Source organism: Magallana gigas, chromosome 2, assembly GCF_963853765.1.
Source record: "Magallana gigas chromosome 2, xbMagGiga1.1, whole genome shotgun sequence".
Lineage (NCBI taxonomy): Eukaryota > Metazoa > Mollusca > Bivalvia > Ostreida > Ostreidae > Magallana > Magallana gigas.
Genome location: NC_088854.1, coordinates 48,383,259 through 48,527,437, shown reverse-complemented (window position 1 = coordinate 48,527,437; position 144,179 = coordinate 48,383,259). Strand labels below are relative to the sequence as shown.

General features: G+C 31.5%; 5 protein-coding genes and 3 long non-coding RNA genes across 20 annotated transcripts in view; all 8 read right to left on the bottom strand.

The window, feature by feature from the left end:
• Positions 1 to 4,548, bottom strand: part of LOC136273092 (uncharacterized) — an 11,696-nt gene extending 7,148 nt beyond the window's left edge. The window contains exons 1-2 of the long non-coding RNA XR_010711268.1: positions 4,482 to 4,548; positions 3,514 to 3,823 (exon numbers count right to left, since the gene is read on the bottom strand). This is a non-coding gene — a long non-coding RNA (uncharacterized lncRNA). The remainder of the gene's footprint in view (positions 1 to 3,513; positions 3,824 to 4,481) is intronic.
• The window catches only part of LOC105331780 (B-cell receptor CD22), a 162,137-nt gene extending 135,523 nt beyond the window's left edge, over positions 1 to 26,614 (bottom strand). The window contains exon 1 of the mRNA XM_066076972.1: positions 26,473 to 26,614. Coding sequence (XP_065933044.1) covers positions 26,473 to 26,536 — 64 coding nt within the window. The 5' untranslated portion in view covers positions 26,537 to 26,614. The remainder of the gene's footprint in view (positions 1 to 26,472) is intronic.
• Positions 12,209 to 22,735, bottom strand: LOC136272584 (B-cell receptor CD22-like). The gene is made up of 7 exons (XM_066074330.1): positions 22,666 to 22,735; positions 22,084 to 22,362; positions 21,274 to 21,543; positions 19,848 to 20,117; positions 16,332 to 16,601; positions 12,568 to 12,828; positions 12,209 to 12,243 (listed from the first exon to the last, which is right to left on the bottom strand). The coding sequence occupies exons 1-7, from the start codon at positions 22,733 to 22,735 to the stop codon at positions 12,209 to 12,211; spliced, it is 1,455 nt and encodes a 484-aa protein (XP_065930402.1).
• Positions 26,615 to 36,935: 10,321 nt separating the features above from the next.
• LOC117681813 (uncharacterized) lies at positions 36,936 to 40,348 on the bottom strand. Of its 2 annotated transcripts, XR_010711267.1 has the most exons (7): positions 39,220 to 40,348; positions 39,056 to 39,100; positions 38,592 to 38,813; positions 38,095 to 38,460; positions 37,494 to 38,008; positions 37,149 to 37,203; positions 36,936 to 37,068 (listed from the first exon to the last, which is right to left on the bottom strand). It is a non-coding gene; the product is annotated as an uncharacterized lncRNA (long non-coding RNA). The 2 variants fall into 2 exon arrangements; XR_010711266.1 differs by lacking the exon at positions 39,220 to 40,348 and having other exon boundaries at positions 39,056 to 39,207.
• Positions 40,349 to 51,629: 11,281 nt separating this feature from the next.
• On the bottom strand, positions 51,630 to 111,233 carry LOC117681776 (carcinoembryonic antigen-related cell adhesion molecule 5-like). Of its 10 annotated transcripts, none has more exons than XM_066076963.1 (16): positions 111,095 to 111,233; positions 71,669 to 71,980; positions 67,770 to 68,105; positions 66,048 to 66,317; positions 65,426 to 65,695; positions 63,379 to 63,639; positions 60,174 to 60,461; positions 59,681 to 59,971; positions 58,566 to 58,688; positions 55,572 to 55,590; positions 54,607 to 54,659; positions 54,230 to 54,263; positions 53,836 to 53,900; positions 53,525 to 53,543; positions 53,173 to 53,258; positions 51,630 to 52,360 (listed from the first exon to the last, which is right to left on the bottom strand). In XM_066076963.1, exons 1-16 carry the CDS (start codon positions 111,171 to 111,173, stop codon positions 52,293 to 52,295), a joined length of 2,574 nt encoding a protein of 857 aa, XP_065933035.1. In that variant the 5' UTR covers positions 111,174 to 111,233; the 3' UTR covers positions 51,630 to 52,292. The 10 variants fall into 10 exon arrangements, 8 of the variants coding, with proteins under 8 accessions (XP_065933035.1, XP_065933036.1, XP_065933034.1 ...); XM_066076964.1 differs by lacking the exon at positions 111,095 to 111,233 and adding an exon at positions 72,213 to 72,378 and having other exon boundaries at positions 53,179 to 53,258; XM_066076962.1 differs by lacking the exon at positions 111,095 to 111,233 and adding an exon at positions 72,213 to 72,377.
• LOC117681814 (uncharacterized) lies at positions 76,707 to 79,049 on the bottom strand. The gene is made up of 7 exons (XM_066076970.1): positions 78,913 to 79,049; positions 78,749 to 78,793; positions 78,299 to 78,520; positions 77,802 to 78,167; positions 77,189 to 77,712; positions 76,947 to 77,001; positions 76,707 to 76,866 (listed from the first exon to the last, which is right to left on the bottom strand). Exons 1-5 carry the CDS (start codon positions 78,950 to 78,952, stop codon positions 77,465 to 77,467), a joined length of 921 nt encoding a protein of 306 aa, XP_065933042.1. The 5' UTR covers positions 78,953 to 79,049; the 3' UTR covers positions 76,707 to 76,866; positions 76,947 to 77,001; positions 77,189 to 77,464.
• On the bottom strand, positions 89,887 to 110,850 carry LOC117681777 (neural cell adhesion molecule 1-like). 3 transcript variants are annotated; one of them, XR_010711265.1, is made up of 16 exons: positions 110,695 to 110,850; positions 107,906 to 108,241; positions 106,916 to 107,185; positions 106,300 to 106,569; positions 102,476 to 102,736; positions 100,013 to 100,300; positions 99,436 to 99,726; positions 98,336 to 98,458; positions 95,849 to 95,867; positions 94,866 to 94,918; positions 94,500 to 94,521; positions 94,103 to 94,146; positions 93,762 to 93,780; positions 93,505 to 93,587; positions 92,540 to 92,657; positions 89,887 to 90,105 (listed from the first exon to the last, which is right to left on the bottom strand). XR_010711265.1 is itself a non-coding variant. In XM_034447712.2 (15 exons), exons 1-15 carry the CDS (start codon positions 110,804 to 110,806, stop codon positions 92,590 to 92,592), a joined length of 2,253 nt encoding a protein of 750 aa, XP_034303603.2. In that variant the 5' UTR covers positions 110,807 to 110,850; the 3' UTR covers positions 91,634 to 92,589. The 3 variants fall into 3 exon arrangements, 2 of the variants coding, with proteins under 2 accessions (XP_034303603.2, XP_034303602.2); XM_034447712.2 differs by lacking the exon at positions 89,887 to 90,105 and having other exon boundaries at positions 91,634 to 92,657; positions 93,511 to 93,587; XM_034447711.2 differs by lacking the exon at positions 89,887 to 90,105 and having other exon boundaries at positions 91,635 to 92,657; positions 110,695 to 110,849.
• Positions 111,234 to 117,484: 6,251 nt separating the features above from the next.
• On the bottom strand, positions 117,485 to 124,701 carry LOC109620342 (uncharacterized). The gene is made up of 5 exons (XR_010710458.1): positions 124,608 to 124,701; positions 124,444 to 124,488; positions 123,976 to 124,197; positions 123,480 to 123,845; positions 117,485 to 118,491 (listed from the first exon to the last, which is right to left on the bottom strand). It is a non-coding gene; the product is annotated as an uncharacterized lncRNA (long non-coding RNA).
• Positions 124,702 to 144,179: the final 19,478 nt, after the last annotated feature.

Sequence of the window (144,179 nt, the reverse complement as noted above, 5' to 3'; positions counted from 1 at the left end):
ATGTGCCTTTAAACAATTATAAAATTTGCAATTTACGGCAAAACTTATTTAGCTGTGATTAACCTTTATTTTTTACCCACTCAGCTTTAAGAAACATTAATGTAACTAAAAATGTATCAGAAAATATTAACTATTGATGTTGACGCTTTACACGCCGCAGACTTTCTCTCAAATACGCTAACCAACTTCGGAGTGTTAAATCCATGTACAGATTGAGTTGCCATTTCATGGTATTACATGTAAACAAACCACACTTCTTTATTTTACAGAGCTAGCTGCTGACAATGTTTGAAAGATTTATTGGAAGTTAGTAAATGAACACAAATACTGTAACACGTCAAATGGATTTCACGGCGTGTCAACCCGAATTTTCCTGTGGATCTATCTTTTGCAGCACGTTTTTCTGAGGAAAAAATTGTACTTTAACCAGATTACACTTTTCTTTTTTAAATTCATGCGACATTCTGCATATGGAACATTGCAAACGATAACGTAAAATATATTTATTCATTTAACAGTTTCTGACATATTTTTTTACAATAAACTGAAGATCAATTTGTGTGACTTTAAACTATACACTCCCGTCCCTGCTCTTAGAAAACCCTCTATATGTTTTTTGCCACTAACAATGTTTTCACATATATGTTACATATATAACATTGCCCTGTTTGTTTACATTATTATACATTTCCTTTCTCCGACGTTTATTTGTGTCCACGTGTTAGGTATTTGACAAATGGGCAGGTCTATAAAAATGCTCCAATCAGATATTCTTTGTTGCAAATCGCAAGTGTAATACACACCAATTAGAAAAGCCGTTACTCAACGCAATGCTGTACCGGTCGTTATGTATCGATAAAGCCATTGAGATAGGGATAACGCGACTCAACAAGACACCGATTACGTTACTTTTTGTTGATTACATGAGTTATTATAGAATGTATAGTAATAGAACGTCAGGTTATTTTAGTCGTTTATATAACCCATTGATATATCAAAACACATCTGAAATTTCATTTACGTCCCAATGTTTTTGTTAAATAAACTTTAAATTATTGTGTATGTCTTGTCACATTCTGTTTAGATTAGAAAAAAACAAAACATAAGGCCCAGGGGCTACATTGCTCACCTGAGCAACAATTGCCTTATTTCTGATCAAATTAGCATTACGGTATCAAAATCAAAATATCTTGACAACTAAATTGTACAGTACATCTTGCTAAAATTATTTTTAAAAATTTGGCGAGATTTTTATCCACATGTTTTATGGTAAATATCAAGCTCCTTTTGTTGTTGTACCTATAAGAAGATTATTCTCTATTCGTTTATACCACCTCCACTTTATGACCCCACTTTTCTCTAGGGAATCATGGTTTGATCAAATTTGAATCTGCACATTCCATGCTTTCACACAAGTTACTGCTTTCTAGACAAAAACTTTCTCAGCAATTTTTTAAAAGATTTTCTCTTTTTTTTTCTATGTAAAGATTCATCCCCCATTGTGGCTGCACCCTACCCCCAGGGACCAGCATTTAAACAAAATTGAATCTACATTATCTGAGAAAGCTTCCACTCCAATTTGAGCTTTTTCTGGCCTAATTGTTTATTAGAAAAGATTTTTAAAGATTTTCTTTATATATCTATACTACTATATTAAAATAATAGACTCGAATTTTTAGGCTTTAAAACCAATAAATCGGAAAAGTACTGTCTTTTGTTTTATATATTCTAAACATCATTGGTACTTGAAGATTACCAATTTGTTTTTTTTTTCTCAAGCAAGCTTCGTTAATTAATAATCAACGAAAATTCCTCAAAAAATTCCGGAAATCACCTGAATTTATCTTTATTTTACAATCTTGTGCATGCGCATTAAATTCACGCTAAATCACGGGAGGCTCTTTATTATATGTTTCTACAATATCACATTTGCATGAATAAACTCAGAGACGATAAAACAAATGCGTGTAAATTTTCATTGGATTTTTTTTTCTGTTCATCAAAGAAAATATGGGAGGTATCTGTAACTCGGTGCATATACTTTAGAGAGTTTCAAATGTCAACATGGTGTGTAAAAAACATTTTTGAAGAAATGTTGTATTCTGCAATTATACAATTAAACTTTTCGATGAAAGGTATTTACAGCTTCAAAATGGTTTGTTATGAACAAAATGACTGTTATTTCTCCAAAATCGTTTTGGAGCGATTCTTCAATTGTCTGCTACATTACGGGTGTATGAGGGGCATTTTAGCTGTGGTGAAGGCCTTTCCCCAGACACAGTTACATTTTTCCAACTCAGCAGAGTAGTGAAATTAAAAGCATTATTGTAGGCTTTAAGCTTGGTTATGCATAGGTCAACAATATCCAGTGTGTCGATGTATCTATTTCGTAAATGTCCGATATCATATGCTATGTCACCCGTGCGCGCACGGGTCAAAATCTAGTTCCTATGTAAAAAGCCATCCTCCCATTGTGGCCCCGCTCTACTCCTGGGGACCATGATTTGAACAATTTGAATCTTAACTGTCTGAGGATGCTTTAACATAAGTTGCAGCTTTTCTGGCCAAATAGTTTTTGAGAAGAGGATTTTTAAAGATTTTCTTTATGCATTCCCATGTAAAACTTGATCCCCCTCATTGTGGCCCAACCCTACCCCCGGGGACCATGATTTGAACAAACTTGAATCTAAACTACCTGAGGATGCTTCCATACAAGTTACAGCTTTTCTGGTCTAATAGTTTTTGAGAAGAAGATTTATGAAAAATACATACAAATATTCAATAATTCTATTTTATCTCCTCTTTAAAGAGGTGTGGCCCTCCATTGAACAAACTTAAATCCCCTTCACCAAGTGATGCTTTGTGCCAAGTTTAGTTGAAATCTGTCCTGTGGTTTTGTAGAAGAAAATGAAAGTGTGAAAAGTCTACAACAACGACAACGCCGCCAACGACGACATACAACGGACAAATTTTGATCAGAAAAGCTCACTTAAGCTTTCAGGTCAGGTAAGCTAAAAATCAAAAAGTCTTTATCAATTTTTCCATAAAATTAAAACATAATTTTGTTGAAATCCCAATAGCATAATTGATGTTTAAGTTTACATGAACTTGTATTCTAAAAGAGATTAAAAAAAATTGCAAATAAGTTCAATTATTTTAAAACACTAAAATTATCATAATAGTTTAACATATCAGAGAAGAGGGAGTAATTCATATCTCTTCTGCAAGGCCATATAATTATAGTTGTTGTAGAAAGTTTTTGAATGTTGATGCATTAACGAAAAAAAAAAATTCGACTGACAACCAAGGATCACCACGAGTTCTTGGCGATCAATGAGGATAAATACCGTTATATTTTACATTGGTCTTAAATCTTCTTTCATAAATTCGATAAAATTGATACTACATTTAAACCGTTAGTAATTAGAATGGTAGATAAGTTATTGATTTTGACAACGTGCATTATAACTGCTGAAATACATAATACAATCGTTAGAAGATATTTAGATGTACCTTTACTTTTCAGTGGTATCATCTTGTTGGGGGATTTTCCTTCATTATCATTATCAATACTTTTTTGCAATTTTTCATATAATTTTCTACAATGAAATTATCAAATGTTAAAAGCTCTCAATGACATTATTGAATTTAACGAAGATAGATAGATAGATAGATAGATAGATAGATAGATAGATAGATAGATAGATAGATAGATAGATAGATAGATAGATAGATAGATAGATAGATAGATAGATAGATAGATAATTAGTTTAACCGATTAACAGATACAATGTATATAGATACTCTTTATTTCCATGATTATCTGTAATAGAAAAAATAATTCTAAAATAGTTTTGATGTACATTTTTACAAGGACATAATTATATTAAATAAAGAAATCATAATTTTGAACAATGAAGAAATTTTCGCAGGATTATTAGCAATGAAACCTTTTTAAACTTTACTTTAAAAAAATTCACATGGGATTTAGTTACAAAACTATAATTAAGTACGATATTTTGTAAGAATCGTTGATATTTTAAGAGCCTTATATATGTGGAACACATGGCTTGATAGTCATTTCGTTAGTAATTGCGATCAGATAGAAAAATAGAATAAGCTAAAATCTACAATAAATTACATGACATAAAGATATAAACATATAAGAATATTTAACTTGAAGACGTATTCCTAGGGTTATTATGGAAATATTTTCTCCACCTATATATTTATATACGACTTTAATCATATATTTCTTAGTAGAATGTTTCTTAGTAATAATGGTTTCCTCCCCCTATTCAATGCAATGCATAGTGCATAAAAGTGTATAGAAGTTATTCAATATCTTTTCATCTAGGATCAAATGAATTATAACGAAAAAACATACTTTTTACGCCATATTACCGTTTAACGACAAGTATTATTTAGAATTGAGTTTGATTTAAATAAATTATTGACTCTTATCAAAGTAGTTGTACTACCTTTCTTCAAAATATCTTCATATTGGCTAGCGTTTTCGTTTTGTGTTAATTCGTCATACATATCCCTGAAATAAACACAGTCAAAAATTACATTGTAGAATTGATAATTAAATTATTAAAAAAAAAACCTTTCAATTTTGCTTCGAATAATACATATTGATACCTATTTTTCAACAGAATACTTACTGATACGCATGTTTTACAGATCAAATGTAACTAAGAGATGGATCATTTAAATTTACAAATTACAATGTGACATAATTTGTTATAATAACTAGTCATACAATAACAGCATTTATACGAATTCACAGACCTTTCTGTATGTACTTGTTGTTCTGAAATGTAACAATTAGAATTTTGAACAACATGTTTAAAATGTAATTTTACATTCATCATTTCATTCATCTATACATATTTAAGAAAAATAAGGCTTAATACGTAATTTTTTTAATGAAATAATGTTTTTATAAAGTCATCTTAAATTTTCTTTTTATTATTAATAGTCAGACAACCAATTAAGTTCTTTGAAAGATAGTTTTATTAATATATTTCACGTATCCGTATGTAGTTTATAGTCCAGAGGGTTGCAGTAAAATAGTTTCATATAAGAAAAATAAATAACTTAAGTTGTATTTTCAATTCGAGTTTTTACCTTTTATTGTTGCATAGTTAGATGATTCTTCGTTTGTGTCCACTTTCATATTCCTGATTTAAATGTATAACACGTAATAACAGATACACGTACAAACAAATTGATAATTACAAATGTGTCGTTATTTAGCATAATTTTTTATAATACATGTACTTTGATTGTGTGTTACGATATTGATAAGCATTTTTATATGAAAATGTATCATGGCCAGGTTTGTTTTTATTGTTTCATTGTTTTAGTTAAGGGTTATCTACACCATTACTTTTGGGCGGTGCCTGGCTAAATATAGACTGTGGGCGAATTTATTGATCAAAAACTAGTTACGTATCCGTATGTAGTTTATAGTCCAGAGGGTTGCAGTAAAATAGTTTCATATAAGAAAAATAAATAACTTAAGTTGTATTTTCAATTCGAGTTTTTACCTTTTATTGTTGCATAGTTAGATGATTCTTTGTTTGTGTCCACTTTCATATTCCTGATTTAAATGTATAACACGTAATAACAGATACACGTACAAACAAATTGATAATTACAAATGTGTCGTTATTTAGCATAATTTTTTATAATATATGTACTTTGATTGTGTGTTACGATATTGATAAGCATTTTTATATGAAAATGTATCATGGCCAGGTTTGTTTTTATTGTTTCATTGTTTTAGTTAAGGGTTATCTACACCATTACTTTTGGGCGGTGCCTGGCTAAATATAGACTGTGGGCGAATTTATTGATCAAAAACTAGTTACGTATCCGTATGTAGTTTATAGTCCAGAGGGTTGCAGTAAAATAGTTTCATATAAGAAAAATAAATAACTTAAGTTGTATTTTCAATTCGAGTTTTTACCTTTTATTGTTGCATAGTTAGATGATTCTTTGTTTGTGTCCACTTTCATATTCCTGATTTAAATGTATAACACGTAATAACAGATACACGTACAAACAAATTGATAATTACAAATGTGTCGTTATTTAGCATAATTTTTTATAATATATGTACTTTGATTGTGTGTTACGATATTGATAAGCATTTTTATATGAAAATGTATCATGGCCAGGTTTGTTTTTATTGTTTCATTGTTTTAGTTAAGGGTTATCTACACCATTACTTTTGGGCGGTGCCTGGCTAAATATAGACTGTGGGCGAATTTATTGATCAAAAACTAATTTAGGTTTTAATTTGGTTTTGCAAACTTTTTATTTATTTGCAAAACATAAAAAATGAGGTGGAAAGACCTCTAATTGTTCGAGAACAATTAGTCTACTAGTTCTTATTTGGGACAGTAATAAAAAATTATAGAGAAATTTGACCTTGGAACAAATTGTATATATCATCCATTTCAGTGTGGATTTTTTAAAACCCTGCCAGCTCCTCTAAATACTTAGCCATGGTTTGGATTTTTTATTTTAATTTTAAAGAATAGTTTGCGCGAAAGATCTTTTAACTATGCACACATTTAGTTTTATTGGGATATTAATATTTCAAAGTTCATTAGGGTATTATTGGGGTTCATTGGGATATCGTTTGGTATCATAGGGGTATCATTGGGGTAACATTGGGGTATCATTGGGGTTCATTGGGGTATCATTGGGGTATCATTGTGGTTCATTGGGGTATCATTGGGGTTCATTGGGGTTCATTCGGGTAAAAAGACGCACCGGTTTGGAACTAAAACTAGTTTTTGTATTTATTGGCTATAAACTGAAACAAGTTTCCAGGAAACCTAAAACCACCTCCGAGTGCGGTTTCAGGGGTTTTAATCCTTTCAAGATGGCGGAAAGAGAGGTGTTCGAAAGAGAGTTGTTGATACTCAAGTGTGGCACATGTGTCAAAGTTTGAACTCAGCAAAGGATATTGGTATCATCCTAACGTTAAACATATGTGTCTCAAAGGATCTATGATAGTACATATAGTACTGACCAAAATAATAATGTGGAAGAGATGTAGCGATTCCATTAATACTAACACTGAGAAATACCCTTTGCAATTTACAACAGTCAAAGGAAAAATTTTCAAAGTGGTTGATAAAAAAAGAATTCATTGAAAAATCTGCTCGTAACATTTTATTTTAGTGCACATTGTAATGCATGTAATAAGATCGCCTGTCTATTTCATTGCTGGCCACTCAACCACGGCTCTTTGAAATCAATAAGATTTGTCTTTTGAACTAAGACCACGTAATTGGTGCATATTTCAATTGAAACCAGGATCATTTTTAACTTGTTTCAAACGCATTGAGTGAACCAAATGATCTCTAATGATATACGTGTAGAAAAATGAATATTAATAGTTTTTCATAGCAGCAATATGTATGTGGTTTTAAAAGCCAATTTTGCCATGAGTTCGCAGAATACCTTAATATGTGAGATTTGCCCGAAAAAAATTGTCTGCACTGTTTACAACAGAATAAAGACTTTCATGCAAATGCAGATGAGTCCAAAGATTATCTTCTTCGAATTCCAAGAACAAATTCAGTAGGTATGCGAGTGCAATGATAGCCATTTTTCAAAACTAACTTTCCATTTAGTGCTAAACGTTCAAACCAACGAACTGGTTTCAAACAGATATGAAACTATTATCAAACCATAAACCTAAACTCGAACTAGTTTTTAATTAATAAATTCGCCCTGTTAAAATATTGAATCAGACAAAATAACCAACATTTCTTTAACTTTCAGAGTACGACTAACCATCGTTTCTGCGGGTTTCGACAACATCTTGTTCATAACACTTAATTTGGTAAATTCTTCTCAAGCTCGAAAATTTCACAACCTGTACTAAAAGTACGAACAGATCATCATTCCTAAACAATATTACACTCCAGGTTGTATTTATTCGTGTATTTTTACCCTTGGTACATTTTACAAGGATTTCAATGTAGCGGTTTTCAATGTCGTTGACAAAACAAAACTTTCTTAAATGATCGTTTAATGTTAACTAGTAAGAACATTCTTGGCGGTACAAGCTTATGGTTAAATTAAGATCATTACGTTCTGCAGTTTGAGACAATAATAAAACACATAGCATTTAACGCTTCAGAATGGTCTTCTAGCATCTGGCCTAACTTTGACAAGGCATGTTTTTCAATAGAAGTGTCCAATTAAGTATTTTCAAGCTTTAAAAAATCTACGTCCATGATACACGTAGGATGCACTTTGACTTGAAGTGCCCATTTAAATCTGCATGTGTCACGTGAAAAACACAAGGAAACGTTTTGCTGTTTCATCATTTAGCCATTCTGACCACTCCCGATAACTTCCGACATAAACGGGCGAAGTGATCCGATTATCTAGCTTGACAAATTTGAAAATCTAAGGTAGAGACTATGGTACATATGACTTGCCGTATAAAGTATTATTAGTTTTTCTTAGATACCATATAGAGATCTTAAAAGGTCACAAAAAGCTGCGCCCTCTATCGATCATTTAACCTTTCTTTAGAGTATCTATGGAAAATCAATGAAAACTTACAAGGCAACTACTACATAGTATGCTTAGAACTTTTAGAACTTTTAGAAATTAAAATCAGATATTTACAAAATGATCTACTGCTAGTGTATAGTTCCTACATCTAATATGCAACATTTTTTTGGAAACAGAACTTTTTTATAATTTAGCTGCAATTTAAATCTTAAATCTTGCAAATTTTAGAATCAAAGAAAAGTAATGATATTACTACATCTACATCTTTCACACAAAAGCATATTCAAAGATTATGCAAAAATAAAAACTTACGTATTTCTTTTTACAAATGCTGCAATAAATTAATATAAACATTTTATTAAGATTATAAAACATTTTTACCGAAAATCTCATTAAATTTATTTGTCTTTTGTACCTTTATCTGATATATGTACATCAAAATGACATTGATAATAATGAGAGCATAAAATTATCTTAAAAAGGTGACCTAGCTTGTAACGCAACAACAGAACAATTTCTTAAGATAATGAATACAACTGAGAAACACATCCAGAAACTCTAGAAACAAAAACATTTCTGGGGCACACACCGCATGCATGCATGGTTTTATTGTTGCGAATAATTAAGTAAGGGGTGATTTTTAGAGCAACCTTTTAGAACTGATTTTAATGAAACGAAAGTTTCAGATTCTAGCATACCTTATAATACAAAATTTATTAAGCTGATGTATTTATATTCAATTTAACAACTCATATCAAATTAACCAAACGTAAATATTGAAACAAATTCAATAAATGTATGAAACTGTATTTTACGTTTTGTTTTAATCATTTTCTTTCGTCCAATTGCAAACAATATTTTGTTTAAAAAATGAATACAATATTGTTAAAGCTTTTTTTTACGTTTACAAATTTTTTACGAGTTTTTATAACCCACTTCAACTAATTATCCGATTAAACTGATCTTTACTATTATTTTTTTTACAACAAATCAAGCACCGATTCAATAGTCTTTTGACAGGGAATCGCTTAATTGGTTTTAGAGTAAGGTATTTTCATAATGTATATAATTCTTTAAATATGCGTTGTTGGAGAATTATGTAAAAAAAAAAAACTGTGGATGTGAAAACATTAACAGTGACAATTCATCCAGTAAAATTGACCATGGACACCATGATTTGTGGTAAAATATACATTACCTATTTTAAATGTAAAGATACATGTGTATCGTCTGTGAACAAAAAACACAAGAATCAGTATAATCGTAACCAACACCAGCGCCCCTACAACGCCTCCAGCAAATACCCCTGTCAGAGAGCTTGTTGTCTCTGTAAAAGTGAAAACAAATAATGATTTCATTAATAACTTTTCATAGTGAAAAAGAGAGTGGTTTTTTCATAAAAGAAACGCATTGCATACAGTTTTGAAAACTTAACAAACAAAACGATATTAAACATGCATGCAACGTTGTTTCAACGACAATTTTAAAAATAGCTGTCGTGTGGGCATAATTATTCTTGTTGAGACCACACGAATGAATTTTAATATTCAAATGTTTTATCTGAAAAAGTTGAAATTCTCATATTTCTCGAGAGATATTAAAATATGACATATCTATGCGTTGTTTCAGAGCTATAATTAACTTGTACACCAAGTCGCTTTAACAATTCGAAGCTTTGCTCTTACAGAAAACGCCTGGTTTATGAATTCTAACTATAATCATGTTAATAATAATAAAAATGAAAAAACAATGAATTTTTGATTAAAATACATTTCATAAATAGTTTTTGTGCATTTGACACACATTTCCAAAAACAAACAGAAGTTAACAGAAAAGAAAAAAAAACATTTTTATTTGCATTGTGTGCTGAGTAGGGGGCTTATTTACGTTAGGATTTATATAAAGCAAATAATGTTCTAACACGTTATGTTATATTTGGTTAATTTAAAATGTCCATATACCTCATTCTTTTTATGGTTGTCTTTCAACGTCGAAACAACGTTTTTGTTTAAAGTTTTGACAAATGAATGAATTTTACTTAAAAGATTTTTTTCAAAATTCACCCAAGCTATTTAAAATTAAAATTCATATATTTAAAACTTCACACTACACAGATAGTGTTAACAAATGTTTTTAAAAAAAACCTTTTACTGTCGTGCAACTGATGGCCTTTGATAAACTAGATCCATGACTGTTCTTTGCTGATACAAAAAACCAGTATGTTACAGACGGTTTAAGGTTGCCTTGGTAAGTAACATGAATTTCATTTTCACCCTTGTCGTTCAGACCAAGGTAGATACTAGTTCCATCTTGGCCACTCAAAGTAATCACAGTAAAATTCTGAGTGGATCCACCATTGAAGGAAGATATCCATTGAACTATGGCCCCTGTTACTTTACATGTAACTGTTATGTTTCTGGGAATGTCTGGTTTTCCTTTATGTACACAAGAAACTAATAATAATATTATGGTAGTATGGTTTGAAATACATCCATATATGTTTAATAGGTGTAATTTGCAAATGAATGCCAAATGAATAATTAATGTCAATTTTTAGGCGACCAATTACCAGACTGAACTTTTAACACATTCAAAACAATTTCAATAAATACCCATCCGGCAATTTATTCACAGTAGAATAAAATGTCTAAAACACGATATGTTCCGTTTTAAAAATCGAAGAAATTATGTACTTACTTTGTTTAATTACATTCACGATTACAGTTGTTTCTCCAAAATTGTTGCTAGCTCTTAAATGATAAACTCCAAAGTTATTTTCTTCAAAACCATCTTGTCTGATTCTAATGGTAAAATTATTGACTTTATTCTCTGTGATATTGATTTTCATCTGATCGTTCTTTGTTCCGTTTTCATACTGTAATTCGAGAAAAGGTTCTGGATATGCCATAAGTGTGGTTGAAAATTCAATTCTTGTGGTGCACGTCACTCCCAGTATTATAAACATGGTATCAGGCATTGGCTTACCTATGAATAAAACAGAATATGTAAAAATACTCTCAGCTCTAAATTGTATGTCAATTTTTGGTCATAAAATTTCTACATATGTTAGTGAGATATTGGGGGATACCATTTTTTATTAATCGAAAGAACAATAACTCTAATTTCTGTTTTTGACTGTTGAGATTATGGAGCTCTTCTGTGCCAGAAGTTCGAATCTAGTACCCTTCTGAAAATGATAAATTGACTTTGCTCTTTTCTCCCTAAAATTAATTTTTGTAATAAGAATTGCATTGTAGTAACGTTACAATAGGTATTATCCGAGAACTATTTTAGATGTTTTAGTGATTTCATATTATATTATTTCATACCATGATAATCAATGTATTATAAAAGTTATTTGATTAGGAAAAGTGCATGTGGGGCAAATGTTACCGCATTTGTATTTCATTTATATTTCACAGTTTTAGATTAGAATCAGGGTTTACACTATTCATAATTAAGGTGCTTAATATTGTTATATATCAAACTGCAAATGTTTTAAGGAACGACATGTACCTCGATTTTAGATGACTTTTTGGTATTTTTTTTTTTTGATTTACTACTACTTTGACAATCTTTCTTGCACAAAATTACTTTCAAATTTAAAAAAAACGAGTACTCGACTATGGCTTGACTTAAGACTGAGATTAATCAATTAGGTCAACCAAGAAGAATTCACAATCCTAATAACTATTTACACAAAGATGCAGGGATTATTTTTTGGTAAAAAAAACTATTATTTATTATTGATAACCTTTATGGCGAAGGCAACGTGCAATATAATATATACTAGATCTTTTTTAAATTCGATTTATCAAAGTATCATTATTTTAAATATATATCAAATATATATTTAATGACAATAAAGATTTTGAATACCTTGAGTACATAGGAATGTACGATATACACTTTTAAAAAGTGGTGAGAAATCAATGAACTTACTGATTTTCTTAACTACTATGATAACAATAATACATGTAGATTTAAGTAGGTGTAAACTAAGAAAGATCTTGCAGTTGACAATTAGATCCACCATTGCTGTCACTGTATTCCCAATTCCATTACTGGCCACAAGGGTATAGTTCTTGGTATCAGTACACATTGTACTTTCTATGGTTAATGTAGCGGTTTTCACTGAGATCTCAGTTTTCAACATTTGTTTTCCATCATACCAAGACGCATTTGACAAAGGATTGCTTACTATATCTCTGATTAGTGTGATTTCCTCACTCTCATTTACTATTTGTAGTGATCTCTTCTCTATCGTTGGCTGGTCTAAAATTACAATCAACAATTATAAAAAGCAATATTTCAGTTTGATAAAAAAAAATATACAGTCATTGATCTCCGTGCGTACAAAATATAAAATTTTGAAGAATTGTATTAGATATGTTGACATTTAGAGAAACAAAAATGATTTTAACAAAAGTGTTATAAACAATTTTCCAATATACATGTACATGTTGTATTACATTTATACATTGTGATCAATCTTATTTTGAGATAAAATGGTAAAATCATGCTTTTGATTGGCAATAAAAAGATGATAACATAATAACATCCGTATTTCTTTTAAAAAGCATTTCTCTGAATTTAAAAACATGTTTATCACGGTTGTACGGTGGCTGCCATAGGACATATGCTTGAGATATTTTTTTTAACTCGTGGCCACAAAATAAAAGTCGTGGCTACGCAAAAAAAGTCGTGGCCACAAGATAAGTGTCGTGGTCACGAAATAAAAGTCGTGGCCACAAAATAAATGTCGTGGCCACGAAATAAAAGTCGTGGCCACTAAATAAAATTAGTTCCCACGAATTTTATTTATTGTAACTAAATGAGAATTAATGGGTTTAACAAGTACTATAAGTACTACGTGAAATATACTACATGGACTTTAATGTATTTTATCTTTTTACAGATGGTCAATGTACAAGTAAGCTGTTTCCATAAACCAATTTATCATTTGTTCATTATGAATTGTATTAATTACTGTTAGAACTTCAGATAAGAAAAAAAAATTGTTGAAAAATATATTGAAAAAAAATCTCACGTGTTACCCATTGGCAAATCCATATTTGATATGACCCGTAAAACAAACCAAAAATCAATTAATTCTTGCTAATTGTTAGGCCAATTGACTTTATCAAATTAATATACATCCCACTGAAATAAGAAAAAAAGTGCTATATCGAATGTACGGTATAGACAAGGCTGTAAAATGTTACAGTAACTGAAATCATGAGCACTGTTTCATGTTTATTTGGCTACTATCTACTACTGTTCATTCTTTGCAATTAGATAATGAAAAATAAAGGTTCTGTTTTTGTTACAAAAATCTGTTACCTCTATAGATACAATGTTTATTTTGAAGACATTATAAAATATTGAAGATGAATTTTTTTACTTTTATTACGTGGCCACAAATCATGTAAACCATTGAAGACACAAAATAAGATTAAAAACCGGCTGATCACGATTGATGCACTGTCTTATTTATTGACAATTTGCTTCTTAATTGCATAATAGAAATAGGCCATCATTTAATTCGTAATTGTCACCATTGATTTTATATTTAAAGGGAGGGGGTCTTGGGGTCCATCAAATGAAATACACTAAGCAAATAATAATGAAACTGACTCATTCTTAAGAATGTACATATATTACCGGTCATTTATTATTTAAATTTCAACCTAAAACAAGAGAAGAAGTTCATTTTATAAACTACATCAAACTTTGGATGTAAAAAAAATTCCATTTAAAAAAAGTGAATAACTATATTCAAATATATATGATATAAAATGTATTAATTGATCAGTTTTCTTTCTTTAAGATAGAAAAGAGTATATTAATGTCCTTTTCCACCTTTTTAAATGAAAGAAAATACTGTAGTACTAACGGTAGTTGATTTTATTGACTTTTATTTATTTTGAAATCAACCATTTGTAACTCCGCATGGCAAGTAGGTTCTTACATGTAGCTGTTCATGTATTTCAATGATTACACACATTTTTTTCTAATATGATACGTTTGCTTTTCCGGCAAAATTTTAGGCTTTAAACGAAAAACCCAATGTGAATCCTTTTGTGTAAAGTTTAAAGATAGAATTAACGCTATCAAACTCTATGATGCATTATGTATCAGTAATCGAAATATTTCTTGAAATTTGTATTTAAGCTACCTTTTAACAAACGACAAATGATATTATATAATTTAAATTATGGCCAGAATAATTTGCCCTCAGTTAATTTAATATAGAGTTCCTGTTTTTAAACACATCTTAATATGTTGTTATCTTCAAAGTTCCGAAAAATTATTTTTAGCGGTTTAAAGGTAGTTGCGATCATAAGAGAACAAGACTGACCGACTTATTCACTGATTGCAAGTCACAAAACATGTAAGCCTACAAACACACACACACACACACACACACACACACACACACACACACACACACACACACACACACACACACACACACACACACACACACACACACACACACACACACACACACACACACACACACACACACACACACACACACACACACACACACACACACACACACACTACGCGAGTGGTTCCATGCAGCACACCTAACTGCATGTTTACTTTGTGAAATGCATCTGAGGCACAATTTATCATTCATATTCTATTTATGTGTTACGTATTATATGCTAAATATTTACTCCTTAAGGTATCTCACTCCTCATGTTTTGATTTCATTGCGCAGATGATCATTATATTTAAAATGAATATGATTTTATTTATTTAATCATCACAGATAGATTATTATTTCATAATTACACAACATTCATAAAGAAAATCCATTTGAATTCAAGAAACAAACAAGTTTTTGGGGGAACTATTTTTTCGTGCGGAAGGTTTTTTAGACGAAAATGACAGAAACAAGCAATTTTATGAATTTTCAATATACTTTTCTTTTTATTATACTTTATTCGTTATTCACATTTTTAACATTTGATAGGTTTGTAACATATTTTATAGGTTCTGTGTGACATGTACAATATCAAATCTTGAGAATGTGATAGCCATTTAGCATAAAATCATGCATATATATAGAACATGTCGGAATTTTTTTAAGCCTAATTTTGTGAGAATTTTACCTTTGAAGCCCTATATCTAAAATTTGACATCACTGGCCCCCATGTTATATTATGTCAAAATGATACTGAATACATATTTAGGCAAACTGGATTAATCTTATAACATTCTTGATATTCAAGAAGTTTTCATTTCAAATCAAATTGTAACTATTATAGAAATTGTCTATTTTAAGTGCAAAAAGGTCACACAAAAATTTATGCAGCTTTGTACAAATTTTTTTCGTAATCCCTCTATTCAGTGTGACCATTGTGCATAATTAAAAACAATATTTGAAGAAATAAGTTTGCTTAATCAAAAATACTGACAACAAATCCTAATCAGGATGAAATTGCATTTTAGGTGCAAAAAGGTCAAATTAAATGGGCCATAACTCAGAGGGATGGATACTGAACCCCCATTATCTTTGTATTTTTTAAGTTTGTTTTGTCTACAGATTTCAATGATATACTTCTCAAGAAAATCTTGATACAACAACATTGAGGAGTGGGATACCTTAACACTCCTAAAACATGAAATGGTGGCTATTTTACATTCTGAACTGGCTCTTTATTTGTAAAACACACAAAGTATCATGGCAGCCTCGGTGTTCAAAAATGCTACAATAACATACAAAACAATGTGGGGATAAATTAATATGAAAGAATTCTTACAAAGAACATTGACGACCATTGGCTGACTGACTGTTCCCTTCTCTCCATTACTGTAGTTATTCTCTGCTGTACATCTGTAGGTACCAGAACTATTTCTTTGTATGTTATATAACTCTAAAGTGGCTCCATTTTGTCTGAATCCTGAGTTGTCTACCTTGGTCCAGTAGACTGTCGTAGAACTAGGATTCCCAGGGATGGCTTTACAAGTGAATGATAAGTGGCTTCTTTCTTCTATGTTTTGTTGAGATAGTGTCTTTATTGTTGGTGGGTCTGTATATACAACAAATAGTGAGCTCAGTGGATATTACAGAAATATATTTTTTTTAAATACAGTACAGGCAACGCGGATCCCGTGTTTCCCGCGCCCCGTCACGGTATAAACACATCGAGGTGATCGGCCAGGTGAGACAGGTATACCGCGTTCCCATCACGGTAAACTCATCATCTACCTGTCCCCGCCACGGTAAAATTATCGATGGAAAAGTATCGTATACAAGCGGGAGTTATCTCCCCGAATGACAAATAAATTGAATGTTTCTTTATATTTAATGACGATATTTAACCCGATTTTGACAGTGATTATAATCGAAATACTTGGAGTCTTTTTTTAATATTTTTCTTATTTCATAGCTATTAAATAAATTATAAAAGTATTTAATTTAATACTTGTGCAGCAATTGCAAATAAAATATTTTCGAATCCATTATCATATTTTAAGAAGGTCGTTAAATTAAAAATTATCATGAAATGATTTTAATTGCCAATAAAATTATAAATGTGTACGCACTGTGATTGTGTTTTCTTAACAATTAATTGGTCCGCCTACATTTGTATTGTTTGTTTTGAAGTCCATGCGTGTCAACTAATGATGAGCAAATGTTTAAAAATTAGGGCTTCCTATAAAATTACCAACCCGGTATTTTTAGCATGTTCCGTTCATTTCTTACAAGGTCTTTTACGTGTAAAGAACATTTTTTGTGAATTCACGTTTTATTGAATTTGTGTTGCGTTTCTTTAGGTACATGTATGGCTCGTCGTTTGTCACTGCGCGAGGATTCCCACTTTCAAGTGCGTTACGTTTGCGACGACAATCTTTAAGTGCGAAGCCGTGTGTTCTTATAGAGTCAGTCTGACTGAGAGAGTAAGGAGCCTTAGAGATACCCAGAGTTGCATAAAATTATGTAATCGAAAGATATTGTGGGTATCCCATGTCATGGTGTCGTGATGGTGTACCAGCTACCCGCCGTGACGGAAGTTAGCGTTCGCTCGCGACCGAGCCCCCCCCCTCTCTCTCTCTCTTAACAGAATAACTAGATAAAAAAATTTGAGAAGGAAATGTTGTTAAACTGTTCTTATGTTCTTACACATTTCAAAGAAATTAAGAACATGTTTTGAAAGTTTTGCATTTCATGCCGATAAAAAAACATTTAAACATTTCAGTAAATGTATTGATATCATTTTATGTGGGCATGTACATGTAATCTTATTGAACTGTTGAATATAAAGCTACTACAAATATGTAAATCCGTATCCCGTTATCGTAACCTTATCCTCCCCCCCCCCCCCAACCGCTTTAAGACTGTCGAAGTTAACATTATTTGACTTCAGTCCCAATTGTTTTACACAAAGGTGTGAAACCGTCGCACTGACAGGAAATCACTCTACGCTTGAACGCACAGAATACACAGGAATGAGGCAGGTAGATAATCAGTGTAACGATTGACCAAGAAGAATTCTACATGCATATCAAACAATTTTACTAATAGTTATATCAATTAATTGATTTATTTTACTGCGTTCTTTAACCGCTAAACGTGTTGAAGATGTTCCTTCCCGCAAAAAACCTCCATTATAAATTAAACGAGAGATAGAGAAAAAACACAACGAATTAAACTTTCCAAACACAGTATATCATGCATCACGAACATTGTAAAAAAAAACTTAACTGTTAAACATACTTCTTTTTTTTTTCTTTATTAAAAATAAAACTAATAGAACGAAACTTTATCATGGAGGAAACACGTGGTAGAGCTAGCGGGTTGATTTGATTGACAGGTGCAGCACGTGGACTCAAATCTGAAACTGCATGATGGATTCAATCACAGTGTACCATATTCTTTTATGAATACTAATTTTATGAATATTTAGTATTGGATATTAGTATATTTCACATAAGTGTACGTTAAATTACGCCTAAACGTCTCTCTCTCTCTCTCTCTCTCTCTCTCTCTCTCTCTCTCTCTCTCTCTCTCTCTCTCTTGTAAGGTGTTGTGCGATTAGACGAAGCCGTACGCGATATAGACTTTTTCTTTTGTCGTGAATAGGTGTGAAAACCCTCAAGGGCATGTCGTTTTCTACCCTGAGTTTGTTAATCACTACATGTATACACAGAAAATGATCGTGACTTAAACTTTATATGTATACACAGGAAACGTATACTGATACACGTTATGATTCAATGTGCTTTAACGCAGCACCAACTTTATATATGAATGATAATTTTATTATTGAATGGAAAAATAGATCTCTTAGTTGATTCCCAAAATTTGTTCATTTCTCAATTTAAAACATACACAAGTCATGTACTGACAGTTTACGGCACTATGCGTGTAAACTAATAAAATGAGAAGATGAAATTGCTCTGCATTGATACGAGTTCATCTTATGAAAATATTTAATTTTAAGATTGTTATAAAAACAGGATTATCAACTAATAGAAATAATAACTGAAATAAGCACGTCAAATACAAAGATATGTGTTCTTATTTACACATCACAAAATTAAACAGCATAATAATCATTTTATGTTGTAATTCGAATGTAGTTTCCGATGTCATGAAATTCTATTTCATAAATATAATTTATTAATTTTATAATAATATGGACCACAATTTATTTACAATGCAGCTGTTATGCTTCAATCTGAAGTCGCATATTTGACGTGGATTTACGCGACCTGCATTGCCTGTAATGTACAGTACAGGTAAAGTAACAACAACAAGCAGCAGCAGGAATAACGGTAAATCACACCGTCGCGGTGTCATCACGGTCGCAATCCATACCGCGATCAAAAACCGCGATGGTGTATCGCGGGAACGATAAAAATACCGTGACGGTAACGCGGGCCAATACGGGATCCGCGTTGCCTGTACTGTAGTATAAATAGTATCATATTTCAATTTCATGAATATTAGTTTATTTCAAAGACAACGCACTTTTTATGATTGGTCTTTAAGATGTATTTTTTGTTCAATTAATTGTCAATGATAATATTCATTAGTCAATCGTTAATATGGATATGTACCACAAGGTTGTTGTTTCTAGACACTAAACAAAACATATGATTTATCATGGATCAGTTGCACTTAAATGTTTCCTGTGTAATTATTGAAGAACACAAACCAGACTGATACACACAAATAAATCTAAATATCATAAGAAAAAATCTCTTTAAATTTGTGAAAAAAAACATGCAAAAATATATGTATGATTGTGTATTAGACATCAGTGACCTACACTGAACATTGACGACCGTTAACTGACTGTCTGTTCCCTTCTTTCCATTACTGTAGTTGTTTTCCGCTGTACATCTGTATGTACCCGAATTGTTCCTCTGTATGTTCGATAACTGTATGGTAGCTCCATTCTCTATGAATCCTGGGTTGTCTACCTTGGTCCACCAAAATGTCGTAAAGCTAGGATATCCAGGGGTTGCTGTGCAAGTGATTGATATGTTTCTTTCTTCTATAACGTCTCGCTGAGACAGCGTATCAACAGTTGGGGGATCTATGAACAAAGAATTTTATGGGTTAAATGATATCACGTAAGTTTAGATTTTTGCAATCATGTTAATGTGTATTGATTGAATTTTATCTGTTGTAAATGGTAAAAGCATAATCAATTGTTATTCTTTTCTGCTTTTGTGTATTGTATTTTACATGATTTATGATACTAAAACAGTAATAAAAGAAACTGACACAAAACGTTGAAGACCACTGATTGACTGGCTGTTCCCTTCTCTCCATTGCTGTAGTTGTTTTCTGCTGTACATCTGTAGGTACCAGAACTGTTCCTCTGTATGTTAAGTAACCGTACAGTGGCTCCATTTTGTCTGAATCCTGAGTTGTCTACCTTGGTCCAGTAGACTGTCGTATAACTAGGATTCCCAGGGGTTACATGACAGGTGACTGATAAGGCTCCTCCCTCTATGATGTCTTGTTTAGACAGCGTATTTATTGTCGATGGGTCTGTTAAATTGTGAATTAAAAAGAAAATTTGTCCATACCATATTACAAATATCCCTTTGGTCTTTACTTCATTTATAACAGGGTATAAACAAAGAATCCGGTTTTAAATTGAACTATGTATTGTGAATAAATGTAAGCGGGGGTTTTTTTTGTTCAAAATGAGTGTTTAGACGTAACTATTATTTACTTTTATCATATTTGCATACTTTCACTTAATGTTCACAGATAATACATTTGTACAAACAAGATAATAGTTGTCTTAAATTGTGTTTGAGTAAAAATAATCTTTTTATCCACACACATTTTAGGATAAAATGATAATTACTGAATTAACGTTACATTATGATCAATGTTTGTTAATCAATATTTTCTTATGTTTTTTTTTTACTTTAGTACTCTACTTTCATCGATTTACAACGAATTTCAAATTTGCTGTGCAAGTGATTGATATGTTTCTTTCTTCTATAACTTCTCGCTGAGACAGCGTATCAACAGTTGGGGGATCTATGAACAAAGAATTTTATGGGTTAAATGATATCACGTAAGTTTAGATTTTTGCAATCATGTTAATGTGTATTGATTGAATTTTATCTGTTGTAAATGGTAAATGCATAATCAATTGTTATTTTTTTCTGCTTTTGTGTATTGTATTTTACATGATTTATGATACTAAAACAGTAATAAAAGAAACTGACACAAAACGTTGACGACCACTGATTGACTGGCTGTTCCCTTCTCTCCATTGCTGTAGTTGTTTTCTGCTGTACATCTGTAGGTACCAGATCTGTTCCTCTGTATGTTAAGTAACCGTAGAGTGGCTCCATTCTGTCTGAATCCTGAGTTGTCTACCTTGGTCCAGTAGACTGTCGTATAACTAGGATTCCCAGGGGTTACATGACAGGTGACTGATAAGGCTCCTCCCTCTATGATGTCTTGTTTAGACAGCGTATTTATTGTCGATGGGTCTGTTAAATTGTGAATTAAAAAGAAAATTTGTCCATACCATATTACAGATATCCCTTTGGTCTTTACTTCATTTATAACAGGGTATAAACAAAGAATCCGGTTTTAAATTGAACTATTTATTGTGAATAAATGTAAGCTGGGTTTTTTTTGTTCAAAATGAGTGTTTAGACGTAACTATTATTTACTTTTAACATATCTGCATACTTTCACTTAATGTTCACAGATTATACATTTGTACAAACAAGATAATAGTTGTCTTAAATTGTGTTTGAGTAAAAATAATCTTTTTATCCACACACATTTTAGGATAAAATGATAATTACTGAATTAACGTTACATTATGATCAATGTTTGTTAATCAATATTTTCTTATGTTTTTTTTTACTTTAGTACTCTACTTTCATCGATTTAGAACGAATTTCAAATTTGATATATAATTTCATATTTCTCCTAAATCATTTATCTTTAATTGAACGTATTTAGTACGTTCTTCTTAGTTCTATTGCAACGTTATTCATAAAGAGCATCATTATTCTTACATTCCACATTGAGTGTTAAGCTGGCTGTCATTGGTGGTTTGTTGTTGTTTGTAGCTCTACACTCTAGTGTCTTTGTGTTGTCTGTTCTGTTTCCTGTTAAAGTGATGGAGGTTGTATCTGTTCCCACTCTGCTAGTAATGTCTCTTGATCCAAGGTACCAGGTGATGGTCGGAGCAGGGACTGCATTACTGTTTACTACACACCTTACTTTTTCCCGGTTGCCTTCCTTTATTGTAAGTGGATTGTCACTCGGAATCAAGGAAACATTATGGACGGCAACTATAATATAAGAAAACAAGAACTAAAAATAATTAAATTATATCAAGAGTTCTTGTTTAAAATAACAAAATTCAAATTGCAAGATCAATTTGGAAAATCATGCAAATAAAATGAAAATATATCATGTGTCAAAGCATGTACATTGTATCAAGGCAACTCAATATCAATCTAAATATAAATACTAAAACTGCCTAATGGGACTAATACCCTCGTTAGGCTAATTTCAAATGGGACAAAAAATGAATTTAAGTAACTTTAATATATAATTAAATTATTTTGGTTTGTTGCTGTTTGTAGCTCTACACTCTAGTGTATTTGTGTTGTCTGTTCTGTTTCCTGATACAGTTATCGAGGTTGTGTATTTTTTGGCCATGTTAGTAATGTTTGAAGATTCCATATACCATGTTATGGTCGAAGCAGGGACCGCACCACTATTGACTACACACAGGACTTCTTTCTGAGTACCTTCTTTTATTGTTAATAAACTGACATTCGAAATCAATAAAACTTTATGAACATCAACTGTAAATCAATTCAACATTGAAATTATTGTATATGGTATTATTTGAAGGAATTTTGAAATGATATCATCGGAAAAGTTAGTAAGTATATTATGGAAAAATTTTCAAAGTACCACAAGATTTAGTGTTGGGCAAAACAGCTGGGGAACCAAATATTTGTGTTCGTGATTATTAGTTTAATTTAAAAAAACTTGAGTGTTCTCCACATATCATTCTAGTAATGGTGTTATTTCGGTAAATTTACATGTATATCATTAAGCTGTTGATTGAATTAAGTATTTTCAAATCCCAAGTAGAATGCTTTTAAATGACTATTCAATACTGATATGTCTTTTGGGACAAAGGATACGAAAATTAAAGAATCGTTTCTATTTCTCCATAATGGTTGACAATAGTATGGGGAAAACCTTCTATATCTTTTTTTCTACATACGTTGCTTTGGTGAAGATTCAAACATTGGGATAATTTGGTCTTCTTTTGAAGAGAATTTCATTTTCTGTATGTCATACCAGTTCACATCATACAAAAATTGTGTAAACTTTTATATTTGAAAATCATGAGATAATATAATGTGAAATTTCGTAAACGACATGTCCTTTCAACAGTAATAGTCTTAAACAAATAGCGCTTAAAATGTGCGCCAGAATGATCATTGAGAAGAAAAACCCAGAGTCGTTGGAATAATAATGCCTGATTGCTTCTACAACAGGTTGTACTCACTTTAAACATACGGTTTATGTCGCCCTCGAGATTGTTTTAAATATCTGGCGGTCCCTTTACAAGTTATTTAAACATGATTATGTCAGATATTAAAACAATCTGGATGATGACATAAACCGTGTTGTTTAAGTGTGTTATCTTCTCAATTTTAAGCGCTAATCTTTCACGACTTTTACTAAATACTAATTTCAATCACAAACAGTTGCCATTGCTAGTAATTTGAAGCACGTGCTGAACAACGCCAATATGTGTTTTAAAGTTTTTCCAGGAGTAATTGATTTCAAACAGTACTGTTTATTTTATATCTGTGGTTTTGTAGAAAAGACATATCAGTTACGAAATTTCACAATATCTTATCTCACGATTTTCAAATATAAAAGTAGTTATATGTTTTGTTTTAAAAGTGTATTTCGATTGATGGATGAACCTTGGTATACTTTACAAAAACGAGGGATATTATTTATTCTCCAATTATATGATTTTTTAAAAATATCTAAATTAGTATCTAGCCAGAACTGATTTTCATGTATCTTCAATATTTTGAATTTTATGCTTAAACTATGCTGTACAAAGAAATGATTTAATTTTTTTTCTGTTACATATTCGGCAATATTCAGTTAATTGGCTCGTATATACATAATAATATGCATGTGTTTTTAAAACTGATATTCAAAGATGTTAAAATAAATGACAAAAGTTATCTTGTTCTGCAATTTCGTAAATGTGTATAATGTATATCTTACTTGCTATTTTAAGGATGACATCAGTACTTCTGAAACTGTAATTGACCACATATTGACATCTCCAAGTCGATCCTTGCTCGTAAACTGTCATGTTTTTTGCTGGAATAGTCAGAGTGTACATATTATCTTATAGACATCTATAGATGTATTTAGGGTGTGCACTCTGAGTAAGACATTCATTATTCAGATGTCCAATAGCAACACAAAGAATTTGGTTTCTGTAAAATTTTACAGCATTTACAGATTGTCCAGGCGGTACAAACATATCACATGTCCAGGTAAAGGCCTCTCCCAGCATTGCAAATTCAGATGACCCTGTCAGGTTGATTGTTGACCTAAGAAGATATATATGTAATATTTTTAAAACAATTTCATTTGAAACACCGTGTAACTTTCAAACACCACACAGAACTGAGTTCATAAAATGTAGAATACTTTAAGTATTCGAATTAGTGTAAACATAACATACAATTTTACCATGAGATAAAATAGTCTACCAGCGTATCTCAGAGCATAATTTGTTATTTTTTGTAAATAGTTTGAACCCTTGAACGTGTTTTGACAATTAAGTGATATTAAAAAAGTTTACAATTGTCCTCGCACGGAGCAAAAAAATTTGTAATATTTATCATTCATAAACCAAACTTATTTTGATTTCGTCTTTTCTCAAAACTAACACTGAATTAAGGATACTCATGACTTATTTTGTGCGGTTAAATAAGTTTCTTTGTTACTTTCTTATAGAAAATATAAATCAAAACTGTAACAGATGAAAACACAACAATGTTTGATCAAGATTTCCAATACTTCCTTATATTTTGTCAAAATGAGTTATAATAATAAGATTGAACTGTACAGTAGATTTTAGTTTAATGATAATGAGGGTTCGTGAACATACTAGTATGTATATGACCTGTATTTAAGGATTAAAAAATCATTCTTTAAGTATTATAAGATGATCAGTATCGGGGCAAGATCAAATCCATTAAGCATATGATACAGTATTATATCAAACCACACATTACTATATTATAACATGTGATGTTGTTTCATACTTAACAATATGGTAAGGTATATATTATACCATATTATACAATATGCGAAATACGATAATGTTGAATTATATAATAAAATATCATATGATTCTAGTATTTCTAAAAACATCAATCTATTATAACATAAACTTTGATGCAATGACTTAGGAATAGGGATCATATGATGCATCATACATGAACAATTACGTCCATCAGTTAAGTTTGAGAAAGATAGGAACATAGTATCTTAGCACCCTTGATAACTGTTATAAGACTCTGTACGTATTTAATGCTATCCTTATGTTTGATAGCCATAGTTTAGAATAACATGCATTGTTTGCCCTAAAATCCTGATAATCAAATTCAATGTCAGTATCTGAAGATACATCAATGCTACACATAAATAGTTATATATCATATGTGCACGTCTGAATTGGTAACGATGGATATTTACTTCAATATGTGTCCAGTTTCAAGATTCTAACACGCCAAGAGTTGCTTAAAACAATTTGAAACCTTTCTAGGCATCTGGATAATCAAGATCATACTCTTCGTTTATCAACCATTTAAGTCTGAATAAGTTAAAACTATTATTTTCCTAGATATGCGACCTGCTACAAACATTTAAACTTGTTCCAAAAACGTTAATCTCCTCCAGCATTCAAGCCGGTCAAGTGCAAAGATATCATAAGCATCAACTACGCAATTTTGGTGAAAATAGGTCCAAAAATAGCTTAGATGAACAATACAACATCTGAATTCCCTCCAGCGTCCGAAATCCCCAAATCTGTTAAGTACTTCAGTTTGCTTAGGTTCACTGCTCATGCCAATGTTTTGAAGTCAGGACCCGTAACAACTTTTAAAAAGTATGGGACATGCTCTAAAAGACTTTTACCGGATACCGACGTGAAGAGTATAACATAAGCTCCCCTGACTCCGTCTTAGTGAGCTAAGAAAATAAAACAGTTTATGCCTTTTACTTATATATTATGTATTTTTAAGTCATCTGACCTACTTTTGGAAGTACTTGATTATAGAAGGAAGACACTCTAAATGTTTCCTAGCAGTAATGAAAAATAATGTCTTACTTACCGTTTGATATCAAAACAAGAAAAGAAAGTTGCAACAAAGAATACAAATTTGTGTTCCTTTCCATGTTAAGATAAACCGTGATTCAGTTCTTAATAACTGTAGAATATCAAGCTTCTTTTTCGACTGGTTTATCTGCTTTCTACTAAAAACAAACAAGGAAGTTTTTAGTGGTTTTTAATTAGATCTTACCGACACGACTTTATTTATCTCGTTTACTTTTGAATGTAACATAAATATATTTACTTCCCTTATTAGATAAAAAGCGTTATGAAAAGAAAATTAAGGACATAGTATTACAAAAACAGTTACGTCTTACGAATTAATTAAAATAAGATTATTGATTATACAATGATTAATGTTTCATTTTAATGTTGGTAAAATATGAATACAGAACTCGAAATTGTTTAGAATAAATGATTTTAGATTTTTTAAAAATTAAGTTCAATGAGATTAAAAGTATTTGCTTTCCTCACAAATATTGGCTAATGACAATAGAATTACTTAATATTATTCAAATTTTTCTCAAATGAATTCCATATCACAATTCGATCCCCGAAACCTTTTTGGTGCAAACTATTTAGATATACTCTTTAAATAATTTAAATCTTTAAATTATATCAATACATTAAACCTCGTTTATTCTACAAAATTTGTAAAGTTATGTTAATCCAAATTAAATATTTATATGTAAAATAAGACAAAATATATCAGATTTTGTAATAGGGAGTTTAAGCAAACCAATGTGTACATGTATGCGTTCGTGAATGTTTGAATCAAATGCGTCGCACCAGAAGTCAAAAAACAGGTTACAAACTAAATCAAAGACATCAAACCGTACACCTGGCATATGCCTAAAGACATATTTCTGATTAACTAGAGCAAACTGGGAAAACGCCCTTTTGGTTGAAATTTAAAAAACTACAAAGTGCTGATGGTAGAAAAAGAATGTTAAAACTAGACACGATCTCGTTGCAAGCAACGAGTGGGTCTTCCGTCCGATTTTTGAATTGATTCGATTAAACTTATCACTTCAAAAATAAAACCGTAGATCTAAGCGAAAAATAGTAAAAAAAAAAATAAAAAACAATTGCGGTAATCGGGGCTTGAACCCTGGTCACCTGGGCCATGTCCCCGACTCTATCGACTGAGCTACTCAGACTCTCGCTTCAGAACATTGACGCTTAATTTCTGGAGAACGCCTTGATCCATTTTAAAACAAATTACATATTCTGAATCAGTAAGGGGGTCACTATAAGGTGAATAAATTTCAAAAAAAAATATTAATATATAAAAAAGTCGAATAATTAAATTATTTGAAATTTCTTTCCGGTGACGACCGGAAGTGACGGCAGACATTCTCTGGACCGAGTTGCACCAGAAAAACGGTAGATCTATCATCTCTGAAAATTTCAGCCCTATATCTTTACTCCTTTTTGAGAAACCTGACAGACAAAATTGACTTTTAAAAATCGTTTATTGACGATCACTTCCGACCGGAAGTGAATTTTGAAAAAATGTATTCAGTACAAAAATGTCAACAAAACACAATTCCAAAAATCGAAATATTAGAATCACTTCCGGTGACGACCGGAAGTGACGAACGACCTGCTCAAATTAAAATTTGATAAGTTTAAAACATATTCTGATGGAAAAAAATTGTAGATTATTTGATTTAAAAAATTTTTAAAACACAATTTTCCAAAAATGCTGTTTGAGCGGACCGGAAGTGACGGACGATCGTATTTTTACCTGATCGGCCCTAGAAATTCAAAAATCTATCATTCCAGAATCTTTCAATTTTCTATCTTTAATCGTTTTTGAGAAAAAGGGAGGACAAGATCACTTTTTACAAAAAGAAAAACGAATATAACGGCCGACCAGAATTGACGTCATCAACAAAAATGTACACGATAAAAGACCTTGATATTTTGTATTATTCGTGAAATTTTCATAAAAATCCATTGTAGCATATTTGAGATATTTGAGTTTTAAGAAAAATGTTAAGAAAAAAAAGAATAATAATAGTGAAAAATAGAGAAAAAGAAACATAACAAAAACAATAGGGTCTTCCGTTGGAAACGGAAGACCCTAATTAAGAATGATTTGTACAACATGTGTTGCAGAGCAACAACAATGCGGGGTAGATTGTTTCCATGAGGCAACGTGCAAGATAAGTACTGGAGATGTCCTTTAGTCTTTTCTTATTTTCAAGTGTGTTTATTTCTTTTTGAGGGTGTGTTATAACATGGGTAATTGGATTAAAGTTCAATGAAATGACGGATTCTTACATAATAATGGAAATATGCATCATTACTTATTAATAAAAATATATGTATCGATTGAATTTCTTTCTCTTAGAAACTAGCATTGGGTGAAAACTTAGAACTTTTGTTCAGTGTGATCATTAGATTAAAGAAGTTAACGTACAACACGCATCATGAAATGTGGTGATAACGAACAGTGTTCAAAACCGTCAAAATGACCTAGATCGTCTCTCTATAGGAGAAACGATCTGTAGAAATCTGGGCTGTTAGTAGAATAGAAATAAAATTCTTGTTATCGTGAATGTTGCAGAATAACCTCCTCGGTCTCGAAATGTTGTTTGAAATATAAAGGCCTCGGCTAACGCCTCGGCTTTTATAGTTCAAAACAATCTAATTAAAATTAGAACTTCCATCCGCTCCCCGGTTTTCGATATGTCCCGTACGCGACATATCGAAACCCGGGGAGCGGATGGAAGTTCTAATTTTAATTAGATTGATATCAAGCAAAAAGTGGTGGAATAAAAACTCGGGACAGAGTATAGAAGTGTCTTGATGACATTCCGCAGAGCTGCTCGAAATCACTGTTTGCCCCACGATCCTCTCTCTAAACCGCGCCCGATCTCCGATGGTTTGAAGACCAAGGGTTTTTATTTCACTGTCTGTCAGAGCTTTGCATGTTTCAAAATTATCAATTTTTTGTTTGCTAAACTGTTCGTACAAAGAAATCATACCAATGTCACAAACAAGACTATGCATTTTGGATACATACAATAAGCATGCATTTTCATGAACTACTTTGCTGCGCGTTGAAGAAATGGGGATTGAATATATAAAGCTTGTTGCAAAATTCGAGGCAGCAACTGTTGAACTAGACAGACATATTTTTGTTTATAGCCGATTACAAAATTTGGTCGCTCTCTGACGCTTTGCCGATATTAAAAGCATATGAGAGAGAGAGAGAGAGAGAGAGAGATTTTCAGTCTTTACCACACAATATGCATAAAGACAAACTAAAATAGCCCGGCTTTCAGTACTTCAGTACTTTGATTACTTTTTACAGGGAACGCGGGTCACCGGAAGTACGTAATAAATAAAACTTTTATTTAAAGTTCCTCTTGAAGTCAAATTTAGAGTTTAATTTCAAACTACTTTTTATTTATCATTCTTTAAAAATAATATGTAGATTTCATAATTCGTATTTATATTGATCACTTTTAGCATACAAGTACGTAAAAGCCCGAGGACATCCGTGTTCACATAACGTAATAAAGATTTGACATAATGTAAAGGGGCACATCTACATAATGAAAAGTGTGTATTGACAGAATGTGATATATCTGGATCATAGAATGAATTAGTGATAGAACGTAGAGTACAATCCGCCTCATATAATATATTGTAGACATAGTGACATCATATTTTGACATCAAATGAGAATAAATTTACATTACGTAAATAAATGTTGACATATTGTAAGATTATTTCCCATCACGGCGTAAAAAGTTGATATCGTGTAAAGATATGTTGACTTCACCTAATAGCTTTTTGACATTACATTATAATGAATTGACCAAACGTAAAGATGTATAAACACCACGTAACGGTATATTAGACAGCTATAATAACAAATTTACTTATTATAGCTGTAGTTTAATGCAATAGGGCAAAAATAACATTTCATATAATGAAATCAAAGTACTGAGAGTACTGAAAGACGGGGTATTTGTCCTGGATTTCCTCGAATATGCTTCCAAAATTTATGAGTTTAAATTAGTTGTTACAATCTATGTTAATTCGGCTTTTTGCAATTGTCTGATACTTTGTCTAAATTCTACTCAATCCCGGCCTTCATAATTGTAGAAAATTGACAACGGTATATTATGTAAAATAAGACCCCAAGGAAAATTTTTTAAAAATTACTACTAACCGGGAAAATCAAACAACTATATCAAAGGAGAAAATTTTAATCATTAGATTTATTCAATATTGTGATCCAAGGGAAAATCCACAAGTCGGACGGTATCCGTAATAAAAGTTTTATGAAAACCCCGAAAACTTTAAAACTGCTGAATTAACAAACAAAGTGAACATTTGTATACCGATAACAAACACAGGCACCTGACGTTAGAAATATTTTTTTTTACAATAAGATTCCAAGAACTTTGACAATGAGTATAAAAAGATTTGTCACGGTCGCCATTTTGATTTTTAAGACCGACTTATCTGACACGATTTTCTTCATTTGCGATTCATGCAAAATTAATAAGTAAAAATAAATCCGTTCGCCACTTACTACTTTTTTGTGTAAACTCGTGCATCACCTACACGATTTACGATACAACCGTTCCTTTCATTAAAAATCATACGCCGAAAATCAGAGACATAAACAACAGCCATTAGCGTGTAAATGTTACGGGTCCAACCTTACTTTGAGAACTACAAGTGCAACAGCAATCTTGTATAGGTCATTAAATTTGAACCTGATAGTGAACATGAACCTGTAAATATTTTAAGCATGTTTTATTTAGAAATATTTACAAAAACTCTTTATTTAGTTTTTAAATTACTTTTTAAAACTTATTGACTTTTAACAAATTGATGGTAATGCATTACTTTACTCGTGTAATGGTAATGTAATGCATTACTTCAAGAAAATTAAGTAATGGTGATGGTAATTTAATGCCCTTATTCATGAAGTAATGGTAATGTAATGCATTATATTACAATGTAATTCACCCCAAGCTTGATTCCAACTAAGCCGGAAAACATGAACATTAACATTTACCTTGGTTCTTCAATCGATAAGATTGTATATATTATATGATGTATAAGTCTACCAAAATGTATAATCTATTATTGATTTTCCTTACAATGCATTGTTAAAAATTTAAATTCAGTTTAATCAACTAAAGAGCCAACGAACGAGAAAGCAAATTAAGACTTGTTTTTATTTTCTTTGTACAAAATTCCTTTAGAGACGAACAGCAGTCATACCGCAAGTAGACTGGAAGCCAATGAAACACCTATTTAATTTGTAAACATCTGTGTATAACCCGTCCCGATTTTAACTTCGGCTTGCGCATGACGTTTGGTAGTATTAAGGTGGAAGATTGTCAAAATAAAATTCACAACTTTTCAAAAATGGCACATTGCGTTTGGGAACCTTAATTTCGATTCCACCATCAACCTCTTTTATTGATTAATGAGCTCGTACACCAACTGAATCGTCAACGGCGCTGTGCATTCAGTTACGTAACTCATTCCACATTTGAACCCGAGCAAGAATATTTTGATTAATAAAACTATTTGTTTATTTTCTAAATAGAATTTTGTTTTTACACAGAGGACTTAAAAGATTTAATGTGTGTTTTTATAATACATATTTACTGAAATGCATGAAAACTTTCTGGACTATTTTCTCACGCGTAGACTCAATTCATGTGTTCTACGCATGCTTTCCGGTTTGAGACTTCGGCTGACAGTAAACCAATAGACGGGGTCACGTGATCCCGTTTAAAAATGACATAACAGAAGGTAATATTTCCCTCATGTAATATATTGTAGACATAATGTCATCATATTTTGACATCAAATGAGAATAAATTTACATTACGTAAAGAACACATTGTAAAATGATTTCCCATCACGGTGTTAAAAGTTGACATCGTGTAAAGATATGTTGACCTCACCTTATAGGTTTTTGACATCAAATTATAATGATTTGACCAAACGTAAAGATGTTTAAACACCACGTAATGGTATATTAGACAGCATGTAAAAACAAATTGACATATAGCTGTAGTTTAATACAAGAATGCATTTCATATAATGAAAGAATGACATAACGGAAGGTAATATCTGCCCCATGTCATATAGTGTAGACATAATGTCATCATGTTTTGACATCAAATAAAAATAAATTTACACCTCGTTATTAAATGTTGACACACTGTAGGGATAATTTCCCATCACGGCGTAAAAAATTGACATCGTGTAAAGATATGTTGGCATTACCTAATGGGTCTTTGACATCACATTATAATGATTTGACCAAACGTTAAGATGTATTACCACCATGTAATGGTATTTGACATCATGTAATAACAAATTGACATAATATAACTATAGTTTATTGCTACAAGGCAGCCATGGCGTTCCATACAAAGGCCTGAAATCCATCGCAAACGATTGTCCGTCTCATTGAAATAATCTTAAAATATTAAGCTATTTGTCTGACGGTATTGATTTTCATCTAATGGCCTTTTTATTCTTTAAATTGGGGGAGGGGCCAAGAAATACATTTCAAATGAGTTTTAACTACATGTAAAATTATGTATTTTCATTAATTTAACACTTCGTGATGGATGTTTCGAACTCACCTTGGGTGAGTACTCCTTTTAAAGAATTACAAAACAATACCACTTATTTTATAACAAAATACTCGAAATTGAAAAAAAATACAAATGAAAAAATATATACCCCGGACCTTTTATGTTAGGCGGACCTTTTCTTATCCGGGCCGGACCCTTTTAGAGCAAAGGCAGACCTTAAATGTCAACATTTATGGTCCGCCCCGGACCATTTTACAGGGCGGACCTTAAATTATACGACACCTGTCGTAAAGTTTTGTTTAAGATAAATTCTATGTAAGAATCAATGATCTACAAAAGGGTCTGGCCACGCATAGTCACCAATTTTCCTTATATTTCATACATGGTCACACCAAGGTGTAAAACGCAAAAAACCACTAAAAGTTGGTTGCTTGGGGTAACCGTTGCCATGGTAATCGAGGCTAAAGATGGGAAAATAGCAAAACCTACATAATTTGAAGCCATATTAGAAGGTTTTGCCAACTAATGCAAACTATCAAGACATACAACAGCCTTTGTCCTATTTTCAATTATTATATATAAGAAAATTAATGGAGAAACCAACACTTTTAAATTGTTACCATAGAAACCGTTACAAATTTTTGAAATCAGTTTTCTGCGGTTTTTTAATAAGCCCAAATGGGAAACTGTTAAATGTTTACATCCATATCAATGTTCATGCAATATTTATTTTATCATGAAAATTTACATCCGTTGCTATGGCAACAAGGCCAAAAATAATGAAATACTGAGAAATTGAAGATTATTTTGATATGCTTTCGTTCCTGATTTTAAAATTTATTTGCAATTTTTTTAGTTGGAACTAAATTTTCATTATACACCACAAAAACTTTTTTTATGCAACAGAGAAGTGTTGTTGCTATGGAAAATTAAGTTGCGTAAAAAATCACACAGAAATTCTTACTTTTTGAAAGGCTATAGCAACGGCAGTTATTTTTAGAAAAAAGTTTCAAGTGTCATTAAAGTTAAGGACATACTTTTTTTTTTCTTACCATTTGATTTTATATATTTATTAATTATAAGTGAATACTATCCATTTAAAGATGCCTAAAAATATTATAATTTTCCTTATTTTTAAGCTTGTTACCATAGCAACGGTTCTCAATTTTCAGATTGAAATTTATTGCACAATCATAATAATGTTTACCAAAAAATCCAAGATTTGCAATTTTTATTCAAATTAGGTGAAGAAAACAGAATTTAGAATTGTTGTTTAGTAACCATGGACACGTTCTAAAAAGATGCATTTCTCCATGATTTTATATCTTTCTTTTAGAAAATGACAACTTTTTTTAATAATATATTCTACCCTGGAAACCCTAAGTTCCGCACATTACTCACAATATGTTCTCAAATAAGCATTAAAATGCCATTTTTACATCTTTACCCTCGGTTACCATGGCAACAGGACCACATAGTAACAAACAAATGGTGTTAGGCTTTTTTACTCACCAAAGTCTATCAAATTGTCAAGTATGAAGAAAATCCGTGACTATGCGTGGCCACCGAATTTTGATTCTTACATAGAATTTATCTTACAGCATTACAGTAGATAGAAAAAACCTTTATTTGCCTATTTAGCTATAGAGAGAAACTAATTTTAAAACATTTAACGTATTTGCTAATCAAAAGAGACAAGGCACAAAGCCAAAAAGTAATTCCCATTAGATGTCGCATATATCTTCATTACACTGCAGTGTCTTTCAATGACATACGCATTAATATCATGTTCAATACTGATTAAACAAAAAGTTATTTCCATGGTTTTTGTTTTTTTAGAGATAATATAAATCAATTTTGCAGTTACTCTGGGAAAACAGAAGTGAAACAGTGTTAGGACCTAAATCAAATCATAAATAATCATCGCTGACAAGACTTGAAGATAACCGATAAAGAACTAGGTACGGTTTCGGTCATATTTGGCCCTGTTTATTAAAATGTAATGTTCATTTACACAAAAATACCCTAGAAATGAAGAATCTATAAATAGTTGCCTGATTGGACTTTCACGGGGATAATTGTTACGTCACAAACAGTGCATTTTCCAGGACTTTTCATAAAACTAAGCAGAAAACACAGTTCCTAAGTAGTTTTTGAAATAGAAAAACATATCCCTGTCACCTACGATGAACTCACTTCAAAAAAATATGAGAATATGGGCCATTTTTACCATTTTTAACCATATCGGAGAAATGTGCCAAAATGTTAAATACTCATTGTTTGAAACAAAATAAAAGTGTATAGCTTGGAACTTTATCTACATACAGGTTCAAGATGGTATATGTGTATTTTTAAAAGATTTAAACAACTTTTGAATTTAAGGGCAACTATTGAAAGAAACGCTATCTTCTTCTTCGATGAAATGTATTCAAAAGCATGTTTTCAAGGAAACTAATTTACAAATTCCTTGAAAAGAATCAGATTTTAAATGGTACGACCAATTTCAATATTTTTTGTAGTCGTATGTATTCCTATTCTAGAGTTCAATAAGACTGGTTCGCTGGTATTGATTACCAAAAAAAGGACCAGTACTGGCGTAGACAACTCTATTAGTATTTGTTTCTTTCAAAATTGCTTGGATACACTTTTCCAGAAATATTCCAATTACTGTTATTTAATGCATCGTAGAGTTTGATGGCGTTAATTCTACCTTTATATATTACACAGCACCGTCACTACTTCAGTTCTTTGATTTATTCACAGTTCTTCAGATGGATTATTTTCTAAAAAGTGATATTCAACCGCACCTCATAAAATCATAACTTTATTTCTAAAGAAGAAGTCATTTTGTATAATTAGACCCCTCCCCTAACTTTTAGCCCAGCCATCATGAAAAACATTTTACAGTTTATAGCGACTATAATAATTCCATATAGTTTAGTCTATATGTACCTTAAAAGGCGGCTTCAAAGGAATTTTCATGAATTTCTACAATAACGTCTAATGAAAATATGTCTTATTCATATTCCTGGGGATCATTTAGGTATTTATATCTTTCACTTGGAAAAAAACCTTGTGTAAAACCTCTGTATTTTTTTTAATTTCTAGCTGTAAGTTTGTTTCGTAGAAATTTTCAAAACACCTGTTCACTTTTTCCAAAAAGAAATCTTTAACTTGTACAAACTTAACAAAACTTAACTAATATTGCTTTGTCTTGTTAGAATTACCTATATCGATCTCGTGAAAAATTAAAAAAAAAAAGTTTACTGATGGATGGACGGACAGAAGGAAGTAAATTTTGATCCGGAAACAACTTAGTTTTAAGCTCATGTGAGTTTAAATATCAATTTTTAAAAAAGTATTAGTTGTTTTAAAAAGGGCTTGACGAGGACGTACAAAAATAACTATTTTACGAACATTGTGTTCCCTGTCATTTCTTTATTGAATGATCAGATTTGTCAGAATAGGACTGAATACTAGTAAATAAATGTACAGTTACTGGCCATCATAGATTGGTCAAACGAAATTTAATTAAGGATTTCTTTCTGAAAGGAATCAGGTAGGCATCTATTTTAGATCGCTAAACCAATGGCAATTAAGTAGAAATCAACTGTGAGTGGGGTAAAACATGCGACAATAATGTCAACCATTTAAAAAAAAAGAGTCCTTTGTTCTCTGTCGGATTTTTTTTTCTTCAAAATATCATATTTTTTATTAAAGGTATAGCAAAATATCCCAAAATAAAAAACAAGGTTTTTCTTTCACTTAAAATAAATATTCAATTATTAAACGATGCATCGGTATGTAGAAATAAAATCGAACAAAGTGATTTATTAGATGCTTTATTTATATTTAAACAATCGTCTGTAAAATTTACAACAATAAAGATCTACACTAGCTCAGTAAAAATAGAACATATAAAACGTCTTTTATTGCCCATTTATAAGAAATCATCATAATCTTCGTCACTAAGTGTTTCGCTTTGTTGAAAACTATACACTCTGAAAATAAAAATTAACTTTTGTAGGCCAATGATAACTTTATTGAACAACACCCTTCTTTATATTAAAGAATAACATACCCTAAGTTCTGTGTTCTCGCAAACGATTTTCCAGCATTCTGTTCATATAAGTCAACTTTGTAACCCAAAAAATAAAACAAAATGCATTTACAAAAAAATCCTTGGCAAATTTATAATTCAAAAATCTAAAGATGGACTAATATATTTCTTCAAATATATCAAAATATTTTGATACATGAAAAATGTTGAAGAAATATTATATATACATTGTATTATTTACTGTTCTGAATTGACCATTTCTTTTTACAATTAAATTTATCGTACCCAAAGTATTTTCAAGACAAAAACAAATAAGAGCACAGATATTTTTATTAAACGTTTCAAAAACTTGACGAATACATTTACCTCTTAATTGTAAGGTTTGATCAGGGTCAAAACTTGTTTGACTTGGCACTGGCTTCCTCCACAAAGTGTTACTTTTATTATGATTTGTTGTCTTGTGTGAGCGGACTGAGTGAGTTCTCATAGAATCATAGGACTCGGACACTCTGCAAAAAATCCGTACAAAAGAGCTGGCGATGATATCCCACACTTTATATTACAGTATGCATACTTTATTGAAATAGTATAATTAAATTTACCTAATTGAAATAAAACAATAAAGAAAAAAATATCTAAAAACTTACTTTATTGTTTCCACTGAAATTTTAGCAAATAGGAGATACATAATAATGTCAGATAAAAAATATTTTGCCAAATGAATAATTGTTGAACTGTTTGACATAAAACTTATGAATCATAGTTAGGTTTACCCCGTTTAAGACGCCTGCACAGAGTAATGAGTACAATCAAAATTATCAGTAGTAGCAATCCTAATCCACTTAGTGACACTAAAAAGGAATTCTCCTGAAGAAATCTAACTGTAAAAAAATATGTATATTTATATATATTAAAATTGTTTATATTTCTACAAAATAGCAATAATTAATTCAACTCATATGCTCACAAAATGATCCTCTGTCGTCAGAATCATCGTATTTGATGGTTAAGTTCAGCGTAAACATCGTTTCTCCAATCCGGTTTGATATATATACTTTGATACAGATGAAAGTTTTTCCAGTTAAAGTTGAAGGATCGATCGTAATATTGGTACGATATCCAGTGATTTCAAAATCTGAATTATTTCGACTTGCGTTCACCAATACTGACTGGTATTCTATAACATTCATTTTTCTCTGGTTTTCTGCTCCACATACTTTGATTGTAACGTTCTCGTCTGGGGGTGGAAAACTTATTAATTCAGAAGCAATTAAAATCATATTTGTTTCACCAATGCCGATGTACTTCTTTGTTCTTAAAACAACGGGAGGTCCTGTAACATTATTTTTAATATGTCTTGAAAATAAAAAGGACATTTTTATCAACAAATAATTTCTAAATTTTCTAACCGTTGAAAACTATTTTTATAAATTCAGAATGCAACAAATAAAATCCATAAATTACCTTGAACATTTAGAACAACTTTTTTTCTAATACAAGAATCCTTTATAGTTAAACACTGATAAGTTCCAATATCCAAATAGGAAATGTTAAATATGGTAATATTTGGAGTATTAAAGGTACTCAAGAGAACATTGCTGCTGTGGTGTTCCCATCTTATTTGGTTATTCTGTGGTGGACATGACAACGATAAACTATCGCCGACCGTCCTTTGTTCTATCATAACTTTGAAAACAAAAATATATTTTGATATGTTAAGAAATTTAATGTATTCTTATTTTTTTTTAAATTGTACCTACTATAAAATTTACACAAACACTCAAAAACATTTTACTGTATGCGCTTTATGCTTTTAATGGTTCCTTACACAGTTGTTCCAAAATGAATAACAAATTGCATGGTTACATAAAAATATTCTGATATCTAAGAAATGTTTTATGAATTACATAATAACACTTTTAAATTACCAGTGGTATCGTTGCATTCCGTTGATATATTCTTCACCAACGACACTGAAGAAGACATAAAAAGCAATTATATCCACATACATGATGCTCATTTGTTTTAACTTTATAACATGTCTAAAATATTTTCGGTAAGTTATGATACCATTGTGTTTTCAAATACATACCTAAATTGATGAAAATAGACAGTCTAACAAAGGTGTTCATGGCTGAATTGAAATTTCATTAAAGCATCGACAATTGATATACTAAGGTTAAGCTTTGTGTCAAAGTGTTTACTTTGTATCCACTTTTCAATCTGGACAAAGTTTAATTGAAATATTTCAGAGATAAGCACAATAAGGACGTTCAGTTTTCGTTAAATTTCCATCGTAACATTAAATATGGAGAAATAAATTTTCCAGATTTTTTTTCTTTATTTGATTTTAAAGAAAAAAATTGCTTTTCCTACATGCTGTACAACTTGAATTGGAAGAAAAAGTTGTAAAGGAAAACGAGTACGACCAATTACACATATAAAGTACTAGTATAGTTTTTAAAAGAATAACGTTTATCGCACGCACAAAAAAAAGAATATATTGAGTTGTTAATACACTGAACCAAACTTCGAGTGTTCAACCATCATCATCATCATCATTTATTTATTATAGTGACATGTGTTACATCTTTTACAACTAAGTAGTTTAAAATTACATATATCAAACACCCGGCCCATTGGACCTATAAGTCACTGTAAACACTAAGTAATAATTTTAATACATGCGCGAGAATTTACTTTGTCTTAATTTAAATGCAGAATGTATAAAATTAGCAGTTTGTCTTGGAAAATTGCAAATTAGAGTTTGAAATAGATTGTCTTGAGATAAATATGAATTATTCGAAAAAATAACACTTTTATAAAGTTCACTTCTGAGATTGTTATATAGAGCACATTTTAGGAGAAAGTGGAACCAATATGATGTATTGATAATATTTTTTAAAAACACAAACGTTTTTCTTGCCGTTTGGGTGACTTATTTCAGTCTTACTCTCAAGATGTTTAGAACGATGTAGCAATCTTTGGTTGCAACCCGATATTTGGGGCTTTGTTGGATATACAAACACTTCCGGTCCGGTTGAGTTTCCCCAGAGTTTTTGGATTGGGATTATTGTTGGTTGTGACAATAACAATATACCCATATATTGCATTAAAGATAATGTTGGAACAACTTATTATACAGATTGACAAATATTTAAAACAATATCAAGGACGAAAAGAATAGTAGATTTAAAGTAAGTACAGCCTGGTGTAAGCACAATTCAAACACCAACATTCCAACGGCTCTAGTATTTTACTCAAAGGTAATTCTGCATATTTTTAGTGTTTTTCATTTCAGACTGTTACTAAATACTAATGCCGATCGCAAAAGTTGTCATTAACATGAAGCACGTGCTGTAAAACACCAATTTTCTTGTTTTAAGATTTCGTCACAGTTAACTGATTTCAATCAATATTGTTTTAATGTATATGCCTTACATATATTTAAGCATTGAATCATTATTTTTTGAAAGATATAGTCTCATAACTGCAGCGGTGTGTGCATACAAATTGAGTAACGCGCTCTAACGCGTTATGAAAATTTGTATGCACACACCGCTGCAGTTATGAGACTATATCTTTCAAAAATAAATGATTCAATGCTTATATTAACATTTTTTTAACTTCTAGCCTTGTCTACAAATGTGATTTATACGTCAAAACTTCTGTTTTATCCTAAGAGTAAGTTCAAATTAATGGAAGAGCCACTGTAACAGCCACAAGCGTGAACTTTGATTATCGCTTGTGACGTTGCATTTTACAGCGTTCAACGTTTGTGCCGTGATAATAAAACTAGTTATTCTAACCTTTGAGTACCCTGTGTGTGTTACGGTCTTATAACTGCAGTGTCTTTTCACACACTTTACATACAAAAAATATGTGGAATGTAAATATATACATATATATGAGAATACATATCGTTTACGACATGTTGAACAGAATAGAATTTCAAATTTAACAATTTATAACCAAAAAATAGCTTTTCAAATATTTGGAGAGGTAAAAATTATTACTCAGAGATTCGTAGTAAACCCTCTAAATTACTGTGCTATGCTGATAGGTGACAACAGTGGGAAAGGAACTATTTATATAATTACACCTGGTTTCATTGGGTTTTTTCGATAGACAATACGTCACAACATGGAAGTGTCCCCTACCACCATAAAGGTTTTTTTAAATATTCTACAAAAAGATCTTAATCACCTGTTTATATAAATGTAAACCTACGTCAGCTTTTGAACCCCTTGTGTGGCCCCAACTTTATCTAGGGCCATAGCTGTCAAAACAACTGAAAATCAATAAATATCATAATGCTTGCATATAAGTAATACTATATACTAATATTTTTGATAATAATCAAATTTATTTCATGTTAAAAAATTCGATGACCCAACCCATTATGGGCTCATATTTTATTTGATTTTCAAAGATGTTTTTCTAGAAATATTACACCACCTTAGAATGCTTCCAATCAACTTGAATCAAGTAATATCTTTTTTGCTTAATGTGTCTTTCGAAAAAAAGATATTTCTCTTTATATTCATATGTAAAAATTCAACCCCCAATAATTTTGAATAAAATATCCTTTAATCTACACTATTTGGGAATGTTTTCACACAAATAATAGATTTTCTTGTTGATTGGTTTTTGAGATGATTATACAGATTTTTCTCTATATATTCCTGTATAAAAACTCGACCCCAAGAAACCAGAGCTTGAACAAAATTTAGTATACACTACTTGAGGATGCTATCATGCAAATTACAGGTTTTCTGGCCAATTGGATATATTTCATTTTAAAAATATTGAATTCCCTTCACTTAATTAAGGATGCTTTGTGCCAAGTTTGGTTGAAATCGACCAGGTGGTTTTGGAGAATTTAAAAATTTAAAAAGTTTACAGACGGACGGATAAACAAACAGAGAAACAGACAGATAGACGGACGGACGCTGGACAAAAAGTGATCAGAAAAGCTCATTTGCTACACGCTGTGGACGAGGTCATTTGGGGGGGGGGAGTGGTTGAAAACCTGTTTATATATAAAATAATAAATAAAAAAATTTAAGTTTATTACCATATTGTAAAAACCGTAAGATTAAAGACCTACATGTATGTCAGTGTCTTAAAATGAGTGGAGTCCCAAATAGCATGCAAAAATTTGCTTTATAGCTGTTCAATATACAATATACAACTAAATTCTTTGTCTATATTATGATATACTTGATGTTAGAAGAATTAGCAATTTTAAAAATTGTTTTGTAATTCTTGCATTTTCCTTGAGTTGACTACCATAGAGGTATAATCAAGTTTTAATTCTTCATTTGTGCATTGTGATGCAATACTCTTTGATTATATTATGACCGAAATATGTTTTATCAGTACGGTAGCATTTTATCATTTTTGAATGTAACATATCAGGTGGACCGAGTGCTCATACTAAGCTTGAAAAGTATTATTTTGGAATCATATACATGTATAAGCACAATATCTTTCTATTCAGTATTAGGTATAGTGAGAAACAGAGTTGAAGTATGAATGAAATTGATTTCAATTTTGTCTAAACATGTGACAGTATACTGAAATCTCTTGAATATTATTTCCTTAATTTCATAATTAGTTTGGATGTTCGCACTTATTTCGTTATCAAATTGCAACTTTTACATTTAAACTTTGAACAGAATATCGTTGTGCATTTCAATGTCAAACACTTATACAAAAATCAATTCTAATGTTTACTAGTTTACTTTTATTGAAAGATATGATCGTGTTGGGAAAAATATCTTCGTTTGATAGATTTCATTTCTTGTTCAGTACAAAACAGCTTTGAAGAGTGATTTAAAAATTCATAACTCGATTCAGTTGTCTTATATTTAATTGCAGTTGAACATTTCATCATATGTCAACATGAAAAGTCGCTTTTAGTGCTTATCATGCTTAGTGAATAGTCGATAAATTGATGAGAGGGAATGCAAGAATTATTGAACTATTACAATTAGTATTTCAAATATTGTAGTAAAGTTTGAATCAGTCTACTTCAAACAGTCCTCTTGTTGTTGAAATAATTTTTGTGAATAGTGAATCTATACAATGATGGAGAGCTGTCACAGTAGGTTTATTAAAGTATCTTTTCATAATCATCAAGTTGTTGCAAAACTCCTTGAATTCACCTTCCTGAATAACAGATTAAAAATTGCTACACTTATTCAACGAAGTAGATAATTCACACGATTTCTCTCACTTAAACTTTGGACTTTTATCATGTACTTTTTATATTATATGACCAAAATGTAATTTACAATTAGATACATAATCAATCAAAAAATTATACATCGACAATGACATGGGATTTTCAAATGTTTTCTGTTTCCTGTGATTTGAAAACGTGACTTACATGCATTAATGAAAATATAATGAATTGATATTTTTAAACTAAAATAAAAAAAACTCGATTACAATGTTTACAGTTTTACAGAAACCACTAGTTTTCTTTTCTCTGATATTGTAAAGTTTATGATAATAATAAAAAGCAGTTATAACGGAATCTCGTAAGAATTTTTACTCTCTCTACAGACCTGAGTCAAAAGATAGCTTTTGATAGATGTGAAAATGATCCTTAAGTTGACATTTTAATCGCCATTTGTACACAGAATCTGATTCCTATTGATCATGATTAAAAGTGCTTCTTTCCAGAGAAGTATAGTTGAATGTTTCTATCATAGAGCTTCTTACGGATTCCATCAGCTCAGGGATGTCAATTTTTGACAGACCACGGGTGCAAACTGGGGGTAAACAGGTTAATGTGATAAGCCCTGAGGAAGAGAAATATTTATTGAGAGATATAAACGAACAAAATCATATCAAATACATAAATAAATAATAAATAAATAAATAAACACATTCAGCCATTCAGTGGCGAGTTTTGTCACAATCTATTTATACAAAGCAAGCCCATACCGACGGAACCCAATGAACACTACCCACCTACAGGGGTGGCCTCCCCTGCTCATTGGCGCAATAGTGCCTCTACAGGCAACTGTGGTGGGAACAGTCCTCTAGGTGCCCACCAGAGTGACTGCCACAATCTAAGGAGGAAATCAAGTTCTGACTCGGTCCCTAACTCTTACATGCCTCCCCTGGTATATAACCCACCTGGGGATTACACACCCCACAGAGGTAGCCCCCCCCCCCAAGTTTCCCTTGGCACTAAGGGTCAAGCCGGTCCTTCATGTATCAATGTAGTGCCCCCTGAATCCTCCCCAGCACTAAGGTTGATACCCCACATAGTTTTGAGACAGATATTAGTGAAATCCTCCTTCGTGGTAATCCCCGGATTCCGCCAAATGAACTTGTATCTAGGAGTTCATCCGCCAATAAATCGCGATGAATGTGCATGCTTAAACTGTAAATTATTTAACCCACCAAGCATTACCATATGCATAATTAATGTTAAAGTGCACTGAAAACATGAATAAAATTGAGCAAACAAATATTTATCATCTGGAAATACAGTGATGTTTGATAATGAACACCCCATGGTTTCAAGGCCCCCTGAAGGCTATTGAGGTATGCTGCATTGCCCAAACCATTAAGATGTGTTCCGTCATAACGGAACATCTGCCTCTGTGGAAAAGTGATTGTTGTGTGCCGAATGACCAGACCCCCCTCTCGTCTAAGAAATTTATTTACAGCACAATTTACAGCTTTACGTGTGGCATCAATCGTAATATAGCTGATTTTGCATTGTGTCAGTACAATTGTGGCAACATATCTGACCAAATAATAGTCATACCTGGGACCAACACTTTACATCGTAATAAAGAGCATTTAATAGAATGAATTAGTTCAACCACGCACAAAATGCCAAGGTCATTTGAACACAAGTGTACCACCAGGTAATCTGGTGGAGGATTAGACTCAACTTATTGTCAAAAAGAGGGTCATAACCTCCATCTCATTCCCCTTACTCCAAACCACAAAATGTTGATGTTCTTGTCTTGTAGGGTGAGATGGTTTCCTCCCTGCCGAATACAGGCACTTTGTGCAGCCCAGTACACGATGGACGATCCCATGGCCCATATAGCTTTCTTACATCCTGTAAATCTTAGTATTTGTTAATGTAGGAACAATAAAAAAGTGATCAGTAACAATAAGCTACAAGCAAACTTATATGTAACAGTATTAAAACCTAACATATGAAGCGTAAGACTCTGACTTCCAGCGCTCCCATTGTTTGATAACTTGATCAGGGATGCCCCTCATTGCTGCCTCTGTTGCAGCCCCAATACGAAATGAATGAGACTTAAATTGTCCAATCTTACCCCCATAGAATTGCAATGATTTGGCAAGTATGACTGAAAACTGATAACTTTTCAAAATGAACTAAGAATAGACCTTGACCTAAACCCTGAGCTCGAACCTTTAGATAATTTACCACTGCGATAACAGGGCTTGCCTAACCTCTAGTTTCTAACAAAAATAGGGTAGAGGAATGGCCTAATTGATCGGTCGTTGATTGTCTAATTGTGACTTTCACATGTTTACACCCATTAGCCTCAACAATGGCAATGTCACCAAACTGCAAAGGTCTCAAGTCCCGACTTTTGAGTGATTTTCTGGTTTATTCCCCTACTCTAAAGAATCCAAAAAACGCCAAACAGAATGCTGCTTTAAAAACAAATTTCATAACTTTTAATACAGACTTTTTCTTAAGCATGGAGCAGTGTAATCAGGATATTAATGTTATCGGGGCTCGGGTGTCGTGTGTTGGGTTTTGTCGGGCTACCCCTTCTAACAATTTAGTGAATTGGTTATGTCCGTGAGACCATGGATTTTGTACATATATGACAAGCCGGATAAATAAGTTCTAATAGATCCAAAGGCTCTCCCTTCTGCAGACATAGTAACTATAAGTGAATTTATTTATATGTTCGAGAGGAGCTGGCCATGAAAGAGGTAAAATCACCAGAGCTATCTGTAAAAAGCTGAATCGTATCATTTGAAACCCAGAATCAACTTGGAAAGAGAGTAATACCATTGTACTGATTCAGAAAGTCTTGCCACATTTCTAGGTCTAACTTCATCCGGGAAGTTACTGTTATCTTAGATTTAGCCTGTTTTACACCCACAGTAGCATCAATTAGTCGATGTATGAAGGCCCTACCGGGTGCAACAACCTGGCATACAAAATTTAAAAGCCCTATTATAGACTGCAAATCTTGTAAGGTAAGTGTTGGTGTGAGTAAGGTGGTTTGAATTTTGGTCCTCAGTTCGTCTAGTTTGCTTGGAGGTAAGTAAGCGCATTTGCATAGCTACATTGTCCAGTTCAATATCTTAAAAAGTTACACATGTAGTAGACTCAACTGTCTTGTCATCAGCAATCGGAACACCAAGTCTAGCACAAATGAGGTAGAAAATGTGTAAAGTTTGTTTACATATAAAGTCATTTGACCTCCCTGCAAATAAAAAAATCGTCAAAGTAATGTATAATGTTTTGATTACTTGGATGTTAGCCAATGTAAAAATGTACTAAACTTGTTAAATAACGCACATGAAAGCTTTGAGCCAAACGGGAGGCATTTGTCAAAATAATATTTGTCATCTAACTTAATACCTAAAATATCAAAGTCGCCCGGATAGATAGGTAATAAACGAAATGCACTCTTGAGGTCAGTTTTGGCCAACAAACTACTCTGCCCCAGTAACCGGATCATCAGCACAGCTTCATCTATGTTACAACATTTAACCTTGCAAATATCTGGGTCAATAAAATAATTAACCGAGTTAAAATCTGGGTAAGATAGGTGATGAATGAGACGAAAATCCTTACCCTAACCCTAACCCTGGCTGATTTAAAGTTTATTGCTTCATAATAAATTCTTGGTCCAGCACATTGTGATGGAAAACCAAATTTGAAACCATTATCAATTGGAGTGTGTCTTTCTGAGAGGGGTATGAATCTAACTCAATACATAGCTGATTATAAACAATGGATGTTGAACCCAGATCATACATGGTGATGTACCTGACAAACTTAGTTTTGCTTTGGGCAATTGGCATGAGGGTGGGGTCCTCCGCAATGTTCACATCTGTGTCTAAACATGCAGGAGTTGAATGAGCAGGACCTCCTATTTAAGGCATAGCAGTTGCCCATGGACCGAGGTAGCTTACTGGTATTTTGACGTGGTTTGAATCCTGCCCTAGCCCCGTAAGAGTTGGACCCCGGATACTGGGCTTGGGTTCGGATCCCCGTGGCATTGTGAAAGGGGTAACTAGGCCCATTATTACTTCCCAACGTGTCTGTCAGATGAGTGTGTAGGTGACTGTTGTAATTGCCCAGGTGGGATTAGCATGACCATGACAATTCGACATCTACAACCCCCCATGATGATGTCGGATGGCGTTCCATTTTCAATCTTAATTGCTCATCATAATTATTTAGACCACCCCAGACGACCCTGCCTACTAGCTGCCAATCGGATGTTATGCATGTATTTTAGCATATCTTGGACTTTACCTTGTAGCTTTTCAAGATAAATGGACATAAAAATTGTGAATGCAGTTGTCCAGGTGTTTATGTTGTTGATTTACTTGAGGTGTTGTTTTTCGATGACAAGTTGACCATTTTTAATCACGAGTTCCCCTGTATTGTGAGGGTCCGTCCGTAAGTATGGACCTGTTTTAACAATAATGGTAAGTCAATGTAGGCCCCTGCCAATATCTTTTCGCGGATGGCTATGGGCACGTGACTTTCTATGGGGTCGCCAATGCTCATCTTAACGGCGGGTCCACTAACCTGCACCTGTTCCCAAGTAATTAGACCTCCAATACACTGATTCTTCACGAGCCTGCACTCGACTGATTAAATGCAGAATTTTGAACAGGCAATACATCAGGACTAAAATTAATGGTTGTACCTGTGGCTGCGGTGCGCACACTGTGCTGCAGACTTTGGTCCGTTGTTAACTGTCCCTGAGGGCGAGACTGTCTGCTGGCGCTTTGGCGGTCCGATGACGGCAGTGGAATGACCTTTGGTGCTGAAGGTTGATGATTCAGCCTGACGTTGAGAATCTCCCATCGCTGTTTGATGCAGGAGCGCATGGTGCATCACTGGTCTCGCTCGCAGCCGATGTAGCCTCGATAATCCTTCGGCTCGGCGTTCTAATTCGTTTTGCCGTGTTTCTTCGTACGTTTTGGTTGCCTTTCTTGTGCTTTAAGGAGGCATTTGACTTGATGGCGATCGATTTAAATTTTAATGAAATTTTCAAGCTGCCCGTCTGCCTTGTAATTGTTGTCTGAATTAGAGGGTTAGTCGTATGAAACAATGTTTATATGCCAAAATCATAGTCTCAAGGACGTTTGAAATAAACAATGATGCGGAGTTGTCTCGCTTGCACAGGAATTAAAAGCATGTATCACAATATGGTGATAAATGCAATTATATATTACGCTTTTTGTCAGGGATACGAATAATAAATGGAACGGTCATTAATCATATTATTTAATGCGCTTCCGTGGCAAAAAACTTAGTGCTAGAATCTTTGCCGGCAGAGCTCTTTTTTTAATCAAATAGGAATGATTAAACGATGATTTTTCAAATTACATATCAAATTGATTGTTAGTTTGCAGGTTTCATTTAATCTTACAATAATAAATCTATTAAAACGCATGATGACATTTACGTGTGTTCATATGCCATAATCAGATTTGACGTGTGTAATAGAAAATTTAACGTCACAGATTTTCAATGCAAGCATAGGGATAAAATAAACACCGAATTCAAATGTATAGTATTAAAGAAGTTCAGCACATCGTGCAACATCATTAAAAAAACTAGGAAATAAAAATCAAAGAAACAAATACGTTTCACGAAAGCAACGACAATATTCAGTCAAACAAATATCATTTATTTCCTCTGGATCAGCTATTTGATTAGTTATTCAAGGCAATAATAAAAACCTGGATTTTATAAAACATATCAAATTTAATACCGTATCCATAAACAGTACACTAATTGCATACGAGGCAATGACTAAAACTGTGTACCGTTAAGAACATATGTCATCCCAAGAATATGCAATACTTTATTTAAGATATAAAAATAACATTTATGTATTCAGCTTTAAAAATTTACATGTAACAACATGAAACATAAACGCCCACCATAAATCTTCGCAACTTATATGATTTTGAAAAACTTAAATCTCTACATATCATTATTTCAAAAGTTAACAATTACACTTTAAAGAAAAGAATTTCTTTCATGAATATCCAATCGAGCTAAACTTGGTTATACTTATAATTTATCATATATAAAAGTCTTAAGAATATCAAGTGAATTCTGCTTAATGTTTATGAAAATGCGTTAATATCAACATTATCAACGCGCTTTGAAGAAAAGTTTTTAAGTGCATTAATTAATTTGCCCTAAAACTAAAACATTATTATTATTTTAATATTTTTTTAAAGTGCTTCAATTTTTCAAAATGCGTTTTCACAAAGCTTTGTTGAAAATAATGGCAATTTTTGTCCTTAAAAAAAAAATTATTTAAAAGTTATTTTCCCTATGAAAACGTTATGCTCTTTTTACTATTAAGATTTTCCTTCCATATGGATGCCCTGTGCCAAGTTTGGTTGAAATTGGTCGTGAGATCCTGGAAAAGTAAAAACTGTAAATTTTTACAAACTGACAGACGGAAAGACTGACGACAAGTTATATTGTAAAACTTACTACAGCTTTTAGCAAAACAGAGCTTAAAAAGCGTTGTATTGGGTTAAGCATTTACTTATTAAAATTCAGATTTTCCAAATACAATAATTTAGAAATGTATTTCATTTACATATCAGTTTTCTTTCGCTAACACGTTGAATAAAGTTTCAGCAATTTAGAATTTCAAACGACTTTTACAATATCTTGATTTAAACTTATTTTAAACAAATTATTGTTTCCCCGATTCTTCTTTTCAAGTTTCTTTTTTAAAATGTTTTCTGAAAGATATCAAAGTAATATTCAACTACCCTAACTCCATCTCCAATCAATATGAAATTTCTGTGACTCTTAATGATTATAGTAGTACAAGCCTTAAAACCTCAAAGCCTATAATAGTCTTGTTATATACATGTACTTGTGTATCGAATTACCTGAGAGACAAAAACATAATATTCAGGTGATGAAGATATATAATATACATAAGTAAGGAAAATTGACTATAGAAAAATTGAAGTCATCGCGTTTTGTTGCTAGGTTACCATCAGTGTCCATTTCCATTAAAATATATTAAATATGAAACAGATGACGCAGACCCTGTAACAATCTGTTAGAATTTCCATGGGTATCAATTGTGCCCCATTGTTAGAAGACCTATTTTTGTATTCGTATGAAGCAGATTTTTTTCAAAAACTTCTACGTGAAAAAATATATCACTCGCTGTGGCCTTCAACTCAACATTCAGGTATATCAACGACGTATTATCAATTAACAATTGTTATTTGTATACTTATGTCGACTCGATATATCCCATTAACTTGAAATAAACGATACCACAGAGTCTGCGTAATCTGTTTCATATTTGAATATTTTATTGGAAATGGACAGTGATGGTAACCTAACAACAAAAATTTATGATAAACGCGATGACTTCAATTTTTTCTATAGTCATCTTTCCTTACTTATGTAGCAATATACCTTCATCACCTGCAGATGTTGTTTTTGTCTCAGTTAAATCGATACACAAGGGCATGCTCTTCGTATGAACAGTTTCTAAGGCGATGCAAACTACTGACAAACAAGTTGATAAAACAGGACCATCAACAGTCTCGTTTGAAGTCATCTTTTCGTAAGTTCTATGGTCGATAAAACGACTTTGTCAGTACAATCTTCAACCGGATCGCATGCTGACTGACGTTTTTCGTACTAATTGTTATACAATAATTAATCACCTAATAGTCTACGGACTTTTTTGGGGTTTTTTCCCGATTACGACAAAGAGCACACGGCGAATGTGACTGGTCAGCAGAGGGGCCTCTCTCCTCCTAGGCACCTGATCCTACCTCTATCTTTTTAGACGTCCATGTTGCTCTGCTTTGGATTTGTATATCGTTTTATGGATTTTTGAGATGGTGACGGTTTGTTATTGTCATTTTTTAACTTGTCAATCTAGAATTATAAATTTAATCTCCTGTTTTATTATAATACAAGGTTCTATTACAGGTTTTTAGCGTTACTCTTGATCTTTATTTCTCATGCTATTAACAAAATTTATGTCGACTTTATACACTATCATCATTTGTTTCCAAAAATCAATGAGGTAAGTCGTAATATTTATTTAAGGCTTGGTCCATAAAAAGTTTAACACAACATGACCTCAAAATAGAGGGGGCATATTAAAATATAAAGAGAATGGATCATAAAAGCATTGATTGATTCCTTACTTCAGCACTTTTAACTTTCATAACTTAGATTTAAAACACAATATTTTTATATTTCTTTATCCTGTTTTTTACATGTTTTTTACATATATAAATTGCATAAACTTTAACAACATTAGAACGTCCCAGAAATAAGTCATTACGGGTTTTCAAAACAGACTAAAACACAAATTGTGGAATAAATCTTAGGTGTAAAATATTCTGTATTGACAACTCAATAATAGTATTGAAAACTTAATAAATGATTTAATATTTGATCATGTGGATAGACTACAGCTGTTCAGCTGTATTATATTTATATGGTTAATAAGGTATTATGTACAGTGTTATTTTCAGTATATATTTTGAGGTAGGTCCTTAAAAGGCGCAATTTTTTCACTTTCACTTTATCACGAAATCTTGTGAAGGTTTTTTTTATTTATTTTTGTGGTTTATTGTGTTGGGTGGAGGGGGATTGAGAGTCTTTAGTGTACAAATCCCATACTTTCTATATGGAACAAATAAAAGATTGAAATTCATACAGGTAAAATGCAATAAATTGGATAAAAATTAATTATACAAAACAATAAAAGTCTTTCAAGTTTGAACTTCTAACACTCATTAACATTTATTCGACATAAAGTCCCTACTGTACATTCATGTAATATTCATGTATGTAAGTCATTAAATCATTACATGGTCAATCAGAAGACAAAGATACTTCAAAGAATGATTCCGACAAATTCCGGTGGTAGTAGTTTACTTCATAAATGATGTGTCGGCATATTCTTCAGCTTTTTGGGTCACGGGTTTGTCATCACTTGATTCTACAAAAAATTCCAACAATTCAACAAAAGTTGATACTATGATTTGAACTAAATATCAAATGGATGAATCTATATAGTATACATTATTTATATACCTTACGAGATCTACGTGCATCTAAAAATGCTTTATAAAGGTATTTTGAAAGTGGAACTAAGTTTGGATGATGGCTGTTATGTTATGAGCGAGATACAGTCTTCAAAATTTTTCAATTCTTTGTTTTTGTAGACAAAGATCGTGCTAATATTTTATAGTTTTATTTCATGCAGTTGACATAATATCAATATATTAATTGATAAAATAATATGCTACTGTACAATCAATTATGATATCTTCAAATAATAATCAATACAATTATTGTTGATACTGTAATGATACCGTTACAATGATTTCCGGTGCGAGCATTGGTGCTAGCGCAGCATATGATTAATTGAATACTTCAGGTGCATATGTAAAAAAAAATCAACAAAAAAAATAGCAGGGTTTACCAAAAAGATGCAATAGCGTGAAAAAAAATTAATTCTATTTCTTCTCTTGCTTTTAATCATTATTTTTGATTTGAATGCTACTCTGTATAAATTTGAAAGTTTCTAAATATCAGCAACACTACGAGGTTTTTTTATTGATCAATGAAAAGAACTGCCGTTCTATTCTGCGTCGGTCATTAGACTTCTTTACATCGGAATAAAATTGAAACTACATCCAAACTGTTTTTAATTAGAATGGCAGATTAGTTATTGTTATATGACATTATACATTTGTATTAAAACAGCTGAAATAAATAAAACAATTGTTGTCAAATATTAAATTGTACCTTTACTTTTCAGTGGAATCATTTTCTCCATGGCCTTTCCTTCTCCATCATTATAAACACTTTTTTGCAATTTTTCATATAATTTTCTACAAACAAAATAACAAATGTTATAAGACTCTTTCTGACATATATATTAAGCAGATGGATAGATGGAAGATAGATAGATAGATAGATAGATAGATAGATAGATAGATAGATAGATAGATGGATAGATAGATAGATAGATAGATAGATAGATAGATAGATAGATAGATAGATAGATAGATAGATAGATAGATAGATAGATAGATAGATAGATAGATAGATAGATAGATAGATAGATAGATAGATAGATAGATAGATAGATAGATACTCGTTTTTTCCATGATTATCTGTAATATAAAAATAATTTTAAATAGTGTTAATGCAAATTTTTACAAAGACATTATTTTAAACAGAACGATTAAAATACGAATTTTCTTTACAATTTTTTCCTAAATAAATATGGTTGAACCCTCTATTTAGTAAATTGTGTATTAGAGTAGAGAAGTCATGAAATATTTTTTCATCTAGGATCAAACGAATTATTATGAAAAAGGATCATAAAAAATTATACTTTTTAAAACATCCTTTAGATTCATAAACAAGATTTTTTATCTACTTTTATTGAAATATTTGCAATACCTTTCTTCAAAATATCCTCGTATTGGCTGGCGTTTTCGTTTGGTGCTAATTCGTCATACATGTTCCTGCAATAAACGCATCAAAATATCTTAAATTGAAAATAATAAAATCATAATCAATAAAATTGGACTAAACCTATATTTTTCATCTTTGAATAATTGCACTCGCAATGTGGTTCTAAAAAATGAAATATTTACATAATTACATGTACTTATTTTTCAACAGCATACTTACTGCATACGATTGTTGTACATATCAAATGTAATAAAATGATTAATCATTAAAATTTACATATAACAATGTGACATTAATATGTTTATGTTTGTATTGAATAAATTTAAACAAAAGAATAATCGTAAACAAAACCATACAATAACAAATTCAGCATTCATACCAACTCACACACCTTTCAGTTTGTTGCTGTTGTTCTGAAATGGAACAATTAGACTTTTTAACAATTTGTTTAAAATGTCATTCAAAATTTATATTTTTTAAACATATATGCATCTATACAAAGATATATTTAGAAAAGTAAGGCTTAGTAAGTATTTTGTATCAAATAATGGTTGTCCTTTGAAGGAATTTGACAAACATACATACTTTGGTTTTTGTTTTCAGTTTTAGACAACTAATTAGATTTTCTGATAAGATAGTTTCAATCCCTTTTTCTTATTTTATATAGTTATCGAATGTCTGCAGTGGAATAGATTTAGATAATTTTAAAAAAAAAGAGAAAATAATTAAAATTGTATTTTCAAATTAAGTCTTTACCTTTTATGGTTGTATAGTTCGATGTTTCTTTGTTTGGGTCAACTTTTATATCTCTGATTTAAATAGATATCACTTAATTAGAAAATAGATAATTACAAATGTATACCAATAAAGCAAATAATTCTTTCAAAATACTTTGACATTGTGTTACGTAATTGAACTTAGAACTTCAAAGAAATTATATATACACAATATTTCCACCTAGAATTGTAAAGTTTACACGCTCATATATCATATAAGAATTGTTTTATCCAAAACAGAAGAACTTGATAAAATTGAGATGCAAAGTACATGATTAAAAATCAAGGAAAACTTAAACGTCAAATAGAATAATTCACAGAATTTTTTTCTCGCACAAAAGTATATACAAAAATTTAGTTAGCTGTTTAAATGTAGTTCTACGAAAATTTCGGGTCGACGAAACGTAGAGCTACAGGTCCACTCACACAAAACTTTATATTTATTGCGCACAAACGTTGCGTACGGTTTGATACTTATTATAACCTAATTTTAATTGGAATATATTCTGTAAACATTCTCATACTAAAAAACCTGAGACGTTTTACTATAAATGGCATTACTTTACTTGCCTCTGAATAATTTTTAACCCTCCTCACCAGTTCCGTAAAAATTGTCGGGTTTGTTGACAGGTAAAAACGGCAACTCTTGATCCCGACTTGAATTTAACATGCTTCACTTTTCGCAGTCCTTTGGGTAGTTTAGTAAAAACGTTTAAGGCAATTTAAGTGGTGAATCAGTTACAAAATGGCTTATTAATTTATGGTTAGAAATATTTCATAAAACATTCCTAATTTAGTTAAATAAGGCTAAACCGTGCGCAATATATCTATACAGTTTGTTTGGATGGATGGAACTGTAGCTTTACAGTCCGACAACCCAAATTTTTCGTAGAGCTATAGTTCTGCAGTTAGGATTTAGTAAGATCTTGTATTAAGAAAACTTACATATTTCTTTTTTCCAACGCTACAATGAATCAATATAATCAAAAAAGGTTAAGGTTGCTAGACACACCAATATATTATTATATATTTTATTAAATGAGATTTCACCAACAATAATTATTTTATAACTTTTTTTGTATTTTAAATAGAAACCGGAAAGCTCGTTTTTGCTTCATACAATATATTTTAGAACTAAAAATGAGCTCTCAGTTGGTGCATTATACAATAATCTATAAAATAAACTTTATAGCATGTTTGATAAAACATATATTGATGAAAATGAAAAAGATTAATTGACGCTATTTATTAAACCTATGGATAAAATCTACAAATGAACTATCAGTCGCATTATACTATTGCAATAAAATCATTTTTGCAACAAACAAATTGAAACGAAATTGTGAAATTCAAGAAAAAATCGTCAATCTAAATTTGAACCGAACGCGACTATAATTAAGGTTTCTCGAAACACCAATATTCTTTGATGTTTTTATAAAGAATCTTTTTTTGAATATGATTTTACCAAAAAGTGACCGATATTGGCTTTTAGTTATTTTGTATGGGGTTTTTTGTATATTTTTAGTTAGATTTAGAAAAAGATGTTTTGACTGCAAACAGATTATTTTATAGCTTTAATGTTGGTCTCAGTTGATGCGTAGTATTATTTTTTCATAATTACATACCAAATATGGTCTGTTTAAGTTTTTAAGATTTTTTTATAAAGAAAATATTTCTGAAACTTAAAATCGTTATTCTTTTATCTATAAAAGATAAAATCTATAAAAAAAAAAAAAAAACAAACAAATAGTCGTATTAAGCACTAATCAAACAATGAAAAATCCACAAGTCGGACGGTATCCGTAATAAAAATTTTTTTGAAAACCCCGAAAACTCTAAAACTGCTGAATTAACAAACAAAGTGAATATTTGTATACCGATAACAAACACAGGCACCTGACGTTAGAAATATTTTTTTTTACAATAAGATTCCAAGAACTTTGACAATAAAAAGATTTGTCACGGTCGCCATTTTGATTTTTAAGACCGACTTATCTGACAGGATTTTTTTCATTTGCGATTCATGCAAAATTAATAGGTAAAAATAAATCCGTTCGCCACTTACTACTTTTTTGTGTAAACTCGTGCATCACCTACACGAATTACGATACATTGTTCCTTTTATTAAAAATCATACTCCGAAAATCAGAGACATAAATAACAGAGATTGTCAACTCCACCATTAGCGTGTAAATGTTACGGGACCAACCTTACTTTGAGAACTACAAGTGCAACAGCAATCTTGTATAAGTCATTAAATTTGAACCTGATAGTAAACATGAACCTGAACCTGTAAATATTTTAAGCATTTTTTATTTATGAAATATTTACAAAAAAACTATTTAGTTTTGAAATTACTTTTTTAAAACTTATTGACTTTTCACAAAGTAATGGTAATGCATTACTTTACTCATGTAATGGTAATGTAATGCATTACTTCAAGACAATTAAGTAATGGTAATTTAATGCCCTAATTCATGAAGTAATGGTAATATAATGCATTATTTTACAATGTAATTCACCCCAAGCCTGATTCCAACTAAGCCGGAAAACATGAACATTAACATTTAACTTGGTTCTTCAATCGATAAGATTGTATATATTATATGATGTATAAGTCTACCAAAATGTATAATCTATTATAGATTTTGCTTACAATGCATTGTTTAAAATTTAAATTTAGTTTAATCAACTAAAGAGCCAACGAACGAGAAGGCAAATTCAGACTAAATGTTTTTATTTTCTTTGTACAAAATTCCTTTAGAGACGAACAGCAGTCATACCGCAAGTAGACTGGAAGCCAATGAAACACGTTTTTAATTTGTAAAACATCTGTTTATAACCCGTCCCTATTTTAACTTCGGCTTGCGCATGATGTTTGGTAGTATTAAGGTGAAAGATTGTCAAAATAAAATTCACAACTTTTCAAAAATGGCACATTGCGTTTGGGAACTTTAATTTCGATTCCACCATCAACCTCTTATTGATTAATGTGCTCGTACACCAACTGAATCGTCAACGGCGTTGTGCATTCAGTTACGTAACTCATTCCACATTTGAATATTTCGATCAATAAAACTATTTGTTTATTTTCTAAATAGAATTTTGTTTATACACAGATGACTTAAAAGATTTAATGCGTGTTTTTATAATACATATTTACTGAAATGCCTGAACACTTTCTGCACTATTTTCTTACGCGTAGACTCAATTCATGTGTTCTACGCGTGCCTTCCGGTTTGAGACTTCGGCTTACAGTAAACCAATAGACGGGGTCACGTGACCCCGTCTAAAAACCATTGACATACATGAACCTTGTATTTCATACATTTATGAAGCTGAAGCATTTGGACTCAAAATAATTGCGGCTTATTGTTTTTGCTATTTTCAGACGAACTTTTGATAGTAAGTTTTCAGATGCTATGTGCTGACCCTTTCATCTAAACACGCATATCAAATGAAATTGAAATGATCTTATTTTTGAAAAGAATGCAATAAATCTATAAAACTGAATTATACTTCTATAAATTTTTGACGAGTTTCTGGATGTTAAGTATTTTTTGTCCATTTATCATAGTTGCTAACAATATATTAAAAACAAATAAAAACAATGTTGTGAAATCTTATTTTGACGTTTAATATTTTTTTACGAGCTTTGATAACTCACTTCTGCTAGGTATCCGATCGAACCGAGCTTTACTACTGATCGCTTTACAAATCAAGCAGCGATTCAATAGTCTTTTGACAGTGAATTTCTAAATAATTTTAGTGTTATGTCTTTTAAAATATAATTGATATGACTCTTTATAAATATGCTGTTGGAGAATTGTGTCAAATTAGCTTTAATTGTGAATGTGAAGATATAAACTATGTCAAGTCAGCCAAGGCCAGTAAAACTGTCCATGGACAACTTGATTTGTGGTAAAGAATATATATTACCTATTTTAAAGATACATGTGTATCGTCTGTGAACAAAAAACACAACAATCAGTATAATCGTAACCAACACCAGCGACCCTCCAACACTTCCAGCAACTACCGCTGTCAGAGAGCTTGCTGTTTCTGTAAAAAAGCATTCATGATTCCATTATTTACTTCTCATAGTAAAATGAAGCGAGGTAGTTTTTCCATAAAATCAACGCACCGCATTCAATTATGAAAGTTAAAATACCTGATCACACAAATAGATAACAAACATGAACGCAACTTTGTTTTAACGGCAATTCAACAGAAATATCGTGTGGCAATACCAATAACCAATATTTATCTTCTTCTTTTTTGTTTCAGTGGGGGTTTTTTTTTGGAGGTGGTGTTTTGTTTACTTTGTTGGGGTATTTTCATTTAAACTGTTGTATCAATGTTGTTACAATGTTGCAACACGAAATTTAATGGATTTAATATTGATATCTGAATGTTCTCTCTGAAAAAGTAAATATAATGTGAATACATAATCTTTATAAATTCTCATAATTTTCCAGCATTAATACTACCGGCCCCAAAAGGGCGAACGATCATATGATATCAAAATTTGAAGTAGCTATGCATGTCTGTAGAGCTAACCAACTCTTTTAGCAGGCTTCTCTATCAATCCAAGGCAAGCTCCTGAAGTCTAATTCTAAACATGTAAATGTAAAAACAATCAAAACGTTGAATATATGAATACAGTACATCTAATTGATGGTACTTATGCATTCGAAACATATTTTCAAAAACAAATAGTATTTTTCAAAAAAGGGAAAATCATATAAATTGGCATTACGTGCTGAGTGTGAGTTTGTATTAAGTTTTTTAAAGCAAAGTATGATTAACGTTTGTGATATTTTTAAAGTTATATTTGGTTAATGTAAATTTCCCATTAATATTCATTCTTTTCCAGGTTATCTTTTTACGTTTTAGTGTCGGTTAAAATAATAGATACGCATTATGAGAAATAAATGAATATTACTTAGAAAGTAATTTGTTTTATGATTCATTCTAGCTATTTGAAAACTGACATTTTTTATGCATAAAAATTCAAACTACACAGGGTCAGTTGACAAATAATTCAATATAACCTTTTACGGTGGTGCAGCTGATTGCTTTTGAGGAACTAGATCCATATCTGTTCTTTGCCGACACAGAAAACCAGTACGTCACCGACGGTTGAAGATTGCTAACGTAAGTAACATGAATTTCATTTTCACCCATGTCGTTTAGACCATTGTAGAGACTAGTTCCATCATGGCCACTCAGAGTAATCACAGTAAAATTCTGAGTGCCTCCGCCATTGAATGACGATATCCATTGTACTATAGCTCCTGTTACTTTACATGTTACTTTTATATTTCTGGGAAGGTCTGGTTTTCCTTTATATACACAAGAAACTAGTAATGCCATGGTAAAGACTTTAAAAAATGTCAATTACTTTTAGAACTTGTTCCACATACAAAACAATTTTAATCAATATCCGTTTAGCAAATTTAGTTAAACTAAAATATTATGTCCAAAACAAGATCAGTTCCCTTTTTAAAAATTGAATAAAAGTAAGTTACATGTTTCTATACTTACTTTGCTTAATTACATTCACAATTACGGTTTTTTCTCCAAACATGTTGCTCGCTCTTAAATAATAAACCCCAAAACTACTTTTCTCAACAGCATCTTGTCTTATTCGAACTGTGAAATTATTCACTTTATTCTCTGTGATAGTGGTTATCATCTGATCGTTCCTTGTTCCGTTTTCATACTGTAGCTCGTATTGAGGCTCTGGATATGCAATTATTGTGGTTGAAAATTCAATGCCGGTGGTGCAACTAACTGCAAGTGTTATATTTGTGATATCTGGCGTTGGTTTACCTATGAAAATAGCAAAAAATATGATCATACTTTCAACTCTTCATTGTGTCTCCACTTTGGTAAAAAAAATTTCTACATACAAAAATATTTATTTATACAAATATGCAAGGATTTTTTTCCCGATAAAAATGTACTATTCATTACTGATTGATAAATAACCTGTATAGCGAAGGCAACTCACAACTTTATTATTCACTGCATTTCCGTTATACATAATTTATCAATATGTATCATTTTCGAGTATGTATCAGATATGTTTCTTTTTAAATAACAATGAAGATACCGAATACCGTTAGAAAATATCAGTGTACAATAGTAAAATCAAAACATTGAAGCAAAATCACTTCATGTTGATTCGAGTGTTTTCCTCAAATACCGTTCACAATTACATGTATTATGCATGTTTACATGTACGCGAGCTTGTTATTTGATTACTAAATTGCGAGTAAATTTATTGATATTGTAATAATTTCTATACTAAGTATCATTGTGAGCTCTTATATCGGTCAGTGAAATTTGAATAAATTTTACCGTATAGTTTAAATATATGTTGGAAAGCAGTCTTCAGAACAATTATGTTATCATAAATTCGATTGTTTTATTCCGACTCATGCAATTAATAAAGTTCAAATGTTAGGGTTTGTAAGAAAAAATCTACACATGTATGTGTCTATTCAGTGTAGCATAAACATAGACAATTGCTTTTTTGAAAATGAAATATTAAACAGTATTGTGTTTTCTTGTGTAAAATTGTCAAATTCATTGCCAAGTTCAATTTTTTTTTGAAACAATAAAGTACGATAATCCTAAACGGTAATAGGGATAACTTCAATCTTGCAATTTCAAACACGTGATACAAAATAGAATAAAAATATGAAATTCTCAAAACTCTTTGTATAAAAGTCATAAAATATCATATATTCATTGTTCAAATAAACGAACAAAGAATTAGATATTGGCAAAGTAGTAAAAGAGGACATATCTCGGACATATCCAGTAAATACGTTTGCACCCAGCCATATAATAAATATTGCACATTACAGTTAACAAAAAGATTAAGTACTTATCGTTATTTCTATTTTCTTCCATTTGTTTTTAAACATATCCTTGAATACACATTCTTTGTTAAAGTGTATGTAACGCATGCCACACTATAATGTCGTTATTCAACTTGTTCATGATAACACTAGGGAAACAAACAACTTTTTAAAACACAATAACCGATAAAGTCTTACTGGCAAAGGTAAGAAAAGAAAGTTGCTGGGCAGTGAATGGGAATAAAATCCGAGTTCGAATAAAAAACATTGACGGCTTAAGCTTATTAGAAAGTAAAAGCTTCAAGAGAGTACTTAATTATGATTTAATTTCATGACATTTTCAAACGCGAGTTTTATTTGTGTTAGTTGCTTATTTTTTACACGATCTATTTCATTACTTTCAATTATTTATCTACTACGTTGCACGTAAAACCCTTATGTACATGTATGTCTACATATCCATGATATAAAATTTTAAAATAGATATTTAAGTTTAGGTTGAATATGAAAACATTATTGTTGTTACTATAATGTATCATGAACTGCAAATTTCATGTCAGAAATTTGCAGTTTAAAATTATAATTTACTCTTTAAAAACAAAAATATATAACGATTGATAAAGTTCTATCAGTTTTTTAAGAACAAAATCTATTTAGAGACCTGTTTACATTAATAATGTCCTATACATAAATTGGTTCGCTACATATTCCTCATCTTCGCTAGCCAAGGGTTTTCGGTCCGCTTTGCTCCCCATAAACCCTTGGCGGATTTCAATATGAAAACTCGGTGATAGGCTCCGCTTTATGATTGGCTGCAGCTGCGAGTAGCTGATCCAATCACAGTGCATGTAAATATAAACTTTAAAAGAAAACAATCGAGTACAGTGCTTCTCCAACGATGGTCTAACTAGATCGCTTTAAAAGCTACATGTATCTATTTTACTGGGATTGAACATGTAGCTCTACAAACTTGTCAAGGCTCGCGTGATCAGCATGGGAAGTAAACATGGAAAATGTAGAAGTTGCCTATCCCGTTAGTATATATATACGTCCCTGCTTATGGTTATTGCTTTTAACGATTTAATGATCTTTGTTTTATTTAATTTCTTTGGTCCGCAATATTCACGACAGCGATACCTGGTTTTATAGCATGAAAACTTTCATATACATGTAAATCGGCGACTTTCTCATTCCGGTCCTTACAAAACACGATGAATAAAACAATCTGTGCTTTCCCTTCGTTATTACTTAATTCGTATTTAACATGTTTAATAGCATCGTTAATTATGTTCCAACATTCGGTAGTCAGCATGTTTTTAAGTTGTATTAATACTGTAGTGTGTATATAACCCGTTGTTTAATTCGATTAAAATGTAAATATGCAAGGGGCGCAACTCAAGTTGCTCGCTAGATAGCGCCACCACATCACCGAGTTTTCGTAATGAAATCCGCCAAGGGTTTACGGGGAGCAAAGTGGACCGAAAACCCTTGGCTAGCGAAGATGCATATTCCTCAGTGGATGATTATTTCTTGTGATGGAATTTAATAATTCATTTAAATCTTTTTAAAACAAAGATTGAAGTACCATTCTGTATTATTTTTAAAGCACCTTTTTGCAAAGTTTTATTTTAAAGATACAGCTCATATTGCATAGGTGTCGTTTTAGTTAATATTATATTTAATTTATCTAATTTTGACATTGTTAAACTGTATATATAATCCCTGCATTATATCACTGTGCCTGCAAACATTGAATATGATATCGTTAACATAATTATTACAATATATAAGATGTTCTAACATTTGCTATTTTTCATTATATATATATTACCCAAAAATTAGTCAAGTAGTCAAGGGTTTTAAGCTAATAAGTATCTTACAGTTTACAATTAGTTCCACCCTTGCTGACACTGTATTCCCGATTCCATTACTGGCCACAAGGGTATAGTTCTTGGTATCTGTACACATGGTGTTTTCGATAGTGTATGAAGCAGTTTTCACTGTTGTCTGGGTTTTCAAAAGTTGTGTTCCATTATACCAAGACGCATCTGACAAAGGATTGCTTACTATATATCGAGTTATTGTGAATTTCTCACTCTCATTTACTACTTGTAGTGATCTCCTCTCTATTGTGGGTTGGTCTAGAAATAAAATAAACAATAACAATAGCAACTTTTAAGCTTGATAAGATTATATTCTTTGACCAGCATGCCTACAATGTAAACTGTGAAAGGATTGTCTTTGATATGTATATATCTACGCAAGCATAAGGATTTAATTTTGAGAATTAAGGATTGTCATTTTTTTTCTGTGAAATGGTTTATTTTTTATTTGTTATAATTTCAAAAAATAATTTGTATTGGATATTGGTATAATTAGATGGTAAAGTAGTATTTAATCTTTAATTTTGCGAAAGAGCGACAAAAATGTCTCCTTAATTCAATGTGCATATGCAAAACCAGATACAGTCTTATTTTCAATTACTGAAATGTGTTATATAAACGCCCAAGCTGCAGTAAGATAAGGTAGTCCACAATACAGGGTGTGGTTAACACAGGTAAAAAAAAGGGTTGTTTCACTCTGTAAAAAGCTCACTTTCCCTTATAATTAGATGAAAGGTTAAGTCTGTTTTGGATAATCGTTTTCATATAATGTTGATTGATTTTTTTTTATACAAAAAGTACAAAAAACTAACAGTAAACGATATATTGCAAAACTTTTATTTAAGATTTGGAATCTCTTTCACATATTCCCTAAAGTATTACATCATATGGTCGACTCATGATTAAGAATGTGTTAACGGCTATTTATTATTTAACTATCAGCCTAAAATAAGAGAAAATGTTCATTTAATAAACTAATTGAAATATTTGATATACAAAACGCCATTTTGATAAAACGGTGACCAAACTAGATTATTAAACAATTAGTTTTCTTCATAAGTCTACTAAGATACTAGTTAGCTCAAACACATCATCATTTTGAAGTCTTTTTACCACCTTGAGAAATGAAATAAAAAATGACGAGCTCGCGCCCACGCTTCAACATGACTTGAAAATAAAGTGTTATGATGTTCCCTATCTTTAACGAGGCCGAGTACAGAACGAGTACGCACGCTTTCGCGCAGCGTTTCATTTGTATTGTGACGTCATCTTTTTGCTTGGTTGACGCCATGGCGTGATAGTTTCAACTGCAGATATTCAGCGAAAATTGTTGAAAATATCTCGTTTGATGCGTAAAAATAATGTTATATTGTGGAATAAACATAAATGTCTCGAAGTATAAGCTATATTTGGGCTCGGGTCGAAAACGTGAAGAGGGTTCAGGAAGCCTAGCCTTCTGTCACGTTTTCTTAACCCGCCTAAATATAGCTAAATTCATATATTTCAGACAGTAACCATGTATTTTATATCAATGACCCTTAATATGTGATGTTATACATTTTTTTATTACTTAAATATGACTGAATGTTTTAATAATACTATTTAGATCACCTTTTCCGCTTTTGTCAAATAAAAAATAGCCATTACCTGACGAATCTGGGAAATTGGGCATACAAAAATCAACTTTGATAAGACCCCTGGAACAAACCAGGAGGTAAAAGGTTTTTTTATTTGACCATTAGATGCCTTTTAGCAATAACTTTAATATGTAGAACAGAAAAAGAAATCCCTAGGGCAGAAGTTTTGAAAAAATGTAAAAAAAAATATGCAAAATTGATACATTTCAAGCAAAATCCCATAGGGTCCTATGTTAAAGATTAACACACTTTGAGATGACCCCCTAAACAAACGGTGTGGTAAATGTCTTATTTTTTAATCTTAAAATAATAATTATATCAGTAGAAATTCATGTAAAAAGTTTCATCCAAAAATCTAGGGCAGAACAAATTAGCCTCGGCGTTCCAAAATGATAAAAATATCTCACAAAGAACATTGACGATCATGGGCTGACTGTGTGTTCCCTTCTCCCCAATACTGTAGTTGTTCTCTGCTGTACATCTGTATGTACCAGAACTGGCTCGCTGTATGTTAGGTATATGTAGAGTGGACCCGTTCTGTCTAAATCCTGGGTTGTCTTCCTTGGTCCAATAGAATGTGGTGGAGTTAGGATTACCAGAGACGGCCTGACAGGTGACTAATAAGGCTTTTCCTTCTACTATGTCTTGTTGAGATAGCGTCTTTATTGTTGGTGGGTCTGCATACACAACATGTAACGAGATCAATGGATATTTCAAAATATATTAATTACAATATCAAGACTTTTCAATTTCGTGCATGTTAGTTAATAGTAAAACAATGCCCTTTCTAGTGAATGGTATTTAAGACATATTTGTTTTGTTCAATTAATTGGCAAGTATAATATCCATAATTCAATCTAATTAGCTATTTCTATACGCTAAACAAAACCTATGTAATATTATAGAAAGCTTATCACAGAAGAACACAAACCAGTCTGATGCACATAGAAAAACTTCTCATTAAACCTATGAAATACAAACACAAAATATTTTATAATTTTGTTTTGAACATCATAATCAGTGACCTACAAAGAACATTGACGTCCATGGACTGACTGTCTGTTCCCTTCTCTTCTTTATTGTAGTTGTTCTCTGCTGTACATCTGTAGGTACCAGAACTGATTCGCTGTATGTTAGGTAGATGTAGAGTGGAACCATTCTTTCTGAATCCTGGGTTGTCTACCTTGGTCCAGTAAAATGTTGTCGAGCTAGGATTTCCAGGGGTGGCCTTACAGGTGACAGACAAGTCTCTTCCTTCTAATATGTCTTCCTGAGACAGCATATGCACTGTGGGTGGTCCTGTTATTTAAACAATACTGATATCAATGGATAGTACGTTATTATAGCATTTTCCTTGTAACATGAATATTAAATTGATTGTCTTTCTTTTGACACAATGGTATCTATTCTTCCTATGAAAATTGGACATTTTAATTGAAATGAATGTTTGTTGTTCATTAACATTACATGTATTTTCTAAAATGATAATTTCATAATTCATATTGGTTGAAGTTTCAGGCAGAAATATCAGAAAAGAAGATTTCTGCAAAAAAATAAAATTTGATAAATAGGGCTTATATTGTTTTACGTTTTCCAATCTAAAAAAAAAGATGTATGTCAAGTGTTTAATCTGTGCACGGGATATTGCGTGCGCACGAAATTATAAGTCTCGTGCAATAGAAAACAAGTCATCAGAAAATAATAACCTTAGCTAGTATAGTTAAAAAAAAGTTTCTTCCTAAATATACCTACGTAGGCATGCACATTTTTGCATTACTGTAAAATATATATATATATATATATATATATATATATATATATATATATATATATATATATATATATATATATCATATTGTATTTGATATACACCATGAATATATATTTTTATTATTTTCGTGTTTCTTTATGAAAATAAAATTATAACAAGTATAAGCAGTCATGGCCAAGAATACGCACATTTGCATATTTGTGTCCTTACCTTATACCTTATTATTACATGTACATACTGCTTAAAAATTACTTTTAAAACAACATTACAGTAGACGAAACCCTAAAAAAAGAGCTCGTAAAACTAAACCGATCTGTTTATGAATGAAAAATTATCAATAGTTCCGAAGTACCCTCATTCGCGCAGAAAAAAATAAACCAATTTTATTTATGATATGAAATAGTACATACATTGAATACTTGTTTCAGCATTTCTTTTCTATCAATTCATATTACAGGACGCAATTGATATATTTAAATCTGTGTACTTTGATCAATTTAATTTGATTCCTACAAAAACATCGACTTATGATTATCGTTAAACATAAGTTATTAGTGTCATATTGATTCGTTTTACTTATTCATTAATCACTCTTTATCATCAGAACAAGAAGTTAAAAATCAAAACATATTTACATTGGTTATTTATATGTTTATATTACAATCCATTTATTATTCATAACATGTCTGTCATTTGAGGAGTTGGTGTTATGTGATATTTTTCACACGATTTAATCATTGTAACATAAAATAACTCGCAAAGTCAAGAGTCGGAAAGTTATGTAGAATCAAAACACCCTTCCAAGATAACCTTATCAAACTTCATCTCGACTAAAACCATTGACGGAACGAAGAATTCACGATCTTTTATTTATATTCTTTTAAAAAGTCAGCATTATCTTAGTAAATAATTATAAGCTCGTTTGTACATATAGATATATACGTATTAATGATGATGTATATAAATAAAGTATATCTTACTTGCTATTTTGATGATGACGTCAGAACTTCTGTAACTAGAATTAACCACATATTCACATCTCCACAACGACCCCTGTTCATATTCTGTCATGTTTTCTGCTGGTATAGTCAGAGTGTACACATAATCTGACAGACATGCGTATGTGTATCTAGGGTTTGCACTCTGATTAACACAGTCATTATTGAGATATCCGATTAAACCACATAAAATATTGTTTCTGTAGAACTTAACCGCTTTGACCGTTTGTTCAGTGGGTACAAACATGCTACAAGTCCATGTATAAGCTTGTCTCAAGGAAGCAAACTCTGAGGATCCCGTCATGTTGAATTGTTGACCTGAGTTTAAAAAAATATAGTTTGTTCAAAACAAACTGTTATACCGGTATTTCAAATCTCTTTTTAAAAAATTTTAATGAAAATGTAAGGGAGTTTAAAACCTCATCGCATTTGTGAGCTTGTCTCGGATATGAAAGTAAATACTTGTGCCTATTAACATTGAAACTCCAAACTTTAAACTCCAAATAATTTGGTTTTATTAAGAAGCGGTCGACAACTTCCTTTCTAGAACAATCCTTTAGCTGTTAGGTGGTCAAAATGTCAGTTTTATGTGCGGCAAAATAATATATCATCCCACCCGCCATCCTATTATCTAAAACATCAACTGTGTTTGCTTTTGTTTTTTGGGGTTGGGGAATTTTTTTTTTAGCCAAAGATGATCAGCTTCATTAAACATGTACCGGAAGATGTCGCGGTGGATCATGCTGCATTTAGCGTATTTCTTCGCACCTTAACGAAACTAGAGGAGTGCAACACGCAGGGATGGGGTAATTGAAAAAAGTATTTGTAATTGAGTGTAATTAATTACATTTTTCAAAGTAATTGAAAGTAATTGGTAATTGAGTCTGTCTTCAATTACAAGTAATTGAATGTATTTAAATACATTCCAAAAATATTGTGTATTTTCAATTACTTTTCAATTACATCTCAATTACTTTTCTCCAAGTTTAAGATATAATAAAGGTGTCTTATAATGATAAATAGATTTTATACATGTTTGGCATATACAATACTTAAATGTCCCGTAATGTTTCATATGTTTATACAGTATGACACACTGCCCAGATCAATAGGTAAATATCTAATTTTGTGGAGGTGTGAACTCCTTTAATACCCAAGAACCCCAATTGATTTTAGACTGAACTGAACGGATTTTAGACTCAAGGGAATCAAAATATCTCATTCTTGTGAATTATAGCAATTATTATTTATATGCTGATATGCTGTACTGCCAAAAGTTGTACTTTCTCAATAAACATAGTTTTAATATGTGAATAAAAATTAATTCACTATAGAGAAAATATTATTCAGAACCAAAAATGAACTCAATGGTACTTAATGAATTTAATGTTAAAGAAAATTTTCAAGAAATCTGAGTTTAAAAACTCATCGCATTTGTGAGCTTGTCTCGGATATGAAAGTAAATACTTGTGCCTATTAACATTGAAACTCCAAACTTTAAACTCCAAATAATTTGGTTTTATTAAGAAGCGGTCGACAACTTCCTTTCTAGAACAATCCTTTAGCTGTTAGGTGGTCAAAATGTCAGTTTTATGTGCGGCAAAATAATATATCATCCCACCCGCCATCCTATTATCTAAAACATCAACTGTGTTTGCTTTTGTTTTTTGGGGTTGGGGAATTTTTTTTTTAGCCAAAGATGATCAGCTTCATTAAACATGTACCGGAAGATGTCGCGGTGGATCATGCTGCATTTAGCGTATTTCTTCGCACCTTAACGAAACTAGAGGAGTGCAACACGCAGGGATGGGGTAATTGAAAAAAGTATTTGTAATTGAGTGTAATTAATTACATTTTTCAAAGTAATTGAAAGTAATTGGTAATTGAGTCTGTCTTCAATTACAAGTAATTGAATGTATTTAAATACATTCCAAAAATATTGTGTATTTTCAATTACTTTTCAATTACATCTCAATTACTTTTCTCCAAGTTTAAGATATAATAAAGGTGTCTTATAATGATAAATAGATTTTATACATGTTTGGCATATACAATACTTAAATGTCCCGTAATGTTTCATATGTTTATACAGTATGACACACTGCCCAGATCAATAGGTAAATATCTAATTTTGTGGAGGTGTGAACTCCTTTAATACCCAAGAACCCCAATTGATTTTAGACTGAACTGAACGGATTTTAGACTCAAGGGAATCAAAATATCTCATTCTTGTGAATTATAGCAATTATTATTTATATGCTGATATGCTGTACTGCCAAAAGTTGTACTTTCTCAATAAACATAGTTTTAATATGTGAATAAAAATTAATTCACTATAGAGAAAATATTATTCAGAACCAAAAATGAACTCAATGGTACTTAATGAATTTAATGTTAAAGAAAATTTTCAAGAAATCTGATCCGAACTGAACTATACAACCTTTAAAAAATTAACCGTACATATAGCCCTGTATATCTTAATGTCGTTAATATATGTATATGTTCTCAAGATTTAAAAAAATAAAACTAAAGTATTTGAAATGTAATTAATTACATTTATCAAAGTAATTAAGAGTAATTAATTACATTTTAAAAAATCAATGTAATTGTAATTGCAAGTAATTGATAAAATTGTCAATGTATTTGAAAGTAATTAATTACTTTTGAAAGTAATTGACCCCAACTCTGGCAACACGTTTTCTTTCTGTCACTTCGTTGCTTTTATATTTTGACACTGTTGCGCTTATGATTAAAAATACAGTGTTGTATGGACATATGTTGCATTTGTATTTTTCTTTATTGATAATGATTTTTGTCGATATTGATATATTTGATTTATGACATTCGTATACTTTTGACAGACAGTGCATGGTTCGCTTAATATTGGTCGTCATATTTTGTATTAATCGTTCATAGAGGGGCAGCCCCTACCTTTGATTTACAACAGCCTGTTGCGCAGAATAAATTATAAATAATAATACATTTAGATATTCATTTTAGTTTACCAGGCATCATAGACGATACAAATTATGACTACACTTCTTACATTTAACCATAAAAAATGTAGTTCATTTGGAATTTAAAGGAATTTGGAATTTAAAGGGAGAAAAAAAGAAGGCCACCATTTCTCAGTTTTAGTTATATCAAAGTCTCATTTAGAGAACGTTGTTAATTTTTGCAAGTATCACATGTGCTCGGATATTATAAATTATTAATTTTGTCTTTATGTGGCACCGACAAAATACAATCAATGAATTTTTACAACATTAGGTATCATATTCCATATTTCTAAAACATAGTATTTATATGGAAATGGAAACGAATTTATACTGATTAACAGTGCAAGAAAAAAACCAACATCTGACTTCTCATAGCATCATTTTGATAAGGAAACACTTAAATTAAGCTTTTAAGTGTTACATGAGACAGATCGTATTGCAATATTATATTTGAGCATGTCCAACAATTGAATATTTCCTCAGACGATGATAAAATTAATAAGAAATAATTAAGATTGAAGCTATGTTTTAAGTTTGAATTTAAGTTTGATTTGTATGGATTTCAGTTCATAGATAATTGTAATAATAAATGTGCCTTCACTTAATTACCATCACCCTCACAAATGGTGATCGGCAAAATATGCGGTTTATAGTTATTGTTCAAATATTTTTAAATTGAAAATGGAAAACAATAATGGACTTATATCCCGGTACATATGGTGATTTATAGACTTATCGGGAAATATTGACCTCAGTAGATAATTTATATGCTGTCTTTGATATTCTCATGATAATGTTCAGATTCAGTATTTCTTGTAATTTTTGCTTTCTTATGGCATTTGTATAGATACAAGACTGTGTCAAGTGTTAAAGATGTCTTACTTGCTTTAACCACTCTAATGCTTTTCAGAAGATTACTGCTAGGTGTCAGACCGTCATGTAAAGAATATATCCCAGCATCTTTTGATTGAAAATTTCCAATGCACACTGACATTATTGTTTTAGAAACGCTACAGTTAAATGATGATTCATTTCCAAAGTTATTTGAAAAGATATAAGTCGATTGTCCATCAAACGATAAACAGAAAGGCAAATCTCGAACTCTGATTGCGTAGGTGCCAAAAGAGTTGTTTTTGAAAAAATCAAGGCAGACTCCTGCTCCTACCTCACAGTATACTGTATAACCTAAACATCCTGTAAAAATTAAATATGCTTAGGAGAAATATATTTAAAACCTAGCTTGAACATAATTTCATAATCAACATTGCTTATACTGCATGTATTAATCTTAATAAAAATAAAAACAGAAGTTGAATGTGTTTAATTCATATCTAGTGTATTTTAATGTCGTTTGACCTAGTTTTGTGCGAAGAAGGAAGAAACTAATCCCTTTTTGGTCATGATAAATATGAAATGTTTTACTTACCCTCTGTAGTCAAAACAATGAATAAAAACCACAACAAAGAATCAATATATGTATTCCTTCTAATGTTTAAGTAAACCATAATTAAAGTTAGAAAAGAACATTAAATTATCAAGCCTCTTTTCTGACCGGGTTTATCTGTTTACCACCTAAATCAACAAGGAAGTTTTTTTGTGCTTTATAAAATCATATCTAACTTTCACGACTGAATTTTATTTTTTTTAAATGACAAATGAATATGCATTGGCCTCTTTATTAAGATAAATAAACTTAAACGGGTTGGCACCTGAAATACCAGTAATGCCAATCATCTAAAAACATCTTGGATATAAAGATTGGGACCAAAGATCGTCATTTATTTCATTTGTGGCCTTTGTCACATGTGGGTTTTTTTTGGGGGGGGGGGAGGGGGGATATGGGGTCTCAAACAGAGATGATACTTTTCCTGAAATTGTTGCTTTTTTGCAAGAAATCAAACAGATATATATAGTTTGAACTATTAATATCCAAGTTTTAAAAACCTTGCTTTACTGATGGCTTCAAATGCCAGTACATAGTGAATACAACAGCAAATGAAAGATTGTTATAAAATTTTGGAGTAATCAAATTATAACGCAAAAAAAAAAAATAATAGTAATGCAAACTTTCTTAAACGTTACATACAAATAAACATACATTAAATGTCTCATATAAAAGTAGGGGTCACATCTCCAAAATTGAGATACGACATGAAATAATTTTATATAAAATTATAATTTTAGGCAAATTTTTTTACTTCTAGGAAATATAAGCTTAATGTGCCCAAATATATCGATAGAAATATCCAAATATTGTTCAAAAACTGTTTTTCAGAACAGAACAACATGAATATATCGTTATACAAAAACTATCTGGAAGTTAAGTTTGTGATGAAAATTACGAAACTAAAATAACAGTACTTTAAAACTATTGAGTTGTAAAGAGTGTTCATTTTCTTCTTGGAAACCTTCCGCCACAAAATGTTGTCCCTTACTAAACTCTGTAAGTACATACTTTTTTTTATACAATTTTATTTAAAATTGGTTAAGTTGGCATTGCATAAAATGTAAATATACAAATGGAATCAATATATGATGCAAAATTTTTAAATTAGTTAGATAAGAGGTGACATAAATCAGTTACCCAGAAAGAGAGGAGCGAACCTCTTTAGTAAGAAGAAAGAAAAACAAACAATAATTGTCTTATTACACATTTCTTATTTTCATCTTTCAGGTGGACGTCAAAATCTTCTTTTTTTTTTTTTATAAAAATCGTCTTGAATATCACAATAATTAATTAAACATGTCAACCTAATACTTAGTAAGAGGGCAAACATAGGCTTTGTTCGCTATAATTCCACATATCATTATTATATTTATCATTATCAATTAAATCCTATTTTATAATGTTGTTCCTTGGTTTTTGGCGCAAACGAATTACGAAATTATATTTGATTTTTTAAACCATAATATGTATTCTTTTGTGCTTTTGCTGGTATGAAGTAGCGACATCGCAAAAAAAATATCCAAATTGCTTTGGACTGTGTAGATTTGTGTATAGTCCTGCATGTTTAAATGTCAATAAGAAATGAAGAAATCCTACTTAGTCGATGTAAATATAAAATTCATATTATTCAATACATCTTTTGTAAATGAGTTTATTCTACAGAATTTTTAAGGGGTGCTAAACATGATTGGGTGTTACTAACTAGGTTACAACGATGGATATTAGATTGTATATTCTTGAAAAGGAGAGCTCGTAAGTTTATTAGCACAGAAATTTAAGTCTAATAAATTTAATACATTATTTGTAAAAACTACAACAACAAAATACAAACACACAATATTAATAAACAATGAATTTAAGATAAATCCACAATACTGATACGTTGCAACATACAAAACATAACTAATCAAATGCAGTTATCAATTATAAAATTATGTGGGTTTTTTTTGTCTTAAACAAGGTTTAAACATGTTCATTATATAATGCCAGATAGAACACACTTCACCGGACCTTCTTGGGCATTGAAAAAAGATAGAAGATGGTATCCCTAAACATATGTCAGCGGAGGGGCTTAAAGCAATTGAATGTAAACAGTTTACCACTACCATAAATAATGATGCATATCTTCCATGTGGTTGTTTAATCTGGGATAAAAAGGAATTCTTTGAGACTACATACATATTAATTGTTAAGTACATGCAAAAGGAAACATAAATTTCAAATGTATTTTTGGTAATATTAACGGGGAGGTCAGTATTTCACACCACTCATTCAAATTTACATTGACCGTATTTGCCAAACTAAATAGAGACAATTCACCGTAACGGAGGGTTGTCATATGTCTTTATTATAAAGTAGGCATTTTCTGTAATAGCTTGCACGATTCAATAATGGGCACGGCTTGCAAATATTCAATAAAGGAAAATTATCGGGCTACGATATGAGGTCATCGTTTTTACTGGAAATTGTACTTTTCCAGTAAGCAGACGGCTGGTGCGACCGATCAGCAGAGGATGCCCACTCCTCCTAGGCACATGATCCTACTTCTATCTTTTTAGAGTTCCGTGTTGCTCTGCTTTTCATTTGTATTTCGTTTTATGGATTTTTGAGATGGTTGACAGTTTGTAATTGTCATTTTTTCATTCATTGGCAGTGCCTCTCTACTTGAAGTCGAAGTATGCAACCTTTTTGTATTTTATATCGAGAGGGTCTGATTTTTTGAAAATGTTTGTTTCAAGTAGTTTTGTGCAATGAGATTATTTTTATTTACTTCAAATATTTATATATTTGAAAGGAAACCAATTCTGCAGGTGAAATTTAAATATGTGTAAGTCTATAACTTTTTACGATAAATGGTTTTTGTGGAAAATTACTTAATACTGTAATAGCTTAAAAAATCGGCCAAACCAGCTGTTATAGAGGTCTTTTAATTTTGTTATGTATTTCTACAGAAATGTTTGATTGAACTATGACCCCACTCTGATTCAAGGGGGTCATTTACGTTCCTTACACTTAACATTTGAAAGAAAGCTTGTGTAAAACATGTTTATATATCTTGCCACAAGTTTGTGCAATAAAACATTTTAACACTTGCAACGACATTTTTACTATTTCAAATCACCTCTATTGAAATATAACTATCTTGTATAAACTAAATAGAGCTTTAACCACTTTTTGTGTAAATTCTTGAGAAAGTTATCTTGAGAAAAGTCAAAAATGAAAATTTAAGTTTTCTTAATGATGGACAGAGGGGCCTAAATACATTTCATCAGAAAAGCTCTGTTTTAAGCTCATGTGAGTTTAAAATTAAATATCAATTTAAAACCAAGTATTAGTTGTTATATGGCTTGACGAGGATGGTTCTGCGCATCAAAGCCGTTTTACAAACATTGTGTTGCCTCGTCGTTTCTTTTTTTAATAATCAGATTTGTCAGAGTAGGACTGATAGGAGCTGTAAATAATTATACAATAAAATGCTTTCTTTGGGGATTCATTCGGGATATGAAGGTAGCGACATTGCAGAAAAAATACATAACCTGCATGAATCATCAAAGAAAGCATTTTATTGTTTATATTAACATCTCTCTTTTAACTAATTAATAAATTGATTATGAAAAATAAGTAAAAATCACTACATTACTGTTAATGTACATTAAGTACGTTAGCTAGAAGAAACAGCCAAATCGTCTCCTGTGAGACTTTGAGTCTGACATCATCATGATTACTTCGTGCAGTCCGTGATATTTTGTAGGTCGATGAAGGTTTGGACCAATCGATAAACAGGGCGTGTCAATTTCAGATATGTCAATATCTTCTCAGTTTCAGCCGCTGTAGATTTCGACCAATCGATAAACGGGGCGTGTAGATTTCAGTCTGGCTGTTTCTATTGAGCTATGAATGAGCTATAAGTTTTCGTAAGAAATAGAGGGAATAATACTTGGTAGATGTAATTATTAGAAGATAAATGTGCAGTTCCTAGCAATCATAGATCGGTCATATGAATATTCAATTTAGGCTTCCTATTTAAAAGGAATCGGGCACGCATCTGTGTTAGATCGCTAAACCAAGGGCACTTAGGTTGAAATCAATTGTCAGTAAAGTGAAACCATGCGACAATAATGTCAACCATTTACAATAACAGTCCTTCGTTCTCTGGGTTTCGGACTTATAAAATTAAGAGTCTCTTTTCTACATCGAATAAAATACATATCTGGCGGACCAAAAAGCACTAACACATTTTATCAAATTTTACACACATCAATGCATTGTTTGTGCAAATTTATTTATTTATGATCAAGTTTGTTGTTTTTTTAAAAGGACATTCTTATCATTTTTATTTTTATAAAATGTATTTTGAAATGTTACAAAACAAAAAAAAACGAGTATCTTTCTATTACATGATTTAAATATTCAATTAAGAAACGTTGCCTCGGGATGTAGAAATGAAAGCTAGAAAAGTCGTTTATTTGTTGCTTTATTTATATTTCAATAATCGCCTGTATATTTACAACAATAAAAATGTATTTAACAGGAGCACAGTAAAAGCAAACGAACACATAGGACATATCCCATTTATAGAAAATCATCATATTCTTCGTCACTAAGTCTTTCGCTTTGTTGAAAACTATACACTCTGAAAATTAGAATTAAATTTTGTAGGCAAATAATAACTTTATAGAACAACACCCTCATATTCATTAAAGTATAACATACCCTGGGTTCTGTGTTCTAGCAAACGATTTTTCAGCATTCTGTTCATATAATTCAACTTTGCAAACCAAAAAATAAAACAAAATGCATTAACAAAAAAATCTTTCCCAAATTAATCGTTTGATTCATGTTTTGAACCTTGTTTTAAATCTATTGTACTTAAAATATTTTCAAGACAAAAACAATTAAGAGTACATTTTATGTACTTTTATGAAATGTTTAAATAACTTGTCTAATACATTTACCTCTTAACTGCAAGGTTTGATCAGGGTCAAATCTTGTTTGACCTGGCACTGTGTCGCTCCACAAAGTGTTACTGTTATTATGATTTGTTGTGCGGACTGATTGAGTTCTCATAGGATCATACGACTCGGACACTCTGCAATAATCAGTACAAAAGATCTGGCATTGATATCCCAGGTTTAAAAGAAGCTGTATATTACAGTGTGTCATACTATATTGAAATAAAATCCTTTTTATTAAATGTACCTTAATGAAATTAAACGTTCAAGAAAAAATATCTAAAAACTTACTTCATTGTTTCCACTGAAAATATAACAAAAAAGAACTACACAATAATGTAATATAAAAAAATAGTTTGCCAAACGAATAATTGTTGAACTGTTTGACATAAAAACGGATATATCGTTATTAGGTTTACCCCGTTTAAGACGCCTGCACAAAGTAATGAGTACAATTAGAATTATCAGTAGTAGCATTCCTAGTCCACTTAGTGACACCAAAAAGGTATTCTCCCGAAGAAATTTAACTGTAAAAAAAATATGTATATCTATATATATTAATATTAATTATATTTCTACAAAATAGCCAAAACTAAATCAACTCTTATATACTCACAAAATGATCCTCTGTTGTCAAAATCACTGTATTCGGTGGTTAAGTACAACCTAAACATCGTTTCTCCAATGTTGTTTGATATATATACTTCTATACAGGTAAGAGTTTCTCCAGTTAAAGTTGAAGGATCGATCGTAATATTGATACGATATCCAGCGATTTCAAAATCTGAATTATATCGACTTGCTTTCACCAATACTGACTGGTATTCTGTAGCATTTATTTCCTTTTGGTTTTCTGCTCCACATGCTTTGATTGTAACGTTCTCGTCTGGACGCGGAAAACTTATTAATTCAGATGCAATTAAAGTCATCTTTGTTTCGCCAATGCCGATGTACTTCTCTGCTCTTAAAAAAGCGGGAGGTCCTGTAACAATTTTTTTGATATGTCTTGAAAATGAAAATGTCATTTTTATCAACAAATCATTTCTAAATTTTTTAACCGTTGAAAACTATCTTTATAAACTCAGAATTAAACAAATAAAATCCATAAATTACCTTGAACGTTTAGAATTACTTTTTTCCTAATGCAAGAATCTTGTGTATTTAAACACTGATAAGTTCCAATATCTAAATAGGAAATGTTAAATATTGTGAAATTTGGAGTATGAAAGGTCCTCAAGAGAACATTGCTGCTATGATGTTCCCATCTTATATGGTTATTCTGTGGCGGACACGACAATGATAAAATATTACCGACCGTCTTTTGTTCTATCATACCTTTAAAAACAACCATATATTTTGATATGTTAAGAAGTTCAATGTATTCTTATTTTTTATTAAATTGTACCTACTTAAAAACATTTCACTGTATGCGTTTTATGCTTTTAATGGTTCCTTACACAGTTTTTTCAAAACGAATAACAAATTACATGGTTACATAAAAATATTCTGATATCCAAGAAATGTTTTACGAATCCTTTTTACATAATATAACTTTTAAATTACCAGTGGTATTGTTGCATTCTGTTGATACATTCTTTACCAACCACACTGAAGAAGACATAAAAAGCAACTATATCCATATACATGCTGTTAAATTGTTTAAACTTTATTACATGTCTAAAATATTTTCGGTAAGTTATGATACCATTGTGTTTTCAAATACATACCTAAACTGATGAAAATAGACAGTCTAACAAAGGTGTTCATGGCTGAATTGAAATTTCATTAAAGCATCGACAATTGATATACTAAGGTCAAGCTTTGTGTCAAAGTGTATACTTTGTATCCACTTTTCAATCTGGACAAAGTTTAATTGAAATATTTCAGAGATAAGCACAATAAGGACATTCAGTTTTCGTTAAATTTCCATCGTAACATTAAATATGGAGATATAAATTTTCCAGATTTTTTTTTCTTTATTTGATTTTAAAGAAAAAAATTGCTTTTCCTACATGCTGTACAACTTGAATTGGATTGGAAGAAAAATTTGTATATAAAGTACTAGTATAGTTTTTAAAAGAATAACGTTTATCGCACGCACAAAAAAAGAATATATTGAGTTGTTTAATACACCAAACTTCGAGTGTTCAACAATCATCATCATCATCATTTACTTATTATAGTGACATGTGTTACATCTTTTACAACTAAGTAGTTTATAATTACATATATCAAACACCCGGCCCATTGGACCTATAAGTTACTGTAAACACTAAGTAATAATTTTAATACATGCGCGAGAATTTACTTTGTCTTAATTTAAATGCAGAATGTATAAAATTAGCAGTTTGTCTTGGAAAATTGCAAATGAGAGTTTGAAATAAATTGTCTTGAGATAAATATGAATTATTCGAAAAACTAACACTTTTATAAAGTTCACATCTGAGATTGTTATATAGAGCACATTTTAGGAGAAAGTGGAACCAATATGATGTATTGATAATATTTTTTTTATAACACAAACGTTTTTCTTGCCGTTTGGACGACTTATTTCCGTCTTACTCTCAAGATGTTTAGAACGATGTAGCAATCTTTGGTTGCGACCCGATATTTGAGGCTTCATTGGATATACAAACACTTCCTGTCCGGTTGAGTTTCCCCAGAGTTTTCGGATTGGGATTATTGTTGGTTGTGACAATAACAATATACCCATATATTGCATTAAAGATAATGTTAGAACAACTTATTATACAGATTGACAAATATTTTAAACAATATCAAGGACGAAAAGAATAGTAGATTTAAAGTAAGTACAGCCTGGTGTAAGCACAATTCAAGCACCAACATTCCAACGGCTCTAGTTTTTTACTCAAAGGTAATTCTGCACATTTTCAGTGTTTTTCATTTCAGACTGTAACTAAATACTAATGCCAATCGCAAATGTTGTCATTAACATGAAGCACGTGCTGTAAAACACCAATTTTCTTGTTTTAAGATTTCGCCACGGTTAACTGATTTCAATCAATATTGTTTTAATTTATATGCCTTACATATATTTAAGCATGGAATTATTATTTTTTGAAAGATATAGTCTCATAACTGCAGCGGTGTGTGCATACAAATAGAGTAACGCGCTCTAACGCGTTATGAAAATTTGTATGCACACACCGCTGCAGTTATGAGACTATATCTTTCAAAAACTAATGATTCAATGCTTATATTAACATTTTTTTAACTTCTTGCCTTGTCTACAAATGTGATTTATACGTCAAAACTTCTGTTTTATCCTAAGAGTAAGTTCAAATTTAAAATGGAAGAACCACTGTAACAGCCACAAGCGTGAACTTTGATTATCGCTTGTGACGTTGCATTTTACAGCGTTCAACGTTTGTGACGTCATAATAAAACTAGTTATTCTAACCTTTGAGTACCCTGTGTTTGTTACGGTCTTATAACTGCAGTGTCTTTTCACACACTTTACATGCAAAAAATATATGGAATGTAAATATATACATATATATGAGAGTACATATCGTGTACGACATGTTGAACATGTCTTATTATTTAATTCTAAAAATTTCAAATTATTCAATTCATCAGAGTGGACATATAAAAATACACTGCTAAGTATGTCATTTTGAAAATGTAAAAAAGAGGCCCATGGGCCACATTGCACACATGAGCAACACTGGACATAATAAAATTATCTTTAAGAAGTAATTTCCATTATATTGGGACAAGGAATATGTAAAACAGATCCTGTATTAATGTGGTATGGGACATCTGTCGATATAAATGTGGATTAAAGAAAATTATAATTTAAATACTTTCATCGGTTTAGAATTTCAAATTTAACAATTTATAACCAAAAAATAGCTTTTCAAATATTTGGAGAGGTAAAAATTATTACTCAGAGATTCGTAGTAAACCCTCTAAACCACTGTGCTATGCTGATAGATGACAACATTGGGAAAGGAACTATTTATATAATTACACTTGGTTTCATTGGGTTTTTTCGATAAACAATACGTCACAACATGGAAATGTCCCCTACCACCAAAAAAGATTTTTTAAATATTCTACAAAAAGATCTTAATCACCTGTTTATATAAATGTAAACCTACATCAGCTTTTGAGCCCCTTGTGTGGCCCCAACTTTATCTAGGGCCATAGCTGTCTAAACAACTGAAAATCAATAAATATCATAATGCTTGCATATAAGTAATACTATATACTAATATTTTTGATAATAATCAAATTTATTTCATGCTAAAAAAAATTCGATGACCAAACCCATTATGGTCTCATATTTTATTTGATTTTCAAAGATGTTTTTCTAGAAATATTACACCACCTTAGAATGCTTCTAATCAACTTGAATCAAGTAATATCTTTTTTGCTTAATGTGTTTTTCGAAAAAAAGATATTTCTCTTTACACTCATATGTAAAAATTCAACCCCCAATAATTTTGAATAAAATATCCTTGAATCTACACTATTTGGGAATGTTTTCACACAAGTAATAGATTTTCTTGTTGATTGGTTTTTGAGATGATTATACAGATATTTCTCTATATATTCCTGTATAAAAACTCGACCCCAAGAAACCAGAGCTTGAACAAAATTTAGTATACACTACTTGAGGATGCTATCATGCAAATTACAGGTTTTCTGGCCAATTGGATATATTTCATTTGAATTCCCTTCACTTAATTAAGGATGCTTTGTGCCAAGTTTTGTTAAAATCGACCGGGTGGTTTTGGAGAATTTAAAAATTTAAAAAGTTTACAGACGGACGGATAAACAAACAGAGAAACAGACAGATGGACGGACGGACGCTGGACAAAAAGTGATCAGAAAAGCTCATTTGCTACACGCTGTGTACGAGGTCATTGGGGGGGGTGGTTGAAAACCTGTTTATATATAAAATAATAAATTAAAATTTTAAGTTTATTACCATATTGTTACAACCGTAAGATTAAAGACCTACATGTATGTCAGTGTCTTAAAATGTGTGGAGTCCCAAATAGCATGCGTCTATATTATGATATACTTGATCTTAGAAGAATTAGCAATTTTAAAAATTGTTTTGTAATTGTTGCATTTTCCTTGAGTTGACTACCATAGACGTATAATCAAGTTTTAATTCTTCATTTGTGCATTGTGATGCAATACTCTTTGATTATATTATGACCGAAATATGTTTTATCAGTACGGTAGCTTTTTATCATTTTTGAATGTAACATATCAGATGGGCCGAGTGCTCATTATAAGCTTGAAAAGTATTATTTTGGAATCATATACATGTTTAAGCACAATATCTTTTATTTAGTATTAGGTATAGTGAGAAACAGAGTTGAAGTATGAATGAAATTGATTTCAATTTTGTCTAAACATGTGACAGTATACTGAAATATCTTGAATATTATTTCCTTAATTTCATAATTAGTTTCGATGTTCGCACTTATTTCATTATCAAATTGCAACTTTTACATTTAAACTTTGAACAGAATATCGTTGTGAAATTCAATTTCAAACACTTATACAAAATCAATTCTAATGTTTACTAGTATACTTTTATTCAAAGATATGATCGTGTTGGGAAAAATATCTTCGTTTGATAGATTTCATTTCTTGTTCAGAACAAAACAGCTTTGAAGAGTGATTTAAAAATTCATAACTCGATTCAGTTGTCTTATATTTAATTGCAGTTGAACATTTCATCATAATGTCAACATCGATTTTAGTGCTTATTATGCTTAGTGAATAGTCGATAAATTGATCAGAGGGAATGCAAGAATTATTAAACTATTACTATTAGTGTTTCAAATATTGTAGTAAAGTTTGAATCAGTCTACTTAAAACAGTTCTCTTGTTGTTGAAATAATTTTTGTGAACAGTGAATCTATGCAATGATGGAGAGCTGTCACAATAGGTTTATTAAAGTATCTTTTCATAATCATCAAGTTGTTGCAAAACTCCTTGAATTCACCTTCCTGAATAACAGATTAAAAATTGCTACACTTATTCAACGAAGTAGATAATTCACACTATTTCTCTCACTTAAACTTTGGACTTTTATCATGTTTTTTTTATATTATATGACCAAAATATAATTTACAATTAGATACATAATCAATCAAAAAATTATATATCGACAATGACACGGGACTTTCAAATTTGTTCTGTTTCCTGTGATTTGAAACCGTGACTTACATGCATTAATGAAAATATAATGAATTGATATTTTTAATCTAAAATTTAAAAAAAAAATCGATTACAATGTTTACAGTTTTACAGAAACCACTAGTTTTCTTTTCTCTGATATTGTAAAGTTTATGATAATAATAAAAAGCAGTTATAACGGAATCTCGTAAGAATTTTTACTCTCTCTACAGACCTGAGTCAAAAGATAGCTTTTGATAAATGTGAAATTGATCCTTAAGTTGACATTTTAATCGCCATTTGTACACAGAATCTGATTCCTATTGACCATGATTAAAAGTGCTTCTTTCTAATGAAGTATAGTTGAATGATTCTATCATAGAGCTTCTGACGGATTCCATCAGCTCAGGGATGTCATTTTTGGACAGACCACGGGTGGAAACTGGGGGTAAACAGGTTAATGTGATAAGCCCTGAGAAAGAGAAATATTCATTGAGAGATATAAACGAACAAAATCATATCAAATACATAAATAAATAATAAATAAATAAATAAACACATTCAGCCTAAAGTCAATCGAACAAAGATTGTTGATGAAAAGAAACCGAGACACAGTGATGTATTGTATCCTGATCTCCCTAATCATGTGGATAAGCATTATTTAAGCATCCAGTGCTTATTTTTTGGTTATCGTCAATTTTTTTAACATACCAGGCCGTGCAGACAAATTGAATACTGCGCGTTATTAATTTTTTTTATCGTCGTTTTAAAGCTGTTAATCCCAGATGCACCGAATATTATAATGAACAACAAGCAAATAAACATGAGGATTTATTTCCGATAATAAAACTGTAATAACATTTAGTGGCGAGTTTTGTCACAATCTATTTATACAAAGCAAGCCCATACCAGCGGAACCCAATGAACACTACCCACCTACAGGGGTGACCTCCCCTGCTCATTGGCGCAATAGTGCCCCTACAGGCAACTGTGGTGTGAACAGTCCTCTAGGTGCCCACCAGAGTGACTGCCACAATTTAAGGAGGAAATCAAGTTCTGACTCGGTCCCTAACTCTTACCTGCCTCCCCTGGTATAAAACCCACCTGGGGATTACACACCCCACAGAGGTAGCCCCCCCCCCCCCCCAAGTTTCCCTTGGCACTAAGGGTCAAGCCGGTCCTTCATGTATCAATGTAGTGCCCCCTGAATCCTCCCCAGCACTAAGGTTGATACCCCACATAGTTTTGAGACAGATATTAGTGAAATCCTCCTTCGTGGTAATCCCCGGATTCCGCCAAATGAACTTGTCTCTACGAGTTCATCCGCCAATAAATCGAGATGAATGTGTATGCTTAAACTGTAAATTATTTCACCCACCAAGCATTACCATATGCATAATTAATGTTAAAGTGCACTGAAAACACGAACAAAATTGAGCAAACAGATATTTATCATCTGGGAATACAGTGCTGTTTGATAATGAACACCCCATGGTTTCAAGGCCCCCTGAAGGCTATTGAGGTATGCTGCATTGCCCAAATCATTAAGATGTGTTCCGTCATAACGGATCATCTGCTTCTGTGTAAAAGTGATTGTTGTGTGCCGAATGACCAGACCCCCCTTTCGTCTAAGAAATTGATTTACAGCACAATTTACAGCTTTACGTGTGGCATCAATCATAAAATAGCTGATTTTGCATTGTGCCAGTACAATTGTGGCAACATATCTGACCCATAGTCATACCTGGGACCAACACTTTACAACGTAATAAAGAGCATTTAATGAAATGAATTAGTTCAACCACGCACAAAATGCCAAGGTCATTTGAACACAAGTGTACTATCAGGTAATCTGGTGGAGGATTAGACTTCAACTTATTGTCAAAAAGAGGGTCAAAGTCCTCCATCTCATTCCCCTTACTCCAAACCACAAAATGTTGATGTTCTTGTCTTGTAAGATGAGATGGTTTCCTCCCTGCCGAATACAGGCACTTTGTGCAGCCCAGTACACAATGGACGATTCCATGACCCAAATAACTTTCTTACATCCTGTAAATCTTAGTATTTGTTAATGTAGGAACAATAAAAAAGTGTTCAGTAACAATAAGCTACAAGCAAACTTATATGTAACAGTATTAAAACCTAACATATGAAGCATTAGACTCTGACTTCCAGCGCTCCCATTGTTTGATAACTTGATCAGGGATGCCCCTCATTGCTGCCTCTGTTGCAGCCCCAATACGAAATGAATGAGACTTAAATTGTCCAATCTTACCCCCACAGAATTGCAATGATTTGGCAAGTATGGCTGAAAACTGATAACTTTTCAAAATGAACTAAGAATAGACCTTGACCTAAACCCTGAGCTCGAACCTTAGATAATTTACCACTGCGATAACAGGGCATGCCTATCCTCTAGTTTCTGACCAAAATAGGGTAGAGGAATGGCCTAATTGATTGGTCTTTGATTGTCTAATTGTGACTTTCACATGTTTACACCCATTAGCCTCAACAATGGCAATGTCACCAAACTGCAAAGGTCTCAAGTCCCGACTTTTAAGTGATTTTCTGGTTTATTCCCCTACTCTCAAGAATCCAAAAAACGCCAAACAGAATGCTGCTTTAAAAACAAATTTCATTACTTTTAATACAGACTTTTTCTTAAGCATGGAGCAGTGTAATCAGGATATTAAATGTTATCGGGGCTCGGGTGTCGTGTGTTGGGTTTTTTCTAACAATTTAGTGAATTGGTTATGTCCGTGAGACCATGGATTTTGTACATATATGACAAGCCGGATATATAAGTTCTAATAGATCCAAAGGCTCTCCCTTCTGCAGAAATAGTAACTATAAGTGAATTAATTGATATGTTCGAGAGGAGCTGGCCATGAAAGAGGTAATATCACCAGAGCTATCTGTAAAAAGCTGAATCGTATTATTTGAAACCCAGAATCAACAAGGAAAGAGAGTATACCATTGTACTGATTCAGAAAGTCTTGCCACATTTCTAGGTCTAACTTCATCCGGGAAGTTACTGTTATCTTAGATTTAGCCTGTTTTACACCCACTGTAGCATCAATTAGTCGTTGTATGAAGGCCCTACCGGGTGCAACAACCTGGCATACAAAATTTAAAAGCCCTATTATAGACTGCAAATCTTGTAAGGTAAGTGTTGGTGTGAGTAAGGTGGTTTGAAATTTGGTCCTCAGTTCGTCTAGTTTGCTTGGAGGTAAGTAAGCGCATTTGCATAGCTACATTGTCCAGTTCAATATCTTAAAAAGTTAAACATGTACAAGGCTCAACTGTCTTGTCATCAGCAATCGGAACACCAAGTTTAGCACAAATGAGGTAGAAAATGTGTAAAGTTTGTTCACAAATAAAGTCATTTGACCTCCCTGCAAATAAAAAAATCGTCAAAGTAATGTATAATGTTTTGATTACTTGGATGTTAGCCAATGTAAAAATGTACTAAACTTGTTAAATAACGCACATGAAAGCTTTGAGCCAAACGGGAGGCATTTGTCAAAATAATATTTGTCACCTAACTTAATACCTAAAATATAAAAGTCGCCCGGATAGATAGGTAATAAACGAACTGCACTCTTGAGGTCAGTTTTGGCCAACAAACTACTCTGCCCCAGTAACTGGATCATCAGTACAGCTTCATTTATGTTACAATATTTAACCTTCCAAATATCTGGGTCAATAAAATAATTAACCGAGTTAAAATCTGGGTAAGATAGGTGATGAATTAGACGGAAATCCTAACCCTAACCCTAACCCTGGCTGATTTAAAGTTTTTTGCTTCATAATAAATTCTTGGTCCAGCACATTGTGATGGAAAACCAAAATTTGAAACCATTATCAATTGGAGTTTGTCATTCTGAGAGGGGTATGAATCTAACTCAATACATGGCTGATTATAAACAATGGGTTTTGAACCCAGACTATACATGGTGATGTACCTGACAAACTTAGTTTTGCCTCGGGCAATTGGCTTGAGGGTGGGGTCCTCCGCAATGTTCACATCTGTGTCTAAACCTGCAGGAGTTGAATGAGCAGGACCTCCTATTTAAGGCATAGCAGTTGCCCATGGACCGAGGTAGCTTACTGGTATTTTGACGTGGTTTGAATCCTGCCCTAGCCCCGTAAGAGTTGGACCCCGGATACTGGGCTTGGGTTCGGATCCCCGTGGCATTGCGAAAGGGGTAACCAGGCCCATTATTACTTCCCAACGTTTCTCTGTCAGATGAGTGTGTAGATGATCGTTGTAATTGCCCAGGCTCCACCGTCACCAAAATTTTCAAATCCCTCAACTCATTCCTCAACGCAAATCCTCAACAGAAACATGCATAAATTTGAGGTCAAACCTCAGATTTGAGGCTGAGTATTGACTTGAGGAAAGTTGGTGATGGCGGGGCCAGGTGGGATTAGCATGACCATGACAACTCGACATCTACAACCCTCCATGATGATGTCGGATGGCGTTCCATTTTCAATCTTAATTGCTTATTATATTTAGACCACCCCAGATGACCCTGCCTACCAGCTGTCAATCGGATGTTATGCATGTATTTTAGCATATCTTGGACTTTATTTTGTAGCTTTTCAAGAAAAATGGACATAAAAATTGTGAATGCAGTTGTCCAGGTGTTTATGTTGTTGATATACTTGAGGTGTTGTTTTTCGATGACAAGTTGACCATTTTTAATCACGAGTACCCCTGTATTGTGAGGGTCCGTCCGTAAGTCACGGACCTGTTTTAACAATAATGGTAAGTCAATGTAGGCCCCTGCCCATATCTTTTCACAGAATGCTATGGGCACGTGACTTTCTATGGGGTCGCCAATGCTCATCTTAACGGCGGGTCGACTAACCTGCACCTGTTCCCCAGTAATGAGACCCCCAATACACTGATTCTTCACGAGCCTGCACTCGACTGATTGAATGCAGAATTTTGAACAGGCAATACATCAGGACTAAAATTAATGGTTGTACCTGTGGCTGCGGTGCGCACACTGTGCTGCAGACTTTGGTCCGTTGGTAACTGTCCCTGAGGGCGAGACTGTCTGCTGGCGCTTTGGCGGTCCGATGACGGCAGTGGAATTAATGACCTTTGGTGCTGAAGGTTGATGATTCAGCCTGACGTTGAGAATCTCCCATCGCTGTTTGATGCAGGAGCGCATGGTGCATCACTGGTCTCCCCTCGCAGCCGATGTAGCCTCGATAATCCTTCGGCTCGGCGTTCGAATTCGTTTTGCCGTGTTTTTTCGTACGTTTTGGTTGCCTTTCTTGTGCTTTAAGGAGGCATTTGACTTGATGGCGATCGATTTAAATTTAAATGAAATTTTCAAGCTGCCCGTCTGCCTTGTAACTGTCGTCTGAATTAGAGGGTTAGTCGTATGAAACAATGTTTATATGCCAAAATCATAGTCTCAAGGACGTTTGAAATAAACAATGATGCGGAGTTGTCGCGCTTGCACAGGGATTAAAAGCATGTATCACAATATGGTGATAAATGCAATTATATATTACGCTTTTAGTCAGGGATACGAATAATAGATGGAACGGTCATTAATCATATTATTTAATGCGCTTCCGTGGCAGAAAAATTAGTGCTAAAATCTTTGCCGGCAGAGCTCTTTTTTTAATCAAATAGGAATGATTAAACGATGATTTTTCAAAAATACATATCAAATTGATTGTTAGTTTGCAGGTTTCATTTAATCTTACAATAATAAATCTATTAAAACGCATGATGACATTTACGTGTGTTCATATGCCATAATCAGATTTGACGTGTGTAATAGAAAATTTAACGTCACCGATTTTCAATGCAAGCATAGGGATAAAATAAACACCGAATTCAAATGTATAGTATTAAAGAAGTTCAGCACATCGTGCAACATCATTAAAAAAAACTAGGAAATAAAAATCAAAGAAACAAATACGTTTCATAAAAGCAACGACAATATTCAATCAAACAAATATCATTTCTTTCCTCTGGATCAGCTATTTGATTAGTTATTCAAAGCAATCATAAAAACCTGGATTTTATAAAACATATCAAATCTAATACCGTATCCATAAAGAGTACACTAATTGCATACGAGGCAATGACTAAAACTGTGTACCGTTAAGAACATATGTCATCCCCAGAATATGCAATACTTTATTTAAGATATAAAAATAACATTTATGTATTCAGCTTTAACAATTTACATGTAACAACATGAAACATCAACGCAAACCATAAATCTTCGCAACTTATATGATTTTGAAAAACATAAATCTGTACATAACATTATTTTAAAAGTTAACAATTACACTTAAAAGAAAAGAATTTCTTTCATGAATATCCAATCGAGCTAAACTTGGTTATACTAATAATTTATCATATATAAAAGTCTTAAAAATATCAAGTGAATTCTGCTTAATTTTTATGAAAATGTGTTAATATCAACATTATCAACGCGCTTTGAAGAAAAGTTTTTAAGTGCATTAATTAATTTGCCCTAAAACTAAAACATTATTAATATTTTTTTAAAGTGCTTCAATTTTTCAAAATGCGTTTTCACAAAGCTTTGTTGAAAATAATAATTTTTGTCCTTGAAAAAAAAGATATTAAGTGAAACACTTTTTTTACAGCTTCATAGCTATGTTCCCTATGAAAGCGTTATGCTCTTTTTACTATTTAGATTTTCCTTCCATATGGATGCCCTGTGCCAAGTTTGGTTGAAATTAGTCGTGAGATCCTGGAAAAGTAAAAACTGTAAATTTTTACAAACTGACAGACGGGAAGACTGACGACAAATTATATAGTAAAACTCACTACAGCTTTTAGCAAAACGGAGCTTAAAAAGCGTTGTATTGAGTTAAGCATTTACTTATTAAAATTCAGATTTTTCAAATACAATAATTTAGAAATGTATTTCATTTATATATCAGTTTTCTTTCGCTAACACGTTAAATAAAGTTTCAGCAATTTAGAATTTCAAACAACTTTTACAATATCCTGATTTAAACTTATTTTAAACAAATTATTGTTTCCCCGATTCTTCTTTTCAAGTTTCTTTTTAAAAATGTTTTCTGAAAGATATCAAAGTACTATTCAACTACCCTAACCCCATCTCCAATCATTATGAACTTTCTGTGACTCTTAAGGATTATAGAAGTACAAGCCTTAAAAACTCAAAGCCTATAGTATTCTTGTTATATACTTGTGTATCGAATTACCCGAGAGACAAAAACATAGTATACAGGTGATGAAGGTATATTGCTACATAAGTAAGGAAAATTGACTATAGAAAAATTGAAGTCATCGCGTTTTGTTGCTAGGTTACCATCAGTGTCCATTTCCATTAAAATATATTAAATATGAAACAGATGACGCAGACCCTGTAACAATCTGTTAGAATTTCCATGGGTATCAATTGTGCCCCATTGTTAGCAGACCTATTTTTGTATTCTTATAAAGCAGATTTTTTTCAAAAACTTCTACGTGAAAAAAATATATCACTCGCTGTGGCCTTCAACTCAACATTCAGGTATATCAACGACGTATTATCAATTAACAATTGTTATTTGTATACTTATGTCGACTCGACATATCCCATTAACTTGAAATAAACGATAGTCTGCGTAATCTGTTTCATATTTGAATATTTTACTGGAAATGGACAGTGATGGTAACCTAATAACAACAATTTATGATAAACGCGATGACTTCAATTTTTTCTATAGTCATCTTTCCTTACTTATGTAGCAATATACCATCATCACCTGCAGATGTTTTTTTTTGTCTCGGTTAAATCGATACACAAGGGCATGCTCTTCGTATGAACAGTTTTTAAGGCGATGCAAACTACTGACAAACAAGTTGATAAAACAGGACTATCAACAGTCTCGTTTGAAGTCATCTTTTCGTAAGTTCTATGGTCGATAAAACGACTTTGTCAGTAGAATCTTCAACCGGATCGCATGCTGACTGACGTTTTTCGTACTAATTGTTATGCCATAATTAATCACCTAATTGTCTACGGACTTTTCCGGGGTTTTTTCCCGATTACGACAAAGAGCACACGGCGGATGTGACTGGTCAGCAGAGGGGCCTCTCTCCTCCCATGCACCTGATGCTATCTCTATCTTTTTAGACGTCCGTGTTGCTCTGCTTTTTGAGATGGTTGACGGTTTGTTATTGTCATTTTTTTCTTGTCAATCCAGAATTATGAATTTAATCTCCCAGTTTATTATAATACAAGGTACTATACCAGGTTTTTAGCGTTACTCTTGATCTTTATTTCTCATGCTATTAACAAAATTTATGACGACTTTATACACTATCATCATTTGTTTCCAAAATCAATGAGGTAAGTCGTAATCTTTATTTAAGGCGTGGTCCACAAGAAGTTTAACACAACATGACCTCAAAATAGAGGGGGTATATTAAAATATAAAGAGAATGAATCTTAAAAGCATTGATTGATTCCTTGCTACAGCACGTTTAACTTTCAAAACTTTAAAGATTTAAAACGCAATATTTTATATAAAAAATTTCAGCGAAAAGACTCTTTATCCCGTTTTTTATATATATAAATTGTGTACACTTTAACAACATTAGAACGTCCCAGAAATAAGTCATTAGGGGTTTTCAAAACAGACTAAAACACAAATTTTGGAATAAATCTTAGGTGTAAAATATTTTGTATTGACAACTCAATAACAATATTGAAAACTTAATAAATCATTTAATATCTGATCATGTGGATAGGCTACAGCTGTTACAGTTATATATTTATATGGTTAATAAGTATTAAGTACAGTGTTATTTTCTGTATATATATTGAGGTAGGGCCTTAAAAAGCGTAATTTTTTCACTTTTTCACCTATCACGAAAGTTTTTTAAATTTATTTTTGTGGTTTATTTTGTTGGGTGGAGGGGGATTGAGAGTCTTTAGTGTACAAATCCTATACCTTCTATATGGAACAAATAAATGATTGAAATTCATACAGGTAAAATGCAATAAATGGGATAAAAATTAATTATATAAAACAATAAAAGCCTTTCAAGTTTGAACTTCGAACACTCATAAACATTTCTTCGACATAAAGTCATTACTGTACATTCATGTAATATTCATGTATGTAAGTCATTAAATCATTACATGGTCAATAAGAAGACAAAGCCACCTTTTGCAATACTTCAAAGAATGATTCAGGCAAATTCCGGTTGTAGTTGTTTACTTCATAAATGATGTGTTAGCATATTCTTCAGCTTTTTGGGTCACAGATTTGTCATCACTTGATTCTACAAAAAAATCCAACAATTCAACAAAAGTTGACACTATGATATGAACTAAATATCAAATGGATGAATCTAAATATACATTATTTATATTTACGAGATTTACGTGCTTTGAAGGAACATTGTAACGATTTGAGCTAACATTTGTTGTTTCTTGTATATAATGCGTAAATAATGCTTTATAAAGGTATTTTGAAAGTGGAACCCGGTTTGGATGTTGGCTGTTGCGCTGAGCGAGATACAGTCTTTAAAATTCTTCAATTCTTTTTTTTTTGTAGACAAAAATCGTGCTAATATTTTATAGTTGTATTTCATGCAGGTGATATAAAATCAATAAATTAATTGATAAACTAATATGCTACTGCACAATCTATTCTGATATCTTCAAATAATAATCAATAGAATCATAGTTTGATACTGTTATGATACCATCACAATGATTTTCGGTGCGACCATTGGCGCTAGAGCAGCATATGATTAATTGAATAATTTAGGTGCATATGTCAAAACAATAGCAGCTTTTACCAAATAGATGCAATAGCGTGAAAATAAAATTAATTCTATTTCTTTTCTTGCTTTTAATCATTATTTATGATTTGAATGCTACTCTGTATAAATTTGAAAGCTTCTTAATATCAGCAACACTACGAGGTTTTTTTTATTGATCAATGAAAAGAACTGCCGTTCTATTCTACGTCGGTCTTTAGACTTCTTTACATCGAAATAAAATTGGAACTACATCCAAACTGTTTTTGATTAGAATGGCAGATAAGTTATTGTTTTATGACATACATTTGTATTGCAACAGCTGAAATTAATAATACAATTGTTGTCAAATATTAAATTGTACCTTTACTTTTCAGTGGAATCATCTTGATGGCATTTCCTTCTTCAACATCATCAACACTTTTTCGCAATTTTTCATATAATTTTCTACAATCAAATTAACAAATGTTTATGACTCTTTCTGACATATATGATTAAGCAGATGGATAGATGGATGAAGGATAGATAGATAGATAGATAGATAGATAGATAGATAGATAGATAGATAGATAGATAGATAGATAGATAGATAGATAGATAGATAGATAGATAGATAGATACTCGTTTTTTCCATGATTATCTGTAATATAAAAATAATTTTAAATAGTGTTAATGCAAATTTTTACAAAGACATTATTTTAAACAGCGATAAAAATACGAATTTTCTTTACAATTTTTCCTAAATAAATATGGTTGAGACCTCTATTTAGTACATTGTGTATTAGTTTAGAGAAGTCATTTAATATTTTTTTCATCTAGGATCAAATGAATTATTATGAAAAACTATCATTAAAAAACTATACTTTTAAAACCATCCTTTCGGTTCATAAACAAGAAAAAAATGTATTATTAATCTAATTAGAAAGATTTTTTATCGACTTTATTTTAACTATTTGCAATACCTTGGCTGGCGTTTTCGTTTGGTGTTAATTCGTCATACATGTTCCTGCAAAAAACGCATAAAAAAATCTTAAATTGAAAAAAATAAAATCATAATGAAATCATAATAAAATCATAAATTATTAAAACCTATAATTTTTTTCTTTGAATAATTGCACTCGCAGTGTGGTTCTAAAGAATGAAATATTTACATATTTACTTATTTTTCAACAGAATACTTACTGCATACGATTGTTGTACATATCAAGTGTAATAAAAGGATGAATCATTTGAATTTACATATAACAATGTGACATTAATATGTTTATGTTTGTATTGAATAAATATATACAAAAGAGTAATCGTTAACAAATTTAGCCATACAATAACAAATTCAGCATTCATACCAAACTCACACACCTTTCAGTATGTTCCTGTTGTTCTGAAATGGAACAACTAGATTTTTTAACAATTTGTTAAAAAAGTCATTTAAATTTATATTTTTTTAAACATATATGCATGTATACAAAAACATATATAGAAAAATTAGGCTTAGTAAGTATTTTGTATCAAATAGTGGTTTTCCTTTAAAGGAATTTGACAAACATACATACTTTGGTTTTTTGTTTTCAGTTTTAGACAACCAATTAGATTTTTTTATAAGATAGTTTCAATCCCTATTCATAAATTATATAGTTATCGAATGACTGCAGTGGAATAGATTCAGATAATTTAAAATAAAAAAGAGAGAATAATTAAAATTGTATTTTCAAATTAAGTCTTTACCTTTTATGGTTGTATGGTTCGATGTTTCTTTGTTTGGGTCAACTTTTATATCTCTGATTTAAATAGATATCACTTAATTAGAAATTATATAATTACAAATGTATACCAATAAAATATATAATTGTTTCAAAATACTTTGACATTGTGTTACGTAACTGAACAATTTATTGTTAATAGCTCATACCTAGAACTTCAAAGAAATTGTAAATACACAATATTTCAACCTAGAAGTGTAAAGTTTACACGCCCATATATCATGATTTTTTTATCCAAAACAGAAGAACTTTATAAAATGAGCTGCAACGTACATTAAAAAATCAAGGAAAACTAAAACGTCAAATAGAATCATTCACATATTTTTTTTTTGGCACAAACGCATATACAAAAATTTGATTAGCTGTTTACATGTAGTTCTACGAGAATTTCGGGTCGACAAACCGTAGAGCTACAGGTCCACTCATACAAAACTGTATATTTATTGCGCACGAAACGTTGCGCAAGGTTTTAGACTAATTATAACCTAATTTTAATTGGAAAATATTCTGTAAATATTTTCATACTGCATGTAAAAACCTGAGACATTTTACAATAAATGGCATTACTATACTTGCCTCTAAAATAATTTTTAACCCTCCTCACCAGTTCCGTAAAAATTGTCGGGTTTGTTTACAGGCAAAAACGGCGACTCTTGATCCTGACTTGAATTTAACATGCTTCACTTTTCGAAGTCGTTTGGCTTGTTTAGGAAAAACGTTAATGGCAATTTAAGGGGTGAATCAGTAGCAAAATGGCTCATTGATTTATGGTTAGAATAATTACATGAAAACATTCCTAATTTAGTTTTAATAAGGCTAAACCGTGAGCAATATATCTATACAGTTTGTTTGTATAGGTGGAACTTAACAGTCCGTCAACCCAAATTTTTCATAGAGCTACAGTTCTGCAGTTAAGATTTAGGTAGAGATTGTATTAAAAAAACTTACGTATTTCTTTTTTCCAACGCTACAGTGAATCAATATAAACATTTTCTTTTAAAGGTTAAGGTTGCTAGACACACCAATATATTATTTTATTTTTTATTAAATGAGATTTCACCAACAATAATTATTTTATAATTTTTGTATTTTTTAATAGAAACCGAAAAACTCGTTTTTACTTCATGCAATATATTTTAGAACTAAAGATTTGCTCTCGGTGCATTATACAATAATCTATAAAATAAACTCTATTACATTTTTGATAAAACAAATATTGATGAAAATGAAAAAGATTAATTGAGGCTATTTATTAAACCAATGGATAAAGTATACAAATGAACTGTCAATCGCATTACACTATTGCTATAAAATCATATTTTAAGGAAAAAAAAACTGAAACGAAATTGTGAAATTCAAGAAAAAAATGTCAATCTAAATTTGAACCGAACCCGATTGTAATTGAGGTTTCACAAAACACCAATATTTTATTTGATGTTTTAATAAAGAATCTTTTTTCAAATATGATTTCACGAAATAGAGACCGATAGTGGCTTTAAGTTATTGTGTTTGATTTTTTTTGTATATATTTAGTTAGATTTGGAAAAAAAATGTTTTGACTGCAACCAAAAAATTTTGAAATCAAAACGAAAATGCAAAACCTTTAAAAAATTGAACCACTTCTGATTAAAAAAACAAAAACTGACACCGATCAAAATCTTTTTAAAATTGAAATTTTGCAAAAATAGCGGCTTATTGTTTTAGCTATATTCAGACGAACTTTTAATTGTAAGTTTTCAGATGCTGTGTGCTAACTCTTTCGTCTAAACACGCATATCAAATGAAATTGTAATGATCTTAATTTTGAAAACAATGCAATAAATCTATAAAACTGAATTATACTTTAATAAATTTTTGACGAGTTTCCGGATTTAAGTATTTTGTTTTATCCATATATTATAGTTCCGAACAATATATCAAAAAACAAAAAAGAGGCCAGTAGGCGTTAACGGTCACCTGAGTAGCATATAACCCATTCACAAACTTGTCGAGGAGTCTCATGTATGCATATAATTAGGTTTCATTCTGGAGTAGAAAATTATAAATTTGTAATGACGACCACCTCTCTGCCTGAAATCTTTCAAAAAGGAATGTAAAACCTATAAATTTGGCGAAAAACTTAAAGATCTGGTCTACAAAATCATGAATTCAATTTTTCTTTCAGGTGCATGGGAATTAAGAAGATACTTTTTAAACATTATATGCATTAACACCGATGCTTTCATTTTGGCTCTACCCTAGAGTCAAAACCCATACTCCAGGGGACATGAAATTTAAAATTTTAGTAGAGGACTTCGTGGTAAAAAAAATTATAAGTCAGTTTTTCATACAGACGTGTAGAAAAGAAGATTTTTAAAAAATATACGCGTCATCACTATATTGCAATATTGCCCCCCCCCCCATATCCTTACCCCTGACCCAAGGGCCATGAATTTCACAATTTTTGGTAGAGGAGTTAGTGGACATTATAACCAGGTAAACAGTTTTTGCCCACATGTGTGGGAGTACACAAGAGGATTTTCTAAGATTTAGTACATTTTAACTATAAGGCCATATTGGCCCCACTCTATAGCCTGAACCCCTGACACAGGGGTCATGAATTTCACAATTTTTGTAGAGGGCCTCATGGACATCATAATCATGCGTTTAGTTTTAAACAATATAAATGGGAGTAGAGAAGAAGATTTTCTAAGATTTAAAACATTTTAACTATATGGCCATATTGGCCCACCCTAGAACCAAAACCCCTGACCCGGGGGCCATGAATTTCACAATTTTGGTAGAGGGCTTCATGGACATCACAACTATGCAATCAGTTTTTCCTAACGTGTGGGGGTAGAGAAGAAGATTTTTGAAAATATGGCTTTTTTCATATTCGGCCTTACCTGTGGCGCACCGGGATGGTAGAGCCATGAATTTCACAATTTATATTTCTCTTACCATAGAGATGCCTCACACCAAAAATGGTAACAATCAGCCTTGTAGTGTTTTAGAAGGAGTTAGAAATGTAAAATTGTTGACGCACGACGGACGACGCACGACGACGGACGAAAACAGATAGCAATAGGTCACCTGAGTTTTCTCAGGTTACCTAATAAAAACAATGTTGTGAAATCTTATTTTGACGTTTAATATTTTTTACGAGCTTTGATAACTTATTTCTAGGTATCTGGTCGAACTGAGCTTTACTACTGATCGTTTTACAAATCAAGCAGCGATTCAATAGTCTTTGGACAGTGAATTTCTAAGTGATTTTAGTGTTATGTGTTTCAAAATATAATTGATATGATTTTTCATAAATATGCTGTTGGAGAATTGTATCAAATTAGCCTTAATTGTGGATGTGAAAAAAAATAAACTTTGTCAAGTCAGCATAAGTCCGGTATAACCGTCCGTGGACAACTTGATTTGTGGTAAAGAATATAAATATATTACCTATTTTAAAGATACATGTGTATCGTCTGTGAACAAAAAACACAACAATCAGTATAATCGTAACCAACACCAGCGACCCTCCAACACTTCCAGCAACTAACGCTGTCAAAGAGCTTGCTGTTTCTGTAAAAAAGCATTCATGATTCTATTAATTACTTCTCATAGTAAAATAAAGCGGGGTATTTTTTCCATAAAATCAACGCACCGCATTCAATTATGAAAGTTAAAACACCTGATCACACAAATAGATTACAAACATGAAATATCGTTTGGCAATACCAATAACCATTATTTATCTTCTTTTTCTTTTTTGTTTTAGTGGGGGGTTTTTGGAGGTGGTGTTTTGTTTAATTTGGGTTTTTTTTTATCATTTAAACTGTTGTATCAATTATGTTACAATGTTGAAAACACGACATTAACTGAATTTAATATTAATATTTGAATGTTCTATCTGAAAAAGTAAAGAAAATATGAATGCATAATCTTTATGAATTCTCATAATTTTCAAGCATTAATACTATCGGTCCCAAAAGGGCGAACGATCGTAGAATATCAAAATTTGAAGTAGCTATGCATGTCTGTAGAGCTAACCAACTCGTTTACCAGCCTTCTCTATCAATTCAAGGCTGTGCTCTTACAGAAAGCTCATGAAGTCTAATTTTGAACATGTAAATGTAAAAACAATTAAAACGTTGAATATATGAATACAGTACATCTAATTGATGGGTCTTATGCATTCGAAACACATTTTCAAAAACAAATATAAATATATAAATATAAATAAAAAAAATATAGATTGGCAATGCGTGCTGAGTATGGGTTTGTATTAAGATTTTTAAAGCGAAATATGATTAACGTTTGTGATATTTTTAGAATTATACTTGATTAAGGTAAATTTCCTTTTAATACTTATTCTTTTCTGGTTATCTTTCAACCTTTTAGTGTCGATTGGATAAATAGATAAACATTATGAGAAATAAATGAATATTACTTAGAAAGTAATTTGTTGCATGATTCATTCTAGCTATTTGAAAACTGAAAATTCTTACGTATAAGAATTCAATTTACACAAGATCAGTTGACAAATAATTCAATATAACCTTTTACGGTGGTGCAGCTGATTGCTTTTGAGGAACTAGATCCATATCTGTTCTTTGCCGACACAGAAAACCAGTACGTCACCGACGGTTGAAGATTGCTAACGTAAGTAACATGAATTTCATTTTCACCCTTGTCGTTTAGACCATTGTAGAGACTAGTTCCATCATGGCCACTCAGAGTAATCACAGTAAAATTCTGAATGTCTCCGCCATTGAAAGACGATATCCATTGTACTATAGCTCCTGTTACTTTACATGTTACTTTTATATTTCTGGGAAGGTCTGGTTTTCCTTTATATACACAAGAAACCAGTAATGCCATGGTAATATTGTATGAAATACATATATGTATGCTTAAAAGATGCTTCTTGCACATGAATAAGACACTGTTTGAATTTCTCAAAACACTAAAGACTTTAAAAAATGTCAATTACTTTTAGAACTTGTTCCACATTCAAAACAATTTTAATCAATATCCGTTTAGCAAATTTAGTTAAACTAAAATATTATGTCCAAAACAAGATCAGTTTCCTTTTTAAAAATTGAATAAAAGTAAGTTACATGTTTCTATACTTACTTTGCTTAATTACATTCACAATTACGGTTTTTTCTCCAAACATGTTGCTCGCTCTTAAATAATAAACCCCAAAACTACTTTTCTCAACAACATCTTGTCTTATTCGAACTGTGAAATTATTCACTTTATTCTCTGTGATAGTGGTTATCATCTGATCGTTCCTTGTTCCGTTTTCATACTGTAGCTCGTATTGAGGCTCTGGATATGCAATTATTGTGGTTGAAAATTCAATGCCGGTGGTGCAACTAACTGCAAGTGTTATATTTGTGATATCTGGCGTTGGTTTACCTATGAAAATAGCAAAATATATGATCATACTTTCAACTCTTCATTGTGTCTCCACTTTGGTCAAAAATTTTCTACATACAAAAATATTTATTTATACAAATATGCAGGGATTTTTTCCCGATAAAAATGTACTATTCATTACTGATTGATAAATAACCTGTATAGCGAAGGTAACTCACAACTTTATTATTCACTACATTTCCGTTATACATAATTTATCAATATGTATCATTTTTGAGTATGTATCAGATATGTTTCTGTTTAAATAACGATGAAGATACCGAATACCGTTAGAAAATATCAGTGTACAATAGTTAAATCAAAACATTGAAGCAAAATCACTTCATGTTGATTCGAGTGTTTTCCTCAAATACCGTCCACAATTACATGTATTATGCATGTTTACATGTATGCGAGCTTGTTATTCGATTACTAAATTGCGAGTAAATTTATTGATATTGTAATAATTTCTATACTAAGTATCATTGTGAACTCTTATATCGGTCAGTGAAATTTAAATAAATTTTACCATATAGTTTAAATATATGTCTTCAAAACAATTATGTTATCATAAATTCGATTGTTTTATTCCGACTCATGCAATCAATAAAGTTCAAATGTTAGGGTTTGTAAGAAAAAATCTACACATGTATGTGTCTATTCAGTGTAGCATAAACATAGACAATTGCTTTTTTGAAAATGAAATATTAAACAGTATTGTGTTTTCTTGTGTAAAATTGTCAAATTCATTGCCAAGTTCAATTTTTTTTGAAACAATAAAGTACGATAATCCTAAACGGTAATAGGGATAACTTCAATCTTGCAATTTCAAACACGTGATACAAAATAGAATAAAAATATGAAATTCTCAAAACTCTTTGTATAAAAGTCATAAAATATCATATATTCATTGTTCAAATAAACGAACAAAGAATTAGATATTGGCAAAGTAGTAAAAGAGGACATATCTCGGACATATCCAGTAAATACGTTTGCACCCAGCCATATAATAAATATTGCACATTACAGTTAACAAAAAGATTAAGTACTTATCGTTATTTCTATTTTCTTCCATTTGTTTTTAAACATATCCTTGAATACACATTCTTTGTTAAAGTGTATGTAACGCATGCCACACTATAATGTCTTTATTCAACTTGTTCATAATAACACTAGGGAAACAGACAACTTTTTAAAACACAATAACCGATATAGTCTTACTCGCAAAGGTAAAAAAAAAAAAAGAGTTGCTGGGCAGTGAATGGGAATAAAATCCGAGTTCGAATAAAAAACATTGACGGCTTTAGCTTATCAGTAAAATCTTCAAGAGGGTACTTACAATGTAATTATGATTAAATTTCATTACATTTTAGAACGTGAGTTTTATTTGTGTTAATTGCTTATTTTTTACAGGATCTATTTCATTTCATTTAAATTATTTATCTACTACGTTGCACGTAAAACCCTCATTTATGTCTACATATCCATGATATAAAATTTACAATAGATATTTACTTAAGTTTAGGTTAAATATGAATACATTATTGTTGTTACTGTAATGCATCACGAACTGCAAATTGCATGTCAGAAATTTGCAGTTTAAAATTATAATTTACTCTTTAAAAACAAACATATATATAACGATTGATAAAGTTCTGTCAGTTTTTTTAAGACCAAAATCTATTTAGAGACCTGTTTACATTAATAATGTTCTATACATAAATTGTTTCGCTACATATTCCTCAGTGGATGATTATTTCTTGTAATAGAATTTAATAATTCATTTAAATCTTTTTATAATAAAGATTAAAGTACCATTCTGTATTATTTTAAAGCACCTTTTTGCAAAGTTATATTTTAAAAATACAGCTCATATTGCATAGGTGTCGTTTTAGTTAATGTTATATTTAATTTATTTAATTTTGACATTGTTAACCTGTACATATAATTCCTGCATTATATCACTGTTGCTGCAAACATTGAATATGATATCGTAAACATAATTATTACAATATATTAAATGTTCTAACACTTGCTTTTTTTCATTATATATATATATATATATATATATATATATATATATATATATATATATATATATATATATATATATATATATATATATATATATTACCCAAAAATTAGTCAAGGGTTTTAAGCAAATAAGGATCTTACAGTTTACAATTAGTTCCACCCTTGCTGTCACTGCATTCCCGATTCCATTACTGGCCACAAGGGTATAGTTCTTGGTATCTGTACACGTGGTGTTTTCGATGGTGTATGATGCAGTTTTGACTGAGGTCTGGGTTTTCAAAAGTTGTGTTCCATTATACCAAGACGCATCTGACAAAGGATTGCTTACTATAGATCGAGTTATTGTGAATTTCTCACTCTCATTTACTATTTGTAGAGATCTCTTTTCTATTGCAGGTTGATCTAGAAATAGAATAACCAATTACAATGGCAACTTTTAAGCTTGATAAGATTACATTCTTTGACCAGCATGCCTACAGTGTAAAAAAGGATTGTCTTTGATATGTATATATCTACACGAGCATAAGGATTTAAATTTGAGAATTTAGGATTGTCATTTTTTTTCTATGAATTTTTTTATTTGTTATAATTTCAAGAAATAATTTGTATTGGATATTGGTATAATTTCTGTGGAATCATTTAAATTCGTGGGGAGGGCTAATTTTCGTGGATTGTGACTTTTTTGTTCATTCACGGGGATGTAATTTCGTGGATGCTTCGGTTACTGTTTCAGTAACAAAGATAGCTCTTCTTAAAATTGTTTTCGTTGAGGATTTAAATTCGTGGGAGAGGACTACCCACGAATACCACGAAAATTGAGCCACCACGAATATAAATGATTCTACAGTAGATGGTAAAGTAGTATTTAATCTTTAATTTTGCGAAAAAGCCTTAAAGGGACTTGGACACGATTTGAGATGAAAAATTTCATTTTTATTTTTTATGTATAAAATGGTTTATAGGTGCATTTTAAATGATTGACCAAAATATTCATTGCTTAAGTAAAGTTATAAGCGAGATACAGAGGTAAAAATGATATTTATGTAAACAAAGCTCGAGTCTTATAGTTGTTTACAAAAAAATATAATGCAGAGAATGACCATTTCTTAGACAAAATGACATGTTAAAAACGATTTAAACTAATTCAATATCTTCTTAAATACTGTTATCAACAAAAGAAAGTAACATTTGATTGAAATTTACACCAATACAATGAATATGTAAAAAATGAAAATATTCGAGCTTTGTTTACTAACAAAGAATTAGAAACTCTGTATCTTGCTTATAATTTGATATTTGAGTTTTAAAGTTTGACATTGCATTACAAACTTCTATATTTAACAGTATAAACATTGAAAATGGGAAAATAAAATTTGAAAATTTTCAGTCAAATCGTGTCCAAGTCCCTTTAATTCAATGTGTATATGCAAAACCAGACACAGTCTTATTTTCAATTACTGTAATGTTTTATATAAACGCCCCAGCTGCAGAAAGATAAGGTAGTCCACAATACAAGGTGTGGTTAACACAGGTAAAAAAAGGGGGTTGTTTCACTCTGTAAAAAGCTTACTTTCCCTTATTATAAGATGAAAGGTTAAGTCTGTTTTGGATAACCGTTTTCATATAATGTTGATTGATTTTTTTTTATACAAAAAGTACAAAAAACTAACAGTAAACGATATATTGCAAAACTTTTATCTAAGATTTGGAATCTCTTTCACACATTCCCTAAAGTATTCAATCATATGGTCGACTCATGTTTAAGAATGTGTTAACGGCTATTTATTATCAGCCTTTAACTATCAGCCTAAAATAAGAGAAGATGTTCATTTAATAAACTAATCGAAATATTTGATATACAAACCGCCATTTTGATAAAACGGTGACCAAACTAGATTATTAAACAATTAGTTTTAATTTTCTTCATAAGTCTACTAAGATACTAGTTAGCTCAAACACATCATCATTTTGAAGTCTTTTTACCACCTTGAGAAATGGAATAAATCAAAGTACTGAGAGTACTGAAAGACGGGGTCTTGAAAGTTTGAATTTGTAATTGTCATGGATTTCCTCGAATATGCTTCCAAAATTTATGAGTTTGAATTAGTTGTTACAATCAATGTTAATTCGGCTTTTTTGCAATTGTCTGATACATTGCCTAAATTTTACTCAATCCCGGCCTTCATAGTTATAGAAAATTGACACAACGGTATATTATGTAAAATAAGACCCCAAGGAAAAATTTTAAAAATTACTACTAACCGGGAAAATCAAACAACTATATCAGAGTAGATAATTTTAGTCATTAGATTTATTTAATTTTTTGATCCAAGGGAAAATCCACAAGTCGGACATTATCCGTAATAAAAGTATTATGAAAACCCCGAAAACTCTAAAACTGCTGAATTAACAAACAAAGTGAACATTTGTATAACAAACACAGGCACTTGACGTTAAAAATATTTTTTTTTACAATAAGATTCAAAGAACTCTGACAATAAAAAGATTTGTCACGGTCGCCATTTTGATTTTTAAGACCGACTTATCTGACACGATTTTCTTCAATTGCGATTCCTACAAAATAAATAGGTAAAAATAAACGCGTTCGCCACTTACTACTTCTTTGTGTAAACTCGTGCATCACCTACACGTATTACGATACAGCCGTGCCTTTCATTAAAAATCATACTCCGAAAATCAGAGACATAAATAACAGATTGTCAACTCCGCCATTAGCGTTTAAATGTTACGGGACCAACCTTACTTTGAGAACTACAAGTGCAACAGCAATCTTGTATAAGTCATTAAATTTGAACCTGATAGTGAACATGAACATGAACCTGTAAATATTTTAAGCATGTTTTATTTATGAAATATTTACAAAAACTCTTTATTTTGTTTTTAAATTACTTTTTTAAAACTTATTGACTTTTCACAAAGTAATGGTAATGCATTACTTTACTCTTGTAATGGTAATGTAATGCATTACTTCAAGAATATTAAGAAATGGTTATGGTAATTTAATGCCCTTATTCATGAAGCAATGGTAATGTAATGCATTATTTTACAATGTAATTCACCCCAAGCCTGATTCCAACTAAGCCGGAAAACATGAACATTAACATTTAACTTGGTTCTTTAATCGATAAGATTGTATATATTATATGATGTATAAGTCTTCCAAAATGTATAATCTATTATAGATTTTGATTACAATGCATTGTTTAAAATTTAAATTCAGTTTAATCAACTAAAGAGCCAACGAACGAGAAGGCAAATTAAGACTTTTTTTTATTTTCTTTTTACAAAATTCCTTTAGAGACGAACAGCAATCATACCGCAACCAGCCAATGAAACACCTATTTAATTTTTAAAACATCTGTGTATAACCCGTCCCGATTTTAACTTCGGCTTGCACATGAAGTCTGGTAGTATTCATGTGAAAGATTGTCAAAATAAAATTCACAACTTTTCAAAAACGGCACATTGCGTTTGCGAACTTTAATTTCGATCCACCATCAACATCTTCTATTGATTAATGAGCTCGTACACAAACTGAATCGTCAACGGCGCTTTGCATTCAGTTACGTAACTCATTCCACATTTGAACCCGAGCAAGAATATTTTGATCAATAAAACTATTTGTTTATTTTCTAAATAGAATTTTGTTTATACACAGAGGACTTAAAAAGATTTAATGCGTGTTTTTATAATACATATTTACTGAAATGCATGAAAACTTTCTGCACTATTTTCTTACGCGTAGACTCAATTCATGTGTTCTACGCGTGCCTTCCGGTTTGAGACTTCGGCTAGTAGTAAACCAATAGATGGGGTCACGTGACCCCGTCTTAAAATGACGAGCTCGCGCCCACGCTTCCACATGACTTGAAAATAAAGTGTTATGATGTTCCCTATCTTTAAGCAGCCTCGGCGTTCCAAAATGATAAAAAAAAATATCTCACAAAGAACATTGACGTCCATGGACTGACTGTGTGTCCCCTTCTCCCCACTACTGTAGTTGTTCTCTGCTGTACATCTGTATGTTCCAGAACTGGTTCGCTGTATGTTAGGCATATGTAGAGTGGAACCATTATGTCTGAATCCTGGGTTGTCTTCCTTGGTCCAATAGAATGTGCTGGAGTTAGGATTACCAGAGACGGCCTGACAGGTGACTAACAAGGCTCTTCCTTCTACTATGTCTTGTTGAGATAACGTCATTATTGTTGGTGGGTCTGTATACACAACGTGTAACGAGATCAAGGGAAATTTCAAAATATATAAATTACAATATCAAGACTTTTCAGTTTCGTGTATGTTAGTTAATAGTAAAAACAATGCACTTTCTAATGAATGGTATTTAAGACATATTTGTTTTGTTCAATTAATTGGCAAGTATACTATCCATAATTCAATCTAATTAGCTATTTCTATACACTAAACAAAACCTATGTAATATTATAGAAAGCTTATCACAGAAGACCACAAACCAACCTGATGCACCTAGAAAACTACTCATTTAACCTATGAAATACAAACACAAAATATTTCATAATTTTGTTTTGAACATCAGTGACCTACAAAGAACATTGACGTCCATGGACTGACTGTCTGTTCCCTTCTCTTCTTTATTGTAGTCGTTCTCTGCTTTACATCTGTAGGTACCAGAACTGGTTCGCTGTATGTTAGGTAGATGTAGAGTGGAACCATTATGTTTGAATCCTGGGTTGTCTACCTTGGTCCAGTAAAATGTTGTCGAGCTAGGATTTCCAGGGGTGGCCTTGCAGGTGACCGACAAGTTTCTTCCTTCTAATATGTCTTGCTTAGATAGCATATGCACTGTGGGTGGGCCTGTTATTAAAAAAGTACTCATATCAATGGATAGTACGATATTATGAAACATTTTCCTTTTAACGTGAATAATAAGTTGATTGTCTTTCTTTTGACACAATGGTATTTATTCTTCCTATGAAAATTGGACATTTTAATTGAAATGGATGTTTGTTGTTCATTAACAGTACATGTATTTTCTAAAATGATAATTTCATAATTCATATTAGTTGAAGTTTCAGGCAGAAATATCAGAAAAGACGATTTCTGAAATAAATAAATTTTGATAAATAGGGCTTATATTGTTTGATGTTTTCCAATCTAAAAAAAAAAAGATGTAGGTCAAGTGTTTTACCTATGCACGGGATATATTAATTTCTCTATATCGTCAGAACAAGAAGTTAAATATCAAAACATATTTACACTGGTTATGTATATGTTTATATTACAATCCATTCATTATTCATAAGATGTCTGTCATTTGAGGGGTTTGTGTTTTGTGATCTTTTTCACAAAAATAAATCACTTAACATAAAAAAACGTCGCAAAGTCACGAGTTGGAAAGTATAGAACCAAAACACCCTTCCAAGATAACCTTATCAAACTTCATAAGGCTTTATGAATCATCCAGTTGGATCACTTTACTAATACCCTTTCATTTATATATATATAGAGAGAGAGAGAGAAAAAAAAAGAGAGAAAGAGAGAGAGAGAGAGAGAGAGAGAGAGAGTATATCTTACTTGCTATTTTAATGATGACGTCAGAACTTCTATAACTAGAATTCAACACATATTCACATCTCCACAACGATCCCTGTTCATATTCTGTCATGTTCTCTGCTGGTATAGTCAGAGTGTACACATAATCTGAGAGACATCGGTATGTGTAATTAGGGTTTGCACTCTGAATAGCACATTTACTATTGACATATCCGATAACGACACATAAAACATTGTTTCTGTAGAACTTAACACCTTTGAAAGTTTGTTCAGTGGGTACAAACATGCTACAAGTCCAAGTATATGACTGTCTCAGGGAAGCAAACTCTGAAGATCCCGTCATGTTGAATTGTTGACCTAAGTTACAAAATAAATACGGTTTGTTTAAAACAAACCTTTATACCGAAATTTTAAATCGCTTATTAATAAATTTTAATAAAAATGAAAGGGATTTTTAAAAATCGTCACATTTGTGAGCTTGTCTCGGATATGAAAGTAAATATTTGTGCCTGTTGACATTTCACAACTTTAAGCTCCAAATAGTTTGATTTTATTAATAAGCGGTCGACAACTTCCTTTATCGAACAATACTTTAGCTGTAAGGTGGTCAAAAATTCAGTTTTATGTGCGACAAAATATAATATCATCCCAACCGCCATCCCCTTATTATCTTTGAAAAAAATACTGCGGTTTGCTTTTGGGGTTTTTTTTTTGGGGGGGGGGGGGGTTGTTTTGTTTGTTTTTTGGTTTTGTTTAGCTAAAGGTGATCAGCTTCATTAAACATGTACTGGAAGATGTGGCGGTGGATCATACTGCATTTGGCGTATTTCTTCGCACTTTAACGAAACTGGAGGAGTGCAACACGTTTTCTTTCTGTCACTTTTTTGCTTTTATATTTTGACACTGTTGCACTTATGATTGAAAAAAATGTGTTGCATTTGTATTTTTCTTTATTGTTTATGATTTTTGTCGATATTGATATATTTAATTTATGACGTTCGTATACTTTTGACAGACAGTGCATGGTTCGCTCAATGTGGGTCGTAATATTTTGTATTAATCGCTGATAGAGGGACAGCCCCTACCTTTGATTCACCGCATCAAATGAGGCAATTGCGCAGAATAAATTATAAATAATAATACACTAAGGTATTCATTTTTGTTTACCAGGCACCATAGATGATACAAATTATGACTACAGTTCTTACATTTAACCATCAAAAATTGTAGTTCATTTGGAATTTAAAGAAATTTGGAATTTGTAGAAAAAAAAGAAAGCCACCTTTTCTCAGTTTGGTTATATTCAAGTCTCATTTAGAGAAAGTTGTTAATTTTTGCAACTATCACATGTGTTCGGATATTATAAATTCTTAATTTTGTCTTTGTGTGGCACCAACGAAATACAATTAATGATTTATTACAACAATAGATATCATATTCCATACTTCTAAATCATAGTATTTATATGGAAATGGAAACGAATTTACCGATTAACAGTGCGAGAAGAAAAACTACATCTAACTTCTCATAGCATCATTTTGATAAGGAAAAACTATAAATAAGCTTTCGAGTGTTACAAAAGACTAATCATATTACAATACTATTTGAGGATGTCCAACAATTGAATATTTCCTCAGACAATGACAAAATTATTAAGAAATAATTAAGATTGTGGCCGTGTTTTAAGTTTGAATTTAAGTTTGGTATGTATGGATTTCAATTCATAGAGATACTTGTAATTGCCTGACGTCATGACGTTAGGCATATCTAAGGTTTGCATTATCCGAAACAGTGCAAACAATGGGACAACCAATATCATGATATTTCACAAAAAAGATTAACCGATGCATGTTTAAGATGTCAGCATTTACATTCACAATTGATTAAAATGTTATATGGCATGTAATAACAACAGCGAGCAAGAGTTTTCAAGTAAAAAGGACATTCACCATGCAGTGCACGTGTGTAATCCTAATTAAAAATAGGTTATTCGTTGTGATGTAATTTCGTGGGTGCGTCGGTTTTCAGTTTCAGTAACAAAGATAACTCTTTCTAAATTTGTTTTCGTTGAGGATGTAAATTCGTGGAGGAGGGCTACCCACGAATACCACGAAAATTGATCCACCATGAATTCTAATGATTCCACAGTATTTACTCTCCAACCTCAAGCGTACATGCACTTATATGATAATAAAAAAAATGAATTTCAAGTGATATATATGTACGTGTTCTAGATCGAAGAAAAGACTGACATTTCGTCTTAAATTTGCACGTTCCGTTTATACATTTATGTTCATCACCAAAAATTAAAATTCATTTCTGATAAGATAGCCTAATTGATACATGCATGCTTCCATTGAATAATTTTGTTCAGTCAGGCAAACTTTTTGGAAAGCTATTACTTATAATAAATGTGACTTCATTAACCCTCACCCTCACAAATGGTGATCGGCAAAATATGCAGTTTATAGTTATTGTTCAAATATTTTAATATTGAAGATAGCAACAATAAAGGACTTATATCACGGTACATATCATGTTGATTTTTTGACTGGTTGGAAATTATATTGACCTCAGTAGGTAATTAATATGATGTCTTTGACATTCTCAAAATAATGATCAGATTCAGTATTTTTTGTAATTTTGGCTTTCTTTTGGCATTTACATATGTATATAGATACAAAATAAAATCGAATCAGTTCAAAATCATCAGATATCAATTTTTCATTTGAATATTTATTATTTTAATTCGGGATTATGCTTGTTCATTGGTTAAAATAAGACTGTGTCAAGTATTAAAGATGTCTTACTTGCTTTAACCAATATAATGCTTTTTAGTAGATTACTGCTAGGTGTCAGACCGTCATGTAAAGAATATACCCCAGCAATTTTTGATTGAAAATTTCGAATGCACAGGGACATTATTGTTTTAGAGATCGTACATGATGATTCATTTCCAAAGTTATTTGAAAAGATACGAGTATGCTTAAGAGTAATATATTTAACACCTAGCTTGAATATAATTCAAAATCAACATTGCTTATACTGCTTGCAATAATCCAAATACAAATAAGACACAAGTTTAATGCGTTTGTTTTATATCTTGTGTATTTTAATGTCGGTTGACCTAGTTTTATACGTAAGTCTCAATTGAAGAAGGAAGAAACTAATCCCTTTTTAGTTATTATAAATATGAAATGTTTTACTTACCCTCTGTAGTCAAAACAATGAAAAAGAGCCACAACAAAGAATCAAAATATGGGTTCCTTCCAATGTTAAGGTAAACCATGATTTAAGTTGTAAAAGAAAACTAAATTCTTAAGCTTCTTTTCTGACCGGGTTTATCTGTTTACCACTTAAATCAACAAGGAAGTTTTTCTGTTGACTGTAAAAATAATATCCAAGTCAAAGTTTTAAAACCCTTGCTTTACTGATGGCTTCAAATGCCAATACATGGTGAATACAACAACAAATGTAAAGATTGTTACAAAATTTTGGAGTAATCAAATTATAACGCAAATTTAAAAACATGATAGTAATGCCAACTTTCTTAAACTTTGCATACAAATAAATATCATTAAATGTCTTATATAAAAGTAGGGGTCACATCTCGAAAAATTGAGATATGACATGAAATAAGATAATTTTAGGCAAAAATTGGAGGTTTTTTTTACTTCTATGAAATATAAGCTTAATATGCCAAAATATATCGATAGAAATATCAAAATATTGCTCAAAAATGTTTTTCAGAACAACATGAATATATCGTTATACAAAAACTATCTGGAAGTTAAGTTTGTGCTGAAAATTACCAACCAAAGTAACAGTACTCTAAAACTATTGAGTTATGAAAAGTGTTCATTTTCTTCTTAAAAACCTTCCGCCACAAAATGTAGTCCCTTACTAAACTCTTAAATACATACTTTTCTTGTTATTTAAAATTGGTTTAGTTGGTATTGCATAAAATATAAATATACAAATGGAATCAATATATGATGCAAAAATTTTAAATAAGTTAGATAAGAGGTGACATAAATCAGTTACCCAACAAGAGAGCAGCGAACCTTTTAAGCAAGAAGAAAGCATAACAAACAATATTTGACTTATTACAAATTTCTTATTTTTATCTTACAGGCGGACGTCAAAATCTTTTTATTTTTATAAAAATCGTCTTAAATATCACAGTAATTAATTAAATATGTCAACCTAATACTTAGTAGGAGAGCAAATAAAGGCTTTCTTCCATAAAATTCCACATATCATTATTATATTTATCATTATCAATTAAATCCTATTTCATAGTGTTGTTGCTTGGTTTTTGGCGCAAACGATTTATAAAATGACACTTGATTTTTTAAACCTTAAAATGCATTCTTTTGTGCTTTTTGCTGGTATGAAGTAGTGACATCGCAAAAAATAAATATCCGAATTGCTTTGGACTGTGTAGATTTGTGTATAGTCCGCATTTTTGAAAGTCAATGAGAAATAGAAGAAATCATACTTAGTCGATGTAAATATAAAATCTATATTATTCAATACATCATTTGAAAATGAGTTTATTTTACAGAATTTTTAAGGGTTGCTAAACATGATTGGGTGTTACTAACTAGGTTACATCGATGAATATTAGATTGTATATACTTGAAAAGGACAGCTCGGTTTATTAGCACAGAAATTTTAAGTCTAATAAAATTTAAAACTTTATTTGTAAAAACTACAACAAAAAACACAAACACACATTAATCAATGAATTTAAGATAAATCCACAATACTGATACGTTGCAACTTACAAAACATAACTAATCAAATGCGGTTAACAATTAAAAAATTATGTGGGGGTTTTGTTTTTTTTATACAAGGTTTAAACATGTTCATTATATAACGCCAGATAGAACACAATTCACCGGACTTTCTTGGGCATCGAAAAAAAAAATAAAGAATGGTATCTCTAAACATATGCCAGCGGTGGGTCTTAAAGCAATTGAATGTAAACAGTTTACCACTACCATAAATAATGATGCATATCTTCCATGTGGTTGTTTAATTTTGGATAAAAGGGAATTCTTTGAGACTACATACATATCAATTGTTAAGTACATGCAAAATGAAACATAAATTTCAAATGAATTTTTGGTAATATTAAGGGTGGAGGTCAGTTTTTCACATCACTTATTCAAATTTACATTAACCGTATTTGCCAAACTAAATAGAGACAAATCACCTTAACGGAGGGTTGTCACATGTCTTTATTATATAGTAGGCATTTTCTGTAATAGCTTGCACGATTCAATAATGGGCAATAAAGGAACATTATCGGGCTACGATATGAGGTCACCGTTTTTACTGGACATTGTACATTTCAAAGGAGCACACGGCAGGTGCAACCGGTCAGCAGAGGATGCTCACTCCTCCTGGCACATGATCCTACCTCTATCTTTTTAGAGGTCCGTGTTGCTCTGCTTTGACTTTGTATTTCGTTTTATGGATTTTTGAGATGGTTGACAGTATGTTATTGTCATTTTTTCTTTCATCGGCAGTGCCTCTCTACTTGAAGTCGAAGTATGCAACCTTCTTGTATTTTATATAGAGAGGGTCTGATTTTTTTTAAATGTTTGTTTCAAGTAGTTTTGTGTAATGAGATTATTTATTTACTTCAAAAATTTCTATCTTTGAAAGGAAACCGATTCTGCAGGTGTAGTATAAATAAGTCTATAACTTTTGATACTGTAATAGCTAAAAATATCGGCCCAAGCAGCTGTTATAGAGGTCTTTAAATTTTTTATTTATTTCTACAGAAATGTTTGATTGAACTATGACCCCATTCTGATTCAAGGGGGTCATTTACGTTCTTGAATCTTAATATTTGAAAGAAAGCTTGTGTAAAACATGTTTATATATCTTGCCACAAGTTTGTGCAGTAAAACATTTCAACACTTGCAACGACATTTTTACTCTTTCAAAAACACCTCTATTGAAATCTAACTAACTTGTATAAACTAAGTAGAGCTTTAACCACTGCTTTGTGAAAATTCTTGAGAAATTGATTTTGAGAAAAGTCAAAAATGAAAATTTGTTTTCTTAATGACGGACAGAGGGGCCTAGATACATTTGATCAGAAAAGCTCTGTTTTAAGCTCATGTGAGTTTAAAATTAAATATCAATTTAAAACCCAGTAAAAGTTGTCATATGGTTTGACGAAGGTGCGTTCTGCGCATAAAGAGCCGTTTTACAAACATTGTGTTGCCTCGTCGTTTCTTTTTTCAATGATCAGAGTAGAATTGATAGGAGCTGTAAATATTAGTAAATAAATGTTACTAGCAATCATAGATTGGTCATATGAATATTCAATTTAGGCTCCCTCTTTAAAAGGATTCGGGCGGACATCTGTGTTGGATCGCTAACCAAGGGCAGTTAAGTTGAAATCAGTTGTCAGTAGAGTGACACCATGCGACAATAATGTTAACCATTTTCAATAACAGTCCCTCGTTCTCTGAGTTTCGGGCTTATAAAATTAAGAGTCTCTTTTCTACATGGAATAAAATACATATTTGGCGGACCAAAAGGCACTAACACATTTCATCAAATATCACACACATCAATGCATTGTTTGTGCAAATTTATTTATTTATGAAAAAGTATGTTGTTGTTTTTTAAATGGACATTCTTATCATTTTTATTTTTATAAAATGTATTTTGAAATGTTACAAAACAAAAAAAACAAGTGTTTTTCTATTACTTGATCTAAATATTCAATTAAAAAACGATGCCTTGGTATGTAAAAATGAAATCTAGAAAAGTCGTGTATTTGTTGCTTTATTTATATTTCAACAATCGCCTGTATATTTACAACAATAAAATATATATTTAACACTAACACTGTAAAAGCAAATGAACTCATAGGACATAGCCCATTCATAGAAAATCATCATATTCTTCGTCACTAAGTTTTTCGCTTTGTTGAAAACTATACACTCTGAAAATTAGAATTAAATTTTGTAGGCAAATGATAACTTTATAGAACAACACCCTCATTTTTATTAAAGGATAACATGCCCCGGGTTCTGGGTTCTAGCAAACGATTTTCCAGCATTCTGTTCATATAATTGAACTTTGCAACCCAAAAAATAAAACAAAATGAATTAACAAAAAAATCTTTGCCAAATTGATCATTTGATTTATGTTTTAAAACTTGTTTTAAATCTATTGTACTTAAAATATTTTCAAGACAAAAACAATTAAGAGTACATATACATTTATGAAACGTTTAAATAACTTGTCGAATACATTTACCTCTTAAATGTAAGGTTTGATCAGGGTCAAAACTTGTTTGACCTGGCACTGTGTCCCTCCACAAAGTGTTACTATTATTATGATTTGTTGTCTTGTATGAGCGGACTGAGTGGGTTCTCAAAGAATCATACGACTCGGACACTCTGCAAAAATCAGTACAAAAGATCTGGGGCCCGTTTCTCAAAAAGGCCTACGTCCAGGCGTAAGCTTGGTCCGAACTAAATCAGGGACTAAACCTCAAAACCAGACTAAGTTGCGTTTCACAAAAAGGCGGAAACTTAGTCGGGTCTAAATTTGGGTTTAAATCTACGCCTGTTAATGGGTAGGTGTAACTCCTTAGTCTGTGCACAAAAATGGCGAGTGTTTTGTTTCTATGGCAAAATATACAGAGAATTTTATTTTTTGCTTTGTTGTATGTGTTATTAAAGAAAACATTCACATTTCTTTAAATATTTGTACATGTACATATAACTTTAAAAAATACCTATTGTTCGATAACTGTTTCTATTTCTAAATAAATTAAGATTAAATCAATTTGATAAAAAATGGGCTGACCTAAATAAACGTATGTAATATACATTACTACTCGTAATGAAATTTACCTAAAGTGTGAAGAATCAAAGATGGGTATACCCCGATAAATGATATACACACAATATTTAAAAAGATGCTTTATTTCTAAATTAAACATGTATTCCCCAACAAGATAGATGTATATAAGTACGAATAGATTATTGATTTTTTTAATCAATACTCAGTAAGCATGAACTAGAATTTAATGTTTCTAATCAAATTTGAACATGTGAAACGAAACTGATTTCAAAATTATGAATAGGAGCAACTCAAAACGGTAACATTTGTAATTTGTCCTTGTGTGTGTTTGTTTGTTCTTTCCCTATACATGTATTACTGAAAACTTTACAACACGTATGCATTCTCATTTTTATTTTTTTACTCCTAGTATCTTTACAAGACCGTATGAAAGCTACATGTATTATGGCATGTTTATGAACTCGCATTTAGATATAATCAATTTTTGTTTGTTAAAATATTACTTAAAAATATGTTTTAGAAGCGTGCAGAGTGTGCATCAATTTTAGATCTGTTGACAAGCGTTTGTCAAGGTTATGGAATATTATAAAATTTCACATGCACACCTTGAATTTTTGGAAATGAAATTCATTAATCTTATTAATTCTAGGATGAAGTGATCAATTGCGTTCATATTTAACATCGATCGTAATTCTTTTAAAATAGGTATGGGGCACATGTACTATCAATGATTTTCGTGCATATTCATATGCATTGTTTATTTGTACTCATTTAATTAAATTGATCTTTAATTACTTGAATTCATGATAGTTTTGTTTCATCATATTTAAGATGTACGTATATCAAGGGATTTTTTTATTTCGAAGTTGTCGACTTGCAATACAAAAGCGTTGTTTTAGCAGTTTTACAACAGTGTGCATTATTTACAAATTTAACTAGCTTGCATTTGTCATACTTATTATATAAACAATTGTATACACCCCCACCCCAATAACCCAAAGCAGATAGGGAATAAAGTAAAACTCACATGCACTTGTTAAAACCGCAAAGATGCAAAATGTCTTATCCGAAAGGGGATATGGGTTTTTTTAAGATGCCTTTTCCATTAAACTTGTAAAAACCTTTTATTTATAGAACTTTATTTAAATAGGAAGGGTGTTCTTAGATAACTGCTTTTAAATTTTTATTTTAATCAAGATACTGAATACGGGGTTATTTTGGTCCCGTGTAATTTCCGTCCTTCTACACTTGCAAACAGTTTCACTCTGACGTGACTTCGCCCAGTCACAGCTGTTAAGTTACTTAATATTTGATATTGAAAATCAACATAAATTCGCCCGCTGACAACGAGGATAAAATGATTGAAAATTAAACAGGGCGAATTATTCCCTGTTTATGGTGTATATTACTTTCAACCCCCCCCCCCCCCCACCACCGAAAAAAACCAAAACAAAACAATCGATCGATTAAACCAAAAAACAGGAAAGGGAGTTGGGGAGACCCCGGCCTCAAATGTTGATAATTCCTGTATTGTTAATTGTTGACTATTAATATCTTTCAAAACTATTATCATTTGAATCGCAGAAAATCAAGAATCGTTTCCATGTCATTGTCTACATTCTTTCAATATTGGAACAGATGATGGACAAGGTTCATGTAATATTATTTATACAGTAGATATTTTCGATTTCAGTTGGTTGCTGTTATACTCATGGCCATATCATTTTCTATAAATAATATAGTGAATTGATAAAAAAGAATCAAGCCTTATCCCAGCATCTGAAAATGTCTAAAGATCTACAGTGTCTATGAAGCATAATTCTCATTCTGCAGACGTATTGGGGCATATCCACTGTACCTTGTCCCTGTATTTTATAAATATTTGAAGTTTACACGAACATTGAAGTTAATTTCTATGTATTGTTTTGTTCAATTAATATGTAAGATTGTGCCTCAATATCATCTACAATGCATTTAATTGTCACATATTTGGTTTCTGAAACATCTTATATATGCCGCTTTCATATCAACTGTTTTTCTCTAAAATGTCATTATGTTAAGAAGTGTAAAATCATTTGTTCTACTTTTATTAACATAAAATGTCATGAACAGCTTGAACTATGCACATTCAGTGGTAAAGTATAACATGCGTACTGTCGGGTACTACATGTACTATGAATTGGAAAATTGATCCACCACATATAATCATAGCCTCAAAGCAAAACAAAATACGATATGCGCATGCTTAGTACTCAGCGGAGATGTCTAAGTTTTTCGACATTTAAATCCTAAATTACGCCTCTTTCAGAAACGCAACTTAGACCCGACTAAATATTGGCGTAACTTTGTTTGTCGGACTAACTTAGGCCCAAATTTACGCCTTTTTGAGAAACGGGCCCCTGGTATTGATATCCCAGGTTTAAAGGAAGCTGTATATAACAGTTTATCATGCTATATTGAAATAGTATCATTTTATAAAATTTACCTAATTAAAATTAAACGTTAAAGAAAAAATATCTAAAAACTTACTTCATTGTTTCCACTGAAAATATAACAAAAAGGAACTACACAATAATTTCGGATAAAAAAATACTTTGCCAAATGAATAATTGTTGAAATGTTTGACATAGAAACTGATGCATCGTTATTAGGTTTACCCCGTTTAAGACGCCTGCACAAAGTAATGAGTACAATCAGAATAATCAGTAGTAGCAGTCCTAGTCCACTTAGTGACACTAAAATGGTATTCTCCCGAAGAAATTTAACTGTAAAAAAAAATGATGTATATCTATATATGAGCCGGTGTAATGAAGAATAATGACCCCCGTAGAATAATGACCCCCCTAGCTGAAGAATAATTGGATTTTTCTAAAGAAAAAAGACCCAGGGGTTATTTTTCTTCATGTTAAACATGAAGAAAAATGACCCCCTTTAAAAAATGACCCCCCCCCCCCCCCGTAAACATGAATAGAAGTTGGTTACCCCGTATCCAAGAAATGACTTTGAAATTACTTAATTTTTCACTCTGATCAACTGATTTTGAAGTTATAAACACCGAACTTGTAAATATATCGCTGTATATAGTTTTTCATATCCGTAGCAAGCACACGCAAAACACTCTGACATTGCCACAAATTGATTGTTAACAGTTACGTTACTTCTTTCGTCGACATACGGCGGGAAATGACGCAAATAAAGAAAAATTCATACACAATGAGGATATTGTGTGGTAATTAACGAACAATAATCATGAAAGAATAATTGTTGTAATGATATAAGCAATATTCATTGGTGAATGAATTGTCATCGAAGAATGATACATGTATATATCTTTATAGAAAAAGAAAAAGGGGCAGTAACGTAGGAATGTGAATATTTCTTATTTACATTTCTTGGGGAAAGTGATTTTTTAAAAAAAAACATTCTGCGTCAGTTTTGTTTTCTTCTACGTAATACATGAAAATCAATATTCTAAACATTTGTTGTAATGTTGTTTTGTGATCATGAATAGACTTTATTCTTTTGGAGCAAATTTGTGAAGAGTACCTGACTATAGTAAATCTAAATAGATAATAAACACTGATCGATTATATAAGAAAAGATTGTTTATAAAAGCGTTGATAAGAGGTTAGGGCCCATGTTAGGGGTTTATATCCCGCTGGATTTTGATCACACGATCTTTATTGTATCCAAAGTTACCAATGCTCATACAAGCTATTGAAGCATTAATCATCTTGATATTAACTAAACTAAAGTATGCCGAGGATAAAATAAAATATATTTTCTATACGAGTACTCTCAGTACTTTGACGATTTTCCTTATTGGCCGTTAACCTCTACTGGCGTAATGGCTGCTGTCAGTGCCTACTAACTTCAGCTTGGTTATAATGCCTAACAGTGGAGTAAACTTTTCATAATTTTGGTTTCATCATTAATTCTGAGTGATGAACTTGTATACCCAGCAGTTTGTGTTGTGGAAATCCTTAATGCAAATATAATTCATGAACAATATGAAAAATATAGAAGATGCGACGGCGAAGCGCGAAGATGAAAGTGCTAAGTTGCGGAGGCGAAGAAGTGATACTACTATTGCTTCTTCGCCTTTGCAACTTCACACTCTCGCCTTCGAAACTTCGCGCTTTCACCTTTTTAGCTCACCGAGACGAAGTCAATGTGAGCATATGCTATACCCCTGGCGTCGGCGTCCGGAGCTGGTTTAAGTTTTAGTTGCAGCTCCTGTATCTAAGCATTACTTGTCCTCTCTTCACCAAAATTACATGAATGATGCACCTGGACCTACTGAATCTGGTTCCTAACTTTCAGATGCTGGAGGAGGTTTAGGTTTTTGGAGCAGGTTAAAGTTTTTTGTTGTAGGTGCCCTTTAATAACAATATATAAGTTACTGCTGGTCCGTACTTCGTCAAACTTGCATGGATGGTGTGTCTTATGATACTGATGCACCAGACAGGCTTGAGTGCTGAATCTGAGCTATAGGTTTCGGATGCTGGAGGAGGTTAAGGTTTTTGGAGCTGGTTAAAGTTTTTGTTGCAGGTGCCCTCTTATGATTATATCTTAGTTACTACTGGTCCTAACTTCATTAAACTTGTATGAATGGTGCGTCATATGATACTGATGCACCTGACAGGCTTGAATGCTGAATTAGAGCCATGGGTTTATGATTCTTGATGAGGTTTAGTTTTTTGGAACAGGTCACATGTTTTATAGATGATAGCTTGCATAGTTGATATAACTATATTGTAAATGAAACGTAGATGTAGCTTTAGATGCAGACGGTCTGATTTCCATTATCAAGGATGCTAGAGAAATCACCTACCTCACTCAAACCTGCTTGATAAATAGATGTGGTTGTTGTTAAATGATGGAACATGATTCCTATGATATAGTATTGTATGATTTGAAACACTATTGTTTAATAGAATGCAATATAATACCATATGTTATATTGTAAAACGTTATATGATACGATAAAAAATTGAATCAATTTTTTTTTATATTTTATGATATGATATTGTATAGTGATATTGTTATGTATAGTATTGATTTTTATGATACAATATTATAAAATATCGTATCATACGATATTGTATAATATGATATTAGTTTATATGATATATTATCATATCATATGAAATTGTATTTTATGATATTTTAATATATATTATTGTATTATATGATACAAGGTGTATAATATGATTGTATTATATATATTTTACTTTATCCCATGATATTGTATCATTTGATTTGATACAATGTTGTATCAAATTATATTGTATTATATGATACAATATCATATTATGTATCAAATATGATACAGTATCATACAATACAATATCATACTATAATATTAACATTCACTTTCTTTCCCTCTATTAAATTGCATTGGTTGATTTGATTGATATTTACGCATAACACAGAAGACCCAATCACCAAATCTGGTGCGTATGAATACATTTAGTATTCCTTCAGTATTTCTCGAAGAACAGGAACTGACTCTTATCGCGACTTCAAACCGGATAACGACCTGTTATTATACTTACGCTGATAAATATTTCATTGATGTAAATATATTTTGACAGTTAAATGTATTCATTGATTAATTTCTTAGTTTACCAAGAGCAAATTCATTAAATTACAGAAAAAAAATAAAATTGTGTTAGTAGAATTTAAAACGCTGTGCACTATTTTTGTCAGCATATTTCGGCTGTTCCAGTGGCCATTCCGTTAATTTCGCATAACTCGTTGAATAAGACAGAGCGTTTTAAAAACATATCATATTTGCGGGAAGGAAATACATGTTCAAAAAACGTAAACGATGAGTGCAAACAAATTTTCATAACGCGCTATCATATGTTTCAATGTTATGATGTATTATTGCAATATGATACTGGTAATGTTCATACAATACTATATTGTATTATGTTCTATGATATTCTATTATTTGATCAAATACAATTATAACGTATAACATAATACAATGTCATATCATACGTTACAATATCATATCTCACAATTTTTTACGGTATTTTATGGTTTTATATGATATATATTGTAAGTATGATAGGATACAATTTTAATTTTATATTACCGGTATTGTATTGATTAACATATGAACATTTTTTAACAGATGATATACGATATTGTGTCAAAACAGAATCCATGAATATCCAAGATCATAAAGGATGTTTTCATATAATATGATAAAGGTGGTCTCATAAAGGTGATGCCTCATAGAGGTGATGCCTCGTCTCGGTGAGCTTTGTAATCTGTGATTACCTATGTTTTATAATTGCGAAGCTCTCCATCGTTTAAAGGGTTCCGATGCATATTTTGGAAAAATTTTTATAAAATTAATGAAATTAAATTATCCAGGGGGATAGGGTCCGGACTCCCTCTCCCGTTTTACTGCGTAAAATTATTAATATTGAATTTTCCGGGGGCGGACCCCCTCTCCCCCTCTGGATCCATGCATTAACAAGGAGTGTCGAATAATGAAATTAGAATGTTACTGTGTTTGGTCCACGGTAAACAGACGGCTGGTAAGTGACAGGAGTCTAGAAGTGCATATGTACACATTATGGCGGACATTAAATTTTGTGTGGAGCAGATAATGATTAGGCATAGCCAGCACTGGTAAACATATATGTTACATGTACACATTAAAATATTTATAAACATTCATAGTAAGCGCGATGGCCTAGCGCATGCGTACCAATAATAGCATGGATTAATCGGAAAACCTTGGCGAGTACGGTGCCTGTAATCGACCGAGACTTGCTGAATGCAATAAAAAAGACGAAGGTGAAAGTGCGAAAATGCGAAGGCCAGAGTGCAAAGTTGGGAAGGTGCGATAGTAGTATCGCTCCTTCGCCTTCGCACCCTCGCACTTTAGGCATCACATCTTCGCGCTTCGTCGTCGCATCTTCGCACATTTGCTCCTTCGCCTTCGCACTATCACTATAGGTCGAAGTGGCCCTATCGGAACACCATAGATATATGTAAATGTAATTGTTAAGATGACAACCATACCCCGATGCAATACCTCAATATCTTGTTATAACGGAAGGATTTTTATTTTATAAGATATACCCCTTCTTCACTTTAAGTTTATTTGAATATGAATTATAATTTCTGTTACTTTCTGTAAACTGCAGCAGTAAAAATTAAAATAGTGTAAAGACTATTTCACAAATAATAAAAATATACTGAAAAACTTTAATCTACAAGGGGGTCATTATTCTACAGGGGTCACTTTTCTTCATGTGGAGTGTGCTCATTTTCATTAAAATGACACTTATTCTTCAGGCAAAGGGGTCATTTTTCTACGTAGAATAATGACCGGGGGGTCATTTTTCTGCGTAGAATAATGACCGGGGGTCATTATTCTACGTTAAAAAATGACCCCCGGTCATTATTCTACGGGGGTCATTATTCTTCATTACACCGGTCCTATGATATCGCGGTAGTTAAATCATTTTGTCGAAAAATCTATCAATACGGAAATATTTCCAGAAACGAATGTTATTGTGATTTTCCTCTATTATATACCTCAGTGATGTTCAGCGTGCCTCTGTTTACTATGTCTAAAAATATCTCGACGTCAAATGTCAATTTCAGCGCGTGCTACTATACATAAACTGAAATACCGCGATACCATAGAACCCGCGATATGATAGGTAACAAATACATATTAAAATTGATTATATTTCTACAAAATAGCAATAATTATGCTCACAAAATGACCCTCTGTCGTCGGAATCATCAAATTCGATGGTTAAGTTCAACCTAAACATCGTTTCTCCAATCCGGTTTGATATATATACTTCGATACAGATGAAAGTTTCTCCAGTTAAAGTTGAAGGATCGATCGTTATATTGGTACGATATCCAGTGATTTCAAAATCTAAATTATTTCGACTTGCGTTCACCAATACTGACTGGTATTCTATGGCATTCATTTTTCTCTGGTTTTCTGCTCCACATACTTAGATTGTAACTTTCTCGTCTGGGGGTGGAAAACTTATTAATTCAGATGCAATTAAAATCATATTTGTTTCGCCAATGCCGATGTACTTCTTTGTTCTTAAAACAACGGGAGGTCCTGTAACATATTTTTAATATGTCTTGAAAATGAAAAGGACGTTTTTATCAACAAATCATTTCTAAATTTTCTAATCGTTGAAAACTATCTTTATAAACTCAGAATTAAACAAATAAAATCCATAAATTACCTTGAACATTTAGAACAACTTTTTTTCTAATGCAAGAATCCTTTATAGTTAAACACTGATAAGTTCCAATATCCAAATAGGAAATGTTAAATATTGTAATATTTGGAGTATTAAAGGTCCTCAAGAGAACATTGCTGCTGTGGTGTTCCCATCTTATTTGATTGTTCTGTGATGGACACGACATTGATAGACTATCGCCGACCGTCTTTTGTTCTATCAAATCTTTAAATACAAAAATATATTTTGATATGTTAAGGAATGTAATGTATTCTTATTTTTTAAAAAAAACTTGTACCTACTATATAATTGATAGAAACACTCAAAAACAGTTCACTGTATGCGCTTTATGCTTTTAATGGTGCCTTACACAGTTGTTTCAAAGTGAATAACAAATTGCATGGTTACGTAAAAATATTCTGATATCTAAAAAATGTTTTATGAATTACATAAAAAAAACTTTTAAATTACCAATGGTATTGTTGCATTCTGTTGATACATTCTTCACCAACGACACTGAGGAAGACATAAAAAGCAGTTATATCCACATACATGATGCTAAGTTGTTTTAACTTTATTACATGTCTAAAATATTTTCTGTAAGTTATGATACCATTGTGTTTACAAATACATACCTAAATTGATGAAATAAGACAGTCTAACAACGGTGTTCATGGCTGAATTGAAATTTGAATAATAAGGTTAAGCTTTGTATCAAAGTTTATACTTTGCATCCACTTTCCAATCTGGACGAAGTTTAATTGAAATATTTCAGAGATAAGAACAATAAGGACGTTCAGTTCTCGTTAAATTTCCATCGTAACATTAAATATGGAGGAATAAATTTATAACGCCGTTAACGATTTTTTAAAGAGAAAAGTGTTTTTCCTACATGCTGAACAACTTAAATAAGAAGAAAAATCTGTAGAGGAAAACGAAAACAGTTACACATATAAAGTACTAGTAAAGTTTTTAAAAGAATAAGGTTCATCGCACAAAAATAAGAATATATTGAGTGTGTTAATACACTGATCCAAAGTTCCAAGTGTTCATCAAGTGTGATGTATTGATAAGATTTTTAAAATATTTGTCTTTCCGTTTGGGTGGCTTATTTCCGTCTAATATTCAAGATGTTTATAACGATTTTACAGATTGACAAATATCTAAAACAATATCAAGGAAAAAATGAATAGTACTTTTACAAGTACAACCTGTCGTAAACACAATTCAAACACCAACATTCCAACAGCTCTGGTATTTTACACAATGGTAATTCTGCACATTTTAGTGCTTTACATTTAAGACTATTACTAATTACGAATACCAATCGCGAAAGTTGCCATTAATATGAAGCACGTGCTGAAAAACACAAATATCTAGTTTTTGTTTTGAGATTTCGTCACGGGTTATTGATTTCAATCAGCACTGTTTTATTTTATATGCCTTACATATATATACATATACAAGAAGATATATTGTTTACGACATGTTGAACATTTCTTATTACTTTGTCGTAAACTTTTCCAAATATTAAATTTATCAGGGTGAACACATTAAAGTTTTGTATAAATACGCTGCTAAGTTTATCATTTTTAAAATGTAAAAAAGACGTCCATGGGCCACATTGCTCCCCTGAGCAACACTAGACATAATAAAATCAGCTTTATGAAGTCATTTCCAAAATATCGGAACAATGAATAAGTAAAACAAATCCTGTTTTAAAGTGGCATGGGACATCTGTCGATATAAATGTGTATTAAAGTACATTATAATTGAAATACTTTCACTGGTTTAGAATTTTCAAATTTTACAATATTTAACTAAAAATAGTTTTTAAAAATATTTGGAGAGAAAAAAAATTTAAACCTTCAAGCGGAATCCGACCTCATGACTTACAGATTTGTAGTAAACCCTCTAAACCAATGCGCTACGCCGATAGGTGACAAAAATGAGAAAGAAGCCACTTATATAATTACACTTGGTTTTATTGTTTATTTCGATAAACAATACGTCACAATATGGAAGTGTCCCATACCACCATAAAAGATTTTCAAATTTTCTACAAAAAGTCCCCAAATACCTTTTCATATAAATGTATACCTACATCAGCTTTTGAACAATTTGTATGGCCCGAAATTTATCCAGGGCCACAGCAGTCTAAACAACTAAAAATCAACAAAAGTCAATATGATTGCTTATAAGTAATACTATGTACTTATACTTTTTAGAATAATCAAATTTATTTCATATTTTAAACTTCGATCACCCCACCATAATACTATATTTTTTATTTGAAATTCAAATATTTTTTCCTAACAAATAAATATTACACTTTCTTAGAATGCTTCCCATCAAGAAATATTTTTACTTAATGTGTTAATTTCGAAAAAAAAAAGATATTTCTCTTTACATTCCTATGTAAAAGTTCAATTCCCAATTGACGCCTATCGTACCCCCCAATGATCATGATTTAAATAAACAACTTAAATCTTCACTACCTGAGGATGCTTCCACACAAGTTACAGATTTTCTGGCTGATTGGTTTTTGAAAAGGAGATTTTTAAGATTTTTATTTATATATTCCTTTGTAGAATCATAGCTTAAACAAACTTTAATCTACATTACTTGAAGATGCTTCCATACAAATAACATGTTTTCTGGCCAATTGGTTTTTGAGAAGAGGAGACACAAACAAATTATTAATAATTCTTAATTATCTCCCTTTGAAAAAAAGGCATGTCCCTTCATTTTAACAATCTTGAATTCCCTTTACCTAATTAAAGATGCTTTGTGTCAAGTTTGGTTGAAATCGACCAGGTGGTTTTGGAGAAGAGGTAGAAAATTTAAAACGTTTACAGACGGACGGACATGCAGACAGATGGACGGACGGACGCTGGACAAAAAGTGATCAGAAAAGCCCACTTGAGTTTTTAGCTCAGGTGAGGTAAAAAGGGACAAGGGACGAAGGGGTAAGAAATTATGAAATGGGTACTCATGACCTTTTTAAATCTTGCTACATGCTGTGTACGAGTGTACGAGGTCATTTTTTTAAGGGGGATGGTGGTTGAGAGCCTGTTCATATACATATATATATATATATATATATATATATATATATATATATATATATATATATATATATATATATATATGTAATAAAAATAAATTAAGATTTGAAGTATATTGCCATATTATACCAAGCGTAATATAAAAGAGCTATATCAATGTCTTAAAATGTGTGGAGTCGCGATTAACAAGTCTCAAATAGCATACAAAAATTTGCTTTACAGCTTTTGAATATACAAACTCAATTCTTTGTCAACAATTATGATATACTGGTTTTAAAAATTGTTGTGTAATTCTTGCATTTTCCTGGAGTTGACTACCATGGACGTATAATCAAGTTTTAATTCTTCATTTGTGCATTGTGGTGCATTACTTCTTGATTATATTATATCCAAAATATGTTTTATCAATACGATAGCGTTTAATCATTTTTAAATGTAATATAACAGGTGGGCCGAGTGCTCAGACTAAGCTTGAAAAGTGTAATTTTGGAATCATACCGTATATGTACAATATTTTTCTATTAAGTACTAGGTATAGTGAGAAACAGTGTTGAATTCTGAATCAAATTCATTTCAATTTTGTCTAAGCATATGACAGTGTACTAAAACCTCTTGAATATTATTTCCTTAATGACATAATTAAATTGGAAGTTTGCACTTATTGATAATCCAATTGCAACTTATGCATTTAAACTTTGAACAGAATATCGTTGTACATTGCAATGGCAATACACTTATACAAATCAATTCTAAATTTTACTAGTAAACGTTTATTTAAAGATATGATCGTGTTGGGAAAAAATTCTTCGTTATGATTTCATTTTTTGTTCAGAAAAAAAGCTTTGAAGAGTGATTTAAAAATTAATAATTCAATTCAGTTGTCTTATAATTAAATCAGGTGTTTTATCATATGTCAACATGAAAAGTCGCTTTGAGTGTTTATTGTGAATAGTCTATCAATAGATCAGAAGGATTACAAGAATTATTATACTATTACTATTAGAGTTTCAAATATTGTAGTAAAGTTTTAATCAGTATCTTGTAAACAGTCCTCTTGTTGTTGAAATAAATTTTGTAAATAGTCTATCTATACACTGATGGAGAACTGTCACAATAAGTTTACTAAAGCATCTCTTCAAAATTATCAAGTTTTTGCAAAACTCCTTAAATTCTTCGTCCTGAATAACAGATTAAAAATTGCTACATTTATTCAACGAAGTAGTTAATTCACACGATTTCTCTCACTTAAACTTTGGACTTAATATCTATTTTTTTTACATCTTATGACAAAAATGTAATTTACAATTAGATAGACACTTAATCCAAAATTATATATAGGCAATGACATGGGATTTTCAATTTTCATTTGTTCCTGGTGATATGAAAACGTGACTTACATGCATTAATAAAAATATAATGAATTAATATTTTTAATCTAAAATTAAAAACTCGATTACAATGTTTACAGTTTTACAGCAGAAATCACTATAGTTCTCTTTCGCTGATACTGTGGAGTTGATGATAATAATAACAAGCGGCCCATGGGCCACATCGCTCACCTGAGCAACAATGGCGAACTACATTGACTTAACACACTTTACGGTCAGACGCGACCTATCTTCCATTATTTTCTATTTTTTCCTATCTCCACAATGTGAAGATTTCCACCAAGTAATTCCATAATTATATTTTCCTGTTATATGATACTTTTTTTTATTTAGATATAAAGTGTTCAATTGAAAAAATATACTATGACTTTATTTATAAGCATTCAAATGTATTTTGCATGCTATTTTAAGGAAAATTCTAAATATTATAGCTCTAAAAATAGCCTGGTAATAAACCTTGAATTTTTGGGAATTAACAGGTTTAAATGTTAATAAATAAGGAATAATTTATCATGGAAAATTATATATAATTGAGGAACATCTCGTGTGTCCTTAAATAATTAAGAACAGTAAAATCTAATATTTAGCAGTTAAGTTAAGTACCATGATAATTTTCTGACCTTAAACTCAATATTTTATAAAGGGGTAGGGGTGAAAATATATTGTGATATATTAATTATATATAACACCGGTATATTATTTCCTACAGTTTTTGCACATATGTGAACAGTATTAGCTCATTTAAGATAAAAAAAAATCATACATTTCCTAAGACGTATATCAGTTAAAAAATCAGCACCCATTGTGGGCCTACCTTATTGTGTGTAATCATAATTTGAACATTTTGAATCTCCACAATTAAAGGATGCCAACATTTTATTTCATTAATATGTTGTCTTAGAGGCCATGCAATGCATATTTATTTTATATGATAAAAATACTGGAAAAGGTAGTTACCATTTACCTGCAATATTTCTTGTTTGGTATATTGGTATTTAAGAAAAAAAATATATAACTTATATTAGTGTAATTTTCATTTTCCACATCTAAGTGAATATTTTTAGTGTGTTTATTTAAGATGCCAAGCTCTATGAATATACCATGCAGATGAGATACATTTCATTTTCACAGCTGATATCTCATATGTGAAAGTTAACAGAGATTGACGGACAGAGAATCGCCAGCTAGTCTGGAAGGCAGTACGCAGTGTTTGAACTCTGTGGCAAAAGTTGCTAAGGCTACAGTAAAAAACTTAATAGGTCTTCCCTTAAATAATTGTTTACCTTATGTAAACTTGTGTGACGTTTTATATCCTTACTCACTTGATCGATGAAAACATTTGACTGGAAAATATTGTCACATGATGTGTTAAAAAGCTTTATAATTTAATGTATTGTCAGGCATACAGCTATCCGTTCTGTACTAAGGCCCATTAATTATTTCATATTCCCTCAAAAACAACAAACGGCTACAAACCAAGAACATTTTCTGCTGCAATATTTTCTTTAAAATAATGATAATGCACGGATATGCTCATAATTATAATGTGTCAGAACTGTTTAAAAGAAGTTTTTATTTACTCGTTTGAAAAACACAAAAATTGTTGCAGATTTCAAATAATTTATCAAATGAGAAAGGACCCCAGAAAGTATTTATAGCACATCACCTTTTGATTTTTCTGTACACAAGTATATAATGTTTAGCAAGACAATTCCAATGATCAACAAACATTTCAGCGTCGGTCGTAGAATGATAGGCAACTTTTAAAAACTTATCCAATTTGTTTAATTTCATTTTTTTTAATGCATTCATACATTATATAGATAAAATGTTTTGTAATTGAGTTAGCCAGGTGACACAAAATCAGTTTATGCACTGTGTATTTTGGAGAAATTAGTCCTACCCTATGACCCAATTACAACAGTTTTTAGTTTTGATTTTTTTAGTGAAGATAACTGTAAACAAACGGTTTTGCATTAATTTGGCAGAGTTATTAAATAATTACAAGTTACCTTCTAATTGTAGTATCAACAAGAAATGTAATGATTATCGATTGTAATTTTCTATGCACGGTATAATGTTTGCATCACCCGTATTTATAACCTCTAAAGATAAGACAGTCGCGGGTGATTATTCACAACAGGGTTAACTGAGACTGTGAAAACGTCTTTTCAAATTCATAAACATCTTTTTATTGTCTTTGGATTTAATTTACACGATTATGAACTCGGAATACATGGCTACTTTCAATTCTCTTTCGGAAGAAAATCCGGCGAAGTTACCGATCAAAAATCGATTATTTCAACCAAAGTCGCTCCCTTGTTTGATCCTTGTTGACACAATTAGAAATTAATAAACAATCAACTGCCTATTTACCGAAGTCTACGTTCCAAATACACGGCGATTGTTTCCCCAAGTTAAAAAGCAAAATGAAACGAAAAAATCAAAACAAGCTAAAACCACCCTCACAAGTGAAAATGACAACGCGTTGAAATATTTAACCTCAATTTACTTCACAATAATCGGCACCAATGTTATTTCCATGTTTCATATATTACATTCGCACGTGAACTCTTGTACAACAAACTGCCAGCTTCAAACAAAGAACCTCGTTTTCGAGATGCGGTAGACTGGCGATGCCTGTCATAAGACCAGGCCCCGAGGTTATAAAACTTTTTTCATACTCGTACTCATACTCATACTCCGTACTCCGAGTATGTGCTCCACTGAGTACGACTTTAAAAACCGAGGTTATAAAAGTTTTGGAGTACGTTCTCCGCTGAGTACTATTTGGAGTATGCTCCAAAAGCCGATCGATGAAATTTTACGTCTCTGAAGAAAGACAGAGAACGGTAATTCATGTAAATAGTCCTGGCATGTAGGCAAACTGTACATGTATTCAGATTAAATATTTATTAACAAAATGTAACACATTATTTACATGTACATATAACCTTCTCCATCTGCAAGCATGGAGATGTGTCTGCATCTATAACTTATGAATTTTTGAGCAACAGAGACGATAAATCCAATGTAATTGGTAAAATTATCAACAAATTGTGTTTATGTCAAATCTCTCTCTCTCTCTATCTCTCTCTCTCTCTCTCTCTCTCTCTCTCTCTCTCTCATGAGACTTAGATAGTGATTCATGCATGTGATGATTAAGTATAATAATGTTGTAAGGAACGATATGAATATAAAAGAAAGAAGTAAGAATTTACACGGATATGAAGAGAGTATTTCAACATAGAATTTAGTTCGATATATCTTAAGTTTTCCTGGCTTTTATACGATTTTGATATTTTACATGCCAGGAAAAGGTCAGAAACGACGCCAATACAAAACTGGAAAGTCACTGCCCCCAAGTGGATATCTCTTAAGATATTTAGTGAGCAGTTCCTGTATTAGGGAAAACAGGGAAGAGTTTAATTCAAAAATAGAAACATATGCTTGGGAAAATCACAAAAATACTGAGAAATCCGTTTATTTTTACACTCATATAGTATACACTAAGGAAATTATATGGGTATTCCAATTTAATTGCAACATACTTAGTACTATATTTGCCTTTTAAAATTCTTGTGAGAAAAAAACATCTAATATCTTGAAGGGGTGGGGTTGGGGTGGGTGTTGGAATTGCATCAATGAACATATGCCAAAAGCCAAGGACACACGTAAAGTTTCTCATTTTAATATTTTTGGGAATGTGCACGAGAGTTTAAGAAAATTCACTAATTGAAATATTTTTGAAATTTCCAATTTGAGGACCACGTTAAACCGAAACAACGTGTTCAAGGAAATTGTGTACTAAAGTTGCTGTACCCCTTTTTGTGGGGTTTTATTGATGGTTCAAGTTTTTCTCACTTAGTCAAGGCTTGAAAATGTGTGTTTAGAATTTATATATACATACTGTGTCATTTTTAATCTTAAGTAACGTCCATTGATATTTTTGAGCAAACCTTTTCCTATTCATCTTTAAAATTCGAAATACATGTGTTAATGTTGATGCATTTGACATAGATATTTGGTTACTTTAGATAAAAAAGGAATAGCTATATGAATTATCTAAATAGTTACTTGCTAATGAAATTAAACAATTTAAGAGATGAATATTCCCACAGCTAAGCCATATAGAGAAAAATCTCTCACATGAAAATGCGAAGAAGCTATTTTAAGTAGTACATGTATTTTCAATCGATTGCATAGAATAACAATAATCCCCTTCAAATCTCAATCTCTCTCTCTCTCTCTCTCTCTCTCTCTCTCATAAATTGTAGCTTTTATCATGCGGGTTATGATTAATTTAAGTGTTATCTTTTTTTTCTTTTTCTTTTTCTTACATAAACAAGCTTTTAATTAACTTTAAATTACCCGAATTCTCAAGCAGAATATATACGTCGATCATACTTAATGTTTTTCCATAACTGTGTATTTAAGAATAAAATTTGATGTCATAACACCAAATTTTATTTGTAGAAAGATACTAATATAAAAAAAAACAACAACAATCGTATAGATAAACCATAGGAAGTAGGATTCGCCGCCCCGCCCCCCCCCCCCCCCCACTCACACACACTAACACCAACTCCTCTTAAAAATATTTAGTTCCAGGGGTAGATCCAGAATGTGAAGTTAGAGGGGACGTCAGTATAGGACAGGGAGTCTGGAGAGGCCGCTTTGTGGCCTCCAGATTGTCCAGGGCAAAGTCCTGTTGGTGACCCAGGGGGCAAAGCCAGCCCCGGAAGCTCCAGGATTCTAGAGATTTTGTAGGGTAAAAAGGAAGTCTTTAAATAGACGTTTGAGATATTTCTTCTCGTGATTACCGGTATACTTAAAGTAATAAAATTATTTACAATTTGTAAAGGTTTGTAGATTTAAGACATACAGTCATCAAATTCCTCTGTCTTGTAGAAATCCAAGAAACATATCCTTTTATTTTTTTCTTTCGAATGACTGTAAATTAATCAGTTTAAAAACCAAGTTCAATGGGACAATGTAAATTAATGAAGTTTTAATAAAAGATACATGTAACTATATATATACCAGCTTATATTATAATAACAATGGAAGAGTCGTTAAAACACTAGTTAGTACAACCAATTACTTAAAGGTGGGTATATGGGTGACTGGTCATATTTGAACCCAAGGACAGCGTAACCAAAATGTTTTTTCCTGGGTTTTTTTAGTTACACCATTGAACACACGCGTTTTCTTCATATTGCACCATTGAAACAGTCTAATGTAGAGAAATCCCCCAAGTTAAAAAAAAAGATAATTAAGACTCGCAAGTTGTACATTTTCTTTGCCAGAAGGAGTATGATTTAACTTTATTTGGACAATTTTTTAGGTCTGTGGGGGGGGGGGGGGACGCTGGGTGCGACCTCCTTTACTCCGCCACTGATTTACCGCTTATTCTATAAAATGTTTCCCTTTCCAAGTTTTGTGGCATGCAACATAAATGATAATTGATTAATAAGTAAGTAATAGAAAGCGTTAGACTTGTATGCATCCCCCATCCTTTGTAATGTTTAGAACTAACCTACATTTTCACTATAATCAAAAAATGGACCCAGCAAGTACACCTGATTGAAATTGATTAATAACGATACATGTACATTGATTTCTTTGTTTTAAATGATGGGGTGTATGGGTCGTATTTGACAAAAACAGAATTCTTAATAAGTCGAGCTACATTGTATTCAACGGTAGTATTTTGTACGTAGTTATACATGTATATGTACATTAATTAATGAAGCAAACTATCTAAAAGTTATTTTGATAATCTTGGTTGCAGTTCGCCCTTACTCTTAAATTCACGTTATTTTGATAATCTTGGTTGCAGTTCGCCCTTACTCTTAAATTCACCTCCTTTATATCTAGATATGTCATTAATTATTATTATATGTTATTATAATATAAGCTGGTATATATAGTCATTAAAACTTCATTAATTTACATTGTCCCATTGAACTTGATTTTTAAACTGATTAATTTACAGCCATTCGAAAGGAAAAAAATAAAAGGACATGTTTCTTGGATTTCTACAAGACAGAGGAATTTGATGACTGTAGGTCTTAAATCTACGAACCTTTAAAATTTGTAAATAATTTTATTACTTTAAGCATACCGGTAATCACGAGAAGAAATATCTCAAACGTTTATTTAAAGACTTCCTTTTTACCCTACAAAATCTCTAGAATCCTGGAGCTTCTGGGGCCGGCTTTGCCCCCTGGGTCACCAACAGGACTTTGCCTTGGACCATCTGGAGGCCACAAAGCGGCCTATCCAGACTCCCTGTCTTATACTGACGCCCCCTCTAACTTCACATTCTGGATCTACCCCTGGAACTAAATATTTTTAAGAGGAGTTGGTGTTGGTGTGTGTGAGTGGGGGGGGGGGGGCAAATCATACTTCCTGTGGTTTATCTATACGATTGGTTTTATTTTTAAATTTTCATAAAACAGTTACTGTCTGCATGTGGAAAGTATTGGCTTATAAATTGCATTTCCTCTGTAGTGTCAAAAACGCTGTGAAATTAAGAGTAATTTTGAACAAGGTTCATTTCTTTTTATCTCGAAATATCGATAATAAAAACCTATTTTGAAAGTCAACAAAAAGCAATCTTTGTTGGAAATATAGAAAGTAATCAAGAATCAGCAGTAAGTAATTAAAACGCAGGTTAAAGGGCGTTAGATGTAAACATAAATATAAAATTTCGAATTTTTAAGTTTTGTATTGGCAATATTTTTAAAATTATGACGTACATATTTGGCTTCCTAGGGGACCATACATACTACATGTAGCTGCAGAGATCTAGATGTGTTCTTTGTCTAATATAGGCCGCAACTTCTTTTTAATTTTACTGCGGGAAGGTAGAGTATCCATTCCGAACCATCTACCAGTATTTGATTCACCTACCTTACGATCTTTATTATTTATTTCGAATTAAAACATCGAGAGCATAGACATGTCTAAGTATACGTAAGGTGAAATGCATTGTTTGGTTTAACATTTGATTATAAACGCTCGAATATAAGGATGGTGGGTCCCGGTGACCCCATAGTCTTAAGTATTATATTAGTATCTTTCTACAAATAAAATTTGGTGTTATGACATCAAATTTTATTCTTAAATACACAGTTATGGAAAAACATTAAGTATGATCGACGTATATATTCTGCTTGAGAATTCGGGTAATTTACAGTTAATTAAAAGCTTGAATTGTTTATGTAAAAAAAAAAAAAAGATAACACTTAAATAAATCATAACCCGCACGATAGAAGCTAGAATTTATGAGAGAGAGAGAGAGAGAGAGAGAGAGAGAGAGAGAGAGAGAGAGAGAGAGATTTGAAGGGGATTATTGTTATTCTATGCAATCGATTGAAAATACATGTACTACTTAAAATAGCTTCTTCGCATTTTCATGTGAGAGATTTTTCTCTATATGGCTTAGCTGTGGGAATATTCATCTCTTAAATTGTTTAATTTTATTAGCAAGTAACTATTTAGATAATTCATATAGTTATTCCTTTTTTATCTAAAGTAACCAAATATCTATGTCAAATGCATCAAAATTAACACATGTATTTCGAATTTTAAAGATGAATAGGAAAAGGCTTGCTCAAAAATATCAATGGACGTTACTTAAGATTAAAAATGACACAGTATGTATATATAAATTCTAAACACACATTTCAAGCCTTGACTAAGTGAGAAAAACTTGAACCATCAATAAAACCCCACAAAAAGGGGTACAGCAACTTTAGCACACAGTTTCCTTGAGCACGTTGTTTCGGTTTAACGTGGTCCTCAAATTGGAAATTTCAAAAATATTTCAATTAGTGAATTTTCTTAAACTTTCGTGCACATTCCCAAAAAAATTGAAATGAGAAACTTTACGTGTGTCCTTGGCTTTTGGCATATGTTCATTGATGCAATTCCAACACCCACCCCACCCCTTCAAGAGATTAGATGTTTTTTTCTCACAAGAATTTTAAAAGGCAAATATAGTACTAAGTATGTTGCAATTAAATTGGAATACCCATATAATTTCCTTAGTGTATACTATATGAGTGTGAAAATAAACGGATTTCTCAGTATTTTTGTGATTTTCCCAAGTATATGTTTCTATTTTTGAATTAAACTCTTCCCTGTTTTCCCTAATACAGGGACTGCTCACTACATATCTTAAGAGATATCCACTTGGGGGCAGTGACTTTCCAGTTTTGTATTGGTGTCGTTTCTGACCTTTTCCTGGCATGTAAAATATCAAAATCGTATAAAAGCCAGGAAAACTTAAGATATATCGAACTAAATTCTATGTTGAAATACTCTCTTCATATCCGTGTAAATTCTTACTTCTTTCTTTTATATTCATATCGTTCCTTACAACATTATTATACTTAATCATCACATGCATGAATCACTATCTGAGTCTCATGAGAGAGAGAGAGAGAGAGAGAGAGAGAGAGAGAGAGAGATTTGACATAAACACAATTTGTGATAATTTTACCAATTACACTGGATTTATCGTCTCTGTTGCTCGAAAATTCATAAGTTATAGATGCAGACACATCTCCATGCTTGCAGATGGAGAAGGTAATATGTACATGTAAATAATGTGTTACATTTTGTTGATAAATAATTAATCTGAATACATGTACAGTTTGCCTACATGCCAGGACTATTTACATTAATTACCGTTCTCTGTCTTTCTTCAGAGACGTAAAATTTCATCGATCGGCTTTTGGAGCATACTCCAAATAGTACTCAGCGGAGAACGTACTCCAAAACTTTTATAGCCTCGGTTTTTAAAGTCGTACTCAGTGGAGCACATATTCGGAGTACGGAGTATGAGTATGATTACGAGTATGAAAAAAGTTTTATAACCTCGGGGCCTGTCTATCGCAATGAATTGCCAGTCTACGATATATGGAATAACGAGCTATTCTTTCTTAGTATTTTCGCAATTATCTCAAATTTGGAACAGAATTCGCCTATAATTTTTGCAATTTATATTTTCCTTTCCCTAAGGATGATTTATGATAAATTACGTTACATGTAAGATTAACTCAGTAGTTCTTGAGAAGAAGATTTTTTAAAATGCACCCCCCTTTTTTACAGTTTCGAGGTTTTCTCCGCTTTGAATACAATCTGGCCTTTTATTTTTGCAATTTATATTCACCTTCTTATAAGCATGATTTGTGCCAAATTTGGTTAAATTTGGCCAAGTGGTTTTAGAGATGAAGATCAAAATGTAAAAAGTTTACAGACAGACGGACAGACGGACGACGGACAACGGGTGATCAGAAAAGCTCACTTGAGCTTTCAGCTCAGGTGAGCTAAAAAGCAATTTTAACATAACGAATCGTGTTATGGCGGGATCTTGTAAGAATTTTTACTCTCACAACAGACCTCAGTCAAAATATGCATTTGATAGATGTGAAATTGGTCCTTAAGTTGACATTTTAATCGCCATTTGTACACAAAATCTGATTCCTATTGATCATGATTAAAAGTGTTTCTTTCCACAGAAGTATAGTTTAATGTTTCTATCATAGAGCTTCTGACGGATTCCATCAACTCGGGGATGTCATTTTTGGACAGACCATGGATGGAGACTGGGGGTAAACAGGTTATTGTGATAAGCCCCGAGGAAGAGAAATATTCATTGAGATATAAAAACGAACAAAATCATAGCAAATACAAAAATAAACACATTAAGACTAAAGTCAATCGGATAAAGATTGTTGACGTGTAGAAACAGAGACATATAGTGATGCACTGAGATTGTATTTTCAATTTTCTTTTTATTTATTTGCTATTTAAGCGTGGATTTGATAAAACATGAAATATTTAATGTAGTAAAAGTTATCAGTTTTACCTTACTCAAAACGTCGTTTTTCTTTGTCATATAATGGTTTCAGCGAAGAAACGCCACCTGAGCTATGGAAACTTTTATGTTTGAAAACAAAAAACAATTATTTTATTTTATATATAAAATTATGTACAATCTCATGTATGGATCATTGTCATAATCACTATGAGACATACCTGTGCATCAATTGCAATATGGAACGCTCCTTTCTTAAATGGCAACATATACCGGAACTGTTTCTTCGTCCCTCCGGAAATATAAAGACTTTTAACTTGAAATAGAAAATGTGCAATATTCAAGTTTGGGCACTATTCGATTGTACACGAACGAGAATACTTATGGAGGGGGTGGGTTACAGCAAACATTCTTACCCGCGGATGTTAAATAAAATTTTAAGGAGGATCTCTTTAATTTCACATTGTTAATTAGTTAGTAGCTAAACAGATGTGGTTATAGAAATTCTTGAACAAGCTATTCACTTCGTTATGGTAATAAAATGATTTTAACGCGTCTTTCTAAAACAATCAACCAAACAAGATTGTTTAAAATATGTATATGGAATGACGGTCACTATATGATTGGATCTCTTATTTTATATAAATAAAGTTTTTTTTACTTCTACTATGAGATGTACCTGAGTTTGTCAGAGAATAAACTAACATGTTTTTAATTTTGTCACTGATTTCTCCTAACAAATGTAGCTAAGTAATCGCATTTATGTGTATTCAACTCATCTTTAGGTTTAACTCGTTCGTGCTTCAGATTCTTTTTTTAATTATAAAATTCATATTTTCAAACATAAGATCTTTGATTTTTTCAATTTTACAAAGAAGACATAAGTTCAACAACTTCTTAATTTTTTATTTGGGCACTTTGCTACGCATCTGCATTCATGCGTAACTACAAAATTTTCCCTATTTCTCTTCTTTTACACGTTGAATCATATAACTTTCTAAAGTGAGTTTAAAAAATATGAAAATAAAAACCATTTTATTAATTTACTTACTAAGTATCTTTTTCTCCTTTATTTCTTGTTAATTTATTTCATTTGTAATAGCGGTTTGCTTAAATCATTTCTGTTTATCAGAAAGAAATTACAAAGACAAAATGCAGCTCCGATGACACCATAATATTTCAACGTGTGCTTTCCAACTACCGTAGAAGGAAAACGTACATTTTACCACAATTCAGAAAGACCTGAAAAAATAAGAATACATGTATCTTGTAAAAATGCGATGGACCAATGTCTATTTAAGAGGGGTGGATTCTTATAGATAAAAGTCTGGAGCCAAAAGTATCATATTTCAAAATTAAATAGAGACCTAATGGTAATTTGTTGATCACCAAGCCTGCATCAAAATTGATACTTTGTAACATTTTATTTCAACGATTGATTTGAGGAAAGATTGTAAAGAATATTTTTTTAAAAGTTAGTCTTTCTTTCTGTCTTTTTTTCTTGAAGTATTGCATGTGAATCAATGGCATGTTGCCAATTCTAATTTGTGTACTTTGAAATTTACTCACATAACATATCAAGTTCGCTCTGATGAATGACGATAGCCACAATGGCCTCATCTGTCTGCAAGTACCAGTTTCCTGTTACATTGTATTTCCAACCATAAATTGCGGATACATTTCGACATCCCCAGATGAAATCCCTTTGTGTAATATGTTACATATATGTTAAGTATTTTGCTTACAAAATAAGAGCAAAAAATTTCATTCGCGAAAATATAAACGGGGTTAATTATAATTAATATGATATCTCATTGAAAATATTGACAGACCTATAGTTTTTAGTTGTCTTTCCACACCGTGTCACCGGTGTCCACACAATAGCAACGATCGACATCGAAAACGCACACAGCAAAAACAGGCTGTAATTTAAGTACAATATAAAGATTTTCCGTAAATAATAACTTCCAACTACAGTGATAAATATAATACACAAAACATGCATCCTTGCTTCTTAAGGTATACCTGCAAATCACATCTCATGAGTAAATTTGTGGTTTTAATAGGATAAATCATCTTTGTTTTCTTCATATCTAAAACATATGTTACCTCTTCTTGCTATTTTGCTATCGCAAAATATTATATACATGTAATACGTCTTATCATAAATCATGTACGAACAGAAATAAAATAGTTTATCTTTATTCATTTCGAAAGACAATAAAGATTGATATTTTCAATATGTTTAGCTGCATCAGTAAACACAAAATAAAAATTCAAAATCTTTTAAGATATGGATTAAAGCCGGTTGTGTTGAAACTGCTTTTTTCATGAAAATGGGATTCCTTTCTTTTATCAGTGGTATTTAAAATGTGTCATTTTTGACGTTCACCACAAAAAACATTTCTTCATCGTCTTAAAGCAGGAATGGTTTTTTTAACACCCTTCAATTCGGATGGAGACGGGGTCCATGTTAGTTTATGGGGAGGGGTTCAGGAGGGTAACAAAACAAATACTGGACGGGATATATTTAGGTAGGAAAACTATACAGATAAATTGAACCGGTTAGGATAGGTATGTGGATAAGGCTATGATAAGATATAATACAAATATGTGGATGAGTTTATAATGGAGATTATGCAAATATGTAGATGAAATATGATAGAGGAAAAATACAAATATTTGAATGAGAGTATGATAGAGAATTAATACATATGTGTGGATGAGTCTATGATGGGGAATGCTAAGTAATACAAATACGTGGATTAGGTTATAAAAGAGGAACAATACAATTATGTGGATAAGGTCATGAGTAGAAACGAATCAAATATGTGGATGAGGTCATGAGAGGGAATGTTACATATATTATGTGGATGAAAGGGAATAATACAAATATGTAGATGAGGCTATGAGAGGGAATATACAAATATGTGGATAATGTTATGATAAGGAATTTACAAATATGATGAGGATTCGTATTATTATGTGGATAAGGCTATGTTATGGGATGATACTTATATATGCGGATGAAATTATGATAATGAATAATACAAATATGTGGATGGTATTGTGATAAAGGAATATTACAAATATACTGATGAGATTGTGATAAGGAAAGGATACAGATGTGTAGAAATCGTTATTATAGAGAAGGATATAAATAGGTGGATGAGTCTATGAGAGATAAAAATACAAATATGTGGATAAGGCTAAGACATGGAATAATGTAAGTATGTGGGTAAAATTGTGATAGAGAGTAATACAAATACATATATTTGCATAAGGTTTTGAAAGGAAATATACAAATATGTGGATGAAATTTTGATAGGAATAAATATGAATATGTTGATAAGATTATGATAGAGGTATAATTCAAATATGTGAATGAAATTATGAAAGTAAAAAATATAATATGTGCAAAAGATTATGATGAAGTAATAAAAAATTCAAATATACTTCAATAAAAATAAATGAAAAATATCAGAATATTACACAATTATCATTCTTTTATCAAGTAAAATGTTTTTTTTAGAAAAGTATACAATTCGTAAATCTAGTTTGTGATAATTTTTTTAATCAACTTTAACATCAATCGGATATTTGTTTTGATACTGTGACATCCCTTAATATATTTACCTTGTGAAGTAAATCAATAAAAACAAAGAGTGATATATTCCTTGCTCGATAAACGTATTTAATGTAGCTAGCATTACCAAATGGCAATATAAATGAATCGCGTTATCTCCCAAATATCATAAACTGAAACAATATGTATAAACAATGGTTAAAAAATACATGTTTCAAGTATATACCTAATTTTCATCATTGAAAATAATTATATGTTTAGAATCATCTTTTTTAATATTAGTACTACCTGGTATGTATGTGTGTCCAATGAATAAGTTAATAAGATAAGATAATAAGATAACAGTAACGCCAAATATGGCATTACTATTATCTTTTATATTTGCATTATAATTAGATTTCTCCAAAAACTAAATATCTAAATATGGGAAATCAAAACAAAAAAGGAAAAAACCAGGAGAAAAAATCTCATTACCCCCTTGTAGCAAGAAATATCTCAAATAACATCTCAAACATACTGCTTTACATTATTAGTAATCGTGTTTTATTCTTATTAATATCTGTCATGCTTATATTGCATAAGGCATCACGTAAATTATATTTATGTTTAGAGAAAATCTTTTAAAGAGGTTCGCTCCTCTCTTTTTGGTAAATTATTTATGTCATCTCTTGACTAAAAATTCTGCATCATATATTATCTCTATCTATAGATTTATATTTTACTGTGCCAAATAAACCATATTGAATAAAATTAATAAAAGAAAATTATATATTAACAGAGTTTAGTAAGGGACTATATTTTGAGGCAGAAGGTTTTCAAGAAGAAAATGAACAATTTTCATGACTCAATAGTTTTAGAGTATTGTTACTTTAGCCTCTTAATTTTCAGCGAAAACAAAACATCTAGATAGTTTGTGTATTACGATATATATATTCATGTTTTCTGAGAAACATATTTGAACAATATTTTGATATTTCTATTTATATATTTTGGCATATTTAGCTTATATTTCATAGAAGTCAAGAAAATATTAACTCCAATTTTTGCCTAAAATTAGCTGATTTCATGTCATATCTTAATTTTTGTTTGATGTGACACCTACTTTTTTCACTTTTATGTGAGACATTAAATGTATATCTATTTGTATGCAAGGTTTTGGAAAGATTGCATTACTATTATCTTTTTATACCTGCGGTATAATTTGATTACTCCCAAATTTTGTAACAATCTTTACATTTGCTATGCACTGGCATTTGAAGCCATCAGTAAAGCAAGGTTTTGAAACTTTGACTTCGATATTACTTTTATAGTCACTAGATGTGTTCAACTTCATACTGTATTGAAATCATAACTAAATAATAGTTTAAACTATAAATATTTGTTTGATTATATCAATAAACAATTTCCATGACAAATTTTAGCAATAATTTCAGGAAAACTATCATTTCTGTTTGTGGCCCCATTATTTCCAAAAAATGGCATGTGACATAGGTCACAAATAAAATAAATGAACATCTTCGGTCCCTTTCTTTATCTCCAAGATGTTTTCGGATTATTGAAATTACTAGTATTCCAGGAGCCAACCTCCTTAATAATGTGGCAAACTAAAACATGTGGATTTTCGTTCTTTTGCTTAGTTAAATTGATAATATTTTGTAATTCGTAAAGAACAGTTTCGTCGTTTTAGGTCACTTGATATACTAGTATATATAAGAGAAGGATTAATTGGTTTAACTATCTACAACATGTTCCATTTTGTTTTTGTTCCACTACCATAAAATTATTCGACACAGTGGAACACATTTGTCTAATTTTCTATGCATGTGATTCAAACTGCCAACATCAACAATTTCGATTACCTTTCCTTGCTTTTAACATATCATAAATATGCGCTGATGCATTATCGCTCTTAGTAAAGAACGCAGATACCATTACAAAGGAAAACAAGGCTCCCTAACCAATAAACAAATCCTGTGACAGAAGCAGTCAATACTGGGCCCCAACCCATCGATCACAATAAGGGAAAGCAATATCGATGTCACTCAAGGAAAATTAATCAAAAACAGGATCATAGTACTCGCTCCCATTTTGTAATCAGTGGAAGATTGGGTGAAGCAGGGCGTAGTGAATTTGCGATGAAATTGAAAAAAAGGCGAGAGGAATCTTGTAAAAGGTCCTTTCACGAGGAACTGACAGTATCAGGTTTTCATCCTCTGAAGAGTTTCGGTTTTTATTAAAATAACTGAACTGGAATTGGAGGGTGGCAAGTACTTCGGTATAGAAAAGAGCTATATTTGTGGCTAACCTTCAATTTTTAATGTACTGAGAGCTTT

Excerpts from the sequence above, each read along its gene's own strand:
- LOC117681777 (XM_034447711.2), bottom strand. The coding sequence starts at position 110,806 with ATGTCCCTGTGCATTCGAAATTTTCAATCAAAAATTGCTGGGGTATAT. Across the intron at positions 107,186-107,905 it reads CGTCATCATTAAAATAGCAA|GCCCACCCACAGTGCATATG; the intron begins GTAAGATATACT and ends TTTTAATAACAG. Across the intron at positions 98,459-99,435 it reads CAGCTGCACCACCGTAAAAG|AAACAGCAAGCTCTTTGACA; the intron begins GTTATATTGAAT and ends GCTTTTTTACAG.
- LOC117681814 (XM_066076970.1), bottom strand. The coding sequence starts at position 78,952 with ATGAACACCTTTGTTAGACTGTCTATTTTCATCAGTTTAG. Across the intron at positions 78,168-78,298 it reads AGTAATTCTAAACGTTCAAG|GACCTCCCGCTTTTTTAAGA; the intron begins GTAATTTATGGA and ends AAATTGTTACAG. Across the intron at positions 77,713-77,801 it reads TGACAACAGAGGATCATTTT|TTAAATTTCTTCGGGAGAAT; the intron begins GTGAGTATATAA and ends TTTTTTTTACAG.
- LOC117681776 (XM_066076963.1), bottom strand. The coding sequence starts at position 111,173 with ATGGTTTACCTTAACATTGGAAGGAACCCATATTTTGATTCTTTGTTG. Across the intron at positions 71,981-111,094 it reads CATTGTTTTGACTACAGAGG|GATGTTTAGGTTATACAGTA; the intron begins GTAAGTAAAACA and ends TAATTTTTACAG. Across the intron at positions 68,106-71,668 it reads CATTAGAGTGGTTAAAGCAA|GTCAACAATTCAACATGACG; the intron begins GTAAGACATCTT and ends TTTTAAACTCAG.
- LOC136272584 (XM_066074330.1), bottom strand. The coding sequence starts at position 22,735 with ATGGCCAAAAAATACACAACCTCGATAACTGTATCAGGAAACAGAACA. Across the intron at positions 21,544-22,083 it reads CTTAACACTCAATGTGGAAT|ACCCATCGACAATAAATACG; the intron begins GTAAGAATAATG and ends ACAATTTAACAG. Across the intron at positions 12,829-16,331 it reads AATGGTCGTCAATGTTCTTT|ACCAGCCAACGATAGAGAAG; the intron begins GTAAGAATTCTT and ends TTGTAATTTTAG.